The sequence below is a fragment of the Prionailurus viverrinus genome, chromosome C2, assembly GCF_022837055.1.
Source record: "Prionailurus viverrinus isolate Anna chromosome C2, UM_Priviv_1.0, whole genome shotgun sequence".
In the NCBI taxonomy this organism is placed as follows: domain Eukaryota; kingdom Metazoa; phylum Chordata; class Mammalia; order Carnivora; family Felidae; genus Prionailurus; species Prionailurus viverrinus.
Genome location: NC_062569.1, coordinates 63,520,172 through 63,664,350, shown reverse-complemented (window position 1 = coordinate 63,664,350; position 144,179 = coordinate 63,520,172). Strand labels below are relative to the sequence as shown.

The 144,179-nt window shown below is 42.6% G+C and overlaps 1 protein-coding gene across 1 annotated transcript; it reads left to right on the top strand.

Annotated features, from left to right (window-relative positions):
• Positions 1 to 64,840: 64,840 nt before the first annotated feature.
• SLC7A14 (solute carrier family 7 member 14) lies at positions 64,841 to 134,480 on the top strand. The gene is made up of 8 exons (XM_047875565.1): positions 64,841 to 65,144; positions 86,495 to 86,731; positions 88,388 to 88,605; positions 97,442 to 97,588; positions 100,069 to 100,277; positions 102,140 to 103,017; positions 115,109 to 115,562; positions 134,469 to 134,480. The coding sequence occupies exons 1-7, from the start codon at positions 64,841 to 64,843 to the stop codon at positions 115,429 to 115,431; spliced, it is 2,316 nt and encodes a 771-aa protein (XP_047731521.1). The 3' UTR covers positions 115,432 to 115,562; positions 134,469 to 134,480.
• Positions 134,481 to 144,179: the final 9,699 nt, after the last annotated feature.

Genomic DNA, 144,179 nt, shown 5'->3' with positions numbered 1-144,179 from the left:
CAAAGAATTAGGGATGTTAAAGCTACTTATAGAATTCAAAGGAGATGGGCACTTGCTTGTTAAATCAGCCATTGTCAGCATCTGTTCTGGACAAAACAATTCCAGTCTTTAAGCTATTGTGAGATGGGATTAATTTTGCCTCATTTCCCACTATAGCTTAAAGTACTTATGATTACACATTAATTGGTACAAATGTTTCCAAGACTAAACATAGTGAGAAGAGCAGCAGCTGGTTCAGCCAGGGTAGGGGGCTTGAGGCGCTGGGGAGTGGGAGGAAAGACATCAACACTCTTACTGCACTGTCATCATCTTCATCACCATATCTTCATACCAGAAGGTGGAGATTCCAGAGAACAGGAAGATTATCAAGACTGGAAACAAACCTCAGGGATGAAGCAAACCTTTGTAATGATCAGGGCTGAGTAGGGATAAAAGGAACAATCCTTATTTAGGCGTGCTTCCTATTTGATCAGGTATATATAAACATAGATCAAAACAAGAAACACTTCAGTGTATGCAATAATACGGGGCTTTAGCTAGATAATTAAAAGGGACGCCTATGGGGTCAGAACCTAGAAAGCAGTGAACTGGTGTCTCTCAAGAATTAGTCCAAGAGGCCAAATCATGTTTCGGGATTGGAGAGTTCATTAGTAGTTGCCCCACGCCACATGGAGAAGGTGTTCCAAACCAATCTGAACACAGAATGAAGGGCCAGTGCCTCGAGTGATCAGCCAATCTGAAGACAGATGGCCACAGTTAGTGGGGTGATTGAGCCCTCCAAGTACTTGGACATACTGACTCTTGCCTTGAAACATCATACAGGCACTTCTGGTCCCTAATACAATGGACATAGAAAACCTTAATGCATGGATAACTAAAGACTATAACATTTTGTGGAAGGAGAGGGAATGGGGCAGTCAGGCTGTAAATTCTCCCTCCCTGGAGATTCTGAACACAGGAATCTGTTGGTTGCCTTCGCTGGCATTGGTCAACTTAGTGATTGTTGACTTAGGCCTTCTCCCACTAGGACCTGGTGGAGATAAAGACTGGAATTTCATTGCGTTTTCTAAATTATCTCGTAGCTTTCATCTAATGTGCTGGAATGCTTTGCAGAGTCTTTGGTCTTCTTAAGGGCTTTAAGGAAAGAGTAAATGGAATAAAATATTCTCATTTTCTAAAAGTCATTGAATTAAACAGGAGAAAGCTTATACACAGCAGGTGAATACATATCTTTAAAAGGCTGACAATAAAATAATCACTGTTTTACACGATGGATGTTTACTCAGAGTGTAGTGATTTGCCTGTCTCTCATGAAGGGAATGCGCTGTGGAGATATTTGACCCACTATCAATAAAATCCACCCTTCACTTGGTGGCAATAGTATGGGTTGCAGAGACAGGAGCAAGCTTACAATCCCATTAGTATTTCTCTGGTGCTTCTTGATTGCTTTGTATTCAAATCTGCTGCTGTGGCTACTACCTTTGTTAACCACGTGACCTTTCTGACACTCAAGAGTGGCCAAAAAGACCATCCCTTGACCCACAATCATCCTTACGTTGCCTATTGTTGTAATGGGTCATTGGTTGGTGGAACAGCAATAAAATTGCAGCAGTTTGCTGCTGTCTGGGGCTCACCTCAAGTATTGCCTGGATTTCCCCAGGAGAACACCATGACTCCTGGTTCGTTGACTTCAGTCTATGAAAGAGCTCTTAGAAGCAATCTGCTCCCATTCCTTCATTTTTCCAAAGAACAAATGAAGGCTAAGAACAGGAAACTGCCAGAGGTAAACCTACTTAAGTAGATGGAGGCTGAACCTCTTCAGTTTCTTTCACATCCATCTTCTTATTACTGATAACATTAACAACAGGCATTGATGTTGAGCAACTATATGTGCTGAGCACTTTATGTGTGTTATTTTCAATCTTCACCAGAACTCTGCAGTTAGGCATTATTATACTCTTTCACAGATAGGAATACTAAGCCTCAGAGAACTTGAATGATTCGCCGCATGCCAGATGCCCCATCACTAACAAGTAGTTGAGTTTGGATACAAACCCTGGTCTGTCTGAATTCAGTGCTCCTGCTCCTTCCCACGAGGACTTCAGCAGCACATGGGAGAGTTCTAGCCCTCATCATTCTCAGGCTTCAGAGAAAAACTCCCCAATACCCACGATGACCTTAGCCATTATATCTTCCCCTCAGTGGCTTCAGAAGAAGCTTGGCCTCCCGGGAGGATTGTATAATCCCATGTAATAGCCACTATGGGATCAGGACGTTTCAGCTATTTGTCTGTACACATCTACTACAGCAGAGCCAAGTCTCAGGAATTCCGATGTCACTGTGAACAAGTAATCTTTTCTCCAGGACCCATCCTGCCTCGCTCTGTAAGAGCGACTTTGTTAGACTCCCTAGGAGAGATTCTGGGTTTATGGTCTGACATCGATCCCGATTTACTCTCTGTGTTGACCTTGAAAAGTTATAGAAGCCCCCTGAGCCTCTGTGTCCTTGAGTGTAAAGCGGGCTAATAACAACCTGACAGGAATGTTATGCAGACAAAATTTGTAAATATCCTAATAAAGTGTCTAAAATATTCTAAGTTCTAAAGAAATGATCATTTCTTTTCCTTTCCTGTCTCTTTTCCTCTGCCCCTCCCCCTCTCGTAGTCACCGTGGCCTCTTTTCCTGACTGGCCTCTTTCTTTTGATGTCCCTGCTGTCACCAAAGTTTCCTGGAATCCTATGTTCTCTCTGCAGTTAAACTTTCTTTTCTTTCCATATGATACAGAAGGACCCAGGAGAGAAATGGACTCATGGTGGCCCTGTTGCCCTGGGAAACTTCATGAGAAGAGGGAAAAGATTGCCATGACAGACTCATGGATCGTCAGTGATAGAAAAACTATATTATTTGTTAGAGACTTTTAATACTCATTGTATCTGATTCTACTCTCATTCTAGGCAGGTGGAAATATTATCCTTCTCCACCCTTGTAACTGCAGCTGAGTGGGGATATGTTCTGGCCAATGGGCTGTGGGCAATAATGATATGCATCACTTCTAAGCCTGAGCATTTAGTTGCTGTGCAAGGTCCTCCAGCGTTGGTCCTGCCTGCCAAAGCAAACTCTGAACTACCATGTGAGGATGGGGCAACATAAAATGACATACAGTGACTACACGGAGCAGAGCCCATAGTGACCCACAGTGGAAACATAATGTCAACAACAAGTAAACTAATTTTAAGCTACTGTAAGTTTGGGCATGTTTGTTACCATAGAATAACCTAGAGAATATAGCAATGCAAACGTTGGCTTTCATGGCGTAGCCCGTTGAAAAAGGTATTTTGTGTCCCTAGTGACAAGTCAGTGACTTTACTTACAGATCTTTTGGGAAAGAACACTAGACTGAAAGACAGGAAGCTAATGAAATTTTAGCCCTGGCTCATCTACCAACTGTAGGACCTTAGGTTATTCACAACCTCAAGTCCTCACTTTTCTCATCTATAAAGTAAGAGTTAGCATATCCCTGAGTGTGAGACACATAACATTATTGGTACTTTGGATCCTTGCAATTCAAAAAGTGGTCCAAGAACCAACAACACCAGCATTACCAAGACCGTATTAGAAATGCAAGTCCTTGGGTCCCACCCCAGTCCTACCGAATCCAATTCTGCATTTTTGACAAAATCCCCAGATGAGTCCCATGCACATTAAAGTTAGAAGAAATACTGATTTAGATGGTACTAGGACTCAACACTAAATGGCATATAATCACAGAGTGAGAGGTTAGTTTTATTCCTTTCTTTCAATCTTTCTGATTACTTCATGGAGAAAGTCTCAGTTTGATGCCAATATATCTTAAATACTTCTCTACAGTTGCTAATTTTCTTTTTTTTTTAAGGAGAAAACAAGCCTCAGGTGCCTAGGCAGGCAATAGTATTTAGCTTGGCTATCAAAGCATTGTTTTATTTTCATTGTGTTTACTTACACGGTTATCTTGTGTTAGTGGCAACTGATGCCAATTTTCTGTTTAAAGCAGTGAAAGAAACCTATTCAAAGTAAATTAAGTAGGAAAGTGAATGTATTTAAATAAATAAAATATAATAAATGGGAAGAAATGTTTGCCTTTTTAAAAAATTTATTTATTTTGAGAGAAAGAGAGAATCCCAAGCAGACTCCAGTTGTTAGCATCGGGCTGGAGGCAGGTCTCCACCTCACAAACCATGAGATCATGACCTGAGCCAAAATCAAGAGTTGGGTGCTTAACTGACCGAACCACCCAGGTGCCCAAGAAGTGTTTGCTTTAATGTTTCCTACTCCCACGTCAGGGAATGTCAGTGGTTTGACACTCCTGACTTCTCTCCACAGCTTCATCATTAAGGGACTTTATTCTCTCTATATGGGGTGGGGGTGGGAAAAGTGATATATGTCATTGTAAATTTCAGAAGAGTGAAATGAACATGTTTAGGATGAAATCCCCTTTCTTCCTCTTAGAATTTAGATATCCAGAGTATAATTACTCATAGATAATTGATTTATAAACTCCCAGTCCAATTGGTAGAATCCTAGCAGCAGGCTCTATATTCAATATACTTTTATTGTGTGCCAAGGTACACGAGGATCTCGTCTTCTCCTCCTGCTACCCAGAAGCACCTCCCCCTTTGGAGGGTTTTGGACCAGGCTCTAGCCATGCTGTTGCAGTGTTTTTGGTTTCTCAGCTTCTAAATATGCTCTGAGGAAAATGTCAAGAGCGTTGATGAGCTTGGAATTCTCCTAGAAGGAAACATTAGGTACTCATCATTATAAATCATGAGACAAAAACCAGGTAATTGTTCATAAGGCATCTGACCAATTCCCTCATGGGTTAACCATAATCTACCAAAGCAGGTCTATCAGGAAGGATTTTAATGATTACCCTGCTAATGACACAGAATTTTGTCAAAGAGCCCTACGTAAAACGGGCACTGCACCTTTCTTGCAAAGTAATCAGTTTTGTGTCTGGGCCCTGCATTTGTCTTTATCAGTTCTCCACCACTCAATACAGCGGTGCCTCTTTATTTCTTATTGTAACAGTCCATTTTGTTTTCATCATGATACTTCTCGCCACTTCTTTGCTTCTTCAGAATCTAACTCCCTCCACTAGACTGTAAGCTAAAGGAGAGCAGGAATCATCTCTGAATTGTTTGTGGCCGTATCTCAAATATCTAGAACATGTCGAATAAATGAATCAACCCTCCCATATTCCACTTGGAACGAAAAGAAACTAGAATGTTTACTTTCAAGGTCTAATTAGCAGTCACCCTGTAGTATTATTGCTTAACCCTGAAACTGAGTGAGATATGTATCAATTTTCCCTGCTATGTGTGGCTCTAAGTGCTCGACTACATTTTTATCTACTGCCTTTCTATTTGTTGGCTCATTAATGCTCTGCTAACAGCTGAAAAGCATCTGCACTAGCTTATAAAGGCAACAGTCAACAGGCAAAAGATAAGAGCTTATAAGTAAAGGAGTAGGACCCAAGGGAAACCTTATCAGGAAATCACTGTTACGGTGTAACTTTCTATTGCAATCAATCCAAGATCTGTCGCCGAAGCTCCCTTTTCTGCCCTTAGCTGGGTAAAATTGACTTGGGCATTGAAAACTGATTCAAAAAAAATTATTCAGAGTCCTAGAGCAACTTCTGATGAAACTGTCCACAATTTTCTAAAATGTATACTCATCTAAGGAACTGTTTACAAAGGCACCATTTTTGAGGCAAATTATTTCATTCTCATCCTTCCATTTCTCATGTTTTTGTCATGACAACACAAAGGTGGGTAGGAGTCAGAGGCAGCATCTTATTTAGCCTGGACAATATTTTTAAATGATACATTTAGGAGCATGAGTTGGCATCTTCTGGTCTTTTGATCTCTCTAAATATAAAGAGATCTAGATTGATAGTTTCTGAGGGATATTAAAAGGAAGGAAACCAGAAAACTAGACTGGAGTCTGCTTAAGGGTAGGAGGGCCTACTTGGGAGTTTCTGGTTTGTGTGAGCGTTTCATTGGATTTATTGGCAATGGACTAGAGATTCATTTCACCATTCAAGGTGCTGATGAATATCCAGAAATTGCTCCTGGATGCTGAATTTTTTAATTTTGAAATCAAACCCATTTTGAATTTCTAACCCAAATCAATTTTACCTAGCAAAGGCAGAAAAATCTAAATTCTGCTGTCCTGAAATACAGGCACAAACTTATCTCAGATATTAAATACTCCTAACCCCTGTGATTGTGGCTCGTGTTGTCCTAAAAATGAAAGCCGAGGGGGCAAAATGGATGAGATTTAATCCAGCAATCCATCACAGAAGTGAAAATGAAAAAACACAATGCTCAAAACACCACACCCCTTGAATTACATGCACACACACAGACTTACAGAAATACATTGACATTTTAGTGGCTGCCCATTTAATGACAAATCCTGTCTTCTCATCCTTTCATGCCCATGATATATCTAGAACAAATGCAGGGTTTTATTTAGGGCACAATATTAACAGTTTGCATTTGTTTACTCTTTACCTTGTGCAGTGTGTCTTCTCATACATTATCCCATTTTAACATTACAACTATGAAGAAGGCAGATAAACATTCTATTCCCATTTTAAAGATGAGACTTTGAAAGCTTGAATGATTTGCCAAAGATCATACAATAAGCAACGGGCAGAACCTGTGCTAAGACTCCAAACTTCTGAGTCTTTAACTCGGTGCCTCTCCTGCAATGTTTCACAGCTTCTTGAGTATCCCAGGAGGTGTGACATACCCTGAAGTACTCTCATAAGCTTAAATTAGAGGGATGTCTCAAGACATCAGACCTGGATGCTGGTGATCCAAGACAATAATGAGCTTGATCTAGGTGTACTTACCAAGACTGTCCTGGCACCAATCAGTCATTTCCTTGGGTGAACCCAGGGTCTCTGAGCATAATCCACAACCTAAAGGTAAACTTGAACTGCTTTATCCGACAAAGGGGGTGTCAGTCAGCCAGCATTCTTCTCAAACAAAAGCTCAGTGAATTTGTTTCCAAGGGTAGGAGTTATATTTCATTAGCTCCCACGTATTTTGAGGGCTTGGACCAAAGATGCAAGCATTCATGGAGGTACTTTCAGTCTACTCAATGAATGTTAAATAATTCATTCTCTGACGAGACCCAATATGCCTGGGTTGGTACCATCTAGTCCTCATCCTTTTGAGGCATAACAGAATTATGGGATACTTACTGTAATGGAACCAATGAAAAATATAAGCCTTCTGTCTCTCCTGTCCCCATTCAGACTGGTTATCTCTCTAGCTTGACCTCACAGATGCCCCTCCCAGTCTTACAAAAGATAATTCTGTTCTGCTGGCACAAATTACAATCTTTTTGTTTTCTGAAATTTATTTTAATAGAGACAGGGAAAGAATGTTTATTTATTGAGTTACAAATATGTATCCAGCACTGGGCTAGGCAATTTCAAGAACATTATCATTTACAATTTTCATAACTGTCCTGTGAGGTGGTCATTTCATAGATGAGAGAAGAAAGGTTAGGAAGATGAAATACTCCAAGGTCACACAGACTAGAATTCTTGGTGGGTCTTCAAAACTCAAACCCACAGTCTTTCCACTCATAAGATGTTGAGAACCCAAAGATAAATTTGACCTACTTGAGCTTTGGAGAAGGAGGGTCTGCCTTTTTTTAAGAAGAGAGATGAAATCAATCTCTCCCATCCTTTCTTTCCAGCAATGCTGAGGGAAGTGGAAGAAATTTAAGAGCAGCAAGGGTTCAGCAAAAGAGGAGGGAAGCTTTCAGAGGGTAGGAAGCAGGTCTGGAGAGCCAGCTTTGTTCAGTGCCAAGTCCAGCAAAGGTGGAGCTGTTGGCGGATGCCTTCTCAACCCACCGACACCGCAGACATCTGCTTAGTCCTGCTTTCCCAGGGGCAGAGAACTGCGCCCTTATCAGGCCCAGTAAGCTTCGGGACAGCCTGAGATACTGGAAGCAGCACCCGGAGGCTCAGCAAGCCAGAGAGGAGTTGAGAGTGGCATATAGCTGAGTGAGTGTGTGTGTGTGTGTGTGTGTTTCTGTGTGTGTGTGTGTGTGTGTCTGTGTGTGTGCTGGGAGGCGGGGGCGTCTGGTGAGAGGCCTCGGCTCAATAATGTAAGGGGTTGGGCCGCCCACGTGACTCCAGAAAGGCGGAGACAGGCGAGCTGGAGGGAGGACTGACAGGCCGCCCGGAGGGAGGTGAGGAGGGGGGCGAACTGAATAATTGAGGAGCTGTTCAGCAGCAGCGGCTGCCTCCTGCCTTCCTTTGCCTCCACCGCTCCGCATCATAGTGGGAGAGACAGAATCTGGCGCTGTAAGTGCAGACGGCTAGCCACCAGTCCCTGCAGCTAGTTCATCGCCTCCAGCTCTCCGGTGAGTGAACGTCCCCCTTCGCCGCAGTCTGTTCCCCTCCGCACCCCCTGCACCCCAACTGGACCCCCGCGAGTAGGATGGTCGCCTCTTGTTGAATGAACCAGGGAGCCGGAGCCACAGGAGGAGGGGAAACAGGAACATGGCGCGGAGGCTGAGGGCGCCCGCCGGGAAGGGGTCCCTTGGAAGAAGGAAGGAGCTGGGTTGGGGTCTTTCCGTATCTGGCCCGGGATGGGGCCTGGACAGGGTCTAGGGTCGGGGGACGCCGGGCTCCGACTCACGGGAGCTGCCAGGCTGGGCTGGGGCAAACGCAGCTCCGGCGCGGCCAGAGTGAGAGGCAGAGGAGGGAGCCGCAAGCAGTGTCCGGGCCGCCCGGGTCTCCACAGATGCCGGGCCTGTCCTTTCCTCCCTGCCTTGTCACACACCCGGCTCCCGCAGCTAGGTTCTCGGCCTCGGACTGAGCCCACGGAAAGGAAGAGAGGCTTTTCCGGCTGTAGCCCGAGGGGAGGGCGGGGACAACGTCTGCCCTTTTACCTGAGAGCAAACTCTTCAAAGGGGCTCCAGCTGAGCCCGATACCCACACAGGGCCGGTGCGCTCCTGTCCCCAGAGAGCGGTGATACGCGACGGGGCAGCGAGAAGGACGTGATGGGAAAAGTGTCCAAGGAAGCTCTCTTGCCAGAGCGCGCAGCCCCGGGGGAGAGGATTCTCGCCCGCACTTATTCACCCCATCGGAGCTTTCTCTCTTCCCTCATCCCAAACACGTCAGTTTCCTACAAATCAAGAGGGCCAGAGTAAGGCAGTGTGGCCTCGCGGGTACAGCCCCAAACCCCCTCCTCCATCCAGAGTCATCTTCCCCCCCCCCGCCCCCACACACACATACACACACAACGTTTATTTTATATCGTGATCGAAAAGTAAGGTAGAAATCGCCAAGTGACCAGAAGCAAAGGGAAGGCAGGGAAAGATGGAAGGAAAACTAGAACAGCAGTGATCTCATCTACTCCTGGTACTCCTCACCCCACTACCTGTGCGAGGCTTCATTCACTGAGTCCTGAACCGAGAGTCTTGAACTGAATTCAAATTCAGAGGAAAAACTTGGGGTGGGGTGGGGTGGGGTGGGGGGAGCAGGTGGGATTCTCGTCGAAGTGGCGGGGCCAGTCACTGGCCGGAGTTGACAAGCACCACAGAGTGATAACCCGCCTGTCGCCCGGAGTAAGGGGTCCTGAAGAACATCCCAGGCAGGATAGCACCAGGCAGGAGCCTGGGCCGCAGAGCTGACAGCAAGGAAGGGCGCTGTCCGCGGTGCTGAAAGTTCTGCGAGGCCGGGAGCTAAATACCGCGGGCAACTGGCGGCTCACTGCTCGCCGGCGGTTCCCGCAAGCTGAAACTGCGTTAGAGCCACGTAAAGACGGTCAGGTGGAACAAGCGACCTGGAGAAAGGGGTTTAGGAGCTCTGCGTTCCCCGATTCTCTGCCTTCCCCTGGTCTCCTCTTGGAAAGAGGTTTTTCCGACTCCTGGGTAGAGGAGCAAGCAGCGGGTGTCACTCCAGGATCCAGTTTTGCTAACTTCAGGTGGAAATAAGTCGTGTGGTTCCCCTTTCTATGTCCTGGGCCTGTGCGGTTAATCTTCCTATTGGTAAAGTGTTGGAAAAGCAGTTGGGGTTGTTATTCTGATAAGCACTTCTGTGGCTTTCAGGAACCAGAGAATTGTGAGGCTACCAGACGAAGAGGTTTCATTAACGAAGAGGCTGGGTTTTCTATTCCTGGCTATGGCTTTTACTCTCTTCAGCACCCTTCTCTCCCCACCACAGATTGTTTACATCCTCTAGATACAGACCTCTAAGCAGCCCTACATGATTGTTTCTTCGACTAATCTTTTACATTATGGGTAAAATGGGGAAAGAATTAAGCCAATTTCGGGGGGGGGGAGCAATTAAGAAAATATTTACTGAGCACCTGCTATCTACTAGGTAACATTATCTCATTTAAGCTTCATAATAGCTGCTGACTACAAATATCACAAGGATAAGAAAACTGAAGTTAGAATCCAGAGCTTGGATTCAAATTCAGGTCTACTTAACTCCAAACCCCAAGCTATTTTCATGCCCTCATTTTGGCATTTGGCTTTTGATAGCTTTATTGGAGAATGTAGCAAAAGAATGTCAAAAGAGGAAGGTCTACTTTCTTTTGCACACACACAACTCTCTCTCCCAACCCTTTCCTCTTTAATCTGTTCACCCACCCACTGTCACTAACTCCCACCATACCAACTGCTTTTGTGCATGCTGATTGAGATATCACTGTTCACACAAGTTGAGATTCGGAATTACAGAAACAAGTTAGAGGACTAAAACAGCAGGCTCTCCCGAAAGAGCAGTGGGGCTTCACAGGATCTGGAGAACTAGAGCCCACATGTGCTTTCATATTTAGAACTATACTCTTGAGCTTTAGGGCTGGAATAGGGCTTAAAGATCCTTGAGCACCATTCAGATCATTGTTTTACAAGAAGAATTTGGGGACCAAAAGATGATTATAAGTCTAAGTCACATGATTGAAAAGTTAGGATTGGAACCCAGTTAACTCAGTTCCAGGGTCAGTGGCCTTTCAAGTACCCTCATTGTGCTTCAGATACCCTTCCCTGCTTCCTTCTGTGGTTATCTTTGATAAGAACATTAGCATCAGTAAACTATATGCAATAATATACCACAAATACCTAAAATCCAAGTGCTCATCTTAAATTTTCTTCCTTTTCTTTTTCACTCTGGTCTCACTATTCCAATGTAGTCTGACCCAACATACCTGACCCCCCTTCCTCAACAACAGTTCTCCCTATGGGAGCAACTTGCAAATGGAGATGGGGGCATGGCATTTCTCTACACAAAGGCATTGCCTTTGTGTTGTCTATATTTCCTCTTCTGTGGTCTATTCCCAACAAAACAAGCTTTCCAAAATAAATACCCCTAAGCACCTTTCTATGTTCTCACAGGTACTTGGAATAGGCCTTTAAAAGATCTAGGCAGAAATAAATTATCATTATAAATGCTAATATCAGTCAAATGTGAGGCACTTTCCTAGTTCCTTTTTGTAAATAATTTCATTGGATCTTCACAATTCTGTCAAGTAGATAATTTCATTAGAGGTGATCTTAGAGTTCTAGTCCACTGTAACTAACATGCAGCAGATTTGATGTTCTATGTATTTCTTCTTGCTTCTCTTTCAGCCCCTAGTAAAATCCCAACTTTATTGCATTGGCAAGCAGGAGAAAATTTTTATCTTGAATTGAATTGTTCTATCCTCTTCCAGTGTGTAAAGTTTAGAAATTCAAATTCACTTCAAATGGTAATGTTCTGTTCTTTTATCTCAATATTTACCACAACATATTCTTCCTTCATTTGTTATCCTTTACTTAAAGATCCTTATATACCTTCTTAATTCTAATATTAACGTTCTGCTTCAAACCCCATCTAGAATGAATTAAGGAACAACTCATAATTAAATATATAACTTCTATTGTACCCTCACAGGGTGATCTTGCAAGGATGCTGTTCCTGAGGTGCTCTGGGCCCTGTGAACCATAATCTTTAACTGTCTAGAACTGCTCTTCAATATGGTGTCACTGGCCACATATAACTATTTAAATTTTAATTAATTAACATTAACATTTAATTAACATTAAAATTTTCAATTTTTAATCACACTAGCCATATTTCAAGTGCTCAATAACCATATGTGGCTAATAACTACCTTATTGAACCGTGCAAATATGGCACATTTCCAGCATTGTAGAAAGTCCTATTGCACGATGCTGTTTTGGAAAGTGCTAAAAACATCCTCACAACAACAACTGAGAACTTGGAATTGGGAAGAACTTGGGATTCTGCTTTAAAACTTCTGCCAAGAAAGGAGGAAAAGCCACTTGTGGCCTAGGACACCCTTAGAAGCCCAGATATGCTCAAGATAATAAGGCTAGCAAAGAGAGTACATGTCCCACTGAAGGAGTTGGTGACCTCTGGCATTTGCTTCACATGAATTCTGTTTTATCATGAAATAAAATATTACATGAATGGGTCTTGCTGGTTTCCTGGATTCCATATTAGAAATAACCTGGAAGTTTTTATTCAAAATTCAAGTTTTATACACATGTATATCACATATACATGTAACAACCTGTGTGTGTGTGTGTGTGTGTGTGTGTGTGTTTACACGTATATGTATGTATATCTTGTCTTAGTAAGTATAGTATGATAAATATGGAAAGAATATGGGACTTGGAGTTAGTAGTAAATCTGCCACTTACTACTTGGTGACATTTTAAGGCCCTCTAGATTTCCATTACTTCATTTGTAAAATGTTGACAAGAATAGCCTATCTCAACAGGCTATTGTGAGATTCAAAATGTAGATAAATGAAAGTACTTTCCAGGGAGCATGATCGCTATGTAATGGTTGATAATCTCACGTAGATATTATATAGTATATAAACAAATAGGATAGCTTAAACCAACGGCATTTTTGAATGCTTTTAGTCCCATATAAATATATTTTGCTTTTGTTGTCATTTTTCACTGTAAAGGAGAATGCTGAAGAAAAAAATCTTTTTGGTTGTTGAGATTTCTTGTTGGTTAAGTTCTATGAATTGAAATACTGTTTACTGTTTGTGGTTTACTTCCTTTGACCCTGAGCATTTCCTTCAGGATAAAAAAATACCTAGGAAGTCTCATTGGTTCTGAAATAGCTTTTACCTGTTAACTAATAGCTTTAAATCAATTGTCAATAACTATCCTGTCATTACTATAGTGTTTCAGATAACAGAAAAAGTATTATTGATATTCTTGAGCATGGGTGGATAAAAGGGATGATTTAAAATGACTATTTTTACTATTTATTCATTGAAATGAACTACCCATCTCATGAATCTATGAAGACTTGTATTTTATCCATTGATTAACCCAACAATAAAAGTAAAGTCTATCAATTTGACTGAATTCTTGAAGTTGCATTAGGGATTCTGACCTTAAATAAAGGGTCTTTATCTATTCTCTAAGGTAAAATGTGTTGGGGTCATAAGTAGAAACTTAACTTGCTAACAGGTGGGACTGGGAGGCCAGAAGTACCAGGGCACTAGGCAGCTATTCTCCACCCCCTCCAAACTTTAATCCATACCTTTTATAGAACAAGGGGCATCGTGGTGAGGTCAAAGGGCAAGCACCTAAAATGGCAACACCTGTACACCACTGGTCTCTACTAGTCATCTAACGTGGAGCCTTCTGTGTGCAACTGTAGGGAAGATCAGAACAAGCCTTCCCACATTCTGGTTAAGGCACACGTTAACTTCCAAGGAACCTGGAACACGTAGCCCCAAGTAAGGTCACTTCATGGGCATGAACAAGATGGAGGGTCAAACATGGAGTCAGTGTTGTCTGCACTTCTACAACTTAGCTAACATTTACTCCCAAACCTGGCATCTATTGCCTGTGCCTGAACTTTAATCTACAGTGTTTATAACTCAAGTAGGAGTGCTTTTTTTATATATGCCTGACTGGGTCAGAAAATACAGTCACACAAATACTGTCATGCCTTCTCTAATAGATCACCATTTTGATACTTAAATATTTTTCTCCTACAACACAAAAGTTAATACAATGCTCAAGTATTATAGAAAATAAGTCTGCAAAGGAAACTATTCTATCAGACGATTCTTAATTGTATTATGTTTGCTATTAATCCTGAAAACCCAATGAAGTAATATTTTTTTATTGGGAACGGGTAGGTAAACCTCCTGAAAAATCAAGCTGAGCGTAGCTAAGGGCTCTAGATTCTATCTCTGGTTCTCTGGCAGGTTATTTCCTTTCTCGGAACCCGAGATTACCTTTGTTCAGACTTTGTTAAGGCACGCATGGTAATTTACAATATGCTCTACCAGAGAAATAGCTGAAACATACTCTCAGCTCCAAATGCTGGTCAAGCATACCATTCTCAGGTCTTTGTTGCATATAAAATTATCTTACTAAAGGGAAAATTAGTGAGATTATCAACTCTGGTCTCTGGTAGCTCATGCTAGCTTTAATAACAGATACCCTTTGTTAGGAATCATGGTTATTAATTTCATTGGAATTATTTGTCTCCTGGAAGGGCTTGGATTTTGGAAGGGGGAGAATACATTACCTTGGAGCTGAAAAGAGCTTACTTTTCACTGTCTTTAGCTTGAGGGATATCAATAATTTTATATCACAGGAAAGAAAATTAACAATGTAGCTTTGAAACTCATGCTGGTAGCATGCAATCATTCACTTAAAGTAACTGAGGTAGGGGAACCTCAGTGGCTCAGTCAGTTAAGCGTCGACTTTGGCTCGGGTCATGATCTCGTGGCTCATGAGTTTGAGCCCTGCAGAGCCTGCTGGGATTCTCTCACTCTCCCTGTCTCTCTGCTCTCTTTCTCTCTCTCTCTCTCTCTCTCTCTCTCTCACTCTCTCTCTCTCTCTCTCAAAATAAATAAAATTTAAAAAATAAGGTAACTGAGGTAGCCCTATATTGGTAGCCATGGGTGTTTGGAACCCCTATAGCCTGGCATATGAGTGCTGAATACATATTTGTTGAATTCAGGCCATTGTTCCAGGTCGGTTCATGCCATGCACTCATCTAGCCAAGAAATAAGTATACCCTGTGGCATTTTCCTTTAGCAAATGAAATAGGAGGCAAGCACCGAACATCAAATCTTACCCTGATAACCACACCTGTAACCATAAGTAGAAGTGGCCTGGACAGACTGCTCCTGAGAATTGGGTCTTGCCGCCTTCCTCCAGGAAATAAGGGATACATTAGCTCGAGGGTCTTGAATCTCACTGTGATGAGGCAACTCCATGAAGCCAAAGCTTAAAATAGAGTTGTATGTTATTTTTGACTTTACAGATATTTCTTTATTTCCTTGAGAAAATATTTGACTGGCAAGATTGTTACAGGCAATTACTATTGTTCCTAAATTCAGAAGGACTTAGAACGAAAGCTTAGAATGAAAGCACATACATTAATTAGAGAGCTGATGACATCACAGTCTGGAAGGTCACAGAATATTTTCCTTTTCCAGGAATAATTGGGCCTTCTTTCAAGAGTTTTGACTGGTCATTACTGACAAAAATGGAAGAAAAATAGATCATTCTATTCTAGCAAGTCAATAAGCAAATACCTAGAATTAACTGATTCTCATTTGCCAAAGGCAAAATATTCCAACCCAATAAACTGTCCTACAAATGAGCAAGCTGATTTCCACGGCCTATTCATTTATTAGGTTGTTTTTTTCTCTGTTTGTTTTTTAAATAATTAGCAAATTTTAAAAATTACATCCAGGTGTTTGAACATTCTGATGACAAATTGTCTTCATAATTATAAATACTTTGTTGTTCATTAGAGATTATATTTATACAATATATTATTGTGCCAATGTTTTGGAATGATCACATAACCCAACTCTCTCATCTGACAGAGAAATTGAGGCTGAGAACCCTCACCCAAGTCAATAGCAAAGGCAGAAATAAGATTTGAGCCTCCTCTCTCTCAATCCACTGCTCTTTGTATATTTCAACCTCAGACATCTTTTCATTAGTCATGAAAACCTATTTAGTCAATGAGTTTAGCCACCAAACTTTTGCCAGGGCCACTAGGAGTAGGAAAGTATATGTATTTGGATTTCATATTATTTCCATTTGCACCTCCAAATGAAAGAACTGCAAAATCAAGGATAGTCAACAAGTAGAAATTTCATGGGTGGAACTACGAGCCAGAAGAAAAGCATCAAAACCCCAGAATCCTTGTGAGAACCTGGCCAAGAATTTAATTCCTCTTACCTTCATCATCTTCATCTCTAAAAACAAGAAATTTGAATTAAATAGTTTCAGATCCTATACGCTCTAACATTCTATAGTTTTATGAAATGAGGCCAAGGATTTAAATTATCCATGTTCTGCCTCACGCAGACCACATCATAAAAAACAAATCCGGATTCTTATTTTTACATCACTACTTATTGGAGGCTCCGTTTCATGCTAGTACTTCATTCAGTAACAATATTCATACTAACAGCACTTATGACGATAGCTAATAATTATTGACTTATTTAAATTTACTGTGACCCTATCATGTTGGTAATGCTAGTATCCCCATTTTGCAGGTGAGAAAACTGGGTCCCAAAGTAATTAAATAACCTGCCCAAATTGATATAGCTTTATGCTCTTAACCACCATGCACACTGCCTCCTTTGTAAAGCACTGGTCTCTCAGATAACTGATGTGCGTCATTTACAGGCCACTTAACACACAAGCCCCTTTTCTGGGGGATTTTCCATCTCACCTACATTTTCTGACTAGAAGAGCAATCAAGAGAGTAAATAGAACTTCAGGTCTCTGGGTCTGATGAGGCTTGTAGACTGATCTTCATTGTCTTTCTGCAAGATGGCTCTTGTCCTTTTGCATTTGATACCATTGATCAATTATTTCAATGGTTTAGTACTGAAAGTTGGTGCTTTGCAAGCTGCTGCGTGCAATTAGAACCATTCTGCTGTGTTTTCCCCAGCATGTGTGGACAGCCTGCATTGCCAGAAATGGATGGATGCTGGTATAGGATTCAGCACCTTCTGAAACTACAGAAGTCACCCTCCCACATCTTCATTGTTCAGTGGCATCTTCTGGCTTCTGTCTCCAAGTTTTTGACTCAGAGTAACCATCTAGACAGTTTTTAAGGCAGAGAGAGAGAGAGAGTTTCAAAGCATCATTTTCTGGTGGTGGGATTCAGTTATTAATCGTCAAATACATATACCACAGTACCCATCTATTCTACTGCGGATTTCAACATGTGCTTAATCTGTTCACGGACATCCTGTACTTAACATGTCATGTCTAATAAATAGAATGCTCTGACAGCAGCCTAGCATGTACATACATTTTTATTGTGTAAATATATGATTATGTAAAAACTTATATAATGTAATAAATAAATATTATTTGTATACATGTTTTTATTTTTTAATTTTAAAAGGTTTTACTTAAATTCCAATTGGTTTGCATACAAAGCAATAGTAGTTTCAGGCGTACAATATAGTGATTCAACACTATATAACACCTGTTCCACATAACACCTGGTGCTCATCACAACATGTACACTCCTTAATCCCCACCACCTGTTTAACCCATTACCCCACTGACCTCCCCTCCAGTAACCATCAGGTTTTTCTCTATAGGTAAGAGTCTGTTTCTTGGTTTACCTCTCTCTCCTTTTTTCCCCTTTGCTCATTTGTTTTGTTTCTTAAACTCTACATATAAGTAAATCCTTTGTCTTTCTCTGACTTATTTCACTTAGCATAATACTCTCTAGCTCCTCCTGTGTCATTGCAAATGGCAAGGTTTCATTCTTTTTCACGGCTGAGTAATATTCTTCTTTACCCATTCGTTGGTTGATGGACACTTGGGCTGTTTCCATAATTTGGCTATTGTAGATAATGCTGCTATGAACATCCCGGTGCATGTAACCCTTTGAATTATTATTTTTGTATTCTTTGAGCAAATACCTAGCAGTGCAATTGCTGGATTGTAGGAGAGTTCTCTTTTTAACTTTTTGTATAAACTCCATAATGTTTTCTGGAGTGGCTGCACCTGTTTGCATTCCCACCAACAGTACAAGAAGGTTCCCCTTCTTCTGCATCCTCACCGACATCAGTTGTGCTCCTGTGTTGTTGAGTTTAGCCATTCCAACAGCTGTGTGATTATATAATAATAACTTATATAAGATAATAAATATATGTGATATATTTAATATATTATTTTTCACATTTCATACACATCCTTTTATTCTTTAGCTCTAGTGTCTGGCTTGCTAAACTAGTCACCTACCCCACCAATACCAAAGTCAATTATAGGATGCGTAAGTCTACTTCTGCCTCTGCGGCAGTCAGATGGATGTAAACTCCACTAATCGTGTATGCAACATATCAATATATGCTGTAACATGTTACAGGGGAGCCTCAAGGAGAGACCAGGGAATGATTTACGTCCATATAGAAAGTACAATGAAATTATACTTTGAATGATATGCAATATTTTCTCATGTGGATAAATAAGAGGGAAGGCTCTTGTAGAAATGGGAGCAGCGTAAACAGAGTGAATGTAAATGACATAGGCTGATGTGGTTAGTTAGAGACCTGGCTGGAAAGGTGGAAGGTCATATTGAAAAAGACTCTGAAGAAACTTGAATACAGCTGGGTGGATGTATTTATTCAGCCTAAAGTTTATCTTTGAAGACAGTTTTTATGAATATTTTAGAAATGCCACTGATTTCAGTGTTGGTTCATGGCCAGAATCATGAAGTCTAATTTCCTGGCTAGAAGGAACCTCAGAAATCATATTGGCCTTCCCCTTTGCCTATATTTTACAGTTGAAGTAATTAAAACCCAGAGACATTAAGTGACTTGCCCAAGGTCAGCAGCAAATTAGTGACAGGACAAAGACTAGAGCCTGGTCCATCCTCTTAGTTCATAGCATTTTGTCCTGCTCTGTGCTGCCTTCGGGGATTTTATTCATCATCTGAGCATAACCCAATGTAACACAAATGGTGATTATTAAGTATTTATGAAGCTCCGAGTTTTCCATTGCTCACTATGAAGGTATAGTTTCTTCATTACAGCCAGATGATAGATCAGATCCTGGGCTGCTTCTATCTACATGAGAGAGCATTCTCTTCAGAAACACAAACACAAACAGCATTCCGAACACATGGGCATGACATTCTTCCCCTGCCTCATTTCAAACCGCCAGAGATTATAGAGGCATAGCCTGAACAGAAGGTATCTTAATCTCTGGTGGTTCTGTAAATAATATGCTGTTCATGCCTGCATAGAAATGATCACAGCCTCTCTATTTTCTAGATGAGGGATCCTTCAGGAAAATGAAGCTGCTAGCACACACAGCACATCAGGTAGGATTTCAGACCCCAGAGCACCAGACCTCTTTGTAACAAGTTTGAATATTTCACCCATTTGCACACTCTTAATTTATCCAGACTTGCGGTCTTAAATTTTATGTCACAGTCTAGTTAGTCTGTGCATATTTAGGTTCGATTGGTTATCCCCCACTCTTTTCCTCTGGCCACTCTTCCTTCACCTCCGCCCAAAGCAGCACTGTAACTAGATTCTCTGACTCCTAGTCTCATGCTTGTCCCTCCAAACTGCTTTCCAAAGGTAGAGAATACAGCGTTTTCGCACTCTTCACCACCCCTGCCCGCCATTCACATCATAACCTTGTAAGAATGGATGGAAATGACTACTTGCACTGCTTGGAACTTCATTCCAAGCCCTTGTTTAGAATACCCACCATGCTATACTGTCCACCTATCATTTTAAGAAGCCAATTATGGAGAAGTTTAACACACTTTCTACTCTGGAGGTTATATACAATCATTGCCATTGCTCAAGGAGATATCACCACAGAGAACAGTGTGTTCAAGAAGAAAGAGGACAGGGTCTGCTGCTCCCATCACTTGACAATGGAGCAAAGTTCATCCAAAATTCACTATAAGTTATAGGTCATTAGATTCATAATCCCAGAGACCAGACAATTGGGTAATTAGATGGAGTTAAGCAATATTGGTAGCAGCCAAGGAAGTGAAAAAAGACAACTCCCACACCATTCCTTCTTTAGGGGTGAGGTGTTTTGCCTGAATTGATCAGCATGGTACACTTAATTTAGTGTACATAAAGTTTACAATGATAGGGTTTTTGTTTTTAGAAAATCAATGGAATTCACACTTTCTGTTTAAACTCCTTCTGATGAATCATTTTAAGACAAAAAAAACAGGTGGTGTTTGAGTAAAGAGTATGTGGAAAATAGAAGCAGGGAAGAGGGCAGAGAAATTCAAGAACTGGCTTCCCACCCAAGTCTTCATAGGCTCATGATTATCTCATAGTCTGACCAGGCTTATTTATTAGGTATAGAAACTCAATTTTATCAGTCTATCAAAAGTCATCTAGCTCTGAAGAATCAAGCCATGCCCCCTAAATCCCAAGAGGCTGATTTGTAAACTAGATGCAGTATAGTCACATGCAATGGGGAGATACTGTAGACTATTGCCCAGGTCATTCCCTTCCTGGTATTAGGTTAACAAGAAAACCAAAGGAGTGATCAAAGATAAGCTGTAAGCACAAGATAAGGATCAATGGCGTTAGACAGAGAGTCTCATAGAACGTGCTATGCAGGCTGCAAGAGAGACAGAGAGTTCTTTCAGATTCTACCCAAGAGCACCTTTTAGATTTCGGAAACAGTCGTGCCCTTCAATTTGACGCTCACAAGAGGGTCTTGTTTCCACTTTCTCTAATGTTGTAGAAACTTTGGCAAACACTTCCAGTAGAAGATAGAGACATTATCTAGTCTCTATGGAGTCCTCATCTTCCGTTCGGATATTACTTCGGACATGTTATAACTTCTTAATTCATAGCCTATCTCATATTAGTTCCATGCTAGTCTCCTTCAAGGAGTTCTGGTAGATGCCCCAGTTTAAGCACCAGTCATGAATAAACTGCCTTAAGTTTTCTCTGGAAGGTTAGGTTAGGTTATTTCTGTAAGGGGCAAATCTCTTGTACTTTGTGTTAGTTCTGTTTATTCTGCTTCAGAGGGTACCATGATCTGACATTGCTCTGAGAGCTCTGGGGTCTGGTTTATCCTTGTCAGTAATCTACGTGTATGGACCCTGACATTTGAAACTGTATCCATTCATCACTCTCAATACAGAAAACATGCATGGGGTGACTATGACTCATCCACAAAACGCTGAAGGCATCAACTCTCAAAAGGTTTTTTAAAAATCAGACAATTACCTCTGAAAGAGGCCAAACAACCATTTTAACTATTTTTATTCTCCCCTTGACCTGACTGGTTACCCTGGTTCCAAGCAGGCACAAACTACACAGACAGTTTGGGATTCATTTTAAATTCTTTCCTAATCACATAGACTTTTGACACACTTTCCATTCCAGCATCAGAATACAGAGGAAAAAAAAATCTGAATGAGTATAGACTGTTGTGCCAGAAATAAATCCCTAATATAGACAACTAAAATATGCCTCTATAGAACTTAGCTGTCAAAATAGAAACAAAACTACTGTTTCAATACTATCTTAGTATCTTGTCTGTGTTCTTCCTTTCTGCCCCCAAGTTATAGTTGCAAATAAATACTATGGTGCCATCACAGTGCATTAAGAGATTGAGGAGAACTTGTCCATTGAGCATTGTGATGTTATCTCTTTACATAGGTAATTCCAGTATGGCAAATTATAAAATGTTCTTCTTAAAGTCAAGGATAACTAAATAGCTCCATCATAATACTTGTGATCAGAATAGCTCACATTTACTCATGAAGTCTTATGAAGGAGATATGATTATCCCAATTCTACATATAATGATTGGCAAATTTAAATGACTTGTCCAAGGTTTTCTAGACAAAGGTTTCACAGGGTTGAGATTCAAATGCTGTGCCACCTGACATCAAAATCTTCCCCACTCATACTACCTGTCCACAATTTAAAAATTCTCTCTGAGAGAGGCCAGTCTTAATGTATCTCATATGAGTGCATGGATAATAAGAATGATTTTTTCAGGTTTACCTTCATGGTCTTTCAGAGGATTAGACTCAGGACTCCAAAGACTTGGCGTAGGACTTAGGGCAACACATCTCTTTCCTAGGCCTCAGTCATTCCATCTAGGAAAGAGAAAACTAGTGGCTCTTCATTTGGTTAGTTATTCACTCATTCCACAAATATGCTAAACACTGAAACGACAATGGGAAAAAACACAGACCGGAAGCTGTTAGTAAAAATAGGAACCACTATTCAGAATATTGTTACTAAAATAAAAACAATATCAAGTCCCTATTGTTCATGATATGTACAGGATTGAATCCAAGATTTGCTGTTTTGGAAAAAAAAAAAAGATTGATTGTTTTGCTTAAGTTTTCGTAATCAGTGAAATAATTTTAATTCTTCTCATATAATTGTCAAATAAACAAAATTACAGGCCCAACTAACCAATGTAATGCAAGTTATTACTTAAAAGAGCAGAAGTCTAGATCCTCAAGGTTCCTGTGGTTGGTTTCTGGAAGACAGATTTGCTCCAAACTATCAGTGATATACACTGCAACTCTAGACTTAATAAATTCATATTCTAAAAATTCAAAGTACATTTTCATTCCCTGCAGGAACTCATTTCTTTCAGCGAAGGCTGAGATTGTTTGAATACCCCAAAGCAAGAACATAGTACAAGAAGACTAATAAGCTGTAATGGGAGACTGATAGCAGAAGGGATATTTATTAAGCAAAACAGAACAGGAGACTTGAAAGGAAGAAAAGTAATTTGAAAGGCAATTTTCAGTTTAAGACAATTCTAAAGTTTAATATTGTTGATGGGCTAGAGCATATTAAAAAAAATGTTGAATGAGAGAGTAAAAAAGAAAAATAAGGCAACAAAAAAAAGAGGGAAATAAATTACATATTCTAAGACACTATTCTTTAAAATTGTATTCTTCCTAAGTACTTTTCCTTTAAAGGTCAGGGACAGGAGGCATTTGCTGGGCAGTGAGAAGGGAAGATACAATTCATTCCCCTGAGTCAAAACCTTTGCCAGTATCCCAGGCTTGAAAGTAAAAGGTACCTCTCACACATAAACACACAGTTGTCTTTTTCTCAGTTGTCTCTTTCTGCGTTCTTCAATTTGTCACCAATTTTCAGAAGCCACTTGCAAGAGGCATCATCACAAAACCATTATCTAATGACCCCCAACTGTGCCCAGCTGAGAGACCCAATTTATATATAGGAAACTATTTGGACTTTCAAGGTGATTTTCTTCTCTTAAAACATGGGACATCAAGTCTTTCCTAGCATGAGACCAAAACAAAGAAATAAATAAATAAAACAGAGCCCCCCCCACCCAAAAAAAAATCAAGGGGAAACCACTGTCGTTAGGAAATGAAGTAAATGTGCCTGCCAGCCTAATCTCATAGCTCAGCTTGTATGCAGGGCCGATTTCTAATCAAAAGGATTATACCAGTTGTAGGATAATATCAGTTGTAAATGGAATATTTATGACTGCATGACATCACTCAAGGTGATCCATTTTAACTTTGCTTTTAATATTAAAGCAAAGGTTTCAGGGTTAGCTTTTTCAGATTTTTTAAAATAAACTATAAGGTGATCCTCACCAAAATTTGTTTATCATTCAGCTTCTTGGGGTTTTTAGAGAAGCATTACAAATTCTGTGGCTACAAGGTGAGTAAAACTCATCTGTCCTGGATCTTGAATGTTGAGCTCGAGAAATTGGGCTTCAAGCCACGATCAGTGGAAGCCCCAAAGGTTTTGGTGCAGAGTTGTGACCCGAACAGTCATGGAAGTGTCCGACAACAGTGAGTGGGATATATCAGGGAAACACAGAGAAAGGGAGGAAGTAGAAAAGTAAGTCAGGAGAGTAAACTGTGGGAAAAGGTGCAAGAAAAAAAAAACATTTCATAGCTACAGAATTGGGGTCCATTGTTGCTATTTCTTGGCTGGTGCTGAAGCCTGGAACGCAAATCTTGTTGGAGGTGAGCACAGCTCTGAGCACTGGGGAGATGGCGCCCCTCTCTCCTTGGCTTCACACCTAACATCGGTGGGATGTTTCTCTCAGCTGACAGGAGCCCCTCTCTGCTGATGGTGAAAGAGTTGGTAGGGATGGGCAGAGTTGCAGAGAAGGGGGGAAACAGATGAGCTTTGCACACTTGGAACCAAAACAAACCCAAGGAAGCACCATGGAGAAGTGGAGCTGAGTGGGTAGTGGTTTCATACCCTCTCCAGCTGTGTGCACCTCAGTTCACACAGGTCCTTTTGCTTCGTGTGGCCTGAGACACCTCATCTACAAGGCAGAAAGGCTGCCACAGATGACTGCCATGGTTCTTACCAGCTGGACAATTTATAACATCAGCAGCGTATTATTAATTTAAAGATGCATTTCATGGATCATACTCAATTCACTTCAATTCCAGGGTGGATCATTGCACAAAATGGCGAAGCTCCTAAGGGCTCGATTTCCTCGCTTTATTTTTCTGCCCTCCATTTCTTGTTTTTTTCCATTACTTTTCTGAAGCAGTATTTTTCCCCTCTTCCACTTTTTTCTTCATTTTCTAGTGACAGCAGGGAAGGGACTGTTTCAGTAAGACAGGAAGCTGAGGTCATCTGCTTATCCACAGGACAAGGAGAACCCAGGGCCTAGGCAGCCAGCTCTTTTCCACACCATTCTGCTGCTAGACCTCAGTCCTTACCAGCAAGCAGAAAAAATCTTACTCAGCCTGTCTTCTGACTTATTTTTTTTTTTATCACTGCTTTCTCTGCCAGACTGCAGGCTCCCAGATGTTCTAGGCAACTCTATCTGTCTCATTGCCTGCAGGCCAAGCTAGGTGATTGTTGTCACCCCCTTCTTCTAGGAAAAGTACTACAGAGGGAGGTGATTTGCACAAGTCTTAGCATAGTTGAACTTGATGATAACCATGTGAGGTGCCATGCACGTATACATACCCAGTGCCAGTCTTCTATCCACAACTGCCTCTATTTAAACTTGTCTCCTCAAATCTAGCAGGTCAGCAGAGCCATGGAGATCACACTTCCCAAGGAAAAGCTGGACCTTGAATTAGTCAGTCTTCTTCTAGTCCCCGGAATTACAATCGCATTTGAGAACCAGCACTTCCTTGCCTTGCTCATCTCAGTGGAGGCTGAGCTGAGGTAGGATCTCTACCTTGTTATCTTGCCTCGCCCCCACCACCAGCCCAGAACTTCTGACCCACTGCTTGGGTGACTCACTTCCTGTACTAGCCCGGTTCTCTCCCTTTGGAGACAACTGAAGTTGCCCTTGAAATAAAGCAAAGAACACAGAATCTCTTTCTGCTGGTCCTCAGAGCTGAAGGAGGCTTGAGATTTCCTCGTAACAACACGTGAATCAGATCGTTGGGCTGCTCGAATCCTTTAAAAAATGAAACATTTGATTCCCAACAGAGTCAATACTCCTACAAGGTGGGCATTATCAGCCCCATTTTTTAGATGAAAGACCAAGGCTCACAAAGACTTGTAATAGGCAGGGTGGGGACTCTTAACACAGATCCATCTGACTTCAGAGGCTATAGCCTATTACTTCTGTGAAACAGGAAACTACTAAGACTTACGAAAATAAAGCCAAACCCAGAGAAATAAAGACAAGTGGAACTTAGGTAGTGGAACTACTACCTCTAACTAGCAGCTTGACCCTGGGCACATCTTTCGGGTTTCACTCTCTTTGTCCATGAAATGAGAGTGCTGGATCCAATGATTTCTTCCAGCTCCTGCACCCGGAAGTGTGCTTTCTAGTTAGTCCCTGTGTCTCTTCCACAGGAGCCAGCAGCTAAGATCTTACCTCAGCACAATAGACTTCTAACAACAGGAAGTGCCACTTCTCTAGAGGCTCTGGAAGTGACTCAGGAAATATCTGTTCTCCAGGGAGGACCTATAATTTCTATGACTTCGTTTGCCCAGTAGTCAGGGCTGGCTTAGGTAACATTCACAGCTGTTTATTCTGCCAGCAGGAGGTCTCCATGGCGTTCTCTGCCGACATTGGAGGGAGAATCTGGGCTCAATACTTGTTATCCCTGGATTTAAAGAGGTAGTGATTCAAAAGTGCCACAGAGAGAAAAGATAAATATTGCACACCCACTCATACTTCTTAAGTGAAAACCCATTACAAGAACGTGTTAAAGGTAGATAGAATTATTTACCAGCAAGGATTTTTCATTTAATAAAAGGAACCATCAGGATTCCTAAGTGGTGTATATTTAGTCTTCTAGAGACTGAATTTGGTGGAGAAATAGATATTAAATCCAATGCTGACTGAATGCAGATCATAATCAAAGGGGGGGACATGTTGTTTAATGGGAGAATATGATATGCTGTTTGCAAAAGTTTGCTTTACACACAACCCTTAGGAACCGATGTTTGTTGAACTGATATGAATGTATCTTTTGAGTGGCAGGATGCCCACTGGTATAAATCGACACAGGGGAGCTGGGTGTACATTGGTAAGGGAGGGGAAAGGGAAGTGGAGACCAGGTGTGAGGGAACACCATTTTTGCTTAGAAAAGCATCATGGTGGCAAATATTGTATTGACTTAAAAAAAAAACTGGAATGATGTTGTTAAAAGGGGTGATGACATTTGATGCAATTATTTGCATTAAACAGCCAAAAAAGAAGCTTTGTCTAAGCCATCCAGAATAACAATAAGACTCCTTTGGTCAGCGTATTAACCATTAAAGAGAGTTTGACAAGTGAAAATAATATTTCTGTAGCACAGCCAGAAACAAGACAATGCCAGAATAAGCAATATTTCCCAGGAGGAATCAGGAAATCTTATTACTGCCTCTGTGGCTTACCATGTCCTGACCCACAAACAACAACACAATATCCACAACACCCAATAGATAGACTTTAAAAGTTTAAACCAGTTTTGCACATGGCATTTCTCATTTAATCCTCATCCCAACCCTGTGGGATAAGCAAAGCAGATATACTGTCTTCATTTCATAGACATAAAAACAAAATAAAACTGAGGTCCAGAAGGGTAGAATTATTTGTCTGAAGGCACACAATTTTTCTAGAATAGATTCATCTAAAACCCTGGACTTCTGACTCCTTGTCCAGTGACCCCTCCGCAATACCCAATGAGATCTGAGGCGTAGGACACCCCCAACTCTATTAGTTTAATTGGAAAACAGCTTTTATATTATATGAAGATACACACACAGTAATTGCCCAGATTGGTGAGTTTGTGGATCAGCGAACAAATATTTGTTACAAGAAGCTTGCAAGCTGACATTTGCAAGGTCTAGACTGTGAAGGGACTGAAGGGCAGAAGATGTATTATCGGAAATAGTATTAGCACAAATTAAGGCTCAGAGAATAAAGAGAAGAGTCAGAAGAAAGAAATGAGAGCATGTTCTTGCAGGTAAGGATGAGAGGAGGAAGAGTTATAATACCCAGGAAAGGGTACTAATGCTTCAGGGCTTGGATTTGAAGGCCCATGCAGGAAAGACAACAGATACAGGCCCACTGGAGGAGGAGAGTTGAAACTGAGACCCCCTACCTGGAGTTAGGACCCTCAAAGGACCTCATTGTCAGTGAAAGAGGGACTAGAGAAATACCCACTGCATCAGTGATCATCAAGGAAGTGTGTCCCTGCCCAATATTTGGAGTAGAGGATAAATGTCTTGCATGAGAAATCAAAACCTTAAGCCTTTCCATGTAAGGGCTGGGGATCCAGGTTCACACTACTCACATGATATAAGAGTCCCAAGCCTGAGAATTTAACAAAAAAATCAGGCCTGGATACCCATGCTCAACTATGCTCAGGATTTCCTCTCATCCATGAAGCACCTGGCAGAAGAAAAACAAAAAAACAACTCTGGAAGGATACCTCCACAACCCAGGCTAGATGAGATACCCGAGAGAAAACAAATCCCATTAAGTTAGCTCATAAAAAAAATAATAAATAAATAAACAGATAAAGAAATACTCTCCTGTGAATCAGAATGAGTAAAAACAAAGAACTAGAGGTTAGCATTCCAAGAACCTGATATAACAGAAAATCTGAAGGAAACTACGAAATAAATGAGTTTGAAATCATTAAAGAGATAAAAGAAAGCAGGGAGGGAGCCACGAAGAAAAAACAAGATGTCATGAGAAAAAAAATAAACTGATTTGAAAAAGAACCAATTGAATAATTAGAAATAAAAAGTATGGTATTGAAATTTAAAGCTTAAGCAGATTACACATAATTAGAAAGAGACTTGGTGAACTGATAAATTTAAGGCAACTATACAGGATGCATCAGGGAAAGATGAAAAAGCTAAATATATAAAAATACCATTAAGAGACAAGAAGAATGAAATGAGAAGGCCAAGCATTTATCAAATAGGCATTTCAGAAAAATAGATCATAGAAAATATAAAGGCAGCAGTGTTTGAAAACAGTGTTTGAGAATTTTCCAGAATTTCATAAAACTATGAATTTTCAGGTGTAAAGATAACCACTAGTTCTTAGCAGAATAAATAAAAATAAGTCTGTACCTAGATACATGTAACAAACTTCAAAATCCCAAAGACAAGAGGGAAAAAAACTCTAAATATTCACAGTAAATATAAAAAGACTGCCTAGGAAGGAACAACAGCAGAATCTCAGCACATTTTCCAAAAGCAACAATGGAGGTCAAAAGATAATAGAATAGTATGTTCAAAGTGCTCGGGGAAAATAACTGTCAATTAGTATTCCACACACACTAAGAGAACGGATGAAATAAAGACATTTTCCACCGAATGCTAGGATAATCACTCAAAGACCCTAATGAAAGTACATTTAAAGAATATTCTTGTGGAAGAAGGAGACTGAACCCAAAGGAATAATGGGCAAAGAAAGAAATTAGGAAACTCGTGCATAAACCTGAAGAAGCATCTACCTGTTGCAAATAAATAAATGAATGAGTGAATAATTAAGGATGATTACCAAGGCAGTGAAGACTTAAAAACAAGGTGGGAATAAAATTGTAGGCAACAATAACATTGAAGTAGAGGAGAAATCAATAAGAGTGAAAAGAGTTAAAGCACTTGTTTTATGCAGAAGGTCGACAAAGATATTGACCGGATTCAGATTTTTTTGTCAATATTTAAGGGTAACTTAGAAAAATAATATGTTCTATAACAATAAAATGAGCAGAGGGGAAAACTTATTCAGTCCTATAGAAAAATAAAGGGAAAGAGGTGAAGGATGAGGAAAAGAAGAGGCACAGTAAATACACAATACAATATAATGGATATAAATCTAAATATTCCAGCAATCCAATAAATGTAAACAGATTAAATTGGTAACTTCAAGATTCTAAGAGTAGGTTTAAGGTTTAAGGTTCTAAGAGTAGATTTTTAATATTTTATTTATGGGATATACTTGGAAAACATAAAGACACAGAAAGTTTTAATATAAAGGGATAGAAAAATATAATCAATATTTTTCAAATACTGATTAAAAGAGGCTATCATAGGGCTCCTGGGTGGCTCAGTCAGTTAAGCATCTGACTTTGGCTCAGGTCATGATCTCATGGTTTGTGAGCATGAGCCCCACTTAAGGTAAACACGAGCCCCGCTTCGGGTGAGCCCCACTTCTCTTTCTCTCTCTCTCTCTCTCTCTCTCTCCCTGCTTCTCATGAGATTCTCTCTCTCTCTCCCTCTCTCTCTCTCTCTCTCTGCCCCCACTCACTTGTGCCCTCTCTCTAAAAAAAAAAAGGTCTATTATAAATAATTACACACAATAATTACAGGATAAATTACAGACACAATAATTACAGGATAAAAATATGATTATTATAAATATAAATGGTAATAGCATAATAATAAAAGGAAAAACTTGCCAGGAACATATCATAATTCTGAACCTCTATAGCCATAACAACATAGCCTCAGAATAGGAAGTAAAAATTGCCAAATGGATAAAATTCCCAAATGTGAAAACTAAATTTTAAAACTTTTAGGTCAATATATAAGATAAAATCTTTATGACATCAGAATAAAAAGGCTTTTTTAAATCACAGACACACACATACAAAGAAAACAGTAAGTCATAATTTAAAATATTTAATGACTACATTAAGGCGCCTACGTGGCTCAGTCAGTTAAGCTTCCAACTTCCACTCAACTCATGATCTCATGGTTTGTGGGTTCGAGCCCCACATCAATCAGTGCAGAGCCTTCTTAGGATTCTCTCTCTCTCTACTCCTCCCCTACTTGCCCATGCTCTCTCTATCTCAAAATAAATAAAACCTTTAAAAAATAAAAAATATTTAATGACTACAGTAAAATCAAAGAGTTCTGTATAAGACTATTTTTTTTAAACAGAGCTAAGCCACAGACTCATTATAGCAATGCATTATGAGCCACATATAAAATATTAGAATGCAGAGTAAATTTTAAAATAGATAACAAGACTAGCTCCCCTAGTTCATTTCTTCCTTATATATGTTAGAATTTTTAAAATGGGGGCAACTGGCTGGTACTGGTTTTTGCAGGTCAACACTGCAGTTAAATATGCGTGTATGTGTGTGTGTGCGTGTGTGTGTGTGTGTTTTCTGCTATGCATTGCTCCTGACACATAGTGATGGTGATTATATATGTGACTGAGGCAATTTCAATGTATAAGCTAAAATAAAATAAGTCAAGCAGATTACCTGAATATAAGTTTTATTGGAAATTAAAAACAATGTCCAACTATGCTCAGGATTGCCTTGAGAAAACTTGATATTTTTGAGAAAAATTATTGTTATTGAGAAGAGCTGCCAATGCTGGCCACTTTCAGATCGTGCTATTGTTTTCCATGAACCAAAACCTTGGTGCATTATGTGCAGATTATGAGGGGCTCTGTAGAGAGGCAGTACTTGCTTTGTCCGTCAAGGAAGAGGCTCATCTCCCAATTAAATGATTTCTTTTGGTTTTAGAACAGAGGTGTTGTTTTAACCAAAAAAAAATGTTAGAAGGACCCAGGCTATGTTGAATAAAGGAAATCCAATCCCCGTAGCTCCTTTTTTTTTTTTTTTTTTGTAAAATTTCTCACCTCAGTGAGTTGCATTATCCCAACTAAATTCTCTTTTATTTTTTTTATAAGTTTATTTATTTATTTTGAGAGAGAGTGTGCACGGGGGACGGGCAGAGAGAGATGGAGAAGTGGAGAGAGAGAACCCTAAGCACATTCACCCTATGCAAGGCTCTGGGCTCAAACTCACGAACTATAAGATCATGACCTGAGCCAAAATCAAGAGTCAAATGCTTAACCCACTGAACCACCCACGGTCCCCTAAATTATCTTTTAAAGCAAACTTTTATATTAGCTATCAGAAATGGTAGGAAACAGCCCGAGAGCTCTACATTTCTTATATAATTTTAGCATCTTTTATTATAGGTTCCGAAAACCAAGCTTCATCAGAAATAAAAATCCTTTTTTAATTTTTAGGATTCTGCCAGCAAAATAAGTGCATTAGATGTAAGACTCTTTGATGTCATAATAAAAATAAACTTAAAAGAAAAAAAGAAACCACAAACATAGAGAAGATATATTCGATGCCTAAAACTAAGAAAAAATTAGTAGAAATCATATGTATTTTAAAATTCCTACACGTAGATAAGAAACAACATAGTAGAAAATGGACAATGATATGAACAAGCAGTTCGCAGAAAAGGAAACTCATATAGTCAAAAACACATGAAAAGACTTACTTAACTAAATGGATAGTTAGAGAAATACAAATTTGACCCATTGAAGCCATTTCAAATGTATCACATAAGCAACAATTTTAAAGTCCAATAACACTAGGTGTTGGTGAGGATGTGCAGAAACAAGAAGTCATACATGTAGCTGGTGGAAATACAATCTCTGCTACCACTTTAGAGAGCAATTTGGCAATATCTAGTCAAGTTAAAGGTCCCCCCACCTTATACCCCAGCAACTCCAACCACATATGTGTAAGGAGACGTATACCGTGAAGATATTCATGGCAACATTGTTCGTATTAGTGCTAAAAAGAGAAGCAACCAAACTGCCAGCATCAAGAGAATGAATACGCAAACTAGTATATTCATACAGTGAGATATTGTACCTAAGTGAAAATAGATTATCTAGACCAAGGGACAGATAAATCTCAAAAATAAAAATTGGACACTACTTTAAATAAATAGTTGACACTATTTTTAAATATTTTGGACAATTACAAAACAATAATCTGTGTGGGTATGACCTAAGTGATTGTTTAAAGTTTTAAACATCCACAGGAATGATGCATGTGGACTCTAGGATAGTGGGTCCCTCTATGGAAAAAGAGGGAAGAGAGATAATAGGGGGCCTTAGCTATTAACAGCTACCTTTTATTTCTTTTCAGAAAGAGAGATCTAAAGCAAAAATGTTAAATAGGAGTGCCTGTGATAACGCTGTCTACACTTTTATATATGGGTGAAATATTTCAAAACTATAGTAATCTTTTCATTTACTTATTTTCAAAATTTTGTTTCTCAAAGAGAGGCACCATGTCTGGCCACCACATCAGAGCAAGATGGTGTCAGTGAGGTTGAGGGGATCATAGAAAAGTCTTCCTAACAATTCATATGAGAGTGGAGTTTGGGAAGGCACAGTCTCATGGTCACGGTCATGGAGAGAGATGGGGATGGGAAGGCCCTCGGCACCGGAGGCAGGGTCCTCGCACACCTTGACCGGCCCAGTCCTAATTGTGCTTGCTTGTTTGGAGACTTAAGATCCTGTCAGCGTCAGCCACAGATGCTTCCTAATGGGAGGAAATTCTTCCTCCCAGTTACTACTAATCCCAATGAATGACTCAGCCAGGCCAAAAGCGTGGCAAAGACTGACGGGTCTTCCTTGCCTCTGAAATGGCAGTGGACCGAAAGGGTGTGGCTCCGTCTGGTTGTTAATTACACATTGTGTGAGACGGGAATCCCACTTAATAATAAAACCAACCACAGTGTGGCCTCCGAAATTCAAGAGAGAGCCAAAGAGGGAGAAGAAGAGAGATGTATGGTGTCCTTTTAATCCATTTGTTTGTTTTTTAACTCAGGTATTAGAATTTGTAATTTTTCAAAATCGATGGCATTTACTTAGAACATGGATTAATCAATGTTAATCAATGGTTTAATCCCTTTTTTGAATAATGCAAACTAGTGTGTGTTCAGGGATTAAAAAAAAAAAAAAGATTTGCCAGAGAAAATGAAAGGAACAAAAAATTACTCTGGGAATACTGCATGTCTTACATAAAAATAATTTTAAAACTTGTAATAGTAGGCATGTTAAAGTGACAGATTACAGGTCTTTTTCCTACTTTGTAAATTTTCTATAATGATAGCTAATTATTACTTTTATAGTAACAAATTTTTTAAGACAAAGGGGTAGCTTTGCATTTCTGAAACCAATTAGTTCTACTGATTAAAAGAAATAGATCTTTTCTGCTATCCAGGAGATAATTTTACAATTGGTTAAGGAATGGGTTTTAGTAACAATCCACCTTTCCAAAATCGCATCCTCTATTCTCTGCCTGAACAAATTTAAAATTTGAAACAAACCTTTGAAACTAATAATGTGCCATTTAAATGGGTCCTTTATCAGCATTAATACTGGCAATTGGTAAGAGATATTAATTCGTAATTTTGTGAGATGCAAGTTTAGAAAGCCCTGTCTCGTGTCATTCGTGAGTTTTGTGAACCGGACTTTCATGCAGTTGAATTCCTGTATAAACCATCCAAGACCGTCACTTGGCCTGGCAGCTACTAACAAGAAAATCAACAGTTCACATCCTTCAGCTCAGCAGGGCCACACACAGGGGAAACTATTTATAACAAGAAGGAATTGCCACCCCTTCTGTTTAAGGTGTAAGGAGAAGCTTAAACCAGCCATTCTTATACTATAACCTTATACTTATAGCCAACGAAAAAGCCCAGTCATTGAAATCCAACTTTGTAATTCTCCATTCAGAATGACACTGTAGGAAAAACATCATGTTTAACTCTGTCATTTGACATTTTTCATACGAAGTGGGTGTGTTTCCTATTTGATTTTCAGCCACACAGTCTTATTACTGAGCTACTCACATCTACCATGGTGATCTGAAAATAAAAACTGGCTGTTTGCCCAGATGCCTTCAAGTACAAAACACAGCAAGTTACAAGTAGACTGGGGATTTGGAGCTTGAGAATTGTAAATTTGAAAGGGAATTTAAGTAGTTAATCCCTCCCACTACCCTTTTCTCTAAATTCAGAATACCAAGGCTCAGAGAACTCCTGCCTGAATTAGGTTGTTGTAGTTTCCCATTGCCACTAATCATAGGACAGAGGGTACTGAAGTGCCCTGGGGGAGCTCCTGTATTCCAGATACATCCTTCTTACCTCCAGTGTGTGGCACAGCCCAATTGCTCCTTGACAGTCAGGACAAATCAGCCCAGCCAAGACACTAACCCCCTTCTTTCCTGTTTGCTTTAGAGGCATGAGTCTTGCCCAAGATTACAAAATTATTCAATGGGAAAGAGAGGATTCAAATTCAACGCTCTTGCCTCCCAGTAGTTGGTAATAAACATTTACTGGTGCTTACAATCAGCTCTACATTTTCTAAGCAAGTCCCGTGGAGCATCTTTTTTAATCCTTACAATAATTCTTTTAGGGAAGATGCTATTCTTACCCCCATCTTACAAAAGTCAGAAATCAAACTGAGATGTGGAGAGTTAAAGTTATAAGGTCACACAGCTGGTCAGTGACAGAGTCGGGATTTGAATGGAGGTAGTTGGAGGCCAGATCTGTGCTCTTACACATTAGTTCACAGACTCTCTTTCTGGCCACGTCTGCTAATCCAATGACATTTCCACTACGCAGGCCAGAAGCAACTGAGTATGCGAAGCCCGAGGACAGGGGCCTCGTCCCCTTCATCTCCTGCCCCATCACCCAGCATTGCACCTGACACAGAATCAGTGCTTGTTAAGAGTTTGATAAATGGGATTGAACTCCAGGTAACAAACAAAATTAGACAACTCCAGACACCTGTTCTTAAAATCAATATGAAATTACATAACTCAGTTACAAGTGAAGGCTGATTGCAAACTTCCTGCCCTAAAGCCTGGATATTTTAAATAATAAAAAGGTTGGTTTGTGGGTTTGTTTGGATTTGTTTCTCTAGCACTTTTAAGCACTTCGCAAACCTTGTTTCATATTAATTGTTCTCCCATCCAAGTACTAACCAGGCCCGACCCTGCTTAGCTTCCGAGATCAGACGAGATCGGGTGCGTTCAGGGTGGTATGGCCCTAGACTCATATTAATTGTTCACAACAACTCTGCAAGACAGGTGCTGCTTTCCCCTTCAATTTACACATGAGAAAACTCAAGTTTGGGGGGCTGCTGTAAATTGCCCAAGACCACACGGCCAGTTAAGTGGCAAAGACAGGCTTTTAACACAGGACTGTCTTCTTCCAATGTGCGTACTTTACTCCTATGAATATAAGATCTGTGTAAGTCCAACCATTTTGAGTTTTTACCAAAAATCTCTTCATCAGTTTGTGAATATAAAGGTTCACACTGGGCACTCCCACCCCCACTCCAGCTGCTCAGAGTGGTCCTTGGGGCCCAGCTGGAAGGAGGAAGCAACAAGGACAGTGCCAAGCTCCCTCTACAGAGCATGGTTCTGTCCTTTCCTCTGATACACAAACAGTATGGATGTAGGCAATGCCCAGGCAGCAAGTACTTGCATTACTTATAACTGGCCCCAGCCCTCCTTAGCCACGCTTTTTTCCTTTACTGGGCCCAGCTCAGCCTGTCTCTGTTGATAGGGTGCCTGCACCTCCCCACCCTGCTCCCTTGTGGTCTCGGGCAGTTCTACTGCCCATGTTTGCGTGGCCTCTGCAAAAGTGGGCTCCACGTTCCAGAAGATAAGCTTACCAGTGAACCCCCATAATACATCCCATTAGAAAGTCCAGGGTGGCCTATACTTAGTAAGGAGAAGCACCAATTCATCCCCAAAAAACACTTAACACAATTGTGCTCCATAATCTACCTGGAGGTCACTGGAAAGAATAGGCAGTATGAACTCACAGGAAGCCTGACCCACCTCTCCAAGTGATCAGGACTGAGACACAGGGGAAAAGACAGGATTCCATGAGGGACCAGAAAGGCCTCATGAATACTATGTTTTTAAACGAGACTCTCATTTACCAATTTATTCCTCTGGGCTCTTGTTTTTCCTCTCAGTGCCTTAATGGCTTTAATTTTACTTTTGTTACAAAGGTTGGGATGGGAGGGGGAGAGAGCCTGGTAGGCTATATTTCAGCAAGGATAATATAGATCTTGAAATTATTTACCTGAAATATCAATGATTTGGCTTCCTTTGGTGTGTCTGTGTCTGTCTATGGAGGGCAAAATCAATACCCAGTTCCTCTGCATTTCCTGGGGAGTGCCCAAATAGGCCGTGTGTCCAGATTCTTCTATTAAAAACACACACGTACAAAACAGGCTTAGGTGGTGACTCACCATTTACTGTGCTGTTATTGAAAAAGAGGATTAATGCCTTCCCTGAAGAATAACTCTGGTAGATCAAACTTTTGTGTCACCATCCAGAGCACATGATGCCCACGTGATTGTTCGAAATGTATATTACAGTAATAGCTGTGATAATTAAAACCCACTATCACCGGGTTCCTGGCGGCTCAGCCAGTTAAGCGTCCAGCTCTTGATTTTGGCTTAGGTCACGTTCTCACAGTTCATAGGATCAAGCCCCACTTTGGGCTCTGTGCTGACAGCTACATACATTATCCCATTTAGTTTTCCTATCAACCCTGCAAAACAGGCATGATAAATAGCATTTACAGAAGAAGAACTGTAATCCAAAGAGGCTAAACTACTTTGCCCAAGGTCACAAAGGAGAAATTGAAGCCAGGGCTGATGGAACACAAGCACCATATACTTCCCAACTTGCCATATGGCCTCCCAACAGCTAGACCCAGTCTTTATACAGGCTATAGGCCATCCCAAGCCCCATGGGAAATTAATGAGCCATACAAGAAATGAGCTGTGATCACAATTATTTGTGAATATGATATCTTAGATATATGTTATTAGCTCAAATCTGAAGGTCAGAATTGCTCAAAAATGACAGACTGTCATTGGTAAAAGGTAACATAATGCAATGCCTTCATTTTAGAAACGAAGGAAACCACTGAAGGAAACTGAGACCCAGGGAGGTGAACTGCCTTTTACTTCAACCAACATCTGTAGTGAACCTTCTCTGGACGGAACTTTGTGCCAGTTTACACAGGATAGACACACATTTAGTAGGACAGATTAAAAAAATATGCCAATTATTGAAATACTAGAAGAAATATAAGGAGTCAACTTTTAGGAATATCTTCTAAACAAACATCAACAATGTAATAAAAGACGTATATGCAACCAAATCCACTGTAGCACTATTTATAATGATGATAAAATTTTATAGATATCTAAATGTCTAAAAATACCAATAATAGATGGATGATTAAATCATAGCACAGCTATATAATGGGTCATTGAACAATGATTCAAATAATATTTTATAAGAATGTTTGAATAATCTGAGCAAATGTCCATGACATAATAAGTGAAAATACAGGAATATGATATCCTATATACAGTTTAAGCATAATTTTGGACCATTTTGCACCAAAATGTAACAGTGGCTAACTCTAGGCAGTGGAATGTGGGTGATTATTTGCTTCTTTACACTCTCTGCATTTTCCAAATTGTCTGCAATGAGCATTATGAAAGCATAACTTTCACTATTAGCTAAACAAGCAATATACATTTCAAAGAGCTTGGCAACCTCTTCAGACATTACTTTCCAACTGGAGCCATCTGAGAGTAACAGAATGTAAGACTGGAAAGGCAGACGAGGGCAAATAACCTACTAAGGGCAGGCAGCTCATTCTTTTTGTGTTAGAGAACTGTTGAAGGTTTCTGAGAAGACAGGTGATAACCAGGGCTGGCCTTTGGGAGCAGTGGCTGTGCTGGGGCAGAGGATGGGGAGGGGCGAACTGAAAACAGAGGCCCATCAGGCTATCATACGTGGTCAGAGTAGCGTGGCTCACAAAGGCTGACATGAGTGAGGACTGTGGGAAGAAACGGGGGGGGGGGGGGGGGGCTGTGCCAGAGACAATCCACAGGGCTAGTAGAACTGAAGGAAGCAAGGAGAAGGAAATGCTGAATATAAGTTAAGGTGCATTTTCAACATGGCGCCTTGGACTTCATACTGAATGAATGAAACAGAGACACAGAGGAGAATATGTTGAATTAAGGAACCCTTGCAAAAATCATTTCTCCTTAGTTAAAAATCCAGGAGCTGCCATCTGACTCATGGTTAATTTTGTTCTGGTCATTCTGAATTGCATTACTGACGTCAAGCCTGTGCAATGCAAGATGTAATCAAATCAATATTCTAATCAATCCTAGCCATGCCCGGCACAGTCCCAGACTGAGAATAGCTGACAAACCCATCAACATTTTTTGTTTACACTTTTCTTGATTGTACCTTTTTTTCTTTTTTAGCTTTGAAATTTGCAGTTTTCCCCAATGACTGACTGTAAGAATCACACCGCGGAGAAGTTAAAAATGCTAGAGGGAGAAAACAGAATTGTGTACACCAGAATATGCACAGTGCCATCTGTAGGCAATGGCATTCATGATGATAGATGTTGCTTCTTTTTATTTAGCCATATTATTAAAGATTTTTCCAATTAATGCGTATTAACTGTGGAAAGAAAAAAAAGAATGATTCGAAATGCCAAATCATGCAAAAAAAAAAAATTGTTAACAGTGGCTTAGGCATCAGAGCTGGAGCGGGAAGATTGGTGTCCAAGGTTGATTCCAGTGCCAATGTTTGCAAACGGGTCACTTAAACACAGCAGCTGCCACTTCAGACAAACTTATCCTTCCAACTGTTTCTTTGTGGGGACCCCTGCACTATGGCTCCTCTTAGATCCCCAGGGCCTCCTCATCTGTCCATAGCCTCTGTTCATCTTCCATCAGACATTTCCACCGTCCTTGAATATTTTACATGGGGCACTTGGGTTTTAAACTGCCTCTTTAGTATATAAAACAAAAAGGCCTTGCCCTGTTAGAGAATTTCTAGTATTTAAAAGACTTTCTGTTGTTGCTGCTGATGATGACAAGGAGGAGGGAGAAAAGGAAAATGTTGATGTTTTGAACAAAGTTCTTCCCTACACCATGAGATTACACGTACAGACCCCTACCTATGTTCTCAAGTAAAGGCATGTACATTATATAAATAAATGGTCATAAATCTCTATGAGCTTCAAGGCTAATCAATGTCTCAGGAGAACTGGAGTAGTAAGAACTTATGGTAGTACTGAGGATTCATTCTTTCAATCAAACTTCATTGACCCCAACAGTACTCAGGCAACGCGCTTGGCATTGAGGTGGAGACAGAGATGCCAAGATGAACAAGGTAGGACACTTAGAGCCAGCAGCAGAAAGAGAACCCAGCTCTTGCATTTCAGAGTGATAAATGCCAGAATGGAAGTTTCCCAAAGGCACTTTGGGAGCTCAAGGCAGGGAAGCACAAGCGGGAGTAAAGACCCACAGGCTTCCAGAGGAGCTGAGGAAGCTGGTCCCAAAGGATTAATGTGATTTCCAAAGAGCTGTTGTTTTGCTCAATGGAGGGGCAATGTGTAGTGGCCAGGTCAGATCCATAGGCCAGGTGGCATGGAGGACGAGGTTATGAAGGGTAATGGAGCTGACAGGCCCTGTTGAAAAGCTTGAACTTCGTCTCACAGGGCATAAGAGTCATAGAAAGTTTTTAAGCAAGGAATAACCTGGGAAGATTGTATTTTAGGCATGTGGGAGATGGGCTGAAGAGGCAGAGGAGGAGATAGGCTGAAGGGTGCAGAAGATAACGTTAGAGAAATGGTTCTCAAAGGTGACGTTACCTTCTGAGGGTTGTTCTAGATATTTACAAGACATTTTAATTGTCAAAAAGGTTGGCGACACACTGACATTTTGTGGATAGAGGCTAGTAATGTTAGATGTACTGCAATGGGCAGCATAGCCCCACACGAGGAAGAATTGCTTTGCCTCCCACATGACTCTGAAATATTCCACAAGAAAATCATACGGGTAAAAACCTGTTAATAATTATCTGAATCCAGGTGCACCTGGATGGCTCAGTCCATTGAGCATCTGACTCTTGATTTCAGCTCAGGTCATGATCCCAGTGTAGTGGATCAAGCCCCACATCAGGCTCCACACTGAGAGTGTGGAGATTAAGATTCTCTCTGCTTAAGATTCTCTCTCTCTCCCTCTGCCCCTCTCCCCTCCTCGCTCACTCTCCCTCTCTCCCTAAAATAATTTTTTAATTGTCTGAATCCAGAACATAATTCCATTTTACATGTAAATGTTGTGTGCAAATTTTATATATGCTGTAGACACATAGATCAATGGAATAGAATTGAGAGTTCAGAAATAATAAACCTTTACATTTATGGGCAATTGGTTTTGTTAAGGGCACCAAGGCAATTTAATGGGGTAAAAATAGTCTTTTCAACAAATGGTGCTGGAGGAATTAGATACCCATATGCAAAAGAATGAAATTGGACTCATCTCAGAAGATATACAATAATTAATACAGGATGGATCAAAGACCTAACTGTAGGAGTTAACTGTAAGAGTTAAAACTATAAAACTCCTAGAAGAAAACACAAAACATAAGTATAAATCTTTATGACCTTGGATTAAACAGTAGTTTCTTAGATATGACACCAAAAGTATAAGCAATAAAAGAAAAAATAGGCAAATTAGACTATATCAAAACCAAACACCTTTTGAAATGCCAATGATATCATCAACAAAGGAAAAAGACAGCCCACAGAATATGAGAAAATATTTGCAAATCCGATACCTGATAGGGGTCTAATATCCAGAATATATAAAGAACTCTTATGATTCAATAGTAAAAAGACAAATGACCCAATTTTTAAAATGAGCAAAGGATTTGAATAGACATTTCTCTAAAGGAGGTAGACATATGGCCAACAAGGATGTGAGAAGATTCTAAGTAATTATTAAGGAAATGAAAATCTAAACCACGGGGCGCCTGGGTGGCTCAGTTGGTTAAGCATCCGACTTCAGCTCAGGTCACGATCTCGCGGTACGTGAGTTCGAGCCCCGCGTCAGGCTCTGGGCTGATGGCTCAGAGCCTGGAGCCTGCTTCCGATTCTGTGTCTCCCTCTCTCTCTGCCCCTCCCCTGTTCATGCTCTGTCTCTCTCTGTCTGAAAAATAAATAAAAACATTAAAAAAAAAAGAAAAGAAAATCTAAACCACAATGACATATCACTTCACGCTCACTAGGATGGTTATAGTAAAAAAAGAAAAAAAGATGGACATTAACAAGTGTTGATGAAGATGGAGAGAAATTGAAACCTTCAAATAGTGCTGAAGAGAACAGAAAATGTTGTTGCTGCCTTGGAACATTATCTGGAAGTTCCTCAAAATGTTAAACTTAGAGTTGCCAAATGACCTAGAAATCCCACTCCTAGTATATACCCAACACTTGAAAACATACGTCCATACAAAAATCTGTGCACAAATGCTCATAGCTGCATTATTCATAATAGCCAAAAAATGTAGATGACCCAAAAGGCATCAACTAATGAATGGATACACAAAATATGGTATATCAATGCCCTGGAATTTTATCCAGCCATAAAGAGAAATGAAGTTATGATACATGATACAATGTGGATGAGCTTGGCAAACCTTATAAGTGAAAGAAGCCAGACACAAAAAGCCACATATTATAACATTGCATTTGCATGAAATGTTCAAAATAGGTAAATCCATTGAAACAGAAAGTAGATTCGTGTTTTCCAGGAGGTGGAGGAAGGGGAAATAGAGAGCAACTGCTAATGTACATGGGTTTCCTTTGGTGTGGGTGATAAAAATGTTCTGAAATTAGGTCATTGTGATGGTTGTATAATGCTAAAAAATGCTGAATTATTCCCTTTAAAAGGGATGGATTTTATGGTATGTGAATTATACCCCAATTTAAAAAATTCATATGTGCTGAATTTCTCAGAAAGGCAACTCACGTACAAATCAAGGAAAGATGGGATTCGGTTTCGTTTGGAATTTTGCAAGAGCTGTTCACCATTTCACAAAATCACTTCGCGCATAAGTGCTCATCACCAGCATTTGAATCACCAACACTGCACAACTTTATCATGTGTGGCTGTTGAGCTCACAGTGACTCTAATGCATGGATGCAAGTTTGAGTCCTTCATTATATTGTGCTGGGGCAGTGCGAAGAGCATTTTTATTAAGAACTAATTGCCTTTTAGTTCTTCATATTATGAGTGCCCTGTATTGATTTTTCTTATGTAATATCTGTGGGTTGACTATATTATCTATGAATCTCTTGTCAAGATACACAAATGTGTAATGCTCCATCACATTCGTAATGCAATGTGGGCTATAATAAATGGTGGCAGTGAGCCTGAAAGAATTGAGAGGTCCATTGACCTATTTTCAGACCAACCCCTCATTAAATATGTTAGTCACAAATATGTACTTGTAGCCCCAGGTCTTCCTCTTTTCATCTCTGCACATAAAATCGTGACAGGTAAAACCACAGAGAGCCCATCTTTGGCATTTCCCTAGACCGTAGCATTCACCCATTTGGCCTCTGCCCCCACAATTATAAAGATTTCCTCGTAAAGAGCTTAAATTCCCTTACTGTCTTCACTCTCATTCAGACTCCCCGTGCCTTCGTGGGTTTAAGGGAGAAGCTGACTTTTGCTGATTGGTCTACATGTGTTTTATCCACCTGCTCATGTTTTAAAAAGTATAACGTAGAAGTGACCGGGGTAACCATTGTCTGTTCTCAAAAGATGCGATCCTGGTGTCACTGTTCAAACTAACTGCCTCTCCCTAGGAGGTCAGGTGGGGATCACTCTTAGCATTTTTAATTTCTGAAATTATAAAAAGTGTCACACTGGTGACGCTTAAACAAATGTCCTCCACGTGGGCTGAGTGTAAAAGCTGTAAAGGAACAGCCTGGATAGGCAAAGATGGGCTGGCCTGGTGTTCAGAACGCCATTGGCCAGGTCTAACCCAAGCTGTGTCAACACTGAATGAGTCACTCTCTCCCTCCAAACTTTTGTCTTTTCATTTGTGAGATGGAGACATGCCTACACTTCCTGCCTCACAGGCTTACAACAATTGAATGTGAAAATATTTACAAAGTCTCTTATAAAGTATGTCTACTCATTTATTCATTCCTGTGTCCTGGGTGCCACATACTTGCCAACAGACCCTGAGCACCCAAGACAGACATAGCTCTGCCTTGATGGACCTCGGAGACTAAAAGGGAGACAGACTCTAATAAATAATGACACAATCCGTGTATTATATGGAGTGCTCCAACGGAGAAGTGCAGAGTGCTATAAAAGTTTATAGTGGGGAGAGGCGCCTGGGTGGCTCGGTCGGTTAAGCTTCCGACTTCAGCTCAGATCATGATCTCATGGTCCGTGAGTTCGAGCCCCGTGTCGGGCTCTGTGCTGACAGCTCAGAGCCTGGAGCCTGTTTCAGATTCTGTGTCTCCCTCTCTCTCTGCCCCTCCCCTGTTCATGCTCTGTCTCTCTCTGTCTCAAAAATAAATAAACGTTAAAAAAAATTTTTTAAGTTTATAGTGGGGAGATGGATAGATCAGAAGTGACATGCAGGGTGAGGCCTGGGGATCAGAAGAACAACCTAACCAGCAGTTAAATGATTTTGTTTAAAACACTGATTCTTGGACCCTACTCCCAGAGATGTGGATTCAGCAGCTCCATGGAAAAGGCTGAGGATCTCTGTTTCTGCTTTTGTTTTGTTTTTTTTACGTTTCCTACATGATTCTCTTTACAGCCAGGTAGGGGAACAACTGAGCTAGGCAAAGAAGGGGAAGAGCAAAATAGGCAAAGGGAACAGCTATTGCAAAGGCCCAGAGGTAGGATTGAGCCTTGCTGTTAGATGTAGACCAACTACACAGGTGCAGACATCTTCTGGGAGCTTCTTAGAAGTGCAGAATCTCAGGCCCCATCTCAGACTTACAGAGGCAGAAGCTGTATTTTAACAAGATGGCCAGGTGATATTTACATACATTAAAGTACCCAGAAACACTAGGTAAAGGAAGGGCGGAACTCTGGCTTATGCATTGGTATTCTAATGCACCCAGCACGTATTAGGCACTCTGTAAATGTGGCTCGAATCAAGTTTTACAGGTACAAATTTTTATTTTATGGGATCTACCCATTTCAGAGACTGTTAAGACTGATGGGAAATGGACATAGGCATGCTATCCTGAGGAGCACATAAAATGGCACAATCTTTTGAGAGGACAATTTGGCAAAGGCACCAGAACATAAAAGATGCATACCTGTTAACTTGGTAACTTCACTCCTAGGAACTTAGAGTAAGGGTTTATATGAAAATGTCTGCAAAATGTATGTCCACTGAGGCATTGTTTATAAGAGCAACATAATGAAAAGAGCTTCAATTTCCATTTTAAAAAGTATCTCAATTGTAAAAGTATGTGTGTGTGTGTGTGTGTGTGTGTGTGTGTGTATTGAAAAGAAAAATACTTACATCTAGAAAAATTTCTAGAAAGTTATATACCAAAATAGAGTTCTTATCTCTAGTAGGAGGTAATGAGCGGTTTTGGCTTTCTTTTTCAGACCCCTCCAAATTGTCTGAAATTATTTACAATAGGTATAGATTGTTTTGTTTATAAAGGATGGAAAATATTTTCATGTGCATAAAAGGAAACAAAATCCCCAACTTCAAGAAGTGTAAGCTACTCTATTTGGCTCCTTGAGTCACTGCAGGAAATAGCCAGGAGGAGGAGGAGAGGGGAACGGAGGAGGGAAGGGGGTCCTGACAACCTGAGGCTGCTGGTTACTCTATCTGGTGGTCTTAGCTCAGGCTGCACACTGGGGATCACCTGGGGAGTTTTCCAACATCACCAATGCCAGTGCTCTCCTCAGACCAACTCAACGTAAATCTCTTGGAAGTGAGACTGGACACTATTATTTTTAGAAGCTCCCCAAGTGACTCAAATGGTTCTAAATGATTCCAAAGAAATCTTGGGAGTCTAGCTTGAAAGACCAAGGAAACATGTGCATCATCTACCTGCATGTGTTATTATGCATGATACTCTGGCTCTCGCCAATAATCCTAGTTCAAGTCCAGCCTTTAGGGTGAAAAAAATGATTGGATGAGTGAAAGCTGATCCAAATTACCTTCTGGAGTCAGCTGTCCATCTGTGCGAGGGGCCTCCGTCTGATTGCTTTCCAGCTGGATGCACCAGGGAATGGCACAGTTTGACAATGGGATTTTCTCCAAGAAATGGCTTGCAGGTCTGATTGCGAGTAGAAAGAGCTCCTGGTTAAAATCACAGTGCTGGATGTCATATCTTGAAAAATTATAAAATGCCTTCTTATTTCTTGCTCTTCTGTCACACCACCATATGAACTCGCTCCCTCTACGTGAGTCAGTGGAAACGAGAACGCTCATTTACATGAATGCTCTGGATTCTTAAGTACCAGCAGGCTGGCTGTGCTGGCATAGCTCAATCATCATTTGAGATCCACCGTGTCCAGGGCATGTCACATGGGAATTAGAATCATCGAGGAGACCCAAACACAGATGCCCTTTCTCCCCCACTTTTATTATGTTCTAAAAGAGTCTTCCTCCCTCCTCTGTCTCTTCTCAAGCTGCTTTCCAACGGACTCCTACTTTCCAGGTCATTGGAAATACTGGTGTGCTCTTCTCCATCAGGAAACATTAGATTCTGCCTCCTCCTGTCTGAGTCCTCGTCTCCAGATAAAACAGTGATCGCGTCTTGTGATCAGATTGGCAGGCTGCTATCTGACAAGTGACAGCATTTCTTCTCTTCTGAGGCCAAAACGGATTGCCTGAATGCTTTAAGCCTGGACGCACCAGTATTTGAATTCGGTTTTTCTTTGTTGAACAGAGCTCTGTTTTCTCTTTTCTTGCCCGATGGTTAAAGTGAGGTTTCCTACTCAGATAATTCCAAACTCACTAATGGAAGGTAGAAAAAGGCAAATCAGTGAAATGTTAATAGTTGTACAAGACAATACGCTTGGCTCACCATGGGTCAACATAAGGTTGGCTTATTCAAAACTACCCTTAAGAGAAAGTGACAGTCTTCTAAACCATAACGATTGTATTTTTTTCTTTAATGATATTAGCCAACATGAACCTAATTGGAAGAAGTTTGTTTGGGGAATTGGGGGGGGGGGGGTGGAATTTCAAATTAAATAGTAAAGCTTGAGGTAGATAAAACTTTAGTACTTTTAAGCAAAGTCTGTTTGATTATGTAGCATATATTTTGTTACCAATGATGGAAGAATTGAACTAGGGTAAGCTGGAGAGAAGAACAACCGAGAAGAAAGAGACAACAAAAGAATAGTGTGGGATAGGCCTTTAAGAATGTTCAGAAGGAGTACACCGCTTACTCTTAGGTTCAGCTATTCCGATTTGGCCAGTTAAACTCTCCAGGGCCATGCCACATCCCCCACACATGTCGCATGGCATTCTGCCACCACGTGCTACTGTCCTACCATTCCTGCATTCATAATAGAGGAAGGGAAAAAGAGACTTTGATAAGGGTGGAGGAAGAAAGGTAACCTTTCAGATCCTGTTTGGAAAGAGATGCAGAACTGGAGGGGGAGGTGCATCTCTGATGACCCCAGCATGGGGCGGGGCCTTAGAGGCTAGAATCCTGGCTTTTCCCCGTTCTAGCTTCGGAGCCTTGGATAAATCCCCTAACCTTTTTGACACTCAGTGTCCTCTTCTGTAAAGGATATCATCACCTTTCTGGTGATATTTTAGAAGTTATTAAAGTGTAGACCCTACAGCTATGTGTCTAGTATAGTAGCCTCTAGCCACGTGGGGCCATTTAAATTTAGATTAATCCAAATTGAGTAAAATTTACACTTCGTTCCTCCAGCTGCACTAGCCTCATTCCAAGTGCCTGGTAGACACATGTGCCTAGTGGCTGCTGTACCAGACAGCACAGGGACCGTGTTCAGCATCCCAGAGCTCTGCTGGGCGGTGCTGCTCCAGGTGGCCCGCTGCACGGCCGGCATTTGAAGCTCAGCTCTGCCACTTAGTAGCGGCCTTCATTGCTCTGTACCTCAGGTCCCTGGTCTTTAACTTGGAAGTGGTTAAAAATAGTGAAAGTAGTGTTGTCAAAATAATATGTATGTACAAATCAGTTAAAATCATGCCTGGTACAGGGACGCCTACGTGGCTCCGTGGGTTGGGCATCCAACTTCGGCTCAGGTCATGATCTCATGGTTCATGGGTTCGAGCCCCTCATCAGGCTCCGCTGACAGCTCGGAGCCTGGAGTCTGCCTGGAATTCTGCCCCTCCCCTGCTTGTTCTCTCTCTCTCTCTCCCTCTCTCTCTCTCTCAAGAATAAATAAATAAACATTTTTTAAAAATGCCTGGTACATAGTAAACATCATATAAGTGATGCTATTATTTAAGTACAGTCACCCAAGAAAAAGCATGGGAAGTATCTGGCACATAGGAGGGGCTAGCAAATATTTCTTTTTTTTTTTTTAATTTTTATTCATTTTTTTAGATGGGGGGTGGGGGGAGGCGGGCATAGAGGATCTGAAGTGGGCTCTGCACTATAACAACAGAAAGCCTGATGTGGGGCTCGAACTTGCAAATTGTGAGTTCGTGACCTGAGCCAAAGTTGGACGCTTAACCAACTGAGCCACGCAGGTGCCCCAATGGGCAAATGTTTCTATCTCAGGTGTACAAACATAGAAGGCAGAGAAGGAAGACACTCTTATTTGAGTACTATGATTTGTTTTTTAGATATATATGACCATTTAATCTATTAATTTTTAGCTTCGTAAAGAGACTCTTTTTAGTCTATTTCACCTTTTATCTACTCAATACAGAATGAGACCCAGAATTCAAAATAACAAGAGAGCTGTTTCAGACCTTTTATGTGCCTGAGAGTGGTTCACCCCTTTCTACTTGTAAATTCCTCACTAACTGAATGGATGGGGATTCTGGTCAGACCCAAACTGCAAACAGGAAGGACTTACATGCTCAGCACTTGCCTTTGGCAGGTAGAACCAATTAAGCATTCTAGACACCAGGCTCTGAATGCAGAGGCTCATTTGTTGGGATTTTCCTCTATTGTCAAAGTACAAACCACAACTTGGCACATCTCTTTTCCCACCTCTCTTGATTCTAGAGAGATAGTGCTTCTTACAGATAGAGGACCACGGGCTCATGGACCTCACTGATGCAAAACATAGTGAAATGAGCTCTTCTTGGGCTGATTCTAAACAGCAAGCACCTCTCTACAAAAGAAGAAGGAATAAAAGTATCAATCAGATCTGGGCCGGTGCCTTCTGGGGGAAGGAAAGAAGTCAAAGACACCAGGGAAGCAAGTCCACCAGCCTAGTTTGGCAAGAGGACTTTACACTTTCAACCTGAGCTTCAATCTCAGAGAGGGCCACAGCCTCACACAGGTCAGCTCCAAGCATGGGTCAAGGTGCAGAGATGGCCAAATAGTCCAGATGGACCTGAAAGTTTGTAAACCATCTAATACTCTACCTCAAGGAATATTTTAATTCTTGTTAACATTAATCAAGCAAATTCTCCCATTTCTTTTTCATGTTGAATTAAAAGACATTTACATAGTCTCTTTCCCCTTCAGGACCACTCTTTCAGCAAAGGCATTCCAGGCATCAAGGCACAATGACTTCTTGACATTGACTCACACTGACCAATACATGGTCACATCAGAATCTCATTCTGTGATTCCATGTAATAATAGACACTGTATTAATAACTAAAATTGTACCAGCAGTAAAGGATCGTCTGGAGGATATGTTCTTCCTTTTAAAATCCCATTGCACTGAAGAAGAAAAAAATCACAATAGCTTATTCTTAAAAGAATGATAGGAGGTCACAGTCCAGCTTGCATGTGACACACACACACACACACACACACACACACCCCACATGCCTCCCACTGCTAGAAGATGAAATCCAAATCTCTTAGTGAAGAATTAAGAGTGTTTTGAGAAGGAAGACTTAACTGTGTTGAATGCCTCTAACAGGTCAAGTGAAAGAGATGAGGGCTAAAATACGTTCATCGGATTTAGCATCATGGAAGCCAACTGATGACCTCAACAAAAGTAGTTTTGGTGGCAAGAAAGATGCATATGGGAGAATGGAGAGGGTCCGTGACTGACAGGATATAAAGAAGTGGAGATTGCTCCTAGGACGATAGTCTAAGTGTGGCAATAGTTAAAGAGGGCATAGTGTTTGGGAGAAGAGGAGGGTTTTTTACTTGTTTGTTTTACAAGATAAACCTACTGGAAATAATTAGAATTCTTACAATAGTCCATGAAATTATTAGAATTAGTTGCCTGTGGGCGGTGATCAACATGGAAAGAAAGAAAACCAAACTATGAGAAACCAAAGTCATAGGGCTGTGGTATTTGCTTTAGGGGCAGAGTCTATCTTCCCAGCAAGGAGGTTAGCCTGAGCTTTGTGTAGAAACCAGGAGAATCCCACCTTCAGGCCCCTGGTGACTCAAACCTGCTATATGAAGCTGATTCTGTAACCAAGTCCGAGCTTTCCCTGGGCCTTAAAATTCTATTTCCAATGTGAAAAGAATGGTAATAATACTGACTAATCTAATTCTATGGGGGAAACAGATCCTAAAACAGTTCTCCATAAAAGATACATAGACACGTAACTACAAAAATCAAAGATATCTCTTCATGGCCAGAGATAAGAGCATGCTCATTATTCTGGGATCTTCCGTGTTCTGTTTTGGTTTTTAATTAAATAGTTCTCCTCTGATTTTAAAGAGATACATGCTCCCCACAACAAAAATGGAGTAGAAATCACTCCTATAGAAATCGTTCCTCCACCACCCTAGTTCCATATTTTTAATATTCTAGCACACTGCCTTCAGAAGGAGAGAATGAAATTGGATCGCACTCAATACACAGTTCTATATCCTTTCTTTGTAGTAGCTTTAATTTAATATAGCCTGAGTGATTTTTGTGTCTTTAAATATTATCTTAAAATAATATTTTAATGTTTGTTTACTATTTATTCTTTGAATAGCTCATAATTGATTTGACTCCATCCATAGTTAAGGGCATTTAGATTGTCTCCAGTTTTTACTACTATAAGTAATATTGCAATAGGGGCGCCTGGGTGGCTCAGTCAGTTGGATGTCCGACTTCAGCTCAGGTCATGATCTCACAGTCTGTGAGTTCGAGCCCCACATCAGGCTCTGTGCTGACAGCTCAGAGCCGGGAGCCTGCTTCGGATTCTGTGTCTCCCTCTCTCTCTGCCCCTCCCCTGCTCATGCTCTGTCTCTCTGTCTCAAAAATAAATAAAAACATTACAAAAATTTTAAATAATATTACAATAGATGCCCTTGAAAAAAAATTGCACCTGATTATTTCCACATGATCAATTTACTTTCCAAAACATTTAAGACAGATTGCATTCCCATCACCAGTGAATGGAAGTATTGTTTCTTTGACCACCACCCACCACCCCACCACCATCAGCAATGAGTGGTTCTTTTAACCTTTGACATGTTAATAAGTGAAAATGACCCCTTTTTGGCATTTATTTGAATACTTGTGATAACAGACATGTTGTCTCATATTATTGAACATTGATATTTGCCTTAACGGTTGCTCTTTACTGGGCTCTACGAGGAATACATTCAAACTAAAGAACTTGAAGAATGGAAAATTTTTTAACTCAACAGTTTGGAAGTAAGCACTTTTCAGTTGTATAGCTTGTAGGTTGGAAATTCATTTTATTTTTTTAATGTTTATTTATTTAAAGGAAATAAAGAGTGTGTGTGCACACGCGTGTTCACACACACACACACACACATGCGCACACACACACGAGCACACACAAGCAGGAGAGGAGCAGAGAGAGAGAATCCCAAGCAAGCTCCGCTGGCAGCATGGAACCGGAGGTGGGGCTCAAACTCAGGAACTATGAGATCATGACCTGAGCCTAAATCAAGAGTCAGCAGCTTAACCGACTGAGCCACCCAGGCACCCCTGGAAATTCATTTTAAACTCCCATAATGAAACCTGGCATTTTTCTGTGATTTCGTGCTATTGACATTGAAAGATGCACTCGGAGCTTTCAGATTTCTTGAGGAAATGACAGATAATAGGAAAGGAATCTGCCTCCAAAGAATTCTCTGGGCTGTGGATCCAGAATGTACCCTGAGGGCCTGCAGACTAACCAACCCTGCATGCAGGTGCCATTCTCAAAAGAGACTCAGAACTTACAAATGAATAGTGCACCCATAGGACAAAGCACGTCTCCATTTTTCAACAACATGCTAAACTCCCAGGCTATTAAAGTCTCGACTATTTTCCTCCCAGATAGAAAACAAAACAAAACAAAAAAGCAATGAAGCAAACTGAAAAATATACCTTCCCTTCTATGGTTCATACTCTATGACTTAGGAGGTTTCTCTGACTCTCTGGTTGGAGCCTACAAATTGCCGCATGGAACATCTACATCAAAAAGTACAACTCTAACCTTAACTAGATTTTAATATTTTAATACTGTATAGTTTTCATCCAGTCTTCTCTTGATTTAATGAATATAAAAGAATCAAAAATAGATAGCAATAACTTATTTATAATCAGACATACTTATTTTTAGATAATTTAGGCTCCCAAAGGGATTTGTGAAGGCATTCAACAAAAATAAATTTCTCATTTGTAAAATCTGAGACTTGGGCCAGTTGATTTCTAAATTTTGTGTTCTGTGATTTTATGCACAAAGAGTAATTAACAAAGAAAGTCATCTCATATTCCAATAGATAATCGCAAGATAGCAAGGGTTGTTACAAACTGCTATTGTAAACTATATCTTTTATAAAGAAATACTTTGTTCCCAACAGTCTTTTAAGCACTGTGGAGGAATTTTATTCTACAAATATTTATTGATTACCTGCTTTGTGCCAGTCCCCGCTATGGTCTTTAGGTATTCAGCAAAAAACAAGATGGACAAAATCCTTACCTTCAAGGAGTTTACAGTCTAGAGGGAGAATACACACAATGAAGCCATAAACAAATAAATATCCAATAGGGATAAATTACTCAAAAGTAAATAAATAAATAAGTAGATAAATGGATAGATGGATATATAGATAGAAGAACATGAGGGAAAGAGTACAAAGACCAGGCCATTGGTTTTTTTTTATTATTTCTAGATCATTTTTTTAATCTATTTGATTCATACATTACAGCAAAGTATAAAATAAAATAAAAAGTCTTTCTCTTTTAATCCCCCCTTCCAAATTCAGTTTGGTTTTTTTTTGGTTTTTGTTGTTGTTGTTATTGTTGTTTTTAATTTAAATCCAAGTTAGTTAACAAATAGCGTAATAATGATTTCAGGAATAGAATTGAGTGATTCATCACTTACATATAACACCCAGTGCTCATCCCAACGAGGGCCCTTCTTCATGCCCGTCACCCATTTAGCCCATCCCCCACTCAACACCCCTCCAGCAGTTTGTTCTCTGTATATAAGTCTCTTATGGTTTGTCTCAAGATATGGCTACTTTCAACTCAAGTAGTTTGGCAGGGCCTCTCCTGCAGAGTGACATTCCAGCTGAGACCACAATCATGAGAAGGACAGAGCCATGCAAAGACTTGGAGCAAGGGATCCCAGGTAGAGGAAACAAATGCAACCCTTGAAATAACAGGCATATTTCCTGTGTTTCAAAAACAGAAAGCAGGACAGCATGGCTGCACCAAGAAAGAGGCTGGCAGGAGATGTATTCAGGGGTGAAAGAGACACCAGACAGCATAGGGCTCTGTAGACCATTGTAAGGAGTTTGTATTTCATTTCCTTTCCCAAAAAAACGGAGGGTTTTAAGGATACTCTAGCCCTCAAGTGTGTAACAATCTGTGCAAGGCAATTGAAAAATACATGCTGACTTGGGGGGTCCGTAGGAAATCAGAGAAGGGGAGGCCCAAGTGGTTAACACACATTTAATGGCAGATGGAGTATGAGTTGAGTTTCAAAAGAACATGAAAAGGTAGATGGCTGCAGGGGAAAGGTCAGAAAAGCAGCAAATAGAAAGGCTAAGAAGTAAAATCACTATAATCAGTGGGGAGACATACTGTTACGATAGATGGTCACTTCACTGGCAAGCTTATCTTTCTGGCCAAATCGGGAGCTCCTGGAGGAACGGGGCCATCTTCTTCCTCCTTCTGTCCCTGCATCTTGCACACATGGTGCCCGATATTTACTACGTGCTCTGAACCCATTAAAGCAGATGGTGTGTATTGAGAGCCGTACAAAGAGAAGAGTGGAGCTGGGTGTGAGGAGTCAGTCTTTGTTAAGAGCTAGAAGTTCACAGAGCATGTAAAGTGACCTACATCAATTAAAATGAAGATTCTGTCCACTTGTCTGTTTATAGCTGTATCGCATGTAAATGGCCATTATCAAAACTTGAAGAGTTCACTTGAAATTACCTGACTTAAAATGCAGACTCTTGAGAGTAGTAGAAATTTCCTTTGGGGGAGAGGAAGGAATCTCAAAGAGACGGGTGAATGGCTTCCAGGATAACTGAATCCACAGTACAAAAAAGAGTCCTGGGTATCAGTTAAGACACAGTGAATAGAAAAACAAAACTGTTTCATATATTAGCTCCACACCCAAGGGCACGAAGTCAGTTATCCAATTATTGATTTGTGTTTAGCCTCTCCGGGGAGAGTAGCTGTAGGGATGTACCTACTGAAGGATTTTCCTCAGTAACACTGGGGATGCCAGCTGGTTAATCATGTGAATAATAGCATTTGGAAGACTCCTACAAGAGCCATGCTTCTCCAAACTGGCATGACAAAATGCCCACTGAGGCCAAGTCGCCAGGAAGAGTTTTGAGATACATTAAACACCTTTGTCCATTCCCTTAGCTGCTAAGAAAGAGCTTTTCTTTTTGGCCATATCTAAGTTCATTGTAGGTTGTTAAGTACATTTACAGAACATATTGAAACCCATCAACCCAGTCAATACAATAATTTAGGGAAGGCACTGGTTCTCATATTTTAGATAATGTCAGCTGAAATAATATGAACAACCACTAGTGCTCACTATGTATTACAATTATATATTTTCTCTACTTATCCCTAGTATTCATTCCTGTTTTTTTCCATTTTATTTTATTATTATTTTTTATTATTTTTTTCAATTTTTTATTTTTATTTTCTTAATATTTATTGTTTAGTTAGCTAACATATAGCATATACTGTGCATTCTTGGTTTCATGGGCAGATTCCCATGATTCTTCACTTACATACAATGCCCAGTGCTCATCCCAAGAAGTGCCCTCCTTAATGCCCATCACCCATTTTTCCCTCTCCCCCACAACCAAGAAAAATATATTTTAAAGGAACATTACCACATAAGACATTACCACAAATGCCTTTTTTTCCTTTGGGGATCATCCCAAGCCTGACATGAGAGTGATATCATTCAAAGAAAATCGAGGCAGCTCCATTCACTTTCTTAAATATGGAGCAGTAGGGAGGGCCCCAGGGTGGAGGAAAGGAGACCCATATTATCCCATTACCTTGAGTGTGGCCTTGGATAAGTCATTCCAGTGCTCAGGCCCGGGATCCATCTATCTGAAAGTAGCTGAATGAATTACTCTGCTAAGGGTATTCTTTCAGAACAATGGGCAAATGTAGTTTGGGTTAAGTTTTCGTTGTAATTAGGGACCGAATTTTGGAGACAGGGTATGAAGAAAAGCTGAGCCAAGTATTTCCAGAAAAAGAGAGAGGTGGAAGTTTGCCATAGAGTGTAGGACTATGAAGAGATATGTCCTTAAAGAGTATGAAAAGGCATTCAAGCTGAAGAATAACTCCTCCAAAGATGCCCACAACCTAATCTCTAAAACCTGTCACTAAGTTCCTTTACATGATAAAGGGGAAACTTGTGGGTGATTAAATTAAGGGTCTTGAGATGAGGATATTAATCCTGGATTAAATCAATGGGCTGATGCTATCACAGGGAGGGAGTCTGGAGGACAGAGAGGAGAGAAGACGCCATGCTGCTGACTTTAAAGACGGATCCTGGGACCCCAGTTCCTGATATTCTGTGTCTTGTAGTAATTTATGGCCACAACAGCTACCGTTGAGTTCAGCACATAGTAGAAACTCATTAAATACTTTTAGCAATGATTAATTTAATGCAATTTCTTAAATCTTTTCTATTGGCATAGGAAAATGAACTAATTTTCTTGTGTAATTTTTCCCTTCTGAAAGAAGTGTTCCCCCAAGAAAATCTGCTTAGTGCAGAGTTTTTCATTTCCTCTGGTCTTGCTCATGTTGCCATATGCACAATGAATAACATAAGACACTGCACAGAGACCTGACACCCTGGACCTACTCTTTCCTATAGGAAAGAATAGAAGGGTGACATCAGGCTGTGATATCCTCCCTGACTGGGTTGTTGGAGGAGAAACATGGTATCTCAGTGTTGAATAATCAGATCTCTGAACAAGCTTCTCCTCAATTCTCCTGCTTAGTAGATGCCAGGCATTCCCTCGAGACTATTTTCACAACAGTTGCTGCCAACTACATACACAGATAATATTCTCAACCCCTGAAGGGTTGACAAATAGGGAAGCAGAATGGGAAACGTTTTTAAACAGAAATGTTGTCCCAGACCAGGCAAAGATCAAATATTCTCATAAGGTTAAATATATATATATATATATATGTATACGTATATATTTTTTAACATACATACGTATGTGTGTATATGCACTCATATATGTATTTGTTTATTTCTAGCAAATAAGGTTAGAATGATTTCTCATTGTTTTGTTGTGCTTGGTGTCAGAAGCAGATGAATTCTGGATTCATACTGGTATTCAAAGGAAATGAATATTCATACCTCTACAGCATTAATCATGCAAGTACAGGAATGAGTATCAGAGTCTCTTTAAGTTTATATATCAGATGCCCAGACTTCTGCCCATTCTGGAAAAGCAGCCTCAAAAAAATCATAATACAATTGTTTTGCCTAGTACATAGAAGGTGTTCCGTAAGATAAGTTACGTGATTGTCACAGCTTTTCATATCCTCCTTCATAAGAGAAGTATGCAACCTCATGCATACTTACCTGTCTTCGATGAAAGAAATATACATCCCACCCCTCTAACTTTGAGCTTGGCCATTTGCTTCACCTTAATCCATGGAAACCTGTTGAATTCCAGTCCCAGCCAGAAGCAGAAGAGGCATTGCATGTTTCCGCCAGTTGCCTGTTCTTGGCCTGTGCCACAAGAGAACAGCACATGTCAGGTAGGGATTGTTCCTTAGCCTGACTCTCAGAATGAGAAGACATGTGGGGACTCACAGTCCACCCTGGGGAGAAAACGTGAAGCCAATGCGCAGCCTGGAGTAGAGTCATAGCAAGAGATAAATGTCATTGTTGTAACATATTGAAATTTGATATTGTTTGTTACTGCAGCAAAAGCTGATTAATGCACTCAATAACATTTTAGAAACAGAAAAAGAAACAACAAGCTGAATTGGAACAACCTCTTTTGCTTAGCTACTCAATTGTCAGAGATCCAAACTCTCCTTTAAAAGCATTCCAAGCAAAACAAAGCCAGCTGTGCCTGAGTTTCTGCATGTAATGTAAATGGGGTAGCACGTTGTTAGGTAATATGGGAAGTGATCAAAAATACTTAAAGTGGGTTCCATCAATCAAACATTTAGAAAATATATAACTGGGAAAATTAGCAGTCTCAAAGTCAGGAATCCTAGTTTTGAACTCAAGGGTACCTCTGAGTCAATTTGTCAGGCACCAGTATTGCATGATTTAGGACACCCATGTGCATACACACACACACACACACACACACACACACATGCAGAGCTAGACTGATCGAAAACATCTTCCTTACTGCCTTGTCATGGTCCCAAAATGTCAACAATGATAAACTGCAGCCTGCCCAAGAAGTATAAGTCAAAATGTGATTGATCTAGAAGCTGTACTATGTGAGACAGTACTGCTCACTGAAGAAATTGAGGATGTTCAGTCTGGGGAAGATAAAACTCCAAGAGTTATGTTAGTTGCCTTCAAAAACATGAAGCCTGTTCCTGTAAGGAGATTAACCCTAATCTGCATAGATACAGGGAGCAAAACTGAGGATAACAGGAGAAAATTACCAGGACACAGATCTCAATTCCATTCACTAGGATGTTCTTTTAGAATGGGGCAGACCCTGGGACTCAGACACGTCTGTATCTTGCCACCCAGAATCAAGTTACAGTGACTGGCAGGCAAGCCCATCCACAGTCAGGGTGCAAACACAGAGCCGTATCTGGCAAGCGTGGAAAGAATAGAAGAGCAACAGAAGCAAGTACCTCAGCAGAAAATCCGCCACCAGAGACTGGCTGAGCAAGCCGCAGTGAGCAACAGGCATAAAGGTCAGAAGTGGAGCATGTTTTCAGGGATACGGTGATGACTGTAAATGAACCCACCATGTCCTAGGCCCCTCACAGCGTATGTACATCTTGGGGAGAAAAGTCAAGGGCGTAAAAGAATGAGTAACACCCAGAGCCCCAAGCAAATCTGCTAAGAAGCCCATTTCGATAATGAAACATAAGAAAGGAGGAAGCCAGGGGCGCCTGGGTGGCGCAGTCGGTTAAGCGTCCGACTTCAGCTCAGGTCACGATCTCGCGGTCCGTGAGTTCGAGCCCCGCGTCGGGCTCTGGGCTGATGGCTCAGAGCCTGGAGCCTGTTTCCGATTCTGTGTTTCCCTCTCTCTCTGCCCCTCCCCCGTTCATGCTCTGTCTCTCTCTGTCCCAAAAATAAATAAACGTTGAAAAAAAAAAAATTAAAAAAAAAAAAAAAGAAAGGAGGAAGCCATTCTCTGCAAGCACGAGAAAGAGAAGAACAAATCCCTTGGAGGAAAAATATCAGGGCACAGTGTGCAGCCAGAAGATACCCAAGGAAGTTTCAGCGGAGAAAACCCCTGGGTGAGGACTGGGCAGCAGGCCAAGGGTCTTCTGAGAACTGCCTAGGGAGGTGGAGGCAGTGAGAGGGGGTGTCAGCAGTAGGGGACAAAAAGACCTGGTCAGGGAGCAGGGTGATGCGAGCTAGTGCTCCCATGGCACCCACAGTGTGCCAGGCACTGTGCTAAAAGCTTCACACATATTAACTCCTTTGCCCCTCACCACAACCCTGTAAGCTAGGTACCGTTATGATCCCATTTTATAGATGGCAAAACTGAAGCACAGAAAGGCTTCATTCAAGGTCACTTAGCTAGTAAGGGCAGAGCCAGAATTTGAACCCAGAGAACTCTACTACTGAATTATGTTCTATTTTATTTTATTTTATTTTATTTTATTTTATTTTTAAGAGAGAGAGGATGTGAGCAGAGGAGAGGAGCAGAGGGAGAGAGAGAGTGAAAGAATCTTAAGCAGCCTCCATGCTCAGCTCAAAGCCCCATGCAGGGCTCAATCCCATAACCCTGAGATCATGACCTAAGCCAAAATCAAAAGTCAGATGCTCAACCTACTGAGCCACCCGGGTGCCCCCTGAATTATGTTCTTAACCAGGCACCAGAAGCTCAGCCCAGAGGAGGAGAAACAGCAGACTGGTGAGGAGGAGGGGTAGTGCAGGACCCCATGATATGGGACAGGGGAGGGCCTCAGAAGGCACCAGGTAGGGTTCATCAAACCAGGCACCTTTTACTCTAACCGAAACCTCATTTTGCCAGGGGACATTGATTAGAAGAATTCTGTAGCAGTCACAACTGTCCAACTCCATGAAGGGGCTGCTTCGATCAGCCCATGTTTCCCACTGCTCCAGATGTTCGGGCAAAGGCTGGACAACTCTTTCTAGGGGACGCGAGGGAGGGATTGTAATCCCTCGGTGTTTTCGCAAAATCAAGCTAGAATGATTTTTGGCCGTTTGCTGTTTTGTTAGTCTTCATTTCCTTCCTCTCCTCACCCCCGAAGGCAAGCTCCAACCTAATTCGATAATCCTACCTCTTCAGTGAACTTCTGAGCCACGATTGTTTTCATCCTGACACAAACCTGCTTTTACCATCATTATTCTTGGAGTCCACTGAACCCTCAACCACCCTGGCAAACACCACAATGAGGACTCTCTCCTCCCAGAGGCCCTGTAAGCCTTTCTTAGTTATAGCTGTGAAGTATTTTGAGAAACTTGAATTAAAGTGCTAGAGAAAGCACAACACACATTTATTGCTCATCTTGGAAAGACAACAGCAATGAGCTTCCAAAACTATCTTTGATTAACATAATCTAAGGGTAATGAATATGGATATTGTCAATAGTCACTTCGAAGCATGTTTTCTCGTACATTTTGTTCTCTCCAGTAAATTTCCAACCAAGAAAGAAAATGCCCCCAAGTTCCTGTTTGCATCAACAAAGCAAACACTCAGAGGAATTACGCAGAGGGAATAGAGCCAGGAAGGAATGCTCACCACCCTCAACCTTTGTTCCAGTTGGTTCTCTATGTTTTCACCACGCTTCTAATTATCTATCAAATAAAAGCCCTCACCTCCCTAACAAGCCTGGTTATTTCTCTGTGTCCTTGTGACAGCTTCTGAGGAAGGCTGATCAGAACTAGTGTCCCAGAGGGTGTCTCTAGACCGCACAGCATCCGTAGTCACTGCTTGCAGAAGACAGATGCCAAAAAGCCCAGCTTCCTGCCCAAAAAGAGAAATAGAAAGTACCTGTCAGACTTGTGGCCCCCACGTGGGAAATGACAATGTATTTCATGGTCCTCCAGAGAAACAGAACCAAGAGGGCATATACAGATACATACGAGGGGATTTATGATGGGAATTGGGTCCCATGTTACGGAGGCCAAGAAGACCCAGAACCTGCTATCTTCAAGCTGGAGACCCAGAACGGCCGGTGGTATGATTCAGTCTGAGTCTGAAGGCCTGAGAATCAAGGCGGAGGGGCCAGTGGTAGAGAGCCCAGTCTGCATCCAGAAGCTCAAGAACCAGGAGCACCAATGTCCAAGAACAGAAGATGGAGGTCAGTTCCAGCAAAGACTGTGAATTTGCCCTTCCTCGGCCTCTCTGTTCTATTCCGGCCCTCAACGGATCAGAAGATGCCCACCCACACCAGGGGAGAGGATCTTCTTCACTCAGTCTACAGATTCAAATGCTAATCTCTTCCAGGAACACCCTCACGGACACAGCCAGAAATCATGTTTCACCAGCTATCTGGGCATCCCTTTGCCCAGTCAAGCTGACACAAACTTAATCATCACAGGAACTATCTGGTTTTCCACACCTAAAGCTTTAGTCTTCCCTGGTGCCATAGGGCAGTGGACCCGACTGTGCCTTGCTAGGACGACCTGGGGAGCCTTAAAGAATCCCTATACCTAGGCCACACCTCAGACCGATTAAACTGGAATTTCTGGGGTGGAAGCCAGGCAGCAGTGTTTCTGGAAAAACCCTAGACAATTTCAGCACGCAGCCAAGATGGAGAACCACTGCAAAGGGATCAGGAGATCAGAAAACCCTTTTACCCTCCCTCAAAAAGCCAACATTAAGGCCACCTGCATTTACCACTGGCCTTCCCTGCCATGGGGCCACTCTCCTCATTTCTAACACCAGTGACCTAGGAGGCTCTCCCTGGCCTTCCTGACAGTTTGTCACCACACCTCCGTGTCCCCTGTCCTCGTGCACAGGTCCTGACACAGGCTGCTGTGGAACTGCACTGGTGATGGTTCTCTGTTTGCTTGTCTGTCTCCTCAGCAGCAGGGCCACACCTCCCGCACCTTTTTACTCCATCCTGGAGCTAGCTTATCATCAGGATGTGATTGTTCAGTTAACTGCACAGCAGCTATAATGAGCTTTTAAAAACATAAGTATAGGGGTTCCTGGGTGGCTCCAACTTCAGCTCAGGTCACGATCTGGCAGTTCATGAGTTCAAGCCCCACGTGGGGCTCTGTGCTGACAGCTCACAGCCTGGAGCTTGCTTTGGAGTCTGTGTCCCCCTCTCTCTCTGCCCCCTCCCCTGCTCGCATGCTGTCTCTCTCTCGAAAATAAATAAACCATTAAAAAAAATAAAAACATAAATATTATCATATCACTCACCTGAATAAAACCCTCTGGTGACTTCTCACTGTGCTTACCGCAAACCCCAGCCCTCTTTTGGCTTGCAAGCCCTGTGCAGGCTGGTCCTGCCCACCTCAGGCAGGAGGATGGGGAGTAAGGACGTGAACTCTGCAAGCAAGCACCGCAGGACCAAGTGCGGTGCCATGGGCTCCTCCACCCTGGAGAAGCTACTGGACCTCTCCCGACCTCCTCTCCAAAGGCGGATTTGTTGTGAGGATTAAATTAGCTGGCACATGGTCTAACAGGGCACTGGAATCCTCCCCACCCTGTCCCAGACTTAGTCCCAGGAATGAGCCACAACTGCTCTCCCCCTGGGAGCGCTGACACCTGGCCCGACTGGTTCCCCATCGTCACTCAGGAACCAGGAACCAATGTCATGGCTGCACAGACCCTCTGTCACCCCTTCGGCAGCCCGTTTCATATCCTTCATGACCCATGTTAGTTTGCTGAGCTGCTATATAACAAAGCACCACAAATGAGGTGTCTATTGTTTATTTATTTTTGAGAGAGAGAGAGACAGACAGACAGACGGAACATGAGCAGGGGAGGGGCAGAAAGAGAGAGAGAGAAAGAGAGAAACGGAATCTGACGCAGGCTCCAGGCTTCACACTGTCACCACAGAGCCCAACACGGGGCTCGAACTCACAAATCACAAGATCATGACCTGAGCCACAGTGGGACGCTTAACCAACTGAGCCACCCAGGCACCCCCAAACTAGGTGTCTTAAATAGAGAAACATATTGACTCCCAGTTCTGGAGGCTGGAAGTCTGCGATAAAGGTGCAGCAAGGTTGGTTCCTTCCTTGAGGAAGATGCACATTCCATGGCTTTCTCCCGGCTTCTTGTGGTTTGCCAGCAAATCCTTGGTGTTCCTTCGCTTTTTTTAGATGCATCGCTCTGACCTCTGCTTTCATCTTCACACCTCATTCTCTCTGTGTCCAAATTTCCTCTTCCTACAAGGACACCAGTCATAGTAGATTAAGTGCCCACCCTATTCCAGACGACCTCATCTTAACTGACCACATCTATAACAACTATTTCCAAATAAGGGCACATTCTGAGACACTGGGGGTTAAGACTTCAACATACAAATTTGGGGGAACACAATTCAGCACACAGCATATCTACTCCTCTTCCCTCCCTGGAATGACCTGGTTTTATTTGTCATCCTCTATGTTGTATTATATTCTTTCTTCACTGAACATTATTGTTTATGTTGTCCAATTTTTCTGCAATAGAAAGTAAGAAAAATAATAAAAGATAGGCTTTTCAGATAAGAAGCAAAAACAAACCTTATTCCTTGCATTGTGATTTGGGTGTTCACCTTCTCCCATGCTAGACTTAAAGGTCCATGGGAGCAGGAACCATGTCTTTGCATCCCCAAGCCTAAGACCATGCATGGCACATAACAGATGCTTGGTACATGCTGAGTTGAAATTAAATAGATATGTACATTAAGTTCCCACAAGAGCTCAAGTGAAGCAATTGTCCTTGCAGTCTTGCTGGGATATATGTGACATGTTTTCTCACGAATCTGGAAATCTTTAAAAAAAAAAAAACAAAACCGCTGACACTTCAGGCTCTGAAATGACTCTGCCATATACAATGGCACTCTCCAACTATAGTGATATTTAAGCTATGGTCAAGAATTAAAACACAGCATGAAGCAACATTGTCAAATCTAGGAGGAAATTAAACCATTAGATCTATCATCACCCAACCCCTGTGAACCAAACTGCCACATTTCCCCCGATTCTTCTAATTAAGGTTGCGTTTGCAAAGCCTTTAGAAGCAGACGAGTGTTACATTAAGTGCTAAGCAGTATTAATTAATCATATTGGTAGATTACATGGGCTGGTACTTCTCGTAAATGTAAATGTCCTAGGCTTGTCAGCACAGTTCTTGGAAGCAATGTTCAGATGTACTCTAGAATTTCTTTATAGAATTGTAAAAAGCTCTTGGCTTCGTAGTTTCTTATCATCTTGATATTCTCCACTTTGTCAAAACTTTGGAAACGGTCTAATATAGTAGTTCCCGGTTCTATCAGGCCCAGCGCCTCTTTTCTGTATTGAAGATTTATTATACCTCTCTTTAATATCCTGAAGCAAAATGCATGAAAAACCTGCCTATATGTAACATATTTCAGTATGTAAACACTCCAGCAAGCACACATGGGGCTGTCAGATGCTCTCACTATATTAAGAATCCCTGTGCGTGTGCCAATTCCAAATGGTAGGTGTGCATGTGAGATGCAGTACCATGGGTGGTGCTGGAAGGTGGCCTTGAGTTTCAGAAGCAGTGAAGAACTCCTTTTTGGTTCCAAACTAAAGAATTTACAATCATCCTTCAATTTACTCTATAGTTGCATTCCTGGAAAAGTCAACGTACTAGTATTTTAAAACCATCCCTGAAAACCCCCATATGTTTATATATATAAAAGAGAATTAAGTTTGGGGCACCTGGATGCCTCAGTCAGTTGAGCGTCTGACTTCAGCTCAGGTCACCATCGCCCGCTTCTTGAGTTCTGGCCCCATATCGCGCTCACGCTGAGGTCAGTGCAGAGTCTGCTTCAATCATCGGTCCCCCGCTCTCTGCCCCTCCCCCGCTTGCACTCTCAAAAAATAAATAAAACATTTTTTAAAACTAGGTTTTAGGTTTAGATCATCATAACCAGAATTTTCACCTACAGGAATGTCTGTGAGATCACTGAAAATTGGATGACACCATCCCACCCAGTTAGCATCTCTGGGGCTCACCCACCAAATGCAAGGAACACCTCCCCCTTTCTCAATCTCTGAGAGCAAAAAAATTGTTCAAAACCTTCTCATTTCATTTGAGAACAAAGTTCCAAAAGAACTCCATGGGTGGGACTGTCTCTCTTAAGAGTCAAAAATCTAATTTTACATCCTTATATTTTAAAAAAAGAGGATATTGTGTCCCCAAAGAATATGCCCCAAATCACAGACCAGGCCTTGGCAGAGTCAGGTAGGAAGCACTTAAGAATTTGGACAAGTGGGCATTTTCCATGTGGCAGGTATTATCTTATGCTCTGTTTAGATGCTAATCTAATCTTCACATCAACACTAGGCAGGAGGCTCTATTATCCCCATGATACAGATGAAACTGAAGCACAGAGAAATGAGATAACTTATCCAAGGTCCTACAGCAATAAGTAGCAGAGCCCTGACTCAGACCATCTTCTTCAGAATGACTTGGGGACACAGTGCAAATAACAGATTGTTATTTAGGACTGGAGGAGACACAAAGGGGGAAATGCACCCCTTCTGCATTATGAGAACACAAGATAGACCAGTTCGACCAGTTCAGTATACTGACCTCCAAATGAAAATTTGTTCCTCCTGCCTGGTCTCATCTTCTTCTTTCTTGTGTTTTTCCTGCAGACATTCATGCCCAGGAGAAGACTGCTTTGGGTCCCTCTGGACCTTTCCTAAAAAGAAGATCCCCATTCACTAGATGAGTTCCAGAAGCATCCACTAAGGCTTCCATAGCTCGCTTCCTTCAGTTGACCTTCACCGTAACCCCTCTCACACAGGATGAGTGGCTTCCTTGCCTCCCTGGACCCCCGGCGGGTGCAGTGGGGGGCGGCCTGGTATGCCATGCACTCCAGGATCCTGCGCACCAAACCAGTGGAGTCGATGCTGGAGGGAACTGGGGCCACCACAACCCATGGCACCAAGCTAGCCAAGGTGCTCACCACCATGGACCTCATCTCACTTGGCGTTGGCAGCTGCGTGGGCACAGGGATGTACGTGGTGTCTGGTCTGGTGGCCAAGGAAATGGCAGGACCTGGTGTCATTGTGTCCTTCATCATTGCAGCTGTTGCGTCCATATTATCAGGTAAGTGCCTCAGTACAGTGAAAGGCCCATGGAAAGTGCACTTGCCAGTCTGTTACCGCTCATCCCGCTCTTCTAGAATATTGAATGGTGAGATGTAAGAAGTGTCACCAAAGAGGTCATCGGGCTCCTTTTTTGCCTTGACTGCCAGGGAGTTCAAGGCTCAATTATATAGCTTCCTTTTTCTCTGGTTTTTCTATACAACTAATTATTCTGGTGCCCAGCTTCTCCCAATTTCTCTTTCCCTGTCATGTCCTAATGGCTCCGTTTTTATTATAACTCTCCCTTTCAATGGAGGATAGGTCAATCCCTTGGTGGAGATGTGGATATAGCTAGGATTATAAATAATACCTAAAGGATAGGCAGAGTAGCAAAATGACAAGTCACTAAATCTGATGTGATTGGGACTTGATGAGCCAAAAACTGGCATTGTGACACCCAAGCAGGAGGAAAGCAAGCTAGGAAATGTAAAGCCATCATGAGAATCACAACACACCATCTGCCACAAGCACTTCAACAGATTGTATTCTACAGAGGTGGTTCAACGAGCATTATCTCTTTCCTTGAGAAAGAATCATAGAACTCATTTTTTTTTTAAATAAGGTGCCACGACTTACGTATTGATAATTTGTGAAACGGCTCTTCTATTTTCCTTTCCCTCTTCCCTCCTTGTCTCTTGAGCTATGGTCCACAGTATCTTGCCAGGAATGGGTAAACAGGTAACTTGAAAAAGAAGGAAACAACGCTTCCTGCTTCCTGATCATAATATTGTGCAAGCCCGAGGCTTTGCTGGGGTTTTGGTGGTGAATCAGGTGGCTCAACTCACATCCTGGCAGGGAATGCATGGTCTCTTCCAAAGCTTCAGAAGCAAGAATGCTAGGGTATATCAGGATTTCTGTGTACAAATGCACATCATCACAGGAAAAGTTCTACATTCATATTGTATATCCAGACTGAACAGCCCCCATCCACGGGGTGTGCGTGGACCAGGAACACACAACCAGAAAGTGCGCTAGTTTATATTTGACATCTTTTTTAACTTAATGGCAGAAATGTTTCCAGACTGATTTTATTTATCTCCCATCATGGCTTACTTTCCTGTTGGTGTTACAACTATCCCTTTTCCTGAAGTTATTCTCTAATATGCATGAATAGCCTAATAATTTCCTTCAGAAAAGAGAACTTTTTTTCTTAGAGATGAAAATAAATCATTCCCACGGATGAATTTTGTGGATACCTCAAATGCTATTAACCTCATTGTGTTCATTTTCAAACTTACTTGGCAAAGAAATTATTTGGAGGAAGTTGCCAGATTCCTATTCACCATAAATCTAGAGACCTAGAAGTGTTTGCATACAGACCAAAATAGTGATAGTGGGATAAAAGGCAGACATATAAACAGGGCTCCCATCGAAGGCACAGGGCAGGTGGCTAAGAGTCCCGCCTAGTTAATGCATACTGCCCTTTCTCCTCTTGACCCGTCCTTTTATGACCCCATCCCCAAACCACAATGATTCCTGCAAGCAAATCACCCACATCTTATCCTTCACAGTGCTACATTACATTTAGAAACCAGCACAAGGTTCAGTTGCATTCTGGGAAACTGCCCCCCTGCCAAGGTGCCCATGATGCTATATAACCCAGACTTTTCTGCTGCTCCTGCGGAGGAGACCCGGCCAGCACTGTGCTGGAGCTAGCTTGCCCCGGCTGCCAAGATCCCTCATTGTGCACACCTCTCCCCACCTTTGCATCTCCGCAAGGTTATGTTGTTAACTTGGAATTGGCTACAGCAGGAGTATTTACACCACAAAAATTGGCAAAGGCTCCAGGTAGAGTTTGTCTGTTTTGGTTGGTTGTTTCACCACCGGCCCGGTCCACTGAAAGCCCTGGAACTGCCCAGTAACTGGTACCTTCACCACTGCACCAGGCACCAAAAGAAAACTCTGTCTCTCCCCCAAGGAGAGACACCCCCCCCCCTCCACATGTGGCTGCATCCACAACACTTCTCTACACTCTGTGACTGAGGCCAGCCAGAATTCTCCTACAGGCCCCAGCTAGAGCCTGGGCCCAAATAACTTGTGCCAAAATTAGCATTTTTATAACAGAAGTCTTCAACCAGGTGTCTCATTCTGTGATCCTTTGTCACTAAACTAAAGGAAGTCCCCCCCTGCTGCCTTCTTTCCACTCCTGTGTCATCATCCTGGTGTCGCGTCTCCCTTGACCAAACTTGCCACCACTTTCTGCCTCACGATAATCAAGCTCCCCTCTGCCTTCAGACTTTTTAACACCTGCTCCTTCCTCCCTCTGACCTTAACCAAAACCTGGCTCAACTCTGAGGACACCATTGCAAACACTGAGAAAGTGCGCGAGAAAGATAGACGTGTAGCCAAAGAGCGGGATGTTCGAAGCTGAGATTTTGGAAGTGGTACAGCGATCAGTGATGTTAAAATTAGACCTGGCTCCGCCGCTAACTGGCCGTGAGACCTTGAGCAAGTTCCATCACTTCTCTGAGCCTCAGTTTCTCCGCTTTGAAAACGGCCATCATGTCACCGCCTTCGCAGAGTTCCTGTGACGATTCGTGACGCCAGTGAGCGCCAGCCACAGGGCCTGGTACACGGCCCTCCACACGTCGTTCTTATCATCGTGTGCCAAGCCCTGTGTTCAGAGTTTGCCATACATTAACACATTTAAGAGGCAGCATACCCCTTCAAGGTGGGTTTTATTACTTTCACATACGAGAAAGCTGAAATTTCAATAACAGAACCTAGGTTCAAATTTGTTATACCGGCAATAGTTTTCAGCACGGACTATGAATTTAAATCACCTGGGGAGCTTATTTTTTCAAATCGTGGTTTGGCAGAGAAAGGTTATAATTACATGCAGTAAAATCTACCCTTTTAAATATACAACTCTGTGAGTTTGACCAACGCATATCATTGTGTAACCTCCATATAATCAAGATACAGAAGCATCCCATCATCCCCAAATAATTCCTTCATGTTACCTCTTTGCAACGCTCCTCACCTCCACCCCCAACCCCTGGCAACCACTAATCTGTTTTCTGTCCCTATGCTTTTGCCTTTTCCAAGATGTCATATAAACGGAAACACTCAGTATGTAACATTTTGAGTTTGTTTTCTGTCCCTTAGTATGATACATTGAAGGCTTATTCATATTGTATGTATCAGTGGGTCGTTCCATTTTATTTTTGAGTAGTATCCCATTGTATGGATATACTACAGTTTATTTATCCATTTACTAGTTGAACATGGAATTTGGTGGTTTCCGGTCTGGGGCCGTTATAAACAAAGCCATTATAAACATTTGTGTACAGGTTTTCGTGTGAACACAGGTTGTCAGTTCTCTTGAGTAAATACCTAGGGATAGAAGTGCTGGATTGTGTGTTAGGTGTAGGTTTAACTTCAAAATAAACCGCTAAACTCTTTTCCAAAGTGATTGTATTCTTTTTCATTCCCACCAGCCATGCCTTTGATTTCCAGTTGCTCTGTTCCTGGCCAGCCCTCAGAATTGTCAGGTGTTGCTTTGTGTTGCTGCTTTGTTTGTTTGCCATTTTAAAAGGTGAAGGAGGGTATTTCAATGTGGTTTTCATTTGCACTTCCCTAACTGCTAATATTTCAAACATGTTTGTATGTGCTTGTTTGCCATCTATCTTCTCTGGTGAAGTGATCAAATCACTTGCCCATTCTTTAATTGGGTTCTTCATTTTCTTATTACTAACTTTTAAATTTTTCTAATATATTCTAGATACAAGTCCTTTATCAGATATGTGGTTTTGTGAATATTTTCTCCCAGTTTATGGCTCATCTTTTAGTTTTCTTTTAATTTGTTGATTTCTTTTTAAAAATGCCCAGGTTCCACCCCCAGAGATTCTCATTCAGTTGGACTGGGGCAGAACCTGGGGAATCGTATTTTTTTTTACAAGCCTCAGAGGATTCGAATGTGGAGCCAGAGTTAAGAATTACTCTGTCATAGGGACCAAAACTTAACTTCTGCTGCAGCTATGACCTACGAAAATAGAATATAGATGTTAAGATATAAGCTGGGGCGCCTGGGTGGCTTCAGCTTAAGACATGAACTCGCAGTTCATGAGTTCAAGCCCTGTGTCGGGCTCTGTGCTGACAGCTCAGAGCCTGGAGCCTGCTTCGGATTCTGTGTTTCCCCTCCTCTGTTCCTTCCTCTCTCTCTCTCTCTCATGTGCACGCTCTCAAAAATAAGTAAACATTAAGAAAATTTAAAAAAACAGATACAAGTTATTTGGCCAGCAGATAGCAGATTCTTAAGTGATTTTCATGGCCCTGTGGCATCATCACCCATGCCATGCAAACCAGCCTATAACCTGAAACAAATCTGACTAAGGGAGAAAGCCACTTCCTCTACAATTTGACAAGACACAAAGTTACAATAACCTCCCCAGGTGCTCCTGCCAGTAATGCCCCAACACTGTAACCACCCACAGCCCTATCACAGGTGGATAGAAAGTTATCAGAGGAAGCAGCTTGTGCTGTAACCTTTACCCTTTGTCCATAGAGTATTATCTACCCTTTCAGCAGGCCCCATGCCCATACCAGACCTAAAACACCCTTTGAATACACCAGATCGAATCAACCAGATAGGAGAAATCGTGTTCCTTTATGATTCCCACCTATAACGTTATTGAGACACTGAGGGACAGAAGCAGGATGGCTTACAGAGGTTCTCTAATTCAGTTGACTTAGGAGGAAACACAAAGCAAAGCCACCATGCCAGTGACACTGGGCCATTCAAAGTTCTAAGAGCCTCCTATGAACTTGAGTGAGGATGCCTGCTTTGGCTTTTTTTCCTAAGTTTATTTCCAGTTCTCTCTTAATATTATTAAAATTGAACCTTAAATAGAATGTAGGTCTGAATGACTCCTAAGCTCACGTGGACCCTACAGTAACGCTTAAGGCCTGTAGCTCAAATGGTTTTGGTAGGGATTAAGTGACAGTGTGCATACATCACATCAGTCCCCAGTCTGATGCATGAAACCAGTAATTTCTATCATCTACTCCTAAGAAATAGTTGACAAAAATCTAATAAGACGTGGTTCAGTACAGATGTATTGTATACCCACTATCTACCAGTTCTGGGGCAGTACCAAAAACAAATAAGAGATTGTTTCTACTCTAAAGGACCCATTGTTTATTGACGCAGATGAACACCTAATCTGATAGGTAACTATGGCAATGATAGTAGTAATAATAGAAATAAAGCAGCAGGGGCACCTGGATGGCTCGGTCGGTTAAGCACCCGGCTTCAGATCAGGTCATGATCTCACGGTTCATGAGTTTGAGCCCCTCATCAGGCTCTGTGCAGACAGCTCAGAGCCTGGAGCCTGCTTCGGATTCTGTCTCCCTCTCTCTTTGCTCCTCCTCTGCTCATGGTCCCCTGTCTCTCTCTCTCAAAAATAAATAAACATAAAAAAGTATTTTAAAAAAAGAAAAGAAATAATAGCAGCAGCAGTAGCTACTATTTATTGAGCCCTTACTATATACCAAAAGAGTTCTAAGTGCTTAACACATTATTTTACTTAACCTTCACATCAACTCTACGTGATAAGTGGTGTCATTATCCTCATACTACAGATGGAGAAAACAGAGCCTTGTGAAAAGTTTGGTAACTTGCTTAAGGCACCTGATTAAGAGGTGACAGAGCAAGGAATAGAGTGAAAGCACCCTGACTCCAGGGCCAAATCTTAATCACCTTGCTGCTAACCGGCTACTGTGGTAGCGGATTAGGGTCAGATTCCATCACATACAAAACAAAACTAAAAATGAGAGACAATTTCACTTCTTTCCTGTGTAGAAAGAATCCCGAAGGAGGCTGGTATTGTGGCTCTGCAGTCATGGGGACTCAGGCCCCTTCATCTTTGGTTCTAACGATGAGGATGCTTGCCTTCCATCCTCAAGATGACTTCAAGCCCCAAGATGGCTGCTGGAGCTCCAGTTGGTACATTTGAGCTCCAGAAGTCAGGAAGGAGAACAGACAGTTGAAGCAGGTCATTTCCCATATTTCTGTCCCCCTCCTTTTTTAAGTTTTTTTAATGTTGGTTTATTTTTGAGAGAGAGTGTGTGTGTGTAAGCAGGGGAGGGGCTAAGAGAGAGGGAGACACAGAATCCGAAGCGGGATCCAGGCTGCGAGCTGTCAGCACAGAGCCCAATGCAGGGCTCAAACCCTCTAACCGTGGGATCACGACCTGAGCTGAAGCCGGACGCTTAACCAACTGAGCCACCCAGGTGCCCCTCAGTCCCCTTTTAAGAAACTTCTTCAGGGGCGCCTGGGTGGCGCAGTCGGTTAAGCGTCCGACTTTAGCCAGGTCACGATCTCGCGGTCCGTGGGTTCGAGCCCCGCGTCAGGCTCTGGGCTGATGGCTCAGAGCCTGGAGCCTGTTTCCGATTCTGTGTCTCCCTCTCTCTCTGCCCCTCCCCCGTTCATGCTCTGTCTCTCTCTGTCCCAAAAATAAATAAACGTTGAAAAAAAAAAAAAAAGAAACTTCTTCAGAAATCCTTCTCTATAACTTACAATTGGCTGAAACTTGTACACTTGGCCACAAGGAAGGCTGGGAAGTATAGTCTTCAGACAGGGTATATTGCCAACCCCAGTATCACAGGGGCTGTGTCGATGGGGAAGAACAGGAAAACTGGCTGTCACTGCCACATCTATAGTGGGTGCATAACCTCTAAGCCCTCCATCTTGCTGAGGTCAAGTTGTTCTGAAATATTTAAATAAAATTGGTTCTAATTCCCAGTAACATACAACCGGAAAATCTAGAGTCCCCCTCAATAAACCTAGGGAGTTCAAGGCTTACTTTTTCCTAGTTCTGCTGACTCTGAATCTCCGCTCCCATGGAGTCTTCGTCTCCATTCTGCATTTCATTAGCTTCTGCCCATTTTCTTTACCTCATCATGCAACCAGATGAACTCCAATCCCTCCTCTCCCCAAATATCCGCCAGACAAAATTGAATGTGCAGTGGGCTTTATAGAAAGTTTGGGCCAGACACCTTTTGGGATGAGCACTGGGTGTTGTGTGGAAACCAATTTGACAATAAATTTCATATATTGAAAAAAAAAAAAAGAAAGAAAGTTTGGGCCAGAGATGGGAGCTATAATACAGTCCATCCCAGCAGACCACAAACTTCTAATTGAATGTAGGATTCCAATTCTCCCTGCCTTTAAACAAGTCCACAGACTCTCTCTTTTCCTTGGGTCCAGCCTCCAGCACCATTAATGGGCAGCTTTTCTCCTTCAATCTCACCTTCTTTTCCCTTGTTGCTCCCTGTCAAGCCCTAAAACCCTTGTCCATATCTTATCCAGAGCAGTATACTATCTCTCTATCTCTCTACAAGTTCATCCCCACCATACTCCAAAGACTATTGTCCCCTAACCAAAATGTCCCATCAAGATAATTCATTAAACAAAGTGGGTTCTTAAGGGAGAGACGTGGGGGCCAAGCAAGAAGGTTGGAGATCACTTGTTCGGCAGAGAAGTTGAGCAACGTGACAAGATCTGTAATGTATTAATACGGTGGAGAGAGAGTAGGGGTGAAGAAACTGGCCATGCAGTTGTACAAAACAGGCAAGAGACCATGAGTGGAGATCAGAAGGAAGCTTCAGATGGAGAGGATGCGGACATGGGTGGACAAGGGAGGATGGGGGGAGAGGGATAAATGCTCTCTGTAGCTGAGAAAAGACGTAACACATGAGAGTGTTTTTGAAATAATGTCATTAGAATAACGGATTTACAGCACAGTTCTGGTGACAGAAAGTGAAAGTAGAAACAGAAAACCCAAGGAAAGGGGACCTCCACAGAATGCCACCAGGGGCAGTGAATGAACGCATGTGTGCAGAATGCCGCAGGTGGGGCTCCCGCGCAGCCCCACGGACACAGTGGGGCGAAGAGTGACTTTATCTCCTCCCTCAGCTGGAGGAGCCAGACAGTCAGAAGTTAAAGTCACTTCCTGAGAGGCAGGCAGATATTTAGTGGCAGGGCCAGAACTCCAACCTCAGCCTGCAGGACTCCAGAACTCACAGTCTTCCATTTCAGCAAGTGCCTCTGAGATCTTTGAAGCCAACCATTTAAAAGGCAATACTGGGGGCGTCTGGGTGGCTCAGTCGGTCTGACTTCAGTCTGACTTTGACTCAGGTCATGATCTCACAGTTTGTGAGTTCGAGCCCCATGGGCTCTGTGCTGGCAGCTCAGAGCCTGGAGCCTGCTTCAGATTCTGTGTCTCCCTCTCTCTGCCCCTCCCCCACTCATTTTCCTCTCTCTCTCTCTCTCTCTCTCTCAAAAACAAATAAACATTGAAAAAAAAAATTTAAGGCAATACAGGCCAACATGCTGAGTAGCATTTTCTTGGCATTCTTAGTTTATGGTTTAGCGCTAGCATTTATCATTTGTATTTCCTGCCATCCTCATTCACTCTTTGGCATCTTCTAATCCATCATCACGTGAGAGTGTGGGAACAGAATCCCTGGGAAGGCGGTAAGGGGCACAGAGTTCTGTCAAGCAGATGCCTTCCCCACAGGCAAAGCTCCCCACCCTCTGGGCTGGGCCTTCACCAGGCTTCAGCAGAATATCCTCACTCCAATATTCATCTCAGGCTGGATTTTCATGACCAAGGAAGATTTCTAAAGATTCAGAGTCTATATAGATAGTCTGCTCAGTTCCCTTGTCTTGTTTTTCAGAACAAACCGTTTTCCCCTCCTCAAACTGAAGCCAGACTAGAGAGGTGGACACAGGAGGGTGGGTCCTTTTGCACTGCTGGTCGTTCTCAGTGATCTAGGATCACTCATTCATTTCACAAGCTTGCATCTATGCGTTTGCCCAAACATACCTGAGCACTGCTCTCAGCCACCCTGGTGAGGGGAGAGGTAGAAACACTGAAAGGACAGAAAGGAAAGGCAAAGATGAACAGATACGTGCCAGTCTTCAAGCTTCTGGAAAACTAGCTCTCCAAAATATTGTCCAAACACACAGCTCTATGTCGAACTCTTAATAATGATAGCAGCTCCCCCGATGTTTGTGAAGTCTCTAAGCCATAGCTTAGGAAGCACGTGACAAATGTTATTAATTATTATTACTATTATTTTTATTGTTATTAATCAAATACTGTGCCCCAGGAACTGTGCATATATTACCTCATTTAATGCTCTCAACCTCCCTACTGGGAGGGAGAGACACTATTAGTGTCCCCATTTTATGGCTAATCATAACAGCTAAAGCACTGAGGACTTCATGTGCCTGGCTTTAGCTGCACACAGCTGCAAAATCCTCCCAATGAATCCTACAAAATAAGTGATACTGTATACTTATTCTGCAGATGATAAAACTGAGGCCCAGAGAGGTATGGTGACTTATCCAGGCCCATAAGGCAGTCAGTGGCGAGGGCTGAATCTAAATTTGATTCTGCCTGGTTCCAAAGGCTATTACCCCTAACCTGCTTCATGCAGACACATCCCCCAAATTTAAAAACTCACCAAAGAGAATCAAATGAATCAAGGAAACTCTCACCCTTACTGAGGTCTCAAAAGAGCCTGCAGCTCACTCTGTTCTATTGATCAGTTGAGCACTCTTCTAGATCGTAACTTCTGTAACCCAGGTCATGAAAATGCTTTCTAAGCTCAGCACCTTTCTGTCACCTGTCAGCAATGAGAAGGGTGTTGTGAAGTTCATGTAACTCTTCTATACAGAGCTGGATTGACAGTCCTGTAGGAAGGATGTCAGTTACCAGTTCAGAGAAGGTGAGCGCATTTTAATAAAAATTTACAAGGCTCTCAAATTGCTGATTCTGAAATGAGCTTCCTCCAGCAAACCGAGGAGGACCGGGCTTGTTTTACATCTTGTACAGCACCTGCTAGAGTAGACAGTGCAGAGCAAGGGCAGCTAGCATGGCCATGGGAGGGACTGGTCACCTGCTCTGGGCTCAGCACAGCCGCTGTGCTGCAGAACACAGGAAAGAAACCAGGAGACAAAGGGCTCAACATCCATACGAAGAAACAAGACAAGGCCGCATGAAATAGTCATGAGCACTGCAAGAGACCACAGGGCCCAGGACAGAAGTCGGCACATCCGAGTCCTAGTTCCAGCTCTGTTTCTCAGCAGCTCGGGACGCTGACCTCTTGACTTCAGTTTCTTCCTCTGCAAAAGGAACAGTTCAGATTAGATTGCCTGTGTGAGGACAACAAAAGAACCCAGGGAGGGGAAAGATCTGTAAAGAAAGACACAATGTCTCAACTTTCCACAGGCACTTTCCAACCCCATGTAGCAGCCAGGCGCCAGAGGCACTTAGTCCCTGGAATGGATCTCCCTCACTTCAAGCCCTGCTCTGCTACTTACAACCTGTGTGACTTGGGAAACATGCTTAACCTAGACCTTCCCAAACAGGTTGCCCGAAGTTACAGGTGGGCCACGGTATTGAGCCCTCAGCCCTCGGCACAGCTAGCAGGTGGCAGAGACCCCAGGCTATCACCTCTACCTGTGAGTGGCCTCACCCTGTGCCTGCTGACCTCCCTCTCATGTCTGCACCATAGCCCATTTAGATCTTAGATTCATCATCTGTAAATGGAAATAATAATAGTTTCTCCTTGGGAAGATTGTGTATGTAAAGTGCTTAGTAGAGCCGGTGCACGTAGTAAATGCTCAGTAAATTTGCCCAGATTATTACTACTGCCAACACTATTAGCCAGATCTCCAACCTAACAAGGCTAGGTTGGTTCTTAGTGCAAATGAGCACCCATCTTTCAGATTCTGAAGCCCCTTGGTGCACACCTAGCAAAAGACCCAGCGGGCCTGCCTCCTATTCACCCTTTCTCCAGATGGACCTTCCACAAAGAGCATTCTTTTGCATCTGAAGGTATATTCCCAAGAGCAATTCTCATCTCTACCAGGATAACCCCCTTCCAAAAGATTGTGCTTCAAAACGTACAGGCAGGCTGTGCCTTAGAAAACAAGTACATGGATACATTTAACTACAAATTGTGGTAAGTGCCCTTAAGGAAATTAAACAGGGTCCCGTGACGAAGTACTCTTTCTGAACAAGGGGTATTGAAGCACTGGAATGGGTGCTAGAAGTGAGTAAGGCAGGACTGATGAGACAGCGTGAAGAGGCCTCACCCGGGACAAAGCAGACTTCGTGCACAGCGGCTCGGAAGTTCTGCAGGTGCCAGGCACTGGCTCTGTGCACTTGGTGTCCCTCCTCACATTGCTAGGTCCCCTAAATCCCTAGTCCCTGGCCCTGCTCCGCCCTCCCTGCATACTAGCCCTGTCTGGGAAAACGGAGATGGCACCCCTCTTTTTAAATGAAGGGTGTCTCATGTCTCTGGGAAGGTCCTCTACGGAGAATAGATCCAGGCCCGTGAGAGATTCAGCATGTCTCATGCTCCCGGGCATCTGCTGAGAATGCAGCCCATCCCCGGGGGAACCCGGTCCCACCTGCCCATGAGCTGGGCCGAGGAGCCACACAAGGGCTCATGTGTGTTCTCTTAGGACTCAGCTTTGACCCCCTCCCACTAAGTCCTCAGGGCAGGGAGGGATGGCCTGGTCCCCTCACAGAGCTTCTTAGGTCTGTCATCCTTGTTGGTGCCACTTTCATCTGCTTTAGAAATGGGGACACTGCCTACTCCTGGGGAGTGGTGAGCTGGAAAATACCTGGGTGCACGAGAATTGCTGGCTGTCCCTTGACCCCTGTTCTCTCCTTTCTGTACAAAGTCTTTCTAGCCCGGTTATCAGAGTCATCTGAACCGGGCCAGAGGCCTCATGAAGAAAGGTTGAGCAAGAAAGCGGGAAATTTCTCTCCACCCTCACAACGTCCAGCTGGACTCGCGGGAAAAGAACATGTGTTTCCAGATTAAAGGTTTAAAACCTAAGAAGGAACTTTTCCACGTTCTCATTTAGAAGTGAATTAGAGGAGAAAAAAAAAGAACCAAAGCATCCATCAAGAAGTGAATTGGGCACACGTAGGGCTTGGTCTAGACTCCAGATGATTTCTGATATCCCTGCCAACGCTGACTCTCTAAAACCATGAGCCAACTATTCTTGCTTCCAACCTCTTCTCTCCCATCCCCAAGGAAAAGGTTCCTGCAGAAACACTCAGGAGGCTACTGCTAAGAAAGTCTGTGCGATTCCCTTTCCTCCTCGGTAATAATTGCCATTGCTCCCACTGCCGGAGTGCCCACCACACTCCAGAACGTGTGCTCCTTTGCAGACCCATGGCAACCTCACAGCAGGGATCACCATCGCCACTGTCCAGATGGGGAAACTAACGCCCAGTGAACCGGGTGCCTTACTCAAGGCCACAGTTAGCAATAACTTCAGTTGCCATTTATTAGACACTTACTGTGTGCCAGCACTGGGCAAAGTGATGTGTGTGCATTATCTCATTTAGCTGTCAAAACCACTCTCTAGACCTCTCTCCAGATGCTGTGTCGCTCCTGTGACACTCACTGCTTCTCCTAAAGCCAGAGACGGGCTGCTGATGTTGGCCTCGTCATTTGCCTACAGCTTACCTGGGCATCAGATGAAAAACTGTGTACAATGGGCCTGGCGCAGGTAGATGCCAACAACCAGGTGCCTTTCTCTTTTGTAACTTCTTTTTCCCTCCGAGGCTGCCTTTGACATTACCCTGAGGTCACCTACATAGAAATGTTAGCAGCAGAGAAAAGAGCTGTCCCCGTCCACCTGCCACCTCAGCAATGAAGAGGGACCAATCTGGGTCAGAATATGGGATCAAGGAACAGCTAAGCCTGTGGGTCACTTCGTTGAAAGCAACCACGAGTGTTATTATTATTACCGTCTCCATCATCATTTGATAAAGCAATAAAACTAGTATGCACTAATGATGATAATTAACAATAGCATGGCCACACAATATAATACTCTAATCCATCATGCTATGGAAATCGTACCTCCGACAAACCTTTAAAGTCTTTTCACAGATAGTCTGGTCACATTTAATCAGTAAATTATGAAACTTCCTCGACATGTCTTAGGGGTCACTTCTCTGACTATGAGAACAGCTTCTTTCCTCTCTGTGTAGGTGTTGACAGATTGGTGCTCTGGTTTAGGGACCCAGCGAGCCCTCTTTTCCCCAACCCAACTTTAATTGGAGCCCTGTCAGGTTCAGTAACGAATAGTGTCACACACACCCTGATCAAAGATGCTACCCATCCTCTGAACACAGGCTCCTACTGTCCCCCTAAGTCCCTGCTTTGGCAGAAAAATGATGTCTCTTCTTAGACGCAAAGAAATGGGCGTTCCCAGACAAATTGCTTTTCTTCCAGACGCATTTGTTAGAACTGCCTGGACTTCCCTGACAGGTGATGGAGTGACCAGGGTTCCTCAGGTAGATGAGACAGGAGCAGGGAGGTGAGAGGAAGAGACAGCCTGATGGGTTTCTCCTGGGAAAAGAAATGCACAATTTTCTTGGCTAATCAAGAGCATTGGAAAGAGGACACAGGGGCAGGGATCACAGGGTCCCACAAACCGGGGGACTGAAGAGATAGATGTCTCTGAGAATCCAGCAGCCTGCTTCTCAAGGGCAACAGCAATGATGGTGATACTTCATTACTTGCCATCTGGAATCCGGTGTCACAAAGGAAACAAATGTTTCCGAGAGAATCCACACTCTATTTCTCTCTGAGGTCCTGTGATTTCTCCCGGTAGCCCACTCCCAATCCACATTTATGCAGTGCTATCACCCACAGCAATATAGTCGTGTCTTAGCCCGGCTGTGAATCTGTAAACAGAACAAAGATGTCTTAAGAAAACTAAGAAAAGGACAAAGAAATGAGTTAACAACATCCCAGCAAAAATGTTGTATTTGGTGAGGACTTGTTCAGGCCTAATTGGTGTGGTGCACAGGTTCCATCCAATGGCTGATTCCATCCTGTGTCTGGGAGACAGAGCAGATGACTGGCACTCGGGAGGAACCGACTTCGTGAATGAGAATCACTGAGAGACGCATGTTCAAAATAACTGCACAGGCTTGATGTCTGTGACCAAGAGAGTCTGATTGACCTTGTGAGCAACACTCCCGATGTTACTGATCCCAGAGGCCGGAATGAAGCGGCAGCTTGGCAAACTGTTTTCTTGGAGACTCCGCCCCCTCCTTCTCATATCTCCGGATACCTCTTGCCCTAGAGACAGTCCTTCTGGCTGTCCAAAGACCTTACTTTAGAACTCAGTTTTGCAGCTCATGAATTTTCCCCCATCCCCCCGCCACGACTAATATCTCCTTTCTCGTTTTATTATAATGTGTTGGGATTTTTTTGTCTGTCTTCTCCACTAGACTATAAGACCCACAACAAAGGGACTGTATTCTTCCCACTCACCTTTAAATCTCTAAAATCTAACATAGAGGCGTAGAGATAGAACCTTATAAATGTTGTGGATGAATGGATGAGTTGGAGAGCTCCTAGAACTGCATATCAGTAGGCTTTGGTTCTAGCCATGGCTCTATCACTAATTGAAGGTGCAACGTCAGGTCTGGGGCTCAGTTGCATCAACCATCAAGGGAAAAGCCCTGATGAGCAGGTGACACGCTCCCCCCACACTGCACTCAGTGCGGCCCCGTGAGTCCACAGAGGAGGGCTGGCATTTGGGGAGGTATGGGATGAGGGGGATCCTGAGCAGACCAGCCTCAGGCTCCCCACGCCCTCCTCAAACAAAGCCACCTTGCTTTTACTTATTTATGTATGAGACTCTTAAAGAACACTTGTGTGTGAAGAGGTTTTTACAACCAAGACAAAGCTTTAAAACGAGACAAGTAGATGATTGAACAGTTTTCTTCTTTCAGCTAGATTCCCCCAGTCTGTTAAGAAGATCCCACTCCTTCAATCACTTGATCCTCAGTTCACCTCTACAAGACTCATCCTCCTCAATCCACAAAGCAGCCCACGCGTGCCATCCAGCTACCCCCTTCCATCTGCCTGAGATCACCCTTTTCCATTTCATTCTGCCTGGAAAAGCCCAAGTTGCCCTTCAATATGAGCTCAGAAGCCTCCCCTTCGTCACTACCTCCCCAGAAACCAAGGACCGTGTTCTCTAAGAGCCGCTCACCCCACTGGGTTCCCGGAGCACCTCATAAATACTGATAGTACTGAAACTGGCTGCATGGAATCATCTGTTTATTAAACTCTTTCCTGGTTGGAATCCAGATGCTTCAAGATCAGGAGATTTATGCCTCTGGTATTCACTTCAGTGCCTGACATAGTAGGCACTTAACTGTGTGCCTCACTTAAAGGAAAGACATTAGGAAGTCAGAAGTTATTGTGGGAAATCAGTAAGTTAGTTGATAGGTCAGTTAGGGAATCAGTCCGTAAGTTAAACTGCATGTTAACGGAAAAACCTGTTTGTATCTGAGTAGAGTAATTGGCATTCAAGTGTGAAAAACCTCTAGATTTAATCTTTCCAGGTGAAAGTATTTTAAAAAGTACTTATGTAGACAATGTTTTGTTTTGTTTTTTGTTTTGTTTTGTTTTGTTTTGTTTTGTTAGCAGAATGTGGAGGGAATATAGTTCTTGAGTGGAGAAATCCTTCTCGAACTTTCACCTACACCCAGCTGGATCTTTCTCTTCTACACCTCTTAGAATGGAGGAGAATCTTCGCCTCCTGGTTCTCGAGTGACAGGAAGCACATGTAGAGGTTATCTTGATGAATGGCAGTAGCATATCAGGCAGTTTGGAAAGTTCAACATCCCATCTAGGCTCTCTGGGAGAATTTAATGTAAGGCCGGCTGATTATATCTATATGCGATAGAACCACAGATTCTCTGAGTTGGAAAGAAATCCACTTCGAAAAGGACCAAATTTCTCTAAACTCCAAACCATGCATCATTTATAGGGTACACGAGAGATCAATAGAGAATATTTCAAATAAAGAATCCCCTTGGTATCTTATCCCAACCTTATTTTCGATGTGTAAGTCCTAAGTTTGACTGCTATTCAGGCTGGCTGGTTGTCAATTTAACAAAAAAATAGTTCTGGGCGTAGAAACAAAACAAAACACTAGGGATATGACAAAATGAAAAGAAGGGCGTGTTTACAATATACTTAAAGAGCTGATAAGTTGAAAAGGATACCTGAGTTTCAGGCTATGAAAAATCACACTATTCCCTCTTGTCCTGCTCAAATGAACCCCTATATTTCTCAAGGACCTGGACTTGCCAACTCTGAACAACCCCATTGGGAAACTTTCACCCAGTGGTCTGCACCATCTGTACCCCGACGTTGTACTTCATGATTTTCTCCAGCCACACAGTTATACTTTTGAAATCAATATATCTCTCCCTCCCCAATCACTTGATGGTTGGCCAAGGAATGCAGAATCACTTTGACAATAGCATAAAGCAAATATGACTAGGAAGATAACCCTAGGGCAAGAAATTTTTTAATGCATTACTAAATTGAGTACAGATTATTTATAAATGTTTCTCCCATAGTGATTCTCCCCCCTAGTACAAATCAACTTTAGGTAATGAATACTTTGAAATTCTTCCTTTGCTATCAAATAGTTCTAGAAATAAACTAGAGATAATGTTTACCTTCCTACACACTTATTTTTTTCTAGTGATTAAAATTATATATATTTTTTTAAGTTTTTATTTAAATTCCAGTTAACAGAGGCGCCTGGGTGGCTCAGTCCATTGAGCGTCCGACTTCAGCTCAGGTCAGGATCTCGAGGTTCATGGGTTGAAGCCCCACATTGGACTCTGTGCTGACAGCTTGGAGCCTGGAGCCTGTTTCGGATTCTGTGTCTCCCTCTTTCTCTGCCCCTCCCCTGCTTACACTCTGTCTCTCTCTCTCTCTCTCTCTCTCTCAAAAATAAATAAACATTACAAAAATATTATTAAATTCCAGTTAACATACAGTATAATATTAGCTTCAGTTATATAATTAGTGATTCAACACTCCATACAACATCTGGTGCTTATCACAACAAGTGCCAATTCCTTAATCCCAATCACCTATTTAACCCATACCCCCCCCCCCAACCTCCCTTCTGGTAACCATCAGTTTGTTCTCTGAAGGTAAGAGTCTGTTTCTTGGTTTGACTCCCCCTCTCTCTCTCTCCTTTTCCCCCACTTAGTTCCTTTTTTTTGTTTCTTAAATTCCACATATTAGTGAAATCATATGGTATTTGTCTTTCTCTGACTGACTTATTTTGCTTACCATTAATACTCTCTAGCTCCATCCTTGTTGTTACGAATTGCAAGATTTCATTCTTTTTCATGGCTCAGTAATATTCCAGTGTGTGTGTGTGTGTGTGTGTGTGTGTGTATATATATATATATATACCATACCTTCTTTATCCATCAGTCAATGGGCCTTTGGGCTGTTTCCATAATTTGGCTATTGTAGATAGTGCTGCTATAAATATTGGGGTGCCTGTATCCCTTTGAATTCGAGTTTTTGTATTCTTTGGATAAACACCTAGTAACCCAATAGCTGGATCACAAGGTAGTTCTATTTTTAACTTTTTGAGGAACGCTTACTATTTTCCAGAGCCACACACTTAATTTAAATATATATATATATCTCCCCTGAGTGTGAAAGGTAAACGAAAGAAAAGTCACTTCTAGTAAAAATAATATTTCAGTGTGTAGAAGCTAGAGCATAAGAACAATAGGAGACGTAACGAAGTCATCAGATGTCTGCTGTCACTTGTAGAACAACTGTGAACACAAGTCACATAGGTGTGCTGTTGGATATTCAGAGACCATGACTTATGCTGCTGTTGATGATGTGGTTTTCCAAAATAATGACCAACTCTTAATTCCAAACAAAAGAAATTGCAACTGTCCCTTAATTTACCCAGCTGTTGCAGCCCTGGAAAATTCGATGCATATAAAATCATGAAAAAAAAAAAAAACTTTGTGTTAATATGTAAAATGGAGATACGGGCAGCTGGGTGGCTCAGTCAGTTAAGCACTCTTGATTTCGGCTCAGGTCATGATTTCTCAGTTCATGAGATCAAGCCCCGTAACAGGCCCTGTGATGACAGCACGGAGCCTGCTTAGGATTCTCTGTGTCCCTCTCTCTCTCTCTGCTCCTCTCCCCAGCTCCTGTGGGCTCTCTCTCTCTCTCTCTCTCTCTCTCTCAAAATAAGTAAATAAACTTAAAAATGTATTAAAATTGGGGCGCCTGGGTGGCTCAGTCGGTTGAGCATCCAACTTTGGCTTGGGTCGTGATCTAGCAGTTTGTGAGTTCAAGCCCTGTGTCAGGCTCTGTGCTGACAGCTCAGAGCCTGGAGCCGGCTTCCGATTCTGTGTTTCCTTCTCTCTCTGCCCCTCCCCCACTTGTGCTCTGTCTTTTTCTGCCTATCAAAAAAAAAAATGTAAAAAAAGTGTTTTTTTAATGTATTAAAATGGAGATAGATTCAGGCTCAGAAATTATAAAAAGGTTTTTATAATTTATAAACTTGTTTTCATAAACAGGTCCTTTGGGACCCTCAGAAGTTATGTAAGACACAGGAAAATGCTTCATTCTGTGGGACAGTCCCACACTGCAGAATGTCTAATGGCTCCCTACACATTGAATGCCTCAAGTGTCCACAATCATGAAAACCTTGGACACCCCCACAGATTTCCAAAATTCCCCCTAGATGGCAGTACTACTTTTGCTGAAAACTACTGGTTTCCAGTATTTTCTCCGGAGCTGCCCCCATTGACTCAAATGTTTGAAAGTTGATTCTGGCTGTGAAACCAAAGAATGGCAACACTAGAAGGGACCCTAAAGTTTATCTACCTGGCCCCTTCACTTTACCCATGTTAGGTAAGTAACTTGCCCTTGGACACTCAATTATTATATAATCTAAGATAAAAACCGAGGTTTCCTTTTCTTTGGTTCTTGTTTCTTATTAAATTAGAAAGATACTTTTGAATATGTTTCTCTTACACTCCATCTTTTTGAAAAAAGTGGAGTGATTGACAACTTTTTCCAGGTTGGTTTTTTTTTTTTTCAGGACATTTGGGGTTGAGATCACTTACTCCTCACCACTGAGGTTCAGTGCCAGGCTGGATCGTCTCTAATGCCCACTAAAAGCCTGGATTCTTGCATACAAATAAATCAGAAAGATGCAAAAATAAAATCCTTTACAATGCATCCAAAAGAATGGTCTCTAGGAGCAGAAATTGTCTTACCTAGTTAGTGTCTCATTTAGTTTTCCTGCTGTTCTTCCCAAATTCCACCTATCAAAATACAAGCTGGACCTTGGGAAATAAACAACTGATGTCATATGCTCCTACACTGTGCACAGCTAAGGGCCTCTTCCTCTGCCTCAGGACAGCAATGCCCTGGCTCCTTCACAAGACCTAAGTAAGATGTGGCTATTGAGTTGGCGAGTGAGTTCTGATGGTGAATTGGGAATTTTTACATCTAATTTGGCCGATCAAATATTAAGGAGAGAACCACTGATTGCCCAAACTTCAAAATATTGCCTCTCCAAATTAAATTTACAATCAAATCAATGCCAGTTTCAAAAGCGTTGGTTGAGATTTTTCCATTTATTAGCCGTGTGCATTATCAGGGGTAAAAAGGGTGAAAAGATGAAGTTCACAGGATGTAAGAATTGTTGGGTAAAGCTATGGATCCTATACCCAAGAGCAGAATTAGGATTGCCTCCTAATCCTTTCCTTACACTGCACTAAAGGGCAACCTAATATGTATCCACAAACCCAACTCTCTTCAGGAGAGAGTGCTTATTCACTCCATACACTCCTCAGTCCTTCCTTCAGGGACCACTTCCTCTTAGTTTTAGACTCACTCTAACAATGTAAACATCAGGTGTTGGAAGTGGCAATTTAGAAAAGGAGGTGGTCAGCCTGTTCAAGGTAATCCCTGTGACAGCAACAAAAAGAAACAACTTACAGTCTGACCTCCAGGAGGGAGATGAAAAACTGTTTTACAAAGGTGGGGGGCGGGCGAGCGGGGCCAACACAGGAACTCAAAACAAACAGTGGCCTAGGTCATTCAGTGCAGGGACGGATGACTTTGCTAGGCCTGAGAATGTCTCCATATGTAGAACAATATAGTAATTGATGTAAAAGAAAAGTGAACCATGTTCAATGTGTTTTGCAGCAAAATCCATAAAATTCAGTGTAACAGGTAGAATCCTAGAGTGTCACAGTAGGGAGGCCCTTAAGAGAGCATCCCTGTCTAATTCCTTTAGTTTACAAAGAAGGAAACTGAATATAAAGGGATGAACAGGTTCAAGGCAAAGTTGAGACAAGAGCACAGCTCCCCTGGTCCAGTGCTCCTTTCACATGGACACCCGGAGAGCCGGCACCACTAAGGGGTAGGAAAAGAGAAAGTGCATCACCTTTAACCACTCATTGTGCCGTGGCTTCTGACATCTCTGTGCTTCCTTGCACTGATATCACTCCCTTCAAAGGAGAAGAAATTTGCTCTCTTTATTCACAAAAGAGTGAACTGTTATTCCCTGATTTATGATGAGAGAACCTCAGGGTTGGCCCTTAACAAAATTGGGACTGAAGGTAAAGTTTACTTTGAAATCCCTCCTACAACCCATTCCTGGTGTGTTTCCTCCAGGCTGTCCTAGGTTTGTCCTCCAACTTGGCATCCTACCTACTGGCCTCACATCCAGAGTCCCTAGCAAGATGCAGGAAACTCTCCCAGCTCCCAGAAGCTTGGTGTATTCCCAGTCTCTTTCTAATTTAATCTATAATTCCATCAAAGATAGGCCATCTGGGTGGCTCAGTAGATTAAGCATCCACTCTTGATTTTAGCTCAGGTCATGATCTTAGGGTTGTGAGATCAAGCCCCTCATCAGCTCCACCTAGTGTGGAGCCTGCTTAAGATTCTCTCAATCTGTCTCTCATTTTGTATCAATCCTGCCTCCCGTATATAGTACAGAATCTTCACAGATCACTTGAACTATCATTGTCAAATGAGGAGGACCTCTGTAATATGTAAAAATGAAAGTGAAGAATGTTATACATAATGTAAACTTAGTGTCATCAAGTCATGAACTAGACCGTGCTCATTCTGACGCCTAAGGACACCTAAAGAACATGACAGAGACACATACAACAAATAGGAATTTTTCTAAACAAAGAGCAGTTTCCAATAGTCCATTCAAATTAGTTCTGATTCTCTTCCAAAACATTCAGGTTAAAAGTTTTTCAGAACTGACGTTGAAAGACATTAGAATTGGCCTTGAATTTATTCATATGCATAAAATTTTGCGTATTTGTTCTAAGATCCCAGAGATTCCCAGTATTTTGTACCCAAGATGGTTGACCACCAAGAGGTTATCTCATCTCCTAAAGTCCCCCACCCATATATGCTTTTCCCACGCAGGTGTCTGCTATGCAGAGTTCGGAGTCCGTGTTCCCAAGACAACGGGGTCGGCCTACACCTACAGCTATGTCACTGTCGGAGAATTCGTGGCATTTTTCATTGGCTGGAACCTGATCCTGGAGTACCTGATTGGCACTGCAGCCGGCGCCAGTGCTCTGAGCAGCATGTTCGACTCCTTGGCAAACCACACCATCAGCCGCTGGATGGTGGACACTGTGGGAACCCTCAATGGCCTAGGTGAGACTGCCATATCCTCTTGCCCCAACGTGCAAAATTACCCCAACAAACAAATGGGTTCCTCCTTCAGGATTCAATTTAACAAAATGTATCAGGACCCTTAAATATGTCTCTTTCTTCTTTGTTATTTTTTTTTTTTGCAAAGTAATTCTTCTTCTGTGAATCTATGCTAAGGAAATCATTCTAATTTCCATAAAAGCTTTATATGAAAAGATATTCATCACAGCCTTATTTATATTAAAGATTAGAAACCGCCTAAATACTCTACAGTGGAGCAAACCATTAAGTAAATTGTGGAAGCATATTATGTAGCAATTAAAAGGATAATTAGGAGGACTGTTGTAATAATATGGAATATGTTTTTGATGCAATGTCATGTGACAAAGGATACAAATTGTATACGCGTTATGTTGATAACTATATAAAAACAAAATCAATGCAGGAAAAATAACCGTAAGGAACTTCTCTAGTGGTTTCGGCAGATTTTTTTTAATTTTTATAAATAAGCATGTATTAACTTTTAAATGAGAAAATATACTTTTAAAAGGGAAAAATGGATTCCAGTCTAGCAGAGGTCAAGGAAGGGGTAATACAACTGGGTGAACACTGAACAGTCAGAAGCTCACATAACAAATACCACTCACTCCATCCATCGCTTGCCTTGCTTCCCATCCTAATGTCTGACTTTAACCTCTCATATTCGTGGGAAGCCACACAATAGTTGGGGAAACTTGGGGGTCTTGTCCCAGAACTTCCAAGTATAGATTCTTGGCTGTGTGCTAGTCATGTGACTTTGGTGTGCCTATCTCAGAAGAATTGATAAAAATGCTGAGCAAGCAGATACCATAAGAAGATAAAAAGTATGAAGACCACATCTCCACAATATACTGATTTCATGGAATTTTTAAGCTCAAAGGGGCCTCCAAAATCAGGTAGTCCAAACTCTTCACTTCACAAATGAGATCCAGGGAACTGAGGCATTTGCCCAAGGCCACACAACTGGTCATGGGCAAAAGTACAGCTGAAATTCAGGACCCTGACAGCTGAGGCAGTGCCTTTTCCATTCTGTAGAGAGCAGGAGTCCACTGGCCAACAGACAAGGCCAATCAGGTGGGGGTATGTTCACTGCTTATCTTCTCTGCAAACACATACACATAAATGCAAAGAATAGTCTTCTTCCAATAGCGTTCAAAGATACACATTTTAAAACTTTCTAAAAATGAAAAGATTACTAGGATGGAAAATTTATGGACTCTATACTGAACAACTGTGAAGATAAACAAGTTTTCAAACGACACGTTAAACCAATGTTTTATACCACCGATATGTCAGTACGGTTCTGACTTCAAATGTTCCGTGCCATGGTTCCCTAGGCTGTGTTGTCATTGTCATATCATGTATCCCAATTTTTGGTCCAGGATATCAGGTCGTCTTACTTGTATTTCAAAATCTCCCCATTGGCAAATAGACACTTGTGGACCACAGTGTAGGCACATGCATTCATACATACACCCACTTACACGCAAGCCTCCCCTCCCTCCATGTCAAACTGATTACCCTTGTCAGAGCTGAGTGCAAATGCTCTGAAGCGGTGCTGGGGGTTTGCATGGCCCTTTCTCCCCTCTGAACAACATTAACCATATCTTTCCCCTCTAGGGAAAGGTGAAAAATCATACCCTGACCTTCTGGCTCTAGTAATTGCTGTGATTGTCACCATCATTGTTGCGCTGGGGGTGAAGAATTCCGTGGGCTTCAACAACGTCCTCAACGTGCTGAATCTGGCAGTATGGGCATTCATCATGATTGCAGGCCTCTTCTTCATCAATGGGAAATACTGGGCTGAGGGCCAGTTTTTGCCCCACGGCTGGTCAGGGGTGAGTTCACTTCTAAAATCTAGTATGGCTATTGCACATTCTGCCTTCCATCTTGTGGCTAGTCTGAGACATATTTTTAAGAAAATGCTGCTCTGTCCTGTAATCTTCATGGCATCCGTTTCATTACTTTTTATCTGAATTTAATTGGAATGCTCTGAAAAAGTGGTTCCTATATAATTTTTTAATTTGTTTCACATTTATTGAGATCCTATTTTATACAAACAACAAGAAAAGATTTTATGTTTTGGCCACGTGAAATATGCCTAATCTTATGCTAAGTGCTCTGCATGTAATATTTAGGTGTCTTAAGAACCTTGCAAGGAAGATCTTTACATTCTGGTCTTATAGATGAAAAACTCGCACTTGGAGAGGTCAGTGTGTGCTCACTATTAAGCATACAATGTAACTGGCAGAGTCAAGACCCAAAGGCAGGATGGTCTGACTCCAAAGCCTGTACAGCTTGGTCCTCTAGAATCTCTGTAGAGTATTTTCCGAGAGACAGACAGCCCTAAATAGACAAGGCAGTAAAGGAGCCAGGACAGTGGGTGGGTAGGTAAGGGATGAGTGTTGCCTGGGTACAGAACTAGAGAAAGAACGGTTTTTAAATTTAATCCCAATGTTTGGCCCAATATGGAGAGCCCCACTGAAGTCTAAGTGCAGCTGGGCCGGCCCAGTGAGGGCCGCTCATAAATCCCATTCCAGTGGTGTGGCTCACGGCACAAAAGTCCACCTGGAGTGGTCTGGGAGTTGACCAGAGAGCAGGCTGGACCAAAAGGACATTTTCCGATCTCATCCCCATGATCTGGGTGGTGAGGTTTATGCTAAAGAAAAATGGGAAGGTCAGAGTGGCAAGCCAACTACTTGGCTGATAAATAGTTCTAAATTGTGTCTGGATCCTCTTTCTAGTATGACTAAAAATGCCTACTTTATGAATTCATTGGTAAAATTCACCCACCTATCCCTTTTTCTTTTTTTTTAATAATAGAACATAAATCAGAGAATTTTGAGCTGGGAGAGGTCTTAGAAATCACCCGGTCTTATCCCCTCACCTAGCAGGTGAAGAAATGGAGGCCGAGAAAGGCATGCCCGCCTAGCAGACTGCCATGCGACTGGCAGACGCATGTCCAGGACTCCCCCAGATTTGCTTGTGTAGCTTTTGCTTAGACTGGTTTTCCTCCAAGATGTCCAGGGACCAGAAATCTCTCTTGGAGAATACTCAAAATAACTCCTGTTTATTCTGAACCGTGCCACACTGTTCAATGCCAAGAAATAAGCAAAGGAGGAATCTGAGCCAAGATTTCTAGTCTTCTGCTTATCTGTAAGAATTCCACAGTACCGCAAAGTTCATCTCTCCTCCTTGAAGTGAATAAATCCCGAAACTGGTTAAAACCAGAAAAGACAAAGAAACACTGTTGACCTTATTCTGGATCCCTGAGTCTATATTCTCTTGCGATACAAATCGTTCCTTTCCTATCAAATAAGAGAAACAATATATTACAAGAGTGGCAAAGAAAAAAAGTGTTTTTCCGGAACACAACTGCATTTCCACTGTAGCGCACAATTCCCACCATTTTTTTTCACAATTTAAGACATTTGGGGGTCATGGACTTACTGTTAGGGCTTTGACCAACAGCTAACTTCTGTGCTCTCAGGTTTTCTCATCCACCAAATGGGAAACCTAATTGTATCAAATGTTTGCCAAAAAGAAGAACACCTTGGATAGTTTTTTTAGTACACATTGTGTGGTTAGCAATAGTGATAATTACAGGAGGAAGAAGCTAGAGTTTAGGTACCCAGCATTGTGTTCTATGGATATTATTTCACTCTTATAACAAAACTTTAAAGAAGGTGCTGTTGTCCCCAACTTAACAGGTGGAGAATCCAAGGCTCAAAGAGGCTGGGGAGCTTACCTGAGGTCACTTAGCTAGTCAGTACCAGGACTGAAATTCCTACTTGGGTCTATGTGACTACGACATGCTTTCTACTTCATGGACTACCTTGTGCATGATCACCCCCTTCCATCTGAGCCTTCTTTAAAAAAATGCAATAAGGTAATTCATCCAACATGTTACATTTTCATTTCCTTTAAGCTTTTACAAAGTCATAAAGTCTTCGAGCTAGGAGGAGCATTAAGACGTGGTCTAGCTACTCTTCTTATCTACAGTTGGGCATGTAAACCAACCTAGGCCATATGCATTGTTTACCAAGACGACGCAGCAAAACAATTTGAAAACCTTTCTTAATTACTCAGTTCATGTCTACTTTCCAAAATCCTCCGAAGAGTTCACCGAAATGGCATACATTGTAGTCTAGGCCCCACGTAAAGACTAGAAACAATCTCTTCTGTGCCCGTGCCAAAAAAGATGAATGAATCTTTTACCCTTCCCCCTGTGCTTTGTGCTGGGGTATTTATTCTCTTTGGGGGTCTCCTCTTCCCACTCGAGGGCTCCATATCCCTCCTCAGGATAGTCAGGAGTCTACCTCATCAAGGAAGAAACTAAGGCAAACCAGCCTTAGGGGTCCCCATTTATACATATCCCATGTTCTCACTAGCTTTTGTGGCCAGAAAAGAAGATCTGAAGTCAGGCATAAAAAAAGGAAAGGAAGGATTCTGTTCCTAACACGAACCATTTTCTTTGTGATGCACTCTTTCATGTACACTTTTCATTTCATCTTCACAGCAGCCTTACAAAATAAGGACAATGGTCTCTACTCGTACATCAAAATACCTTAAATTGAGAAAAGTTAAGGCTACAGATCTAGATGGCAATGGATCTGAAATTCAATCCCAGTTCTGCTTCAGTCAAAGCCCTATTTACTCCCAACCTGGTTTGGTCACACGGGACCGATTGCCTCTCTTTGCACCTTTGGCCTCGCCATCTCGCTGCAACCCAACCTTACGATCTTGAGTAGGCTTGTCACTGGCCACCAAAAAGGTCTAGCTGGAATTTTGTATTTTTCGCTGCAAATCCATTATCCCTGCAGGGAATTCAAATATGTGCTCTAGTGGCTGTGACTAAAAGCATCAGCTGAGCACAAAGGACAGCCCAGTTTGAGGATGTTGCTGACTCATCCTCTTTTCTATCTGCCTGGCCTTGGATTTCTGCATAGTACATTTCCTCCCTAGCAAACTGGCCTGGACCTGTTCTCTCTCAACTTTGTTTTCTGGTCACTTTTCTAGTCCATGAAAGCCACTTTGGGGTTTTTTTGTTTTGTTTTGTTTTGTTTTTTTCTTTTTCTTTTTCCTTCTTTTTTTTTCTTTTTCTCTTTTTTTTTTTTTTTTTTTTTTTTTATGTAAACTCTTCACCCAATGTGGAGCTTGAACTCATGACCTCAATATCAAGAGTTTTGTGCTCTACTGACTGAGCCAGCCAGATGGCCCCTAGCAAGGCCACTTTGAATATGGATCCTAATTTTTAAGGTCTGAAACCCTCTCATGAACATGACATCCACCAAGTGAATAAACACACTCCCTACTCCGTTACTTGACAATTGTCAACAAAAGTGAGTTGACTACTCAACAGCTGCAGACTTCTCCTTAGGGAAAACCCAACCCTTATCCCTGACAAAGGGCCTAGTACAGAGCTCCAATCCACTTTACTTTTCAATCACTTCTGGTAGGATGGGCTGGGGGAGATCATTGTGTTATGTAGGAGATGGTTTATAAGGATACCGGTACCTGACTTGACACACAATTCTCGAGTACGTTGAAAGGGTTAATAATAAACAATCTGTCCTCTGGCCGTAGACCCTTCACAAGCCTACTCTCTCCCTGCCCCAACCACATCCTTCCAAAGAAAATAGCTTAAGGAATGGTTTACTCACTTACAGGTTCTGGGTCAGATGCTGCTTTGGTCTTGAAGAGCCGAAGAACAACAAACATTTTTCTCTAGATCAAGTAACTGCTGGCCCTCAGCTGAACCCCTGCTTCCATCTGCAGTTCTTTAGCCCCTGGACACTGTTGGATGTGTATTGCCTGTATGTTATTTGTTCTTGATGTTATCTTATGGTTTCTCTTGAACCAAATGAGACACTCCACCGCACAAACAGCTCCAAGGAAAATGGTCCTTAGCAAGTATGTGTGGGGAATGCTGAACGCCTCCAAACAAAGGAAACGTTGGTTTTCGTGTTCTCCACAGTTTAATTCATTTGTTGGAACCTATTAACGCATTCCACTGTCACCGTGGACAGGCTGCTAATAGATATCCGGAGCTTGAGGGTGGTAGAAAATGCTATTAAAGTTGGAGTTTTGTCTCGTTACCGTGGGAGTGAATTATATAAAGGCGCCCAATTATCTCCTAGACATCTGGCAGACTGGCCAAGGCAGAATAGGGAGAGCTGCCTCATTCCTATGCCTCTTGAATATCAGCAAGACACAGAGGGCCAGCTTTTAGGGACCCCACACACTGAACAGCATGCCGCTAACGGCATTGCTTTCGACGACCAAGTAAGCAGCAGCCTTTCAGCAACTGAGGCACGTGCTGCTTCCCCACGAAGGCTCTGTCGAGGGATGAGCTGATCTGGATCGCCTGGCTGAGCAGCTACACCAGCTTTTCCACGGAAAACTTTCCACTTACGTCGTCAAATTAAAAAGTCAATGCTATTTTTTATTCATGCGAAATACTTTTTTAAAGCTAGGTGAAAGCACCGACGAACCCAGAAACATGCACATACGCACACTTCACCCACCAATTTCATTCATAGATGTTCACTCCTAAGAACATACGCATTCTTTCAGGCTTGGAAGGGAATCCTAATCACAAATACCAATGGCCAGATCTGAGGGCTGGAGAGAGCGAATAATTTTAGTGGTTATTTGGGTAGAGACAGACCCATACCCAGTTTCATTTCCTGGCTCTTTTGTATTCATCAATCGGGAATCATTTGCTTGCAAGGAAGAAACATTCATTCAAACTAACTTAAGTAAAACTGACTTAGGCAAAAAGGTGATCTTATTTGCTAATTTTATTATCTTCTCCTTGGTAATGTGTTTATTTAATCTATAGCTTGTTAGGCCAGGATCTGTTTGATCTTGACAGGTATGCTGGGTTTTTTCTATTTCTCTTCCCTCCCCAGATCCATTATCCATCTTTCATACTCTGTTCTGTGCTCCAGAAGGCCCCTTGCTGGTTGCTCCCTGATGGACTTAGCCAATGGGCCTTCACTGAAATCATTTCCTTTGAACCATCTGAGTTAAATTCTGTTTCCTGCCTAATGCAGTAGAACCTCCAAATGTCCTACCTTTGATCTATCCAGTCTTCCTTCAACTATAATGGCTTTCTAGTTTTACATAGCAAATTCAGGCTAACAGGCATTCTCTTTGCAGACTAATTCTCTCCATTCCCAACTTGAGCATAGTCAATATTCTGGTATCTCATCATTTTCAGCAGTTGCCATCTATTTTTTCAATTATTTGGAGAGCAGCAGAATTTGTGTTTCATAAATAATATAGACACTTATCAATCTCGTTCAGTTTATTACCACAGTCAATATTGTATTTTAGGTCTTGCAGTATCCTCTAGACTCCAAGCCCCAGGGGGTTAAGCTCACAGTATTTTTGTTCATGACTATATCCACATCCCCAAGCACAGTGCCTGGCACAAGGGAGCAGTTAATAAAATATGTGCCCTTTAAAAAAAAAAAAAAAGGAGGAGGAAGAATTTGTTTATGCCTTTGAGTTTCATCTGTTCTAGAAATTTTATAATAGTAATTAAAAAATACTGCTGGTAAGAGCTAATATTTACTAAGTACCTGCTGTAGTCTATGACTGCAGTTCACTGTATAATCTCATTTAATCCTTGCAACAACCCTATGAACTAAATACCACTTTCATCTCCATTTAAGAAAATGAGGTTCCAAGAGGTTAGGAACTTATTCTAGGTCACCAAGCCAGTATGTGACAGAACCACGCTAAGTTTGACAATCTGTAAAATCTGTTCTCCTAACTAAATCCAATCCCCGCCCCCAACCCCCAACCTGTGGATGGCTGTGCATGGCGTTGGGATTCCCTCTGGAGCCTACAGTATATTTCTCCTCCAACTGCTTCATGATCAGCGCTTCAAAATTGGAAGGTGTCCTCCAAGTCTTCCACTGAGTCTTCTTTTCTTCACATTTGACATCCCTGGGTCCCCAGTGATTCCTCACAAGGCGTGGCTTACAGACTTCTCATCTTTTTCTAGGGTAGATTGGCCCCCAAGTTCTTATTTTAAGATCCTTCCAACCCCCTTTCCTCAACAGTGAGCTCTTGCAATATCTGTGAACTTTCCATCCAGAACTGACCATAGCAAATAGGCATAGGGACTATGCATGGCTCATCCTAACTGGGAGGGATACATCATCAACTGACTGTCCTGACAGATCTGTATGATTTGCAGGAGCTGTGTGTGTGTGTGTGCACGCACACGAACGTATGTATGTACGTGTAAAGGAAGAAAGATGTTAAAGGAAGAGAAAGCAGAACCTGTTTTCTGGTAGCTATCTTAAAGCAAGGCTTTCCTTGATTGGGGAGGTTTAGGGAGCCTGCAATCGCAGTCTCTGTTCATCCTTAAAGACCAAAAACATTTGCTAGATAAGCGAAAACAAGCACATTTCCAGACCGGTAAACCTCCAGGTACAATGAAGTGAGATCTGTTTTCTCTCCTTGCCTGGAGGCCAAAACACTTTCCATTCCCTGAAATGAAGGAGTTTACTGGAGTAAATTTTGAGATATCTCCTCTCCCAGAAAGCAGTCCTCTGATGACAATTCCTTGAGAAGTTCTTTCTACCTGAGTTATTAGGATAGATCAGCAGCTCTTATGGGGTGCTTGGGTGGCTCAGTCAGTTAAGCATCCGACTTCAGCTCAGGTCACGATCTCGCGGTACGTGAGTTCGAGCCCCGCGTCGGGCTCTGGGCTGACAGCTCAGAGCCTGGAGCCTGCTTCCAATTCTGTGTCTCCCTCTCTCTCTGCCCCTCCCCTGCTCATGCTCTGTCTTTCTCTCTCTCTCAAAAAGAAATAAATGTTAAAAAAAAAAAAAAGGAATTTGGAATAGACCAGCAGCTCTTAGATTATTTTGTGCCATGGACTCTTTGGCAGTTTGATGAAGCCTATGGACCCCTTTTGAGAATTGTGTTTATAAATGAATAACCTGATTACATAGGAATTCAAAAGAAAGCAAATATATTAAAACATAGTTATAAAAACATTTTTAATTGTGATATAATAACAATGTGCTTCTATATTAGTGTTTTAAATATTAATATCTGTGTCTAATAACTATCGTAATTTGGAAGTAGCAATAAGCACAAGAAACATTTCAAGATCTCTGCAACTATCTACTAGTATAGAAAAAATATCTGATTGCTTTGGTGACAAAATCACAGGTACTATTAGTTTGTCACTTACATTCATAATTAAAAGAAATGCTTATGTTTAGTCAGAGGTTACTAACAATAAAGAGGTAATCTTTTCTTAGCAAAGTTCATAGACTCCCACCCTGAGTTGAACGGACCCCAGGATAAGAATGCCCACTTAGGGACTTGGAACTTTAGAATCCTGGTGGGAAAGACCACAGAAAGGGCCAAGTCATTTTACAGGTGAGCAAACTTGCTTCTGAGGTTTGAGAAGATATTCAGTTTGTCATGTACCTGGTCAATTCCAGTACTGAGTATTTTATCTGTTACTGAGAAGCCGGTGGGAGAGGTAAGAGTGAAACTTTGGGCACAGGTATCTGCTTGGCACATGTTTTGAATTTCATCATTTGTAAGCTATATGTGGATTAGAGGAGGAGAAATGATCCTTCAATGAAGCTCACCCCTGGGCCCCTGGCTAGAGCTTGCATGTTGCCAAGGCCCCTGGCCCATACACACAAGTCTAGAAAAAGCTCTCTCACCCTCCCCTGAAAGGACATTCCCCAAGCATTCAGAGAGGCACACTTTTTGCTTTCAGCCGATAATGAGAATGCCAAGGTGGGGAAACTTCATCTAAAGTTCAGTCAATTCTTTGGAAGAAAGTAACTCACTCCTTAAGAGAAGATTCGCACTGACATCTTGACTTATAGTCCCACCCACCCTTGCAGCCGTGCAGGCTCAGTCCAACAGACATCCAGCAGATGTCACTGGTTACCACCTCCCCAGCCCGACACTGCCTCTCACTGCATATCTTCTCCAGCCTTATAACCCAGCTAGGACACTCGAGCCCCAGAGGGACAGAAAAATCAGACTGTCTCTACCTGTCTCCCCACGGAAGACAGTGGGATATCTGAAGATCTGAAAATCTTTTCTATCATTTCAGATCTAGAGGGTACCACAGAGATGATCTATAAAGGGCACCAATGGTAATGTCAGTAGGACAATTCTTGGTGCAGAAGCGTTTGAGTCCTGTACCCTAAACGCTGAAAGCACACCTCACGTCTCTGTGAAAGTCACAAGTAGCTCCTCACATTTCCAAACATCCCCTAAGGGAAGTCATACGACCCCTGGTTGTGGTTGAGAACCATTGGAAGAAAATAAGGCACGGAGAGGTTAGTTAATGAGTTCCGCAAGACATAGGGATAGCCAGTTTATTGATTTACTTAAAACCCCACTTATTTCCCGAAATGATTTGAATATGTTGAACAACCCAGTGTTTATGTGGCCATAAGTCTTCTTATCTCCACTTTACCCATGAGGGAATTGCCCAGGATCACACAGCTAGAAAGCACAGGAGATCAGAACTCAACTGCTGAGCACGAGATCCACCATGTTATTCCCTCTGCTGCTCAGTGACGCGGCCGAGCGCTGGGCAGTTGTTGGTACCACATGTTGGGCCCTGGTGCTGCCCTGACACTCTGAGTCTGAAAAATGCCATTGTCCCACCAGGTGCTGCAAGGAGCAGCCACGTGTTTCTACGCTTTCATTGGCTTTGACATCATTGCCACCACTGGAGAGGAAGCCAAGAATCCCAACACGTCCATCCCTTATGCCATCACCGCCTCTTTGGTCATCTGCCTGACAGCATACGTATCTGTAAGTACTACATCCTTTTGGGACCATCTTGATGGACTTTTCGTATTTGACCTTAAAAAGTAGCTCTGGGACTGGGTCACCCTCTGTCAGGAAATGATCCCTTCCTTGTGTCGTCTCGGCGTTTGTATGCATGCGTCCATGCACCCTATATCCCCACCCACCAATGACAAGAAGAAAATCAGCACTCCGAACTGGAGACGGGGGCAGTCTTGACCTCTGAGTTTCCATCCCTGCTCCTCCGCACACACAGGCTCTGGGTGTCCACTACTGCCCAGGGGACGGTGTACAGGGAGTGGGCTGCTGTCCAAGGAGCTCAGATCATAGGCTGGCAGTAACGGGTGGGTGTGCAAGCAGAGGCATTGTGGAACTCTGTGCACCCTCCTCAATGCTCTTCTGTCTTCTGGGATCTTCCCGGCAGCGGGAGGCGAGGCTCCTCCAGAGTGGGGAGAGAGTACACCACCCTCCCAGAGACACTCTTCCCCTTAAATCTCAGGGGAAATGCCATTTCTTTCTGCTGTTGCTCCCTCTTTTTATACCAGCCCAAGCTCATTTTTCAAGTTTTCCTGCCAAGGGGAATCCTTAGAAGGAAGCCTGCAGCTTCTTGTCATCTCAGGATCAGATGCTCCTCAAACTTGTGATGTGTCATTTCCCAGTTCCCATCCCAGAATTTCTATCACAGAAATAGCTCACTCGCAGCCAACGTCCTCCTCGGCCCCTGGCAATGGAGAGAACCAGCTAACAAGTCAATAGGTGTGTGGTCACAAAAGTGCCCCAGGCCCTGGGGGTCCCACTCACTTCACTTACCACCAATAGGAAAGATCCACGGCTGTTACGTGCATCCCTGCTGCAAAACATAGGAAAAGCACCTCCTCCCCAAAACACAAACAAAACAGAAACAGCTTTAGCAACTACTTAAGGAAGCCAGACCAGCGGCTGGCTCGATCATTAGGGCAAGCTGCAAAATAAGATTGTCCTGGGCACCAAAGGAAAACACAAGAGCAGCCATGGATGTGGTTTATAGGAATTCAATTGTCCCTGGCAATTGTTTTATGGGTCGATTATCACCTCCCCTTGAGCACACACAGGCAAGTGGCTTCATCTTAACCATACTCTGATGATCCCTGCAGACAGTGTTCAGGCCATGAGGGTGGTGTGGGGCAGAGTATCTCAGGGCAGAGATGCTCTGCTTTGCATTTCCCCTCTTATTCCTCCCTCATATACCCCCCCCAGGGGTCAACCCCTGCTGCACACATAATAAAGTTGGTCATCACAATTCCTTTCTTAGAATAGCGCCTTATAGACTACAGACTACTTCTATGCATCTGCCCACTTTTTGCCCATCTGGATCTAACATGAGCAGCCGACTCAACGCAAACTGCTGTAGGAATCAATCCCACTGTCTCCCAGCCCACCCCATGTTGCAAGTGGTGAAGCTGCTGGGAAACATCCTCTTCTAGAACACACGGCCCTTAACCAGGCCTCAGGGGCTGTTTGGTCTTGCACAGGTCAGCAGGCTGCCATTCCACCGTCAGGAGAAGAGCCAAACTGCTGGGCTGTGGTGGTCCATCCTGCTGTCCTCCCTAGCAGCCCATGGCTTCACTGGAGGATGTTGGCTCCCGAAGAATATGCAAAGAAGTGGTCTGGAAATGCACCACCCTCTCCCGTTCAGGCTCTGACCTCCATTCTTGATGCCAGCATTGGCCCCTGCAGGCCAGGGGGAGCCTGGACCTATAACTGGTGGTTTCATTGCCTGGGGCCATGGAGGGAGGGTTGTTATGGCCGATTTATGACATAAAGGAAGATGGGTCCTAGGTGCCAAGTGATTCCTGGCTAAGCAAAGCCACAGTAGTCTTACAACCCCAGAGTAGGACCGGGTTCCATCCTGATGCCTTCATTTGTGGGCTGCCTGGCTCCTGGCACTGAGCTACAGAGAGGAAATGGAAATATAGGCCTCATATGGGTGCCCCCTGTTAACTGGCTATGGACCTCTGATCACTTATCTTTGGAGTTTTTATCTCTGATTTTCAGAGTGAACGGGAGAATCCATTTAAGACCATAGAGGATCCTGAAAGTATAAAGGAAATGAGAGTCCTGCCCATGTGGGCAGGGTGCTCACGGCCACTGCCAGGTCCTGGCTCCAGCACCTTTGGCTCCAGTTCCTTCCATGTGATGGTATCTGCCCTTCACTGAACTGTCAGTGTAGTTCTGCTGTTGTGGGGCTTAGATACCTGCATACTTATTCCTCAGATATGAAAGCCTGAGAGAGATATTGAGGACCATCTTGTCAAGTCCACTAAATTCTAATGTGAGGAGAAAATACTGAGACCAAGAGGTCCAGATGCAAAATGACTGGTCTAAATTAAGGGCACATGCCAAGAAGTGACAAATCCAAAGTCCAGGCCTCTTCCCTCTCCTTTGGGACACCCATCCATGCTGTCAGTCCTCTCCACCTCCAGCCATGTTTTCTCTTGTTTCAACAGGTGAGCATAATCTTAACTCTGATGGTGCCATTCTATGCCATCGACACGGAATCCCCACTCATGGAGATGTTTGTGGCTCATGGGTTCTATGCTGCAAAATTCGTAGTAGCCATTGGGTCAGTTGCAGGACTGACAGTCAGTTTGCTGGGCTCTCTCTTCCCAATGCCAAGGGTCATTTATGCCATGGCTGGTGATGGGCTCCTTTTCAGGTAAGGACTATGCTTTATGAAATTAATTCTGCTCTGCCATGCCTGTCCAGGGAGAATGTCACCCCCTGTCAGCCTGACTATAATTTTGATGTGCGTGTATGTCACATAGACGATGGAATTTATCATATATCCTAATAAAGAGTCTGAGCGAAAAGAACGTAAGCCCCATAACAGCCCCTCAGTTTGACTCTGGGTCTCCCAATCTAGCACAAACTGGTATACTCCCCCTAACTGCCCCTCCCCTCTTGTTTGACACTGTGTGTTGCTTTGTGAAGATTGTGGGTGTCAAACTGCTGCACTGAGTGACTTCCAGAAAGAAGGACCCATCCCAGGGACATCTTGGGCCTGCCCTCACATTGAGGTGAGGTACTGACCATCTCTCCACAGCCCCTCTGAGGGTGAAAACATTAAAAGCTACCATCACAGGGAATATAAGACCATGTGAACAGAACCTAATAACAGTAGCAACAATAACTACCATTCATTGAACATTTGTGTACCCTGGGTGCTTTGTATACAGATCCCATGTAGTTGTCACAATAACCCTGTTTTGCAGACAAATATAGTAGATGAGTATACCTAGAAAGGTGAAAACACTTACCCCAATCCTCCAGCTGCTGAGGGGAGGCCGGGATTTGAATCCATGACTGTCTGACTCCAAAGACAGGATTTTCAAGCACTCCAATATATTGGCTTCCAGCCCCCTACATTGGCCATGAAGTGGTCAATCTGCCCCAAGGAAATGTGGCCCATCTCTCGGTTCCCAGTGCCCACTGTATGAGGGGCTTGCAGGGAAGGCATTCTTCAAGCATGGAGGTCAAGGAGCGCTCAGGGGTACGGGGGGGGATCCAGCTCAGGGACTTCCTCTCTGCCGCCAGCTGTCATCTTCTGCTCCATTTCCCCTGCATACCCCCTGAAGTCATCACCAGGTCAGAGCTGCCATGTTTGGGGAGCTGGATAGATCAAGAAGGGGCTGAGTGTGGCGGAGATGTTACAACTTCACACACCCAAAAGGTTTTTCTGCTGTCAAAGAGGAAAGATGCTGGAGCTCCAAAGGCAGCTGATAGTCAGTCATATGTGAAAGACAAAAATAAAAAAGAAATGGAAGAGGTGGGAGGAGGGCAGATTAGGAAGAGAGTGAGGAGGAGAGCAGGAACCTGCTTAAGGCCCACAGGAACTGCTAAAGAGGCACCTGTCATTCACTCACCTTTGTTGGTCTTCTCCAGTTGGTAAGTGGCTGGATTTGGGCTGCATTTATGAGCACATGTTCTGAGTTATTGCGCTATTTTGCCAACTAAACTTCTGCACTTTTGTTGTATGGCAATGCTTCTCAAGCTTTAGTATAAATCAGAATCCTCTGGAGGTTTTTTAAAGCATAGTTTGCTAGGCCCCATGCCCAGAGGTTCTGACGTAGGAGGTCTCTGGTGATACCTGAATATGTGCATTTCCAATAAGCTCCAAGGTGATACTGATGCTGCTGGTCCACGGACTGACCATATTTTAGGTAACACAGGTTTAGGGGACCCCAAGGAGGTGTATGAATGTTCCACATATCACTCCTTCCCAGCAAAGCTTGCACTTCGATTCAGATTTCTAACATGCCTTCCTAAATTCAGTCGTCCCTTCACATCGCATAATGAAGTAGGAACTTTAATAAAGAAGTTTGCCTCAAAACCAAGGCATGAAAGCAAATTATTTTTAAATTGTATTCCAGAAACCAAATCCTGCAGTAGGAATAACTGTATTCAAAGCAGTGACTCCAGAAGTACATTGGAGGAGCAGGACCAGGTGGACTTAAGCCGTGTTAGAGTCAGTCACCATCTGTAGCTCACTGTTAACCCTCTGCTTGCCCGTCCCTCCAGGTTCCTGGCTCATGTGAGCACCTACACAGAGACACCAGTGGTGGCCTGCATTGTATCGGGGTTCCTAGCAGCTCTCCTCTCGTTATTAGTCAGCCTGAAAGACCTAATAGAGATGATGTCCATCGGCACACTCCTTGCCTACACCTTGGTCTCTGTCTGCGTCTTGCTCCTTCGATACCAACCAGAGAGTGACATTGATGGTTTTGTCAAGTTCTTGTCCCAGGAGCACACAAAGAAGAAGGAGGGCATCCTGGCGGACTGTGAGAAGGAAGTTTGTTCTCCTGTGAGTGAAGGGGAAGAGTTTTCTGGCCCAGCCACCAACACATGCGGGGCCAAGAACCTACCATCCCTGGGAGACAACGAGATGCTCATAGGCAAGTCGGACAAGTCCACCTACAATGTGAACCATCCCAACTACGGCACTGTGGACATGACCACAGGCATCGAAGCCGATGAATCTGAAAACATTTATCTCATCAAGTTAAAGAAGCTGATCGGGCCCCGCTACTACACCATGAGGATCCGGCTGGGCCTTCCAGGCAAAATGGACCGGCCCACAGCAGCTACAGGGCACACGGTGACCATCTGCGTGCTCCTGCTCTTCATCCTCATGTTCATCTTCTGCTCCTTCCTCATCTTTGGTTCCGACCACATCTCAGAGCGGAGCTGGTGGGCCATCCTGCTGGTTGTTCTGATGGTGCTGCTGATCGGCGCCCTGGTGTTCGTGATCCTGCAGCAACCAGAGAACCCCAAAAAGCTACCCTACATGGCTCCTTGCCTCCCCTTCGTGCCTGCCTTTGCCATGCTGGTGAACATTTATCTCATGCTAAAGCTCTCCACCATCACATGGATCCGGTTTGCAGTCTGGTGCTTTGTGGGTAAGCAATTTCCTTTGACGCCTGGAGAATTCCCTCTCAAGGCCTTAAACAGGCTTATCCCAAAATTACCTCCTAGCTGGACTAGGCATCTCCGTTGCAAGAGAAGTCTGGCTTGTTCTATGCACCCTTGCTCTCTGCATTAGAGTCAATAAAGCCAGTTGTGCCCTTTCTGCCTATTATGGTCTTGGCCGTTGGTTCTGAAGAATGATGCTAATCAATCCATCACTTCATTGAATACTATTACTGGACATTCTTTTTATGAATAATTAATTCCATAAAAAGTCATTAATTAAAAATATAAATAAATTTTATAGAAATATAAACAGTCATTCAGTAAAATGAATCCACATAATAAAGGGACATAAATAACACAGTAAAAATTAGAGTGAAAAAGGTTGACTGGAATTCTATCTTAGAAACTAAAAATTATGAAACTGAAAGTTACAGAAGAATTACTTTTCTTATATTTGACAAAATTAAAGTAAAATACCAATCATGCCCTAATATTTTAAACGAGCAAAGTATGAATTAAGTGTGGATTTTGGCATAATTTTTCCGACTAGATTATACCATTTACCATCCCTCACTTCATATTGACTTTTATAAGATATTCAAGAGTTTTTCATTTTCTCTCAAGATTCTTTCATCATCCTTCGATATTCTAGTCATTCTCTTGGAAAGCACACATCACGCTGTCAATCTTAACTGATTTTCTCTTTGTTGACAACTGATACAGTTCTGCTAGGACTTCAACTGTCCACAACTTTGGGCGTAAATCAGAGGTTCTCTCTCTAAATTCACTTTTATTGCCTTCATAAAGCCCTACCCCTGTCCAAAGATTTTTCATTTTCCTTTGTGATTGATTTATATTACATTCACATCACACGTTTATTATATCCAACGAGTACTGATGTTCATGAAATGGTTGGAGATCAGTGCTCATGGTAACTTGAGAGGGGTGTTTAAGTGAAAACTGATTTTAAAGTTCCTTAGTCACTCCCTTTATTTCCCTATACAAATTGATAGCCCTGAGGTCCCATCCACTCCTTGATATAGGAATACGGGTGTTTAGCACTATGTCCTCTGTGCCTGGCACACAGCATGTGCTTAATAAATACTTCTCTATGACTACTCTTCCGATGAGAAAAAAAGAATAGCTGGAAAGGAACTTGAGGAGGTGGAATTTGAACCGTTAGCCTAAGGATGCTTGGGTGTCTCGGTTGGTTGAAAGTCCAACTCTTGATTTCGACTCAGGTCATGATCCCCAGGCCATAGGATCAAGCCCCACATTGGGCTCTACACTGAGCATGGAGCCTGCTTTAAATTCTCTCTTTTTCCCTCTGCCCCTCTCCCCTTCTAGTGCTCTCTCTTTCTCTCTCTCTCTCAAATTATAAATAAATAAATAAACAAACAAACAAAAACAAACAAACAGAAACTGTAAGCCTATAAGATAAGATCTGCATAGAAGGAAGTGGAGCAAAAACAGTACCCAAAGGAAAGGGTCCAGACCTTCCGGTAGATTCCTCACCTCTCAAGGCCATCCTGTGTCTTCTTAGAAGCATCCCGTCCCAATTTTCACAACTCTAGGTTTCATCCTTCGTTAGACTTTAGGGGGAGTTCTTGAGAGAACCCCACTAACCCCTCAAAGTTTAAACCACTTACATGATTTATTCACAACCTCTCTTCTCCATTTAAACATTTTTCCACTGAAACCTGTAGCCAACCAGTAGAAAGATTCTACTGTGGGTAGAAGTGACTGAGGAGGGTAGAAATATTCCAGTCACGTATTTGTCAAATGACTGAAGGCATAGACACAAAGACACGTGCATTTATTCATTCATTCCTAGAGTACTAAAGCTGGAAGGGACCTTCAATATCTAGCACAATGTTCCCCATGGTTTTGGTGACCATTCTGTCAGTAATATTTGGGCTGATTTTAGAGAGCATATGAATGGACTTTTTTTGAATTTTTAAAAGTATTATATAGGTATTATACATTTGCACACGTACGAGAAAAAATATACCTACTCACATGAATCTGGTGATTATTTTTAAATTTAACAAGTGAGTCCAATTAAAGAAAAAGCATTACTACTGGTACAGGTGCCATGATTCGTAGTAATAATTAACACTTAATGTAGCCCTTATCACATACCAACTATTACTCAAGGACTTTCCTCACATTAACTTATGTATTCCTCACAGCAATCTTCATTTTACAGATGAGGAAGTGGAAGCACTTGACCGAGGTCACATAGCTAGAATTTAGGGGAGCCAAAATTAGAAGTCAGGTAGTATGGGTCCAGGGATCATGACCATGGCCATGATACAAAATATGTGGCATATAAATAACCAAAGTTTGAGGGGTGCTTGGGTGGCTCAGTCAGTCAAGTGTCCCACTTCAGCTCAGGTCATGATCTCACAGTTCGTGGGTTCGAGCCCCACCTAGGACTCTGTGCTGACAGCTCGGAGCCTGGAGCCTGCTTCGGAGTCTGTGTCTCCCTCTCTCTTTGCCCCTCCCTTGCTCATGCTCTGTCTCTCTCTCTAAAAAATAAATAAGCATTACAAAACAACAACAACAACAAAGTTTGAGAAACACTGAAATCATCTACCCTTCCCCACCGCTCCCTCTCTCAATGTCACAGATGACTAACCTGAACCTCCAAAAGGTTAAACAACATACTCAAGGTCAACAGGAATAACTGGAGATTATTCACAGAGCTATTATTAAAAACTCAGTATCTCCACGCCCAGATCTGCAGCCCGTACCTCCCTGCCAGGGTGCCTCTGAGCATCTTCCCTATTGGATCAGGATGTTTGATATGTAGTTTGTGCGGATTAACACCTAACATCAGGGCTGGCTCCATGGGCGCATAGGACCCCACATTTGGCCTAATGCTCTGCTGCTGCTTTCTTGAATTCTTAACAACCTTTTTTTTCTTAACAACTTTTTAACAAGGGGCCCTATGGTTTCATTTCACACTGGGGCCCGTAAATTACGTCACCAGTTCTGCACTAAATCTATGGTTTCTGGAGCACCAGAGGCACTCTGCAAACATGGTAAGGTGGCAGGGACCCTTGCCTTTGGAGTCAAACAGTCCAGGTTCAAATCACAGTTCTGCCACCTCTGTGTCTTGTGACCTTGGGAAGTTCACTTAGCTCCTTTGGGTCTCAGTTTACCCATCTGTAAAAATGCAGATTAATTCTACTCGTCTTCATCTGGTTGCTGTTTGGGGCTTAAATAAGAAAATATTGCAGAAAGTAATAAGAATCATTTCTTCCCTGCCTTTCTCTTTAAAATCTAAAATGATTCATTGTCGCCCAGACTAGCTATCACATGCCAAAGTACAGCATGAACCTGTTCTGACTCAGGCTGCCCTCCCAGTTATCAGGCAGAAGAAAACTCCCAGAGAGCCTTTTGTAATCTTGCTGATAGCATAAACTTCAAACTCGCTCCAGAAATTGATACTCCATGACATGGGAGGGTGCCACTACGCAGCCTGGAGTTGGCCAGTCAGAGGACACAGGAGCTCACAGCTCGCATCCAGCTGCTGGCTACTAACTGCTTTAGCATCATGGTCTTTGAGAAATGGTCCCTGAGTAATTTCTGCCTAGAACAAACAGTCTCAGTCCTGACTACACATCAGAATCACCCGAGCTGCTCCTGAAATATTCTATACCCAGGATCTCAGAGATTTTCTGATTTAATTGGTCTGGTGCAGCCAAGCACTGGGTATTTTTTTTTTTTTTTGAAGATCCCCAGGGAATTTTAATGTGCGGGCAGGTTTACAATGATCTAGAACAGTGGTTCTCCCAGTGTGGTCCCAGACCAGGAGCATCACTCACGGAACAGGTTAAAAGTGAGATTTTAAACCCCATCCCAGACCTGCCAAGTCAAAATCTCTGAGAGCAATTTAGGTTTTAACAAAGCCTACACATTGTTCTGATGCATGCTCAAATGTGACAAGGACTGGTCTAGAGAGAAGAATAAGAAGATACTAGCAGGCAAGGCAAATGATTTAATTACAAAAACTCCCTGTTTTTCAAAAACAAATTTTTGCACATATAAAATATATCCATCGAACAACCCCAAATTGGCTTATACAATTTTCAGTGATCTCATAGAATAATTATGCCATCTCTAAACTTCTGAGTCTCCAAGATGTCAGATTTTTATTTTGTTATTCATAGTATAACTTTCCTGGGGAGAACAGTAGAGATATTTTTAAACGGAGCTTCTTATGAAACATTAGCTACTTTTTAAAAACGAGATTTACATGGTTAGGCTGAGTCATAACTCGATCATCTTCTCGGGCATATCTTTTTAACCAGCCTTCTCTAGATGAATCTTAATCACAGCATTTTTCTAACAATGTTTTGCTAAGCTCTGAACCTTCGGATGAGCACGACTCACTGAATAAAATAAGGCCCAAGTCCCAGCAAGATTACTCAGCACTTGTTCCTTTTCCTTCAGACAAGAGAAGGAACACGCACAGCAAATGTTTGATAATCCCCAGCAAAATGAGCACAGATCAGACTTCCTGTTCCTTTTCTCTCAGCTGATGCGGTTTTGTAAAAGAACACCTCGAAGTGTTGGGCAGAGTCTCAGGGAGCCCGAAACTAGCAGTTACCAGTGATGACACTATACGGCAGTACTTTCCAGGTCTACTGTTCCCTGTGGGACTTGAGTATAAAATAATGATCGGGTGAACCAGCTCGTGGGCCCCCTCACCCTGAGGGCTGCCAAGTTCTCACCTGGAATGTTTTCAGCCCCTCAGAGAAAAACCAAATTCTCATCTATAGATTTAGAGAACAGACACTAATCTGGCAATGAGCTTCGTAAATCCTGTACTAAAACGTGGTTTCCAAAGGGAAAACACAGCTGTGGTCTTTACCTGCAGTATCATTTGAAAACCCTGTTGGAAATTGACTCAAAGCAGCCATTGTCGTGTAGGGAAGAGGAGGAGAAGAGGGGGGCCTTGAATGGGGAGCAGAGAGGACACCAAGATAAATCAATTCCTGAGGATATGTCCCATAAATAAGCTTGAAATTCTCCTTGTAGGCAGAGGAGGAAACAATTGGCAACTTCGACAAATAAATCATGCTCAAAAGGGCAAAATAAAACTCACGAAGGCCAGGGCGAGGATGGCAAGAGGAGCAGCGCAATTCCAAGAAGGAGGCGGGGGGGTGGTCCCGCTACAGTCCAGGCTGCCTGCTGGCAGAGGGGCTATGCCGGGCAGGGCTATGCATGGAGAAAAGGGCCGGGTGATACCATGGCTCTGCACCCAGCAGCAGCCACAATATCGGCTGTCCTTTGAGACAAAAGAAGGAAAGGAGAGATGGCCATGGCAGAGACGAAGGGCCCCGGAGCAGGTGTGAACAGGGCCCCTGGAACACACTTAGAGCCATGAAAGAGTGGCCACTGGGCATCTTTCCCTCAGCATTATAAGACTCATCCGTGTCGTTGCTTGTGGTTTTAGTTCGTTCACTCTCCTTACCCGGCTGGCATTCCACTGTGGTAATAATATGCCACAGCGCACTTATCCATTCTAGTGCCTGTGGACATTTAACTTGCTTCTACTCTGGGGCTATTACAGATAGAGCTGCTGTGAACATTCTTGTACATGTTTTTGGTGGACACATGAACATGTCTCCCTTGGGTTTCTGCTGAGTTAGAAGTGGCATTACTGGCTTGCATTACTGGATTTTTTAAAATATTCTTTAATAAGATTGCATTCTGTTTCATGGCCATTATACCCCTCAAATAAAATAAGTCCCCAGTTCCATTTTGCAGGTGGGAAACTGAGGCATAAAGTAATGTGACTTTGTATTTGATCAGTAGCAGGGCCAGGAAGAGAATTTCTACACCCCCCCCCCCCCCCGCCCGCCAACCCCCTATTCAATCCAAGCCTGCTCTTCCTGGCCACACCATCTTAAACAAACCTTACTGTTACTATAATCAATGGGCTTGCAGTGGTATTTTTTTTTTTTTGAGAGAGAGAGAGAGAGAGAGCTGGAGAGGGGCAGAGGGAGAGGGAGAGACAAAATCTTAAGCAGACTCCATGCCCAGCACAGTGCCTGATGCGGGGCTCAATCTCATGATTGTGAGATCACGACCTAAGCCAAAATCAGGAGTCAGATGCTTAACCAGCTGAGCCACCCAGGCGCCCCTCTGGTGGTATTTTAAAAACTAACCAGCAAAGCAGGAGTTGGTAGGGATGGCAGTGGGTGGGGAGGACACCTTCTCATTACCATTTAGTTTTCATTTCTGCCTTGGCAAATGTCTGTTTTGGGAAGTCGATCCCAGAGTAGTAAAAATAAAAAAGCCTCTGGGCATAACAAAATGCCTCAGTTATCTGCCGCGGGCATGGCTTCCTGCTGGAAAGTGCACCCCAGGAAGAGGTAGCTCCACCCAGCCTGAGGTCAGGTAGCCCACCTCATCTGGCCCTGAGCCCTGTTGCTGCCTACAGAGGACAGGAAGCCCCCAGGGGACTCTAGAGATCCAACATCTGCTCCTCAGCCAGACTTTGGGCCCGTGAGGTTAGAAATCTGCGGCTGCTGTCTATCTCCAGGTCACCCAGTCTCTTTTCAGACTTGAGGTTTTGTGCTAGGTTTTCCCCATATGATCCAGAGACACCCCCCTCCTCCTACCCCTCTCACTTGTAGGTTTGGCGTCATTTGCTTGGTTTGCACAAATGGAGCAACACAAGTAGAGTAAGTTGTTGTTTGTCCCAGCATCTGAAGGCAGGCTTGGCATTTCTAAACCTTCCCTGGAGGTGCCCGGGTGGGATGGGCACAGCCATCAGTTTAGACTCAACAGATGAAAGTTCCAGTGCCTTTTCAATCACTGACTTATTAACCAGTTCTTAACCTCTCTGGGATGATAGACGAGGAAGTACTTTTCTAGAAAGGGCTTTATGATCACAAAGTGTTCTACTACATTAAAAAAGCCCACTAAATTGCTGAAGGAGTGATTCCTCATCTTGTCTAGCATGAACCTCTCCTGGGCACATTCTCCACCAGGGAATTTCTGTCTGAAAGAAAAGCCAATGCCTCCTTTTGAATGAATATTTCCCTTTGCTGCAAACAGCCTTTTGCGGGACTCATGGCCATTACCTTTGACCAAGGCTGCATTCAGCCCATGTGCCCGGTACAGCCATGTCTGTTTTTTAAAATACTGAAACCCTTCTGTGCCTGCTGCTAACTTGTGGCTGCCCTGAGCTTCTCCTCTCCCTAAAAAAATAACTCCAGCCCACCAGGGGGGCTTCCAAGACCCTACGGCAACAGAAGAGCTAACCCCCCTCTGATTTTTAACATCACCCCTGCCTTTCATTTATCACAGATATAAGATGTGTAACTACAAAGCAATGGATCTAAGTTTTTAAGACACAGCAGGATTAAATATGCAAATGTCAATTAGCCGTCTCATTCTTAAGGGTTCATTCCAAATGACTTCTGGCTTAGGCCAAAAGCGAATCCTCTCTCAAAAGATAAACTTTGCCATCTGTAACGGTTTGCAAAAGAATATGATGCCAGCCCCAGTGACGACTTGAATAACAGTGCCCCAAAACTCTATCAAGCAGTGACAGCATCATTGGAGTAAGTCTATAGCCTCATACGGTAAAGAGTATTTCCCCCACATGCACAATAATTCAGGGAAATTTTAATACTTCTGCATATCAGATAATCTTAGGGAATTATTATTAGTTTTTAGATGTGATAATGATAGTAAGTTAAGTATTTTTAAGAAGTCTATTTTAGGGGCACCTGGGTGGTTCAGTCAGTTGAGCATCCAACTCTTGATTTCGGCTCAGGTCGTGATCTCATGATCTCAATCTTGTGGGACCTAACCCTGCATTGGGCTCCATGCTGAGTGTGGAGCCTGCTTGGGATTCTCCCTCTCCCTCTCCCCTGCTTGCCCTCTCTCTTTCAAAACAAATAAATGAACATTTAAAAAAGAATGCTGTTTTAAATATACGTACTTATTTATTTACAGGTGAAGCATAGGATGGAAAGGATTTGTTTCAAAATAACCTGAGAAGGGAGCGGTGGGTGGATGTCAGGAGCAAACTAGTGATGAGTATATGGGGTTCTTTATACTATTCTCTCCACTTTGATATATGTTTGAAATTCTTCAAACTAAAAAGTTAAGCAAGCTTGATTGCAATCAGTCTATAGTCCTGGCAGGTTAGAGAAATAACAGAAGCACCCTGGATCAGGACACGGAGAGACCCTGAAGGATTCACAGTCCAACCACTAACCACGTTCCTGTGGAAAATCTCTTATTTTGTCCCGTGCCCAACGTTCCTGTCTGTGCGATGCACGTAATCGCAACCTTCCCACTCCCGGCCACACACACACACACACACACACTCACACACACACTCCTGAACAGGCGAGGAGGGATCTGAACAGGATAACATATGTATAACATTTTGAGCTTCTTGGGGGAAAGGCGCAACATAACGAATGTATCATTAGGACCTCAGCACCCGGAGGTGTTGTGCGAAGTTCAGTTTAGATGATTCAGAATTCCCAGAATCCCCACAGACTTTTCAGAAACTACCTCATGCTTAGTTTTGTAAGCCAGCTGAAGAAAGGAGCAGAAACAAAACACCCTGCTTCTACACAGGAGGCTTTTAGCAGCTCTGTTTACTCCTCCGACACAAAGCCTTTGTTTATGTGTGACAGATGGTAGTACATGCTTCTCTCCTCTCTCTCTCTCTCTCTCTCTCTACCTCCCTTCTACTCTCCCTTCCTCACTTCATTTGTTCCTGTTTCTTTGTCCCCCTACATTTTTCCTTTTATTCAATCCTCAGTGCTTCACATCACTTTTCTTTTCTTCTTATTATTTTTTTAGAGAGAAAGAGAGAGAGCTCACACAAGCAGGGGAGGGGCAGAGAGAGAGAGGGGAGAGAGAGAATCCCAAGCAGGCTCCATGCTCAGTGCATATCCTGACACAGGGCTCAATCCCATGACCTTGGGACCATGACCTGAGTTGAAATAAAGAGTCAGGCGCTCAACCTACTGAGCCACCCAGGCGCCCCTCACAACACTTTTCTTGAATTTACTCAAGAGCCAGCAAGAAGGATGAAGGCAGACAGAACACCAGGCCTTTGCCCAGGTTGACCATTTATTCCATCAGGCTGCATGCACAAGTCACTTCTTGGTTCAGAGCACTCATATTTGAAATATATTTTAGAAGACAAAATAATGCACCTTTGAAATTGTAGAGCAAACATTAAAAGGCCCATAAATATTTACATGGCAGATTTCCATAGGTTGCTTTCTCAAAGTAATCATAGTCAATGCATTCATGCACACACACACATCCCTTCAGACTCAGCCATTCCCAAACAACAAATGTAGACATAACCTCTTTTTTTTTAATTTTTTAATTTTTATATATTTTTGAGAGAGAGAGAGTGCGAGCAGGGGAAAAACAGAGAGAGAGAGGGAGACACAGAATCCGAAGCAGTCTCCAGGCTCTAAGCTGTCAGCGCAGAGCCGGACGCGGGGCTCGAACCCATGAACTGTGCGATCATGACCTGAGCTGAAGTCGGACACCCAACCGACTGAGCCACCCAGGTGCCCCTTTTAGTTACTTTAGACATAACCTCTCACTGAATATGTACTGTGATATGCATAGTGTATACGCCAGCCTGCGGAGGAGAGGTGTGAAGGACTGAGTATGCAAGAGCCTTCTCTCTATCCATATAGAATGCTGGTTCTGCCCTCAGCCTGTTTCTTTTTCTGTAAAGTGAAGGTATTGCATTCATTCACAGCCTCTTTCCCAGCTCTATATATCTAGGATTCTATGAGGCTCTTAGAGAATTTCCATAAATTCTGGTGGGGGCATGGGAAGGTCTGTCGGAATACGTGTCAATCCAGTGCTTGAATGATGAGCCACGTAATGGCACAGCAGAGAACTTAGGGGCAAAGGGAAAAGGGGGGGAAATGGTATTAAGTTCAGTAGGGAAATAATTTGCCTATAAATAGGGTCTGAGAAGGGGATCAGAGATGGAAAAAATTGATATAATAGATACCAAGCAGGAATAGGAGGCAAGATTTGACACTTGCCTTGATGTCTAAGACAAAAAATAACAAAAAAGCAAAATTGGGCCAAAAAAAATTTTAAAAAAGGTGTGTGCCTGTTGATCCCACCTAGTCTCTTGAAATTTACTCTCAGATCTCAAACATGCTTCCAAAACAGGCATTCTTCAAGCTGCAGCATACTGGCCATTTTAGAGGAGGTCTGGATGCCTTGTGCTACACAAGGATGATAACTACTCCCGTGGCCACCCTCCGCCCCCAGACAAGAAAGAGTAAAGATCCGTGCTCAGAAAAATGAAGTTGCTATTTGAGAATAGCTACATCTGCAAATGATTAACTCCAGGATTTATTACCAATTAGGACTATAAATCTCTGCTTACTTTGGCTCCTGGAAAGTTGATTTCACTGGGGGGTGGGGGAAGGGGTGAGGAGAAAGTCATTTGAGACAGGGAGGGAGAAATCCAAGCTTAAAAAGACACACTTCAAATTCAAAAGGGAGAAGGATTTCTCAAGTACCAAAGAGGAAAGCACACTTGACCTTAAGGTCCTATGCAAACAGCTCTACAGATGCCTGCTGTGTTAGCAAAGTCAAAGGTGCTAATGCCACTCAGAAGAGGGTGTCTGGGGTCTGGAAGGGGGGTGCATAACAGAGTGCCATCCACTGGCCAAGCCATAATGTGTCCAGAGTCGGCAATGGAGTATGTGCCTCAGGAGGTTTATACTCCTGAGCTAAGGGATTCCCAGCCTTGGCTGACCATTGGACTCACCTGTGAAGCCTTAAAACAGACCTATGCTTCGATCATATTACAGGCCAATTAAATTGGAATCTCCAGGGGTGGTGTTTGGGTATAAGGGCGGTTCAAAAACTCCCCAGGTGACCCTCCAGGTGAAGCCAGGGTTGAAAGCCACCGCCTATCTCATTCCATCCTCATGGCAACCCCAAGTTATAAGTGTCTATCTTATGGTTTTCTAAAAGGCAAAACTGAGGCACAAAAAGGCTAAGTAACTGCTCCAGGGTTACACAGCTAATAGTGATGGGAGGCAGGGTTTGAACCCATGGCTCACAGTCTTAATCATCATGCCCTATGACCTCCCAGGGATATGGTTCTCACCCATTCCAGGCCCTGAGCCTTTATGAGCTTTTCAAGGTGGAAAACGGGGGTTCGCAAACTATTTTGTTATTTCAAAAATATTATAATAGAAATGAAACATTAGCCCTTATTAATGCTACATATCAATTAGGAAGACACGTTTCTTTCCTTGGCTTGGAATGACATCAAAGTAAGGAGGTTGCACTGGAAAATTCATGCTCATCAGGAGTTCTCATTCTTTCGTTCAACAAATCTTAAGCGCCAGTTTTCTGCAGAGTCTATAAAACAGAACCACCCTGTGCAGGTAATCACACAATAGATGTTCTCAGGGCCGTAACAGTGGCATGCTCCAGACACTCTGAGAGCCCACAGAAGAAAGTAAACAGCTCTGAGTGGCAGTAATATAATAATACTCCTTTGGTGAGTGAAAAATGTCAAGGTAAACCATAGGGCAATATATGCGCATTGCTCAGTGGTAAGATAAAAGAGGGAGTCCCCTGGTGGAGGCGTGGGATAATAAAATACTGTAAGAAGGCTGGGGACGCACTGTGGGTGATCCATAAATATTTAAGCCAGGGTGGAAAATTCAAAGTCCTGGTTGGCACCTCCATGAGTGTAGTGGGCTGGATGTCAACAGGGACGTGGGGACAGAGGCGACTAAAGAGCCCACATTCTGTCCGAAGAGGCAGCTGTTCTCACCTCCAGCTAAAACTGTCATATAGAAATGTGGGGACAGGGTTGTCAGACCTTCGGAGTTTTTTAGGGAAAGCTGTGAATAAGGGTTGCTTAATGCAAGATATCCCACTTTGAGTCTTTTCCAGACACTGTGCAGACCAAAGAAAACACATCCACCCCCAGCCCTGCTTTCACCATTTGAGTGATCTCCCCGCTAGTCCCATGGATCCCCAAGCAACTGCTTATTCACCTGTGCCTTTCCCTCCCGGCAGGTATGCTCATTTATTTTGGGTATGGCATCTGGAACAGCACCCTGGAAATCAGTGCTCGAGAAGAAGCCTTGCACCAAAGCACGTACCAGCGCTACGACGTGGATGACCCTTTCTCGGTAGAGGAGGGTTTCTCCTATGCCACCGAAGGCGAAAGCCAGGAGAACTGGGGCGGGCCCGCCGAGGACAAAGGCTTCTATTACCAACAGATGTCAGATGCTAAGGCAAACACCCGGACAAGTAGCAAAGCAAAGAGCAAAAGCAAACACAAACAGAACTCAGAGGCCCTGATTGCAAATGATGAGTTAGATTACTCTCCAGAGTAGGAGTAAACATACAAGAAACGTGTAGACACGATGGTGATTTCTTTTCAGTAACTTAACCTGTGGGCTAGAGGGTGAAAACATTTTTTGGCTCTCATTTCAAAACTCCAGCCTTCCCCCAGAGTCAGTCCCCAGTCATAGCCCTTCATTTGCTACTTTTGCTCTTCAGGATAGTTCTGTTGAAGGGTCTAACCTGGGTTTCGTCACCGATTCCCTTGTAAAAAAAAAAAAAAAAAAAAAAAACTAAACAGGAGGCTACAAGAAATTCTATCTTAGGTGCAACCATCAGAGCTGATGGCAGCAAATGTTTCCCAGGCCTTTGCTTTGCTGGTTGAATCCTTCTGCTTCTTACTGAGACCCCAGAAGCAAGGGGCTAACTTCTTGGGCCACACCGAGGCTGCAGCTCCTCCTGGAGATGTGCCAAAGCAGGCGGGTGGGGGCACAGGGCGGCTTTTCAGGCACCGGGATCACAAGGGCAAAGATCCTCTCAGCGCTGGTGGGCTGAGGACTGCTCCCCAGGGGGTGGGCAGGTGGGTGCTAGCACTTCCTCAGCCAGCAACACTTTGTCCTCAGATCTCACAAAAACGAATTCATGGGAGAAGACGTGTGCTTCTTTTTATTCCCCAAGGTTCTCAGTCTCCACACTAGAACTTCAGGAACCAGCAAAGGTTAGGGACTCTGAGACCATTTCCCCAGAGGTTTCAGATTTACCATAAAGCAGTCGCACAGACCCCACAACATGGTGAGAAGCACCATCAAAGGCCTACTTACGTGCCCGGGAAAAAATTAAACAAGCATCTCTTGCAGCGAAGGCCAGAAGGGCATTGGCAGAAATTAACTCTCTGTCATACCTTTTCTTTTACCAGCCCCTAAGCTCCTGCTGATATAATGAAAGAGGGCAAAGTTGGAGCATGATTTCATGGCACTAATATGCCTTGAAGAAGTAGGCCGTTTGTTTTATAATCAGATAAAAATCTTTACAAGGAGAAGTGACCCAGCCACTGAGATCACATTGCAAATTCTATTTCAGATTTCCAAAATTATAAATTGTGCAGTTTGTTGAGATTTGCAACCACTTGATTGGTGGGGGCTCCTCTGAAAACAAAGATGTGAAAGCACAGCTACTTAGGTAATCACATTCCAAGAGATCACATTTCACTTCTGAACCTTATTCTTCTGGAGTAGCTCCCTTTTAGACATGTATTTTGTCTGTTATTTCCCAGAGCAGGATTCACTGAAGCCCAGAGAAACACCTACCCAGTAAGGTCTAAATTGGGCCATGAGAGGGGCTCCTAAAAGAATTTTCTCAGAAATAACCTAGGTGAGAGAACGTGCCGCAGGAAGAAAGAACATGGCCTCTAATCTCTCCTCTTGGGTTCCAGGGATTCCCACGGCTGCACTGAGACGTGCATGCGAAAACATGAAGGCACAGTTTCAGTCGAGCTAAAATCTTCGTGGGAGTTTCCTGAAAGGGGGACAAAATAGCAAATTTCGTGCCCTCTCTCTCCCGGATCTAGCATTATGCCAAAAGTTTTCCAGAATACATCGACTAATGTGAAGTGTATTCTTTCTTAACTGTTGAGGTTCCTGCCATCTTGGCATGCTTTAGGATTCTGGAGAAGAGGCAAATTCCATTTTTTCACTCAGTGAACACTGATTGAGAAAGTACCAAGGGCTAAGCAATGAGAAGGGAAAGAAGTGTAACATTGTGCCCTTGGGGTTCCCAGGTCAGGGAAAGCACAGCTCTGACGCCTGCCAAACGCAGACAAAACCACCAAGCCTGAGTCCTTGTGGATGGCGCACTGGGCTTAAAATTGAAGGTCAACTGAAACTAGTTTTTTAACACGCTTTTAAGTCAATTGCATATCACACTCGTAGCCAATGTATGCCAATAAGTTCAAGCAACTCCTATTTTCTAGATCTTCTTTTTCTGTATCAATTGTTCAGATTTCTGGTTCCCTGAGGTCATTCTGTCATTTTAACGTGATGCATGGCAATGCCGTGTCTTCTCTCCCCTACACTTGACCATAAAGACACAGTAGCTGGTCTGTGAAATATAGTCGTGGGAATGAACCGTAAGCTAATTATCAGAAATGTTTTGTGAATACAAAGTTCTGAACTAGTTTTGAGATTCAACAAATCTGCCTAAATCAAATAATAACGTGCTAAGCCTGAGATATCCAGATAGATGGGATGGGGCTGTATTCATTAAAAATTTCCCAAAAGAAATATGAATGCAAAATAACAAAATCTTAACATGGGTGAAAGAGCTTTCTTTTACTATGAGGGTTGAGTGTTAAGGTTACAATAGTCTGGTGGCAGATGTACGAAATTTCTGTAGCATGAGGAGAGAGAACGCACGCTTCGGTAAACACCACTGGCATATAGATTTTGTGAAGATCCTATGACCTGCTCTTTTTTCTGGAGCCATTTCTCCCAAATGGTATCTCCTTCTTGTCTTAATCCTGGCCTCTTCATTTCTCTAAAGTTAGTCATCTCCCTAGCAATCTTGGTTTAAAAAAAAAAATAAGACAAAAAAACTTAGTATGATAGAAAAAGATTTCTTAAGGTAAGTTGACATGTTTTGTTCATGTTTCCCAGCCTCTGTGCAATGGTCCCAGGTTTCAGAATGCAGTTTCAAATACCGTCAATGACTAGAATGATTCTATTAGTGTTTCCTAACAATTTCCGCAAGACCACTTTCTGGGATCATGTTAAAAGTGAGATCACCTTATAATTACTGAAGAAACTTAGCCTTCTTGAATGGAGTTCAAGGAAGACCTACATTTTATTGAATTCTTCTCTGCTGCAAAAGCTCTTCCAGGGAAGTTTCATTGTGTGAATTAGTAGTTTGGAACCAATTACTTGATTTTTTTTTTTTGTAATTGTATTCTATTTATCGGTACTCTGCTTCATTTCAAAAGGATTTTGAGTTGGCCATTAAAATACATATAATACCGAAAAAAAAGTGAGGAGTTTGGATAAATTAAAAATAGAGATAGAAAGGATAAGACAAATCTAGAAGTGTGTTTAGTGCACAAATGCAAAATCTTTATGTGCATTGCTAGATTTGCCAGTGAGGGGCAACTTGAAAAATAATGGAATTGTTAGTAATGGCAAGAAGAAATACTTCTGCATGATAACAACAAATCTTTCCCCATGAGGGTAGAGAATAGCATGGACTATTGAAACCCACATATAAGCTTCAGACTTAGATTTTGTCAGAAACACGTGCCTGGCATATAGTGAATGCTCAATAAATATCTGATGATGAGATGGATGGATGAATAGATGGATGAAAGGAAAATGAAATGTCATGTATTCAACAATTTTTTGTGGAGTCCTTATTCTGTGCTATGGCATAAGAAATGAGGGAAATCAGGATATATAAGATATATAAATAAAAACTATAGTGAAGGTTACAGGTGCGATGAGGGAATTACAATGTGAAATTGGAGTTCAAGTATGGAAAAGACCTCCTTCCATTGGAGAAAAAAAATGATAGAGAATGCAGCCCTTGTGTTGAGCCTTGCAGAATGGGCGGAATTCTGCCAGGTAGAAATGGGGGAGAGGCTTGCCCAGTGGAGAAACAGCATGGATAAGGTGGAGACTGGCTGGTAATCTGTACTGTGACTAATAATCTGTACTGTGCCTCCTTCAAGGGAAGGCAAGAAGCTAGTTTGACAGGAGCTTATGCTGTCTGCACGATTTATATATGGAACAGTAAGCAATAATGCTGAGAAGGTGGTCAGGGCTTACTCACTGATAGACTGGAAGAGCGAACTAAGCTGGCTGGCTCTCCCTGGGTGGGGAGGCACTGGCGAAATGAGGAAGGTATGAGTCAGGTTGGACTTTAAGAAGCTGGGGCAGTGGCCTCATCCGCCTGTGGAAGGAGCTAACAGATCACATACACATTTCAAATTGACTTAATACATTAAAGGGGAAAATATATCCAAATTAAAGCAATGTATGGTTGATTCTTCTTTTGAATCCTGATTTCATCGTTAACCTAGGAAAAGTATAGTCATTTAACGTGTAGACAGACAATACGAAGTTATTCACAGCCACTTTATAATTTTCAACAGTAAGTTTAAACGACCAAACCTAACAACTTTTTATGTCTAACTAATCTAAACGGTAAAACCTCAGCTCCAGATTTTACTCAGCTTGAGTGCAAGGCCACGTTGAACTGGAGAAAGGAATTGGATGATAGAATTCGGCTAAGGGACACCTGGGTGGCTCAGTCGGTTAAGCCTCAGACTCCTGGTTTCAGCTCAGGTCATGATCTCACTGTTTGTAGGTTTGAGACCTGCATCCGGCTCTGTGCTGGGCGGGGGCCGGAAGTTGTTGAATTTAACGATCCATTTGTCTAGATATAAAGCCAGCGATTATTGGGAAACAAAACATGAACTCCTTCAAAGAAATGTCTTTCCCCTATTCTCCCGAAAAGAATTGATCAACTTGACCTCCTTCACATCACACTTGTTGGAAGTCTACAAGGGGCTACCTTTTCTCTGTATTATAAACAGAGGCTACAGGAGTTTGAGACTCAGCCTAAAAGACCAAAGGAAGTAGCTTTCCCCTCACCCCAGCTTTCACCAGGGGCTGAGATGTCAGTGGAAGCCCATGGCGGGTCAGCCACAGGTTGACCTAATTTTGTATCTCAGAGTGGAAAAGTCAGAAGTCAGGAACCACGTCTGAAGGCAGGGAAGGGACCAGCTCACTGAATCCAGGTGGAGTTAATGGCCCCTCTTGGATGTAAGCTTCCAGGTTAGTGACCACTCCAGAGATGGCCTCAATTTCTTATGCTGGTGGGAGAGGGGGCACGAATGAGACACACACTCCAAAGTTTGCCACTAGGGCTTCATGGCAGTACTCCATTTTTACGCCATTTGAAACAAGACTAGTCAAGGAAGGTGTTTCCAACCAAAATGTCCATAGAGCTTCCATTACTTCCATATGCTTGCACCTCCCTGACACTGAGGACCCGTTTATCTGCAAGGGCCCTTTGAAGTCCCTAAGAGAGAGAGTTACCAGCTGGTAACCACTGAGGCCTGGCCGTGAAAAGAGCCAATATTTGTAATTAAACAGCAGGCAGACGCAGAAACGGCATCCCAAACCACAGGCTCCATGGCCAGCAGGAACCCGGATGTTGTTTCATCAAAGAGCTGACTTTGTATTTCTCAGTTAGAATGGTGATAGGTGGCAAAAAGCCCCTTTCATGTACACAACCGTTAGCCCTGTGTCTATTTTTTTTTTTATCTAAGACTTTCGAGGAGAAGCTATTGTAATTTCCTTTCCTCCTCAGGAGCTACTGCTTTCTAAAATGCTTTCCTTTTCTGGCTTGGCTTGAGTGACACATGCATCATTCTGAAATACCTAGGCCATTGTCTTTTCTCAAAATTACTGCTCTAAAATAATGTTCTTTTTTTTTCTTTTAGGGCTTAAAGCCCAAAAGGGATTGGTGAGAGTTTTGAAGCCCATCAAAAGTGAATATATATTCTGCAGTGTCAACTAAAAGAGTGCTAGAGGGGCACCTGGGTGGTTCAGTCTGTTGAGCATCCAACTCTTGATTTGGGCTCAGGTCGTGATCTCACAGGTTCGTGGGATCAAGCCCCGGGTCAGGCTCTGCACTGTCAGTGCAGAGATTCTCTCTCTCATCCCAGTGCTTGGGATTCTCTCCCTCTCTCTCTGCCCCTCCCCTGCTCATGCTTGCGCACTCTCATTCTCTCTCTTTCTCTCACTCTCTCAAAAATAAATAAACATTTAAAAATAAATAATAAAATAAAATAGTGTTCGAAATCGTTAAACAGTGTTCTACGTGCATGGCATTACCAAATTCATACAGGACTTCCGCAAAGTCAGCTTTGGGCTTGAAGTCTTCTGAAAACAGGTAGCTTTTATTTTTTACCCCAGGAGACCATTCAGTACATTTTGGTACAATAAGGAGAGAAAATGGCTCTGTATTAGAATTCGGAAACAAGAGCAGCCTGGATTTTTTTCATTAGGGACTCACCCTGTGCTTTTTTTTTTTTTTTTTCCTATTACACTTTCCTAACATTGACATTAGCGACATTGGCTAAAGAGAATTGTGGGTCACGTAAATTTCCCAGGCAGTGCGGACTTTGAAGGATTGTGCTCATTCCAATATCCAGAGGAGGAGAGAGCTCCTTGCACATCTCCGACTGATTGGTGTTGGCAATTGCCAGTTCACTGGTCTCACTCATGCTCCCGAAGGCGAGAATCTACGGCAGACATCATACGTTCCCACTTTCCAAAGCAAAGACATGCCATGTTAGTGCTATGATGGCGCATAAATACCTCAACTGTCTGGGCTGATAGAGGGGCTGCGGGTTTTTAAGAGAGCAGCTATTTCTTCTTTCTTCATCCCATGTAGTTATACCATCTAAGGACAGAACTCACTCGACATTCTAGCTTTTCTCACTGTGGAAAAGAAACATTACTGTTCAATTCATGTCCAAAGTTATAAATACAGCTTGTAAATCTTACTAACTTGTTTCATTTTTGTTTGGTCCTTGAGAAGTACAACTTGCTTTTTGCCGATGGTAATTTCTAGTGTCTTTCTCTGCTATTTTTTTTTGGGGGGGGGAGTATGAAATTGCTGTATTTGCTAAAGTTTGTTCGTTTTGTGGTTTTTAATTCCCATTGGTGCACTGTACAATGGGGTGTTGTAGTGTATCATGAAGAAAGAAATAATTTGCAGATATGTTATGGGGTGTGTTTTATTTTCAAATGACTGTGGTGTTGATAATATATTGGTTTATCAAGATACGAAGGGAAAATTCTAAATTTACCAAAATGTGTATATTTTAATAAATGCATAAAGCTTTATTGTGTGCCTTTAAATTTAAAAATGGGTGATAAAGTCAGAAACAAAAATGTCTTACTATAAAATATACATAGTAATGTAAAGCTTTTACGCAGAAGACTACCAAAAGAAAAAAAAAAAAAGAAAAGAAAAGAAAAAGGAACTTCCCCCTATTTTGTTCACCTTAATCAGTACCTGAAGTCTGATACTTTCTTTCCCGTCTAAAATGGAGACGAATACGTGAATCTTGCCTTAAATGTTTCAGTTGTCCTTTGTAGAAAAGCCAGATAAATGAGCTCATTTTTTTTTTTTTTGGAACTAATTGCATTACTGTGGAAAAATTCATTTTCAGAATAAAAATATTTTAAAAATTACAGCTAATCGACTATGAAAATTGAAATTTGAAGAAAGTCAGTGTCATCCTACCTTTCAAGTTCACTTTATTTCCATGAAGAGAACTACAAGTTCTTCTTCAGTGGACTCTCGGGAGGACAGGAAGTGACCCAATCTCCCTCTGGTCATTTTCTTCTAACACGGTACCAGGCTCCGTCTGAGACCCCCCACTACACTGCTTCCTGAATTACCCCATCCCCAGTACCACAAGCCATAACCACACACCTGCCCCCCATCCTCAGCACCAAGGAGCATTCCGACTCGTTGCCCCCATTCATTTTAGGGACAAACTGGAGGACCATTACCTGCCTACAGACAGCATTTCTGGTGGTTTAATTTATTTTTACTGCTTGACAGTACAGTGGTGACGTCTGGAGAAAAGGTAAAGTGGTGTGGTAGGGTCACATGATGCCACACCGCACGAGATGCAAAGAACCTGCCATGTCTCTATTTTCTGCAATGCGTTGATCTCCCTTGCCAGGGTCTACCTGCCTGGGTAGCAGGGAGAGAAAAACAAATTTTAAATGTATTCATTTGCAGAATCACGGCTGTCTTCTACTTGAGTCTCTTTTTCGATGATTGAGTCTCTTTGGGATGCAGGCTCAGTCTTTTGGATTTCCTCCCCTCCCCCTTGCTTCTCTCCAAAATGACAGCTGGGAACAGAACCTATAGGATCTCACAGAAGTTGGCGGGGGGGGGGGGGGGGGGGGGGCGGGGAGGCTAGGCGAGCAGATGAGAACTAAGGTGTTCTGGACCCTCTGCTGCTGCAGAATGGCTACCTGGACTGCTCCCTGCACAGGTGACCATGGAAAAAGAACTGGCCCGTCTAGCCATATGGATTTCATGATGACATTCACTTCCAAAGTCCACACTGAATCCCAGTTGTGAAGTTCCTGCACACAGATGCTCCTTGGTATGATTCCAGGCCTCTGCTGGTCCACCAAGCCCTCAGCACTTCCACTTAAGAACCCACTGCATCCCGTCTGAGACCTGGGGCAGGACCACCACCACGGGCCAAAGTATCCAGTCACTTCTGTCACTAATGACACACTATTATTTCTGGGCTCTGCTCATTGATGCTTATAGCCCATGATTGCAGCTTCTAGCCTGTGGTGTGCTGCAGCCTGATCCTGAGAACAATTGTTAACTTTTCATAACTTTTGTGAGTCAGTTGCTAAAGACAACTATTATTAAAACTCGGGGCGCCTGGGTGGCTCAGTCGGTTGAGCGTCCGACTTCGGCTCAGGTCATGATCTCCCGTTCGTGGGTTCGAGCCCCGCATCTGGCTCTGTGCTGACAGCTCAGAGCCTGCAGCCTGCTTCGGATTCTGTGTCTCCCTCTCTTTCTGCCCCTCCCCTGGTTGTGCTCTGTCTGTCTCTTTCTCTCTCAAAAATAAATGTTAATCAAAAAAATTTTTTTAAACTTAACTTCTATAACCTTACAATCAATTGTATGGAAAGCAAAGGGAATAAATACTCAAAACTAATTACTACATTTAACTGTTATCTACTACATTTAACTCTTCTTGAGGTTATTTACAACCGTTATATCTGTCTGGGGAACACTCTACAATCATGTGCTGTCAACATCTTTTCCCAACTTCGTGCTCAGTGAGTTCACACTGGTAGCTTGAAATCGGCCATGGTGGGAGTATTCACACCGTGCAAATTGACACATGCTACAAAATCAGGGTCTGTTTGTTTGTTTCCAGAGAGCTGTCTGTTAGACATTGATAAGCACACCACCGCTTATATCCCTGCCGGCTAAGTATACCACTAATCCGTCCAGTGTTTTCAGACGTTATCACTCCTAACACAACCCTGCCCACAGAGAGGGGAAAAGCCTGGACAAGTATTTTTCCCTTTCCATCCTACCTCTGTTTCTCTTCTTCTCCCCACCATCCAGCAGGACCAGCAGGGGTTGGCTTTCCACTCTTCTCTCAGTCTGAAAAAGGATTTTTCCTACACATCACCTCCCTCCTGAGGTCTATACGCCTTGGAATTCTGTCTTACTGGTGAAAGAGTTGCCCGTTTGTTTATTTGTAAATAGTAGCCAAGGAGACTCACAGGACAACCTGGAACTGGGGATCACCAGGATCAAAAGAATTGGATACATATTCCAAAACACAGCCTCATTACATGGGTCTTAATGTTGAAAGGTTATTTAATACCAAGCGTTAGTGAAGATGTGAAGAAGTTGGAACCCTTCAACTTGCCCTGGTGGGAAGGTGAAATGATGCAGCCACTGTGGAAAACAGTGTGGCTATTCCTCAAAAAAAAAAAAAAAAAAAAATAGATTACCATATGATCCAAAAACTCCACTTCCGGATATATATCCAAAAGCATTGAAAGCAGGGTCTCAAAGGTACTTGTTCACAGCAGCATTACTCACAGTGGCTAAAACAGGAAAGCAACCCAAGTGTCCATCGATGACTGAATAGATATGTATATATACATACATGTGTATATATGTATATGTATATATAAACAATGGAATATTATTCAACCTTAAAAAGGAAGGAAATCGTGGGCACCTGGATGGCTCAGTTGGTTAAGCATCCAAATCTTGATTTTGGCTCAGGTCATGATCTCATGGTCCTTGAGATCGAGCCCTGTGTCGGGCTCCATGCTGGGTGTGGAGCGTGCTTAAGATTCTCTCTTTCCCTCTCGCTCTGCCCCCCTCCTGTTCACTTGCTTCCTCTCTCTCAAAAAAAAGAAAGGAAAAAGGAAAGAAAAAGGAAGGAAATCCTGACATACGCTACATCATGGATGAACTTTGAGGACATTATGCTGAGTAAGCCAATGACAAAAAGATAAATACCATCTGACTCTACTTATATGGGGTACCTAGAGTAATCCAAATCATAGAAGCAGTAAGAAGGGCTGAGGGGAGAGGAGAACAGAGACTTATTGTTTAATGGGTGCAGAGTTTCAGTTTTGCAAGATGAAAGAGTTCACGAGAGGATGCAGTGATGGCTGTGCAACAATATGAATGTGGTTAATAGCACTGAACTGTATGCTTACAAATGGTTAAGATGATACGTGTCAGGTTATGTACATTTTCCACAATTTTTAAAAGTGAAAAAGATTCAAAGGTTGTTCAGAGTATCAAAGCTGCTTTATAGGCATTTTCTCCTTAGGCCATAACTGAAAACCTTTGTTTTATTCAAATGCCAGTTAGTTAACACACAGTGTAGTCTTGGTTTCAGGAGTGGAACTCAGTGATTCATCTCTTACATTACACCCAGTGCCCATTCCTAAAAGCACCCTCCTTAATACCCATGACCCATTTAACCCACCTCCCCTCCAGCAGCCCTCAGTTTGTTCTCTGTATTTAAGAGTCTCTTATGGTTTGCCTCCTTCTCTGTTTTTATCTCATTTTTCCTTCCCTTCTCCTATATCAAAACCATTTTAAAACTTAAATGCCCCATTCGAAATTTAAAGGACCCCCCATATCCCAAACACTAAACATTTCATTTCCAACTACTAAGAGTTCAGTGCCTGGCAGTGAGAGTCCTTTCTGTGTCAAGGTCCCCTCCTCTCTTTTGCCCACATGCACCTCTTCCCCCACCCGAGGATAGGTTTTTTTTCCATTCTCACACTGGCCTGAATCAAATCAAGAAAAACTCTAAGCTATGAGGCTCAGAGAGAAAACCACACACACACATCCCATTTCTATGACCTAGAAAATTTGAATTCTCCAAGCTTTTATTACATATATGTGTCATCCTGATGCTTACCCATCAGAACCATTTAGAGTGTTTTCGGGAAGGGATGAGCCAGCCCTCTATAAGTCAATTAACTGGCTGAGATAAGTGTAGTGGCAGGCTTTCCTTCAGAGGAGGGAAATACAAATGATTTGTGACTCTAATTAACTTCAAACACAGCAACAGGAATACAATTTGGCACAAATCCGAAGAGGAAATAGTCCATCTAAATTCAATTCTGGTGGCTGGAAGACGGTAATTGAATTTCCTTCCTAACAGAGACACTCCTCACAGGGCAGGGTGGGGAGGAGAAAGGGGGTTTCCTAGCAATGGGGTTTCCCTGTTCTATGAAGCTCCGTGTCCAAAGCAACCCCTTTAATGTGCTGGAAACTATTCAAGGTGTGGATACAATGTCCTCCACTTTCTCACCCAGCCTTGTCAGTCTTATAAAAGAAGGTGGAGGAGACTGGGCTGACCAACCCACTGGAAAGGGCATGGGAAGGAGGTAGGCTGTGAGCCTTGAAGACCAGCGGAGAGAGGACACCTCTGCCCTATCTGCTCCCTGAGGCCCAAATGCCTCCATTGGAAACAAAGTCTGGCATTCCTCAATAAGAAAGAGATCTTTAAATGCCTTCACAGTTAACTCCCCTTGGAGGAAGGAACACAGTGTCTTAATTCAATCATGTTGAGATATGAATGACTGATATTAGTTCCTTCTCAGAAAGTTGATTTTCCCTGGTCATGGGAACAGAGTATGAGGGCCCTGGGTGCCTGACAGGGGTTTGGGAGCCTCCCAGAGGTGAAAATGGCACGGAGGGAAGAGGCCAGGGTCCCAAAGACACACTTAGCCCCATTCACTTCACAATCTTGCTGAGAGCTAAATCTAAAATACAGCAAGGGTTTAGATACCATAAATCTGCCTTGAACTGATGCCCCCAAGATCACTCTCAGGGGAGAGCTGGCAGGTGAGGTGCAAAGAGGTTTGGACTGCTAGAGAGAGACGGTATTCCAGTCCTGGCTCTCCATAGCTGGTTCTGTAAACCTTGTTTCCTCATCTCTAAACAATAAGTTGACCTGTGATTTCTCACTTTCCAGATCGCTGCCATGAGGGCAGTGAACACAACTCTCTTGCTTCCTACTGCACCTTGGCACCTAGTGCAGAGCCTGGGATGCAGGAGGCCTTCAAAGAATATTTGTTAAATGGATGAATGACTGGAAGCTGAGTTTTCCTTCACCATCCAGAAGCCCTCCCTACACTTTTGCCAAAGTGGAGAACAATTTCAATCACACTATTAAATGTTGGGCAGTTCACCTCTCTGACAGATTTCAGATCCTTTAACTCAACTCTTTAGAAATTGATCCTAAGAAAATAAATAATCAGAGATATGGTCAAAGGTTTATGCCAAAGACTATATCTATAATTACAGGGGGAAAATACCAAAACATGGAAGTCAACCTAATGTCCCAAACAGGAGTAAATTGCAATGTTTAAGTAAATTGCAATGTAACTGTAGAACTCAGTAATGTACAGCCAACCAAAACTGTCTTCAAGGGGCACCTGGGTGCCCACCTTTTTCACCATGGAAAATGTGTACCGATACAACTTTGCGTTGCCTTGGGGACATGGCATGTCACACAGAAAATGATCAATAATTTTTTTCTTAAATTCGATCAGAGTTTCATCCACACCTGCCAAAAATACATTTTCAAAATGTACATGTTGTTCGTGATTTATAAAGGAAATATATCCTTCTCTAAGGTCATTCCTCTATTTAAAATCTCCACTGGCTCCCATTTGCCAATAGAATCAGCCCTCCATAGCATATATCCCACCAGTATCTCCAGTCTCATGCCTAACCCTCCCCCCAAGCGTCCTATATTCTGACCCCATCAGACTCCTGAATGTGTTCTAAGCCCATTCTCTTGCCCTCTTCTTGAATGTCCTTCACCCCTCATCCACTCAACAAACTCCCATTCATCCTTCAAGTTCCTCTCAAATGCATCCCTTTTCTGAATTTCTGGAATTTAACCTCTGCCCTACTGACTCCTCTCCCAACTACATGTTTGTATAGCATTCTTCTTTCCTTAATGTATCCAGCATTGTCCATGTTGAATACAGTTATTTGTTTATATGTCTCTTCCCTGCACTAGATCAGGTGCATCCAAAAAAAACATAACAAAGAAAATATTAGAACTACTTTTCCAAAATTTAAAATCTAAAAAATGAGAACAAAACTAAGCCTTATGTTCAATACATTATTATATAAAATTAACATATTACAATATGCTTCTTATAATACATTAATATATATTATAATATACTTATAATCTGTATTAACATACAACAATAACATATTCAATGGATGAAGTATAAGACTTAATTTTATTTGTGTTATATTGTATTAAGTAGCTTACTATGGATTACTCAGAGCCACATATTCATCAGATCATCACTGCGAGGATCTAATGGTCATATGGGTCCCTAAGAGCTTCTGAGGACTGAGAAGAGGTAGATAGCACCACCCTCACCACCCTCACCATTTCATTCAAGTTATGATATTTTGTATATTACAAATACCCATTTAAGTGGATTTATGGATTGCATTGTCTGTTTTTATTAAACTGACCCCACACAAAGAGCTGTCATTTACAAAACTTCCTACAAAGCATAAACTAACAAATTGTGGCAGAAACAGTGAAGCCAAAAGTACAAAAGTTTGTTATCTAAGAATTTTAAAAACAAACATTGTGAGTCTGTGATCTTACAACAATTCATGAAAAACAATTGCTGTTGGGGGCGCCTGGGTGGCTCAATCGGTTAAGCGTCCAACTCTTGATTTCGGCTCGGGTCATGATCTCACAGCTCCTGAGATTCAGCAGCCCCCTCCACCCCCACTCCTCCCAGCCCTGAGTGGGGCTCTGTGTTGGCAACTGGATGCGTGCTTGGGATTCTGTCTCTGCCCCTCCCCCTGCACACTCGCTCTCTCTCTCTCTCTCTCTCTCTCAAAATAAATATTTAAAGAAATTGCTTTTGTTGGGTGCCTGGATGGCTCAGCTGGTTACGTGTCCAACTTCAGCTCAGGTCATGATCTCACGGTTCATGAGTCCGAGCCCCGCGTCCAGCTCTGTGCTGACAGCTCGGAGCCTGGAGCCTGCTTCGGATCCTGTGTCTCCCTCTCTCTGCCCCTCCCCAGCTCACGCTCTGTCTCTCAAAAATAAATAAAACGTTAAACAAGAAAGAAATTCCAAATCCTAACACACAGAGGGAGCCTTTGACAGCCTCCTGGTCTTGACACTGTCCACCCTCCTTGGGCTAGGAGGAGAAGTACAGGACTAAAGAATCAGAACCCTGACCCTCTCTGCCATCCTGAGGCCAATCTTTAACCAAAGCGAGGCCCTACTTCCCTTTTCGGGGTCTGGCTGGATTGAAAGTAGCTCAGAAAGACCTTCTGACCTGGAGTGCTCTCTTCTTTTATTTTCACATTTTAAACACAAACTGGTTAACTTCAAGAGGGCTCTGTACAAAAATCTTATTGTTTTTCTAAAGAGGTCTTATTGAGTGATTGATATTTTGAGGGTTTTCCAGCACAATGATTTCTTTGCTAAAAACAGAGTGCGCTCACTCGTTTTGGTATTTGTTTGCAAACCAAACCCATAGTCTGAACATTGGCCATGTCCTCTTCCTCCCCTCTCCCATCCCCCTGCTAACAAGTGCTAACCACAGTGGCCCATACCTAGCATACAGATTATGTATGATCTGTCATTCATTAGGACTTCAAAGCCTACAAAAGAGTTCACTCCCTTCAGTAGCTAATTCCCCTTATTTCCTGAAAATCCATTTGTGGCCTGGTGGAGAATATGAGTCTACCTTTCCTCTTTCCAGAGATACAAATATCCAATAGCTCTTATGCCATAGAGAAGCTTGAGTTCCCTTTATTTTCCAATTGACCACAGATAAATGATCCCTTTCTAAGAATAATTGTTTTGAAAATAGGTCCAGAATTTAACTCTATTTCTAAACTAACATTTTTAAGAAGGAGAGGATTTATGTTAAAGACTCTTACACTAATTTTGTATCTGTCCTTTTATTAAATGGCTTTCCATTGTAATTCACTCCACTTTCTTAGGAGGCAAATTCCATTTGAAGGCTAGAGTAGCATTTAATACTTCAGGCTTTATAGTCAGAATGCAAAGGTTATAATCTTGGCTATGGAACCTGCAATTTACTTAATCTCTCTGCGCCTCTATTTTCTCATCTGTAAAAATGACTATGTGATAGTCCCTAACTCATGGAATGGTTGTAAGAATTAAATGAACAAAACCTGTGTGATGAACTCTGTTACTATTTTAGGTAAGATCAATACTTCTCTTTAAAGTCCTATGTGAAAGATGCATATTTTTGATATTGTAATTCTGCTCTAGTTTGTGAAACATAATTTAACTTCATTTCGTAAACTCCAAGTATGCTGTAGCAGTATCAGAACGGGCCTTAGCTTTAGAACCCGTGGGTTCAAGGCTTTTACTTCGAGAGAGAGAGAGAGAAAGAGTGCGAGCAGGAGAGGGGGCAGAGGGAGAAAGATAGAGAATCTTTAAGCAGGCTCCGTGCTGAGCACGGAACCCGATGTGGGGCTCAGTCCCACGACTTTGGGGTCATGATCTGAGTCGAAATCAAGAGTCAGACACACTCATCTGAGCCACCCAGGCGTCCCCAAGTATTGATACTTGCTAGAGCTGTCGCTGTGATTCATTACTTCATCTCCCTGAGCCCCGGTTTCTTCACATGGGAAAAAGGGGGTGATACTAATAGTTGAATAGACCGAATGTTTGTGTGTCCCTCAAATTCATATGTTGACACCCTCATCCCCAAAGTGATGGTGTTTGGAGGGGCTGCCTTTCAGAGGCAATTACGTTTAGATAAGGTCATGACAGAGGGGCCCCATGATAGAATTTGTGTTCCTATAAAAAGAAGGTCTAGGGGAGCCTGTGAGGCTCAGTCCGTTAAGTGTCTGACTTCAGCTCAGGCCATGATCTTGCGGTTCGTGGGTTCAAGCCCCACATCAGGCTCCGTGCTGACAGCTCAGAGCCTGGATCCTGCTTCGGATTCTGGGTCTCCTTCTCTCTCTCTGCCCCTCCCCTACTCATGCTCTGTCTCTCTCGAAAAATGAATAAACATTAGAAAGCAAGAAAGAAAGAAAAAAAGTCTAGAGCTTTCGCTTGCTTTCTCTTCCTACCCCATGAGGACACAGCAAGAAGGCAGCATCTGCAAACCAGGAAGAGACTCCTCACCAGATACTAGATCTGCCGGCACCTTAATCTTAGACTTCCCAGCCTCCAGAACAGTGAGAAATTAATGTTTATTATTTAAGCCATAGAGTCTATGGTACTTTGTTACAGAAGTCTGAACTAAGACAGATACCCTTCTCATAGAATTGTTAGAAAGTATCACATAGGTTTCCCTCAAAATCCGTTCTCTTCTTACACATTTAATCGAGGAGCCTGGGGTGGCTCATTCGGTTAAGCATCTGACTCTTGATCTCGGCTCAGGTCATGATCTCACAGCTCATGAGATGAAGCTCTGCATCGGGCCCTGTGCTGATAGCTCAGAGCCTGCTTGGGATTCTTCTCTCTCTCTCTCTCTCTCTCTCTCAACCTATGCCTCTCCCCTGCTCACTCTCTCTCTCAAAATAAATAAATAAATAAATAAACATTTAAAAAAATAATAATTGAAAATTTAGCTGGGTACATAGCCAGCTAGAACAAAGGCCAGCTAGAACAAAAGCCAGGGCCAGCTTCGTGGACACAATGACCTGTGTAGTCTCACAGTCCCTGAAAGAAGGGGGCCCCTGTACTTGGTTTAATTCTCTGCTGTTGCCATCTTGAAATTCTTCACAGTTTTACCATTGAACTTGTGTTTTCTAAGTCAAGTCTAACAGGACAATAGAGCATGCATATGAATAGAGAAAATATGTGCAATACATGTTTCCAACATTTCTTGCCACTGTATTTTCATATAGCATTCACAATGCCCCGCGAGCACAGAATTCCAGTGGATCCATGATGTATGGGAGCTCAGCAAGATTCAAAGCAAGCTCAAAGGTAAGAGTGTGTTATATCTATGACTGAGTATCACGGTCTGAATATTTGAGTACCCCCAAAATTCATATGTTGGGATCCTAGACCCCACAAGTTATGGTATTAGGAGGTGGATCTTTTGGGAGGTACTTAGGTACTTGGGGGTGAAGCTCTCTTGGGATTAACGCTTTGATAAATGAAGCCCCAGGGAGGTCCCTCACCCCTTCCGCTGCATAAGATACAGTGAGAGGGCACTGGCTGTGAACCAGGAGGAGGGCGAACGCCACCATGCTGGTGCCTTCATGGTGGGCTTCCAGCCTCTCAAACTGTGAGAATAAATTTCTGTTGTTTATAAGCCACCCTGTCTGTGGTGTTTTGTTATAGCAGCAGAAACAGACTAAGACACTGAGTAAGCAAGTGTACTGACAGTCTCCAGAGGCCACACCTACCATTCAAACCACGGCTCACTTCAAACAGAAAGAAGGCAATGGAGTCCTAAGAAACACGAATGACTAAGGAACCCTATCACATCCTTGTATTAATTCCCTGTATTCGCCAACTACTTTTATACTGAAAAGGATGACAGAGAAGGAAAGGGAAAAATAGGGCAACTTACAGTTCCTTTTCATTTCAACCTTTCCTTACTCATCAGGAAGCTGAAACTAGAGAGAATTGGTAGACCGGGTGCATGTCAAGAAGTAAAATAAAAAACAGTTTAGTTAGCTTGGTGCAATGTTTCCACAGTTCTAATAAGAATTAAGTGTTAATAGATGCATGAGCGACCAAATACAAATTGTGGGATTTTTAAGTTTCTGCATAAAAGTAAAATGTTCTTATATTTACATTTAAAACAGACATTCCAGGGGTGCCTGGGAGGCTTAGTGGGTTAAGTGTCCAACTCGTGATTTTGTGTCAGGTCATGATCCCACAGTTTTTGACTTCGAACCCCACATTGGGCTTTGCTAACAGTGCAGAGTCTGCTTAGGATTCTCTCCCTCTTTCTCTCTCTCTATCACTGTCCCTCTCAAAAGGAAATAAATAAACATTTAAAAAATAATAAAACAGGGGCGCCTGGGTGGCTCAGTCGGTTAAGCATCCGACATCAGCTCAGGTCATGATCTTGTGGTTTGTGAGTTCGAGCCCAGCGTCGGGCTCTGTGCTGACGGCTTGGAGGCTGGAGCCTGCTTCGGATTCTGTGTCTCTTCCTCTCTCTGCCCCTCCCATACTCATGCTATGTCTCTCTCTGTCTCTCAATAATAAATAAACATTAAAAAAAATTAAATAATAAAACAAACATTCCACAATATAAAGAATAGTAAAATTCATGCTAGAAATTTAAAATTTTAATTTTTCTTTACCTAGAACAACATTAAATGGCAAAACAAAACAAAACAAAGTGAAAGATCATGACAAGTCAAAAGAGAGACCACAGGAAAAGGAAAAAACTTTACATTTTTGTTATCTTTAACACCTTTTTCCTGCGTTTTCTAAAAAGAGCTCCACATTTTCATTTTACACTGGGCATTGCAGATTACATAGCCAGCCCTGATGAAGATTGTATTTCCCAACCTCTCCTGCAGCTAGATGTGGCCATGTGACTTACTACAATCAGATTCCCGTGACAGCTTGAGGGAACTATCCCAGGACATAGTGGGCATGGGCCTTTGCCTCTTCTCTTCGATCCTTTTTCCACCTGCAATGTAGATGCTGCCATCCTGGAGCATGAGTTCAAGAGCCACTTCTAGGACTGATGAAGCAGTGTGTTGGAAGGAGCCGGGGGTCCCTGAGCGCTTTGTGAAAAAGAATCACCGTATCAGGCCAAGACTATGGATTGCCAAATTTTACAGTTTGTGAAATGCATTTCATGAAATGACTCATGTGTGTGGTAGCATATTGCCTATGTTAGTTATTCGATAGACGCCTAGATTTTTGTTTTGATTGGTTTTTTTTAATCGACTATGAAAAGAAACATTACTCCTCATATTTTTAGAGGAGGAACAGTTCAGCACCCTCAGACCACCTACAGTTTCCAGCATGAAGGTCACTGTCTCTACTGTACTGTGCCCATTGTACCTGGTCGTGTCTTTTACATGCATGTCAGTGCCAGGTGACTCAGCTGTTTTTGTTGCCCTTAACACAATAAAAACTGAGTCCCAACCCCTGGAGAGAAAGTTTTTAAATCACTCAGAAAACAAAAGATTGACACCTTCCACTAAATTCCAGCCCTAAGGAGAAGCAACATGCTTCTCTGCAGAAGGTCTCAACAGGACACTGTGCAAAAGCCTTGGGAAGGCACTTTCTGCCAATTCCTCGGTGTTCGGCTCATAATTAAATCAATAGGTTTTATGTAGTTTAGGGATTGGCTGACTTTCAGCCAAAAAGGTGCCAGGTTGAGAGATGACCTAGTCAATACGCCTTTATATATCAGATAGTCTGTGAACTGCTATCTTTAATCTGCACTAACGTGCTTCTGTTGGCATTTTATTTTCCCCTCTCAGTCAGGGTGTAACTTTCCGACGTAGATTAAGGATGGCAATGATAAGAAGCTACGGCCTCCTTATTCATGATGTGCCTGACTATGCCACTGGCCTGTGCATTATCTGAGGGCTGCCTTCCTGCTTATTTTTATACCCGGTGGCTAATGCATGGCTGGCACACAGCAAGCACTCATTAAATGTCTGTTTAATCAATTAACTAGTCAAATGGCTCAATGAGTGAATAAATGAATAATGTAATTTTAGCAGATGCTCTTTAAATCTATTTTATTTTATATTTTATTTTATTTTATTTTATTTTATTTTAACTCAAGTTAGATAACATACAGTGTAGTCTTGGCTTCAGGAGTAGAGCCCATTGATTCATCTCTTACATATGACACCCAGTGCTCATCCCGAAAAGTGCCCTCCTTAATGCCCATCACCCACTTAACCCCTCTCTCCCCCACCCTCCTCCAGCACTCCTCAGTTTTTTCAATCTATTTTAAATGACCAAAAGTCTAAGAGCTTGTGAATTTTTAAATAATAAGCTAGATTTCAAATCTTAATGTCAATAAGCTCTAGGGAAGCCCAGACCTAAAAACATGTGAATTATGTAGCTGGCACGATACCCTGAAGGCCAACTTATTCAGAATTCTGTTCTATTCTGAACACAATTGAGGAAAATATTTTAATTAATAACAGGTTTTTAAATTTACAGAAAATATAAATAGCCCTAGGGAATAAGTTTAAAATTTATAATAACTAATCCACCAGGAGATTGTTCCTATAAAATATCCCTTGTTTGGTGGTAAGTGATTCTTTCCAAAAGACTCTCTAGATGAGATCACAGGGCAATAAGGCAGAGCAGGCCAATGTAAAAGAAGGTTGTTGGTTGAATTAAACTTTCAGGTATTGGTAAGTGTAATGGACATATATTATTTTGGGTCCTCTCAGCATCATTGTGCCCTTTCCTGGTAAAAGCACTGTAACTTCCATTGGGGAAGCCATGCTCTTTCTCATCCAGCAGGAAAAGAAATCTACATGGCGTATATGACCCAGGCCTGTCCCAATTTCCCTAGCTCCAGAGACTGGCTCAGGAGCAGGAACATAACCCTTGTACCTGATCAGATGCTCTCTTCCTGGTATTCGAATCTTAAGCTGAGTGACAAAACACTAAACATAATTGTTGTTCCTTCATCCTAGCAGTAAAGCCCTTACAAAATTGTCCTGTGCTTGCCCTTCTCGGAGTTTAGTTTTCCTGAAAAATTAAGTTTTGTTCTCCAAAAATCCTTTTCTCCTCCCCACCATCTTTTGTGTGTTAATTTCATCTATCCAGAGTCTGTTTCTCTTACTCATAACCAAATCGTTTTAATAAGAGCCAGGTATCTTAGGGGCATATTGTGAAGCCTTGCATGCTAAGCTGAGGCATTTGCACTTTATCCAGTGGGCAAAGGGAACATATCAAATGATGTCAAGACAGAGAAACACATGTTGTCGAGATTTGTGTATGGATGTGAAGGCAGAAGATGGATAGAAGGAAGAGAGGGAAGAGTCATCCAGGAAGGAGATGATGTACTCTTGAGGCAATAAGGAGACAGTGAGAATGGACAGGTGAAAGGGCCCCCCGGGGTACAGCCTATGTAGCATCAATGGGAAAGGAAGTGGTCCAGAACTCAAGTTCTGGTTTTGGTTCCAGGGAACACAGTAAGAGAAGCAATCTCATCTCTGAACCTGAGCAATAGAACTGCAGGGCAATGCTGAGCACTATTAGGAGCATCACTGATTCCAGTGGGGAAGGTAGATTTGGAAATCAGTTTTGAATCAATATCTTAAACAAGCCTAGAAGTACCTATCTGTGAGGTACTTACAGGCAGCCTCTCAGAAAATGCCTACCCACCCACCCCCGGGACCCCCTCTGCCCTCAGCGACTTCCAGATTTTGTGACTCCCTAATCTTTGCACCTGCTCTGCCATGTTCAGACTTAACTGCCCATGTGCTCTGAGAACCATTTCTTGCCCTTCTCTTACTCTTCCCTCTATATTTCCCAGGTTCCCTTGACCTCTGCTGACTTCTGGCAAGCTCTGCCAAAGAGAGGCACTGTCAGAACACTAGAGGGTAGAAGGGGAGACACCAGGGTATTTCTCTTTCTCTCACTCTGCTTTGGTGGCTTCTTGAGCAGGGGCTGAGTCTCCTCCATAGTCCCACATCCCACAGGACAGCCTCTCCCTCTGTGCTCTCAGCCGTTACCAGATACCCACCGTGGTCCCAGCCCTGAACAGATGGCCCCAGCTGTTGGGTTCTGGTCACATGGCCCCATCCCATTGCTTCTCCATCCCCTGCTAGTGGCTTCCTGCTCCTGCCGACTTGGTGTTAACTCATCACCCTGTTTGGCTTTTCAGCTGTTCCATATCTGGAACCAATCCCCTGTACTAAAATCTCTGCTTGTAACCCTAAGTCGGTTTCTGTTTTCCGGAAATATGACTCAGTAGCTAGTATATGGGGGGCAAGGAAGGGGACAGTGGTGTGAGGAGGTGTCCGTGAGTTTCAGTTAGGATCAACACTAGTGATGAAACCCCAGCCCTCCGCCCTGCATAAACATACCACAGCAGCAGCCCAAACACGAGACAGCCTCAGGCTCCGGGTCTAAGTCAAACCGTTCTCAGGGCCCTCTATGACAGATGACTTTTTTAATTACAAGTGACAGCACACCAGGTCAGATTAGCTTTAAGCATAAACGATGGTGCTGGTTCCCAGGTCACCTAGAACTAGAAACCTGAATATTGTTGGGCTCTCTGCCCTCCCTACCCCATTTCTTCTCTTTCCCTCCATTCCTACAGATAAGCTGCTTCACAAAGTTGATGGACGCCATGGAGACTGGAAAACTCTCCCAGCTGGAGAAGAAAGGTCACCTCTTTTAGAAATTCCAGGAGAGAACTTGATTGGCCTGACTTGAGTCACACATCCATCTTCTGGGCCTTTCTTGTGGCAAAGGAAGAGGGACACAGTCCCACTCAGACCACGCAGCTAATGAAAAAAGGCACAACGCCCAGAGGAAGAGGAGAAGACTGGCATGGACAGTGTAGGAACTGTGCCTGTAAGTACCGCCTCTTCCTAGTCAGAATTCTTTTGGTTGCAAGAGACAGAATTCAATTAAGAAAAGTAGAGGGGTAGGGGCGCCTGGGTGGCGCAGTCGGTTAAGCGTCCGACTTCAGCCAGGTCACGATCTCGCGGTCGGTGAGTTCGAGCCCCGCGTCAGGCTCTGGGCTGATGGCTCGGAGCCTGGAGCCTGTTTCCGATTCTGTGTCTCCCTCTCTCTCTGCCCCTCCCCCGTTCATGCTCTGTCTCTCTCTGTCCCAAAAATAAATAAACGTTGGGGAAAAAATTAAAAAAAAAAAAGAAAAGTAAAGGGGTAAACGGAGGTACTGGTTTGTGTAACCAAAGAGCTTTTGTAAAGGCGGCCTCAGAAATGATGGAACCAGGTCCCCTTATACTCTCTGCTCTTTTATCCCTACTTCCCTCTGCATTTGGCCTCATATGCCCCAGGCTCCCTTTTTCCGCAAGGCCATAAGTGCAGCTCTAAGAACTTCCAATCTCACATCCTCCCAGCCTGGCTCTCAGAGAGGAACGTGCTCTGACCCACAGCTCCAATAAAGGATGGGCTCCAGTTTTGGATGGGCCACCCCTGTCCTCTCAGGGAGAACCTGAGTCAGGTGCTTGCTCCAAGACCAGGGAGGAAGGGTCAGGTAAGACAAAGGAAGTCCTCATTCTGATGGATTGGCTAGTTCAAAGAAGGAGAAGGTCCCCCAAACCATGACCTCATAATTTTACAGTCCTAGGAAATGAAGAATGACTCCCTAGAATATGGCCTTGGCAAATCAGCAAACTTTCCGGCTTCTAGTTTCTTCATTTGACCAGATACTCTTTCTGTAATGTTCTCTTCCAGTACCTACATGCACTGAAACTTTTTCAATGGTTCTCAAACTTTGGGGTGTGTCAGAATCACCTGAGGAGTCATTTAAAATGCAGATTCCCAGGCTCCATCCAGATACCATCTCCATAAGTCTGGGCAGAACCCACAAATCTGCATTCACTGAATAAATCTTATGTTGGTGACCTCTGTGCCATGCTTTAGAAATAATGAATGGAATGGTTTGAGATCCTTGCTTAGACAGTCTACAACAGAGGCACATAGGAACTGTGTTCTGGCTCAGGGAAGGCCAAGGTGGAGGAGGAAGGGTTTGCCATAGCCTAGAATCGAAGGGAAGAGCAGTACCCCCAGGTCAGCCTGTGGGCTGGAATGCACGAGTGAGGTCTCCTGACTGGATGCTGAGAAGGTTCTGTTCTGCTCATGGGAACCAAAGCAGGACCAAGGGAAACACCCAAAGGTCCCTGGCTGCCCTCATCCCCAACAGTCCTGGGCCTTTTCATGCCTCTAGAAGCACTCCTTTATGCGTATTTTTTTTCTGACCCTTTGTTGAAACAGAAACAAAAGCAGTCAGCAAGAGAAGCCAGGTAAATTCTCTTTCCACCATATGCACAGGATTAACATTTAGAAGGTTTGAGGCAAGGGCAAGTGACTCGTTTTTACCATACTTCGTTTTTATCTCAAGTTTAATAAATTATTGGGGGGAGGGGCAAATAAAATAAAGAATGATTCAGCTGGCAATGCTCGCAGAGCTTCCCACTCCTAACCAGGGCTATTGGGATCAGAGTGTTCCCAGCACAAGGTCTCCTGGAGATAAATGCTCATGTTTGGATCCCCTATAGACCAGAGTCAACTGAAGCAGAATTGTAATGTAGAGCAGGCTGAACTCCAGACCCCCACCTCCCCTCTCCACACATTTTCTCCTATTGTGAATACTTCTGGAAATTTCCATTGACTATTTATTACAAGTATTGTTTTTATATAATTCCCTATCAACACAACCGAAATTTTAAAGATTTCAAATAATTAAAAAAAAAAAACAAACAGCATATTAGGGGCACCTGGGTGGCTCAGTTGGTTCAGTGTATGACTCTTGGTTTTGGCTCAGGTCACGATCCCAGGGTCATGGAATCAAGCCCCGAGTCGGGCTCTGTGCTGAGCATGGAGCCTGATTAAAAATTCTCTCTCTCTCTCCCTCTGCTCTTCTCTCCCCAATAAAAAAATTAAAAATTTAAAAATGTGAAAAACAGCATACTACATTGATACACCCGATCCTATTGGGGGAAGCTAAGCACACCCTTATCAAAAAAATAAACTGTTCTTAAAACACCGTCTGGAATATGTGATCCAGCAACTCCTTTCTAGGAATTTACGTTAAAGGGATCATCATGTGTATGGGCAAGACTTACTTGTGAGGATATTGATGGCAAAATTACTTAGAAGAAATTAGAAAGGAAGTAAGGTAACCAAGATATTCTTAGGAGCTCCTTGCGTAACTTATGGTACATCCAAACAATGGGAGATTATGGAAATATTAAAATTTTTGTTTTAGAAAAACACCTAATGATAAAAGAAAATGTGCTCTACACATTAAGGTTTTTTTTACGTAGATTACAAACTACGTGTATAGTATATTAGAAGTTTTTGTTTTACAAAAGTAGTTGCTCTAGTGATGAAATGATGGGTAATTTTTTTATTTTATTTCAGTTTTCTACAGTGTTCAAATTTTCTTTAATGAGTACATATTACTCCAAGTGTGAATCTATACCAACAGCATCAGCATCTCCTGAGAGCTTGTTAGAAATGCAGAATGCCCCCCACAACTCCATGATCTGTATGCACATTATACTTTGAAAAGCAAAGCTGTATATAACTCAACATAGGAGAAGTAAGTGTTGTTGTCCTTGTTGTTGTTTTAAATAGGCTTCTCACCCAGTATGGAGCCCAACACAGGACTTGAACTCACAACCCTGAAATCAAGACCCTGAGTTCAAAACCTGAGCTGAGATCAAGAGTCAGACACTTAACCAACTAAGCCACCCAAGTGCCCCTAGAAATAACAGTTTTAAATAAAGAAAGCCCCAGGCTGTGACAACTGGGTGCCCTTTACTATTTGGAAGGTCATTCTGATGTACAGTGTAAGCAATTCTTACCTCCAAAATCCAAAATCCTCTAGAAATGGCTTAACATTTCCACATTTTTCATTTCAACAATGGGGCATGGAACAGTGACAAGTCCCTCCATCTCCGTCCCCTCCCCCGGCCACAGGGCCACAAAGCCTGAGCTCTGAGACTCCGCGTGAGGTAGAGAAATATAGATTCCTCAAGAGCTGCTATTCAAGCCATTAAGCAGCATGTGCCAATGTTCCACCCACAATTCTGGTTCAGTCTCCATTAAGCTGCACATCTGGCCGTCACACACTCTTTTGTGGGGACATCTCAATGGCAGCACTGATGCTGCCTCTCCCTAGGGCCAGCCCTACAGTGGCCTCCCTGTCCTCCCAGCATGTGATGTCATGAGCATGAATGTCCTGCCAAACATTTAAGATGTTGCAGTTCACATTGTGTACATTGTATAGAGAAACACTGACAGGCAGATTTGAAATTTAAAAAAACCACACACACACAGGGCAAGACACAACCAAACCTTGTTCTATTGTTATTCCAAACCACCACTTCAGCACAAATATGTATCTTGTATTCTTTAGCTACATAATCTTCTCCTCTTTGTTGCTGTTGTTCTAACTAGCATCCCCAGATTCAGAGATTTCCTTGAAACATTCTTTCTCTAATTTGGTTGCTGTCAAATTCGTGGAAAGCATGAACACAACTGGTTCATTTCAAACCAAAGATCCCCTGCGTGGGGTCTCTTTCGAAAAGGCCAAAGGAGGGAAAGCTGGATGTTACGTCTCAAAGTCATCTCGCCCTCAGAGAGGGATGGGACGTGGTTAGCTGCACACAGAAGACATGAGAAAGAGGCCCCTCCCTTCACTGTTCCTCAAAGTGTGGCATGGGGACCATCTCATCAAAATCACCGGGGTGCACAATGAAAATGCAGATTCCTGGGTACGGGCCCAAAACTACTGAGTGGCCTCTGGGGGTGAGGTGAACGAATCTGCATTTTACCTGACTTCCTAGCAGCGATTCATATATGAGAGTACAAGGACTTTAAAATTAGATGGATTTAAACCCCATTTTTCTCCTGTATAGTGGCTATCTGACCTTGACAAATAACCTAAACTCTCTCATTTTCCTCTCTATACACCGGGGACTGTGGGGAGGATTAAAAGTCTGAAGTTCCTGACACAAAGAGGTCCCAAGAGCATGAATTCCCTTTTCCCAGTTGTTCAGGTAGAGCACTTTGGGTCTGCTATTTTACCTGTGATTGGGGCGGGGGGGTCATTGTTTTCCCCTGGCTAACAATTGCTGTCACTGTATTGCCAAGTTCCAATGGGGCTCTAATGAGACAAAATCATCAAGTCTGAATTCCACTGGATGATTACGGAAGCAGAACCTGTAGTTGTAGAGCTGTGCTGTCCAATCCAATAGCCAATAGCCCATGTGGCCATTGAGCACTTAAGGTGTGACTAGTACAGGGGCGCCTGAGTGACTCAGTCGGTTGAGCGTCCGACTTCGGCTCAGGTCATGATCTAGAGGCTCTTGAGTTTGAGCCCCGCATTGGGCTCTGTGCTGACAGCTCGGAGCCTGGAGCCTGCTTCAGATTCTGTGTCTCCCTCTCTCTCTGCCCCTCCCCCACTCAGAGTCTGTCACTGTCTCTCAAAAATGAATAAATACAAAAAAGTGTTTTTAAAAAGGTGTGATTAGTATAAACAGAGACATGTTATAAGTGTAAAATATACATTGGAACCCAAAAACAATACAAAAGGGCATAAAATATCCCATTAATTGATTACATATTGAAATGATAATATTTTAGATATGTCAGATTAAATAGAATAAATTAAAATTAATTTCACTTGTTTATTTTCAGCTTTTTTTTTTCAACGTTTTTTATTTATTTTTGGGACAGAGAGAGACAGAGCATGAACGGGGGCGGGGCAGAGAGAGAGGGAGACACAGAATCGGAAACAGGCTCCAGGCTCTGAGCCATCAGCCCAGAGCCTGACGCGGGGCTCGGACTCACGGACTGCGAGATCGTGACCTGGCTGAAGTCGGACGCTTAACCGACTGCGCTACCCAGGCGCCCCTATTTTCAGCTTTTTAATGTGACTTTTAGAAAATTTTAAATCACATATGTGGCTATATTGTATTTCTATTGGACACTACTGTTCTGGAGGAACAGTTACCCTCCTCTTCCTCCCTAGCACTGATAATAAAACCCAACCCTGTAATTATGACATACAAAATGGGGTTTCCTGGGCACCTGAGTGGCTCAGTCGGTTAAGCGTCCCATTTCGGCTCAGGTCATGATCTCAAGGTTTAAGTGTTTGAGCCCCATGCCAGGCCCTGTGCTGACAGCTCAGAGCCTGGAACCTGCTTCAGATTCTGTGTCTCCCTCTCTCTCTGCCCCTCCCCTGATCATGCTCTGTCTCCCACTCTCTCTCAAAAATAAATAAACACTTAAAAAATAATAATAAATAAATAAAATTTCTAAGTGGGATTTCCTAACTAGATAGGCAACGATCAGCTAGGAGAGATTTAGGGTGTCTGTTCTCCCACTGCAGGGAAAAGTGGGCTCATGTAGCATGACCCCTCATGTGAGAAAGCAAGCAGCAATGTCAACGAAGGAGGTGGCTGAGTGAGGAAATCAGTCTTTAAGAGCATAGATTTATCAGTTGAAACACCTTGAATTCAAGCCAGCAGTGCTAAGGAGAGGGTATGTGGGGGTCTTACTTGTCTTGTCCCCACCCCCTGGATGCCTTTTGCTCTGTTAGTGCTTACAGTCATTACACCTGACAAGTTTTATTAGTTAAAGAGAGCCCTCCAACACAATTACACAACTTATGTCCTTACAAAAGCTGCATCATAACTAAGCAAATATTTTGGTCAACAGGAAGACTGTCTCTTCTGCACAAGTAATTTAGAAATAGTTATAATCTCCTAATATACACAGATATCTACCAAAATGACTAGCCCAAATGGATATTTCCAAAGAGGAAATGTCTGTCTATTATATTATCAGCTAATGAAATTAGTATTTTTGGAAAAATACTGCCAAAATAGATTGTAATCTGTGTGTTTTATAACAGATTCATAACCTGACACAGTTTCTGGAATAAAAAACAAATAAAAATCAACTCAATGCATCTGTCTTTGTCCAAAATTTCCAAATTTTCAAAACAATTTTGAAAAAAAATGCATTTTAGATACTATTACCAAAATACCCTAT

What these genes read in the sequence shown, in the direction of transcription:
- SLC7A14 (XM_047875565.1), top strand. Translation starts at nt 64,841, where the DNA reads ATGAGTGGCTTCCTTGCCTCCCTGGACCCCCGGCGGGTGCAGTGGGGG. An exon ending in GCCTGACAGCATACGTATCT is followed by an intron (nt 97,589 to 100,068) that starts GTAAGTACTACA and finishes TTGTTTCAACAG; the next exon opens with GTGAGCATAATCTTAACTCT. An exon ending in GGTGATGGGCTCCTTTTCAG is followed by an intron (nt 100,278 to 102,139) that starts GTAAGGACTATG and finishes CCGTCCCTCCAG; the next exon opens with GTTCCTGGCTCATGTGAGCA.